At 47.8% G+C, this 142,779-nt stretch overlaps 1 protein-coding gene across 12 annotated transcripts; it reads left to right on the top strand.

Moving 5' to 3' along the window:
• The first annotated feature begins 29,250 nt into the window (after nt 1-29,250).
• On the top strand, nt 29,251-140,553 carry ZMYND8 (zinc finger MYND-type containing 8). Of its 12 annotated transcripts, none has more exons than XM_080686421.1 (22): nt 29,251-29,324; nt 38,401-38,471; nt 63,843-63,991; nt 74,354-74,572; nt 77,543-77,656; nt 81,038-81,130; nt 82,230-82,317; nt 85,098-85,153; nt 88,419-88,496; nt 89,451-89,566; nt 94,498-94,979; nt 103,152-103,292; nt 111,811-111,963; nt 113,973-114,482; nt 118,711-118,971; nt 121,171-121,361; nt 127,338-127,418; nt 128,331-128,409; nt 130,224-130,463; nt 131,991-132,151; nt 133,152-133,218; nt 139,021-140,553. In XM_080686421.1, exons 1-22 carry the CDS (start codon nt 29,311-29,313, stop codon nt 139,158-139,160), a joined length of 3,504 nt encoding a protein of 1,167 aa, XP_080542547.1. In that variant the 5' UTR covers nt 29,251-29,310; the 3' UTR covers nt 139,161-140,553. The 12 variants fall into 12 exon arrangements, with proteins under 12 accessions (XP_080542547.1, XP_080542541.1, XP_080542538.1 ...); XM_080686415.1 differs by having other exon boundaries at nt 118,711-119,112; XM_080686412.1 differs by having other exon boundaries at nt 29,253-29,324; nt 74,429-74,572.
• The last annotated feature ends 2,226 nt before the right edge of the window (nt 140,554-142,779 follow it).

The raw sequence follows: 142,779 nt of genomic DNA, 5'->3' as shown, positions 1-142,779 counted from the left end.
GGCAACCATATCTTATATATGGGGGGGGTCCTTTTCTAATGAAATATTTTTGTATTTCTTTTCTTTTATTTTTTTGGTTGGCTTCTCCCTTCCTTTTTCTCCTTTTCTTCCCCTTTTCTCTAACTTATATATTCCCAACTTCTCCATGCCTGTGTAATTCATACAAATACATATACACAAATGTATTTGGATGCATAGAAAAATAAAAAATATCTATACATATATATATATATATATATGAACATACACATAAACATACCCACATATACATACTGGATACACAGGAGTTTATATAAATAGGATTATGTAGACCTCATTTTTCTGCACCCTGCTTTTCTCATTTAACAGTGTCACATAGAAATCCCTCCAGGTCACCTGGCAGAGAGTATTTTAATGATTATGCAATATTCTGTAGTGTGGCTGTACCATGATCTATTCAACCCCTCCCTTTGTTTGCCATTTTTGCCACTGCATAATACTGCAGAAGTCTTTTTGCATACATATTCTTACATATTGCTTCCTAAGCGTGGAACTATTTCATCAAATGTTAAGGGATATTGCCCAAAAGCCATCTATACTAATAAAAGGGTAATATGCTAATTAGACCAGATAGACCAAACATCTTCCAGACATCCTTCCAGACAAAGCTACAGTGGCGGAGGCCAAGGCAGAAGCAGTTAGAGGCTATCAGGCCAGCAAGGGAGAGCTGGCAGGGGAGAGCAGTTAGGGGCGATCAGACTGGCAGGGGAGCAGTTAGGGGCATCAGGCAGGCAGGCAGAGGGGTTAGGGGCGATTAGGCAGGCAGGTGAGCGGTTAGGAGCCAGCGGTCCCCAATTGCAAGAGGGATGTCCTGGATTGGAGAGGGTGCAGGCCGGGCTGAGGCACCCCCCCCCATGCACGAATTTTGTGCACCGGGCCTGTAGTAACAATACACAAATGTAGAAGGATTTCCTCCATATGGCCACCAGCAATAACTGTTATGGCTCTTCCTTTCTTGTTTTTCTTCCTCCTCATTCTTCGCCTCCTTCTAAATTGGTGTGCGAGTTACATAACATAAAATTAACCTTCAGTGGTACTCAGCAGTCACAATGTTGTGTAACCAACATCTCTATCTAGTTCTCTTTTTTTGTCCCCCCCGTCTAATTCAAAAACATTTTCATCACCCAGCAAGGAAATCACCCATACCAAGTAGCAGTCATTCCCTATTCCCCTTGCCCTGAGCTCATGCCAATCATTAATTTACTTTCTGTCTTTATGGATTTACCTATTTTGGACATTTCACATAAATGGAATCATATAATATGTGGCCTTTCAGGTGTGACTTCTTTCACTTAGCATAATGTTTCCAAGGTTTATCCATGTTGTAGCGTGTATCAATACTTCATTCTTCTTTGCGACTGGATAATATTTCATTGTATGAATATACCACATTTTGTTCCATTCATCAATTGATGAACATTTGGGTTGTTTCTACTTTTGTGGCTTTTGTGAATAGTGCTGCTATGAACATTCATGTACAAGTATTTGTTTGAATACCTGTTTTCAATTATTTAGGGTATATATCTAGGAGTGGAATTGCTCCATCATAAGGTAATTTTGAGCTTAACTTTTTGAGGAAGTGCCAAACTGTTTTTCACAATGGCCGTACCATTTTACATTCCCACCAACAGTACAAAGGTCTGTTTTCTCTTCTTATAAGGATACCAGTCATTGGATGAGGACCATCCTAATCCAATATGACCTCATCCTAATTTAACTAAATTACATCTTCAAAGACCCTATTTCCAAATGAAGTCACATTTATAGGAATAGGGGTTAGGACTTGAACATATCTCTTTGGAAGACACAATTCAACTGACAATAGGGTGTAATATCTTTTTTTAATCCTCACCTGAGGATATTTTTTATTTATTTTAGAGAGAGGGGAGAGAGAGAGAGAAACATCCATCGGTTGCCTCTCATATAAACCCCGACCAGGGATGGCGCCTGCCACCTGGGCTAGTGACTTTCCCGTGTATGGAATGAGGCTCCAACCAACTGGGATTGTGGTGTATCTCTGCACACAGGAAGTAGAAGCAGTTATTGAGAAGCATAACTAATGGATAACAAAGTGTCTTTTCCTTAAATTGTAGGGATTTCAGCCATTTGTGCAAAGGCAAGACCATCAAGCGTTGCGTGGCAGCCAGCAGGACTTGGCAGAACACCCATGTGGATGAGTTGGCTAATTTTAGTTCATGGATACCGCGTTTTAATAACCCTTACTGGCTCACATCGTGAATTACGATTAAGCCCCTGTGGATAGATACAGACATGAAAAACGATGACAGTGTCCATCATCCAGGGGCAAGAACTGAAAGGACAAAAGATTGCAATATTCCAACACACTATGGCTGTGGCGATGTTTCTTGTGGCAGAGAGAGCCAATTGGCTGAGCCAGCTACTGTTCCCAGTCTCTGACTCTCTTCTTCCTCCTGTTTTAAAAGCTGGAAAGCTTCTTTGCCGTTGTGGTTGCCAACTCTGCTGCTGGATTTCCAGGAATATGTTTGCTTTCTGATAAAAGGGACAAACACAACTGGTTCCAGCCCTTCCCTTGCCTCTTCCTGCCTTGAACAGGGCCACAACGCCTGGAGCCACCGCAGCCATCTCTCTGCAGCAGGAGGAAAAGGCCAAGATGATCACAGAGTAGCTGGCTCTCCTGTCACTCACCCAGCGACAGCCGCTGCCTGCCTCCAGATTCCTTGTTTGGAGAGAGAAATGTAAGCCACTCTTACTCAAATGTTCTGTTGTGCATAGCCCCAAACACTCCTAACTGATTCACTTCTTTTGCTACATAAACACCACAGTACAATGCCATCATTATATCTATGATTTCATTTTGCTTGACAATTCAAAAGCCCATTCCCCAATGTCAAATCTTAACGGGCTCCTTGAGAATTGGTACCCCCAGGATTTCTTTTTTAATGAATTGGAAATTCAAGTCTTAAAAATAGAGATAAAAACAAATCCGACCCTCCCCCATCACAGAGGCTGATCTTCAAAGGGATCAATCACCAAAGTGCCATAGGGGGCCAATTACACCAATATTATCCAGGTGGCTTTCTTCTCCTCTCATCCAGGACTATAAAGAGATCCTGGAATTCCGTAGGGATTTGCACAGCCCCACTGGCAGTTGTCAGGTGCTTTTAACCTCTTCCACAAGGCTGCATAGTATGCAAAAAGGCATCCACTCTTAGTTCAAAATCTTATTCTTTATGCTCTTTTGGCACCTTGCAACATAATTCTTCTGGGCTGTTGTTAGAAGCATTGACAGAAATTATCTCTTAGAAGGAAATTTAGCAAGATTTCTCAAAATTACAAATAAAGAGACCTTTCTCTCCACCACCTGGCCAGGAGGGCACATGACTGGGCAATCAGATGTTCCTGCCCAGCAGTTTCAGTTCTTGAGCAAGCGAAGCTAAGGTAAGTGTACCGTGAGTTTAGATTGACCCTGCATGTGGTGGTCAGGAGTCAGCAGCTGTGTGCCCTGGCAGAGGCAGTGTCGGGCTAAGTATGTCTAGTGGTGGCAGCAATATTCACCTGGACAGAATTTCCCATGCTTGGCCTCCCTCGTTTCCTGCTTGCTTTTTATTCTTCCTGTGATTCTGTAAGCCCCCCACAGCTTTCTAATAGACCCCCTTGCCGGTTAGGTTAGCCAGTGTAGGTCTCTGTTGCTTGCAATTACAAACCTTGGCTGATAGAGCTTATACATGCAGAGGCTCTCTGGGAAGTGACAAGAGAAACTGGTGATGTGGCTGCATCTTTCTTTTATTTTTTATTTATTGATTTTTAGGGAGAGAAAGAATAGGAGAGAGAGAGAGAGAGAGAGAGAGAGAGAGAGAGAGAGAGAAAGAGAGAGAGGGAGGCATCGATGCGTTGTTCCACTTCTTTATGCATTCATTGGTTGATTCTTGTATGTGCCCTCCTGACTGGGGATCGAACCAGCAACCCAGCAACCTTGGCATGTTGGGACGACGCTCTAACCAACTGAACTACTCAGCCAGGGTGTGGCTGCTTCTTGAGAAGGCAACTGGGGGTGAGCCAGAGGTGGAAGGCACATGGCCTGTCATATATGCCCTTCTGTTCGACTTGACCTTTGGTCATTTTAAAATCCAAAACATGTATTATTTTTTAATTAATAAAAAAATTCAGCCCTGCCCTGACCCGTTTGGCTCAGTGGATAGAGCGTCAGCCTGAGGACTGAAGGGTCCCAGGTTTGATTCCAGTCAAGGGCATGTACCTTGGTTGCAGGCACATCTCCAGTAGGGGGTGTGCAGGAGGCAGCTGATTGATGTTTCTCTCTCACTGATGTTTCTAGCTCTCTATCCCTCTCCCTTCCTCTCTGTAAAAATCAATAAAATATATTTAAAAAAAAATTCAGCCCTAGCCTGTTTGGCTCAGTGGATAGTGTCGGCCTGCGGACTGACGGGTCCCGGGTTCGATTCCGGTCAAGGGCACATGCCCGGGTTGTGGGCTCGATCCTCAGTGGGGGGTGTGCGGGAGGCAGCCTATCAATGATTCTCTCTCATCATTGATGTTTCTATCTTTCTCTCCCTCTCCCTTCCTCTCTGAAATCAATAAAAATATATTTTTAAAAAATTCAAAGGCCAAAACCAATCAAATTTTATTTTAGTTCAAATCATTGTCAGATGAATGGCACTGATGTGCTCACTCTTCAGGTTTTTCAGTACCTGCATCAACGCACTTGTCATAAAAGTAAGCACCAAGGACAACATCCCGGAAAGCTGTGGAAGGGACAGTCCTGTGCTAGTTGGTCTTGTCTCTGTGCCTCTAGGGGGAATGTGGCTGGGTTTTAAGTTACCTTCCTATTTTAATGAGGGTGACCTGATTGAGCGGAAAAGAAACAAAACTGAACCGCCGGGAATGAGCGTACACAAGTCTGTTTAGCTCTAGAATTTGAATTTAGCAAAAGGAATTTTTTTAAGCCCATTTTCTTACTTACGGGCCTTCCCAGAGTAGGACTTCATCTAAACTCGTGGAGAGCTCATTGGGGTATTTATACATCACATGTTTCTCACATCTCATTTATTCCCGCACATGGACTCACTCATTCATTCAGCAAACATTTGTCCTGTGACCTGCTCTGTGTTGGGCAGCAGGATGGGTGGGGCAGGAGCTGCGAGTTAGTTGAATTGTTTTGGCTGTGAGTAACCTAAACCCAACTCAAATTAGCTTCAGCAGAAAAGGAATTTATTGGCTTTTGTAACTGTAAGCTTCAGTGCACATGGCTTCAGGCATGGTTGGTTCCAGAGGCACATGAGGACTTAAAGTCTCCATTTCTCAGCTATGCTTTCTTCTGCGAAGGCTTCACCTCAAGCAGCTTCTCCGCTGAGAGCCTCCAGACGATGGCCTCTAGCAGTTCCAGACTTACTGGTTTAGCCACCCCCAGGGAAAGAGAGCCTTTTCCCCATTAGTTCCAGTCAAAGTCCTGGATTGGCTTTAATTTGGCCTAGTTTGAGTCATGTGCTTTCATTTGATTGATTGGGAAGTGCAAGACGCTGATTAGCCAACGCTCAGTCACATGGTCAAACCAGGACGGGAGAGCAAGGCCAGTCCCATCTGAATCATGGGGATTGAGAATGAGGGACAGGTAGTTCCTCCAACTAGAAAACTAGAGTGCAGTGATCAGAAAAAGGAACGGTGGATATGGCTTTGAAAAAAAACAACAGATGTCCAACTGTAGGTGTAACAAAGAGGAATAAAATACCTTTCCTGGGACCATAGAAAACCCATGGCTGCTGGTAATGGTAAAGATAGGGAGCAGCTATGCAGGAGAGCAAGCAGATGGTAGTCACCCACATGCATTATGACCGAGCATCTCCTCTCCTGGATATAGATCCCATAGAACTGCTCATTCATTCCACAGGGGGCACGCACAGAGATGTCCATTGCAATGACACGTGTGTAGGCAGGGAGGTGGAGGTGGAGGCAGGGATGGGGAGCCATCGCTAAGAGAGTACATTGGTAAAATGTGGTAGCTGCACAGAGTACAGAGAAGCAGTTAAAAAAAATGGACTAGATGTTCACAGACACAGGAGTGGGCTGGGTTGAGATCATGGAGGATCTTGGAGGCCATGAAAAAGGTTTATGCTGGTTTCTATGAAAAACCAAAGGATAATTTTAAATAGGGGTCTGGCATGAGTTGATTTGCTTTTTCAGGTCTGGGTGGGAAACTGATTGCAGTGGCGCAAAGGTGGAGGCAGGGAGACCAAGAGATGGTGGGGCAGAGATGCGGAGCCGGAGCCGGGGAAGGGCGCTGTGCCACAGGGCTGCTCCTCCTGGAGGCGGAGCGGGAGGGAAGAAGAAACAAGGACCACGCCTCACTTTGGTGCTTATCAAAGCCATATGGAAGGGGCAGGTTGGACGGAGGCCAGAGGCGGTCAAAAATTCTACTTTGGGCCAAAACCGGTTTGGCTCAGTGGATAGAGCGTCAGCCTGCGGACTGAAGGGTCCCAGGTTCGATTCCAGTCAAGGGCACGTAACTTGGTTGCGGGCACATCCCCAGTAGGAGGTGTGCAAGAGGCAGCTGATCGATGTTTCTCTCTCTTCGATGTTTCTAGCTCTCTATCCCTCTCCCTTCCTCTCTGTAAAAAATCAATAAAATATATTAAAAAAAAAAATTCTACTTTGGGGAATGCCCTTCTAGTTGCTAGATGGGATGCTGCCTGATTCATGAATCACTTAATAAAGCCAATTTAAAAAATAGAAAGAGCCTAACCGGTTTGGCTCAGTGGATAGAGCGTCGGCCTGCGGACTCAAGGGTTCCAGGTTCGATTCCAGTCAAGGGCATGTACCTTGGTTGCGGGCACATCCCCAGTAGGAGGTGTGCAGGAGGCAGCTGATCGATGTTTCTAACTCTCTATCCTTCTCCCTTCCTCTCTGTAAAAAATCAATAAAATATATTTTTTAAAAAAATAAAAATAAAAAATAGAAAGAATCGTTATGGAATTATGCACCTGAAACCTGTATAATTTTGTTAACCAGTGTCACCCCCAATAAATTCAGTAAAAAAAAAAAAATTTTTTTTTCTCAAAGGCTTGTTTATAGCTGCCATCTCCCCTTTCTTACCTCCTGTTCTTTCCTCAACCCAGCCTGATGAGACTGACATAAGTTTTTAAAAGTGAGTTGATTTAATAAAAATGATTCCATTATAATAACAGGGCAAGTGGATCCTGGACAATAAAAATATATATCCCACTCTATTATCTACAGCCTAGTCCAAGTCCTCAAATGTGCTAACCATGCACGCCCCAGGCCCTTTGTTCTTACCATTCTCTTTCCTGGAACATTTTCCCCCCAAATAACTGCTCCTCTCTTTACCTCTCCTCTCTCAAACTTTGCTTAAATGTCATCTTCTCAGTGAGGTCTGGACACCACCTTCCTTATTTTTCTAAACGTGTTTTCTTTGCCCGGGCTGGGTAGTTCATTTGGTTAGAGTATTGTCCCAATATGCCAAGGTTTTGGGTTTGATCTCTCATCAGGACATTTATGGAATCAATCAATGAATGCATAAATCAGTGGGACAACAAATTGATCTCTCCCTCTTTCTTTCTGGCTCTCTTCCTCTCTCTAAAATCAATAAAAATAAAAAATATAGCCCTGACCGGTTTGGCTCAGTGGATAGAGCGTCGGCCTGCAGACTAAAGGGTCCCAGGTTTGATTCCGGTCAAGGGCATGTACCTTGGTTGCGGGCACATCCCCAGTAGGGGGTGTGCAGGAGGCAGCTGATCGCTGTTTCTCTCTCATCGATGTTTCTGGTTCTCTATCCCTCTCCCTTCCTCTCTGTAGAAAATCAATAAAATATATTTAAAAAAAATAAAAAAATAAAAAATATATGAATGTGTTTTATTCATTCACTCATTCATTGATCATTCTTGGGCAGGAGGGCATTCATCTAGGCAGGGATTCAGTCTGTTCTATTTATTTCTGTATTCCCAGCACCTAGAATTGTGCTGACACATAGTAGGCTTATAAAAAATATCTGCTGAATGAAAAAATGAATGAACAAATGGACTGGATCATGAAGCGGGCACTGGCATTCAGAGAACACGTGGCATTTTTATAACAGCCCTATGAGGTTTAGTCCTGGAAATTCCTCAGCAGGAGTGCTTGGGAGGGTCAAAAGGTCAAAGTCCGGATTGTTCTCAGCTTACCGTCTTTATCCTTTTACCCCAGCCCCTTGAGCTCCCCAGGGACAGGTCCACCGCCCTTCCTTTACATTCCTCAACTCTGAAGTCCCCACCCCCTTTCAACACTCCGCATTCTTTCTGACGATGGAATGGACTGAATAATATTTTCCATGTTAGTAATGGGGCTGAGGAATGCTGATGATTCAAAAGAACAGAGCTCCCAGCCAAGGGAGAGGAACGCGGTGCTCCAAACAGCCACCAGGGGGCGCCGTTCCTCCACAGAGTTTAACGAAGGCCGTTTTGCAAGATGCTGAACTTCAGGAGAGGCGACAAGGCTTTTTGCCTGTATTGCAGTAAGTAGCCTTGGTTGTGCAATATGGACTTGCAGGTGATAGGAGCGCTTGCTTTGATGCCTAGAAAGAAGTTGATTGCACAGGTCCTCTCCTGCCTTTAGTTAGATAGAGCAGCGTTCAAACCCAGACTTCAACAACTTCCTGGCTGTGTGACCCTGGACAAGTCTCTTAACGTTTGGGAGTCTTTGTTATCTCATCTGTAAAATAATAACAATAATGGGAATAATGCTGTGAGGCTGCAATGAGATGCGCCTGGCAGGTAAAACTGATCTAGGTTGCTAGTTACAGTAATCAGCTCAGAGCAGCGGTTCTCAATCAAAGTTCATTCCCTGGACCAGCAGCAGCACCTGGGAACTTACTAGAACTGCAAACGCTCAGCCCCACCCGACCTTGTGATGAAGCTCTGGAGGGGATTCCTCAATTTGTGTTTCACAAACCCTCCTCCGGGTGATTCTGAGGTGTGCCCAAGACCACTTAGAGAGGCAGAGTTTTCCTGTGCTACGTAAGTGGAACCCACCTCCCAGGCTCTCATCCCCAGAAGCAACCCCACTTGCCCATTTCTTGTGCATCCTTCTAGAAATAGTCTGTCTATTCTTCACTAATTAATATTTTGTACTTGAGTCTATCCATGATCCCACTTGAGCCTGAGGAAGGGAGCGATGGACACGTCCCCACGGTGCTCAGGTCAGCCTTGGTCCCAGTGTGCCTCTCTCAGGGTGGCAGTCTTTTAGGGTGACCAACTGTCCCTGGGGACCCTGGGGTTCTTGAAATGTGAGATTTCCCATTTTAAAATGGAAACAGCCCTGGCTAGTAGGGCTCGGTGGGTTGGGCGTCATCTTGTTCACCAAAAGGTTGCTGGTTCGATTCCCAGTCAGGGCACACAGGTTGTGGGCTTGATCCCTGGTAGGGAGCGTGCAGGAGGCAGCCCATGGATATTTCTCTTTCTCCCTCTCCCTTTCTCTCTCTCTAAAAATCAATAAAAATATTTAAAAATAGCCCTAACTGGTTTGGCTCAGTGGATAGAGCGTCGGCCTGTGGACTCAAGGGTCCCAGGTTCGATTCTGGTCAAGAGCATGTACCGTGGTTGCGGGCACATACCCAGTAGGGAGTGTGCAGGAGGCAGCTGATCGATGTTTCTAACTCTCTATCCCTCTCCCTTCCTCTCTGTAAAAAATCAATAAAATATATTTTTAAAAAATATTTAAAAATATATAAATAAAAATGGGACAGCCCTGGGCAAACCAGAAAGACTTGATCACCCTAAGTCCACTCCTTATAGTAAGTATGAGTCTAGCAATTAAAGAGGCATGTTTTACCTTGGCCACCTAGCCCAGTTGGTTAGAGCATTGTCCCCTATACGCCAAGGTTGTGGGTTCGATCCCTAGTTAGGGCACCTACAAGAATCAACCAATGAATGCAGAAAATAAGTGGAACAATAAATATATGTTTCTCTCTCCCCTCTCCCCCTTCCTGAAGGCTTGTTTTGCATACCATTTACCTCTTAACAACTGCTTCATCTGGAGCTCAAAGAAATAGCTATTTTGTTCCAGTGGAAGAGGGAGGGGGAGCTGGCCAGGTTGGGAATTCAGGAAGGGGTGTTCCAGTATGTGAGTTATGCTTAATAGGCCAACATCAGAATAGACTTGCCCATGTGAGTTTCTTTCTATAACAGGCAATGGATTCATTGGGATAAAGCTGGATTGCTATAAAAAAGAGACTCCAATGTCAGCTTTTGACTCCTCAAAGCAATCACCAGGAAAACCTGTTGTTCAAGCAAAAGCATGTTGAAAGAGCCAGTAGTACCTTAGAAGGGAGAAGTCAGGGGAAGGGACTTACAGAGTTTTAGGGTCCTAAGTGGGTGATTTCTTGAAAGACAGGGAACTGGTTAGAATTGACAGCTTTTGACATAACAGCTTTGGACTGGTGGGCACAGCGAAGCAAGTGTCTTGAAGGAAGTCTGGACAAGCAACTTATTAACCTTGATTAGTAAGCTGCCTTAATTAGTTCATAATCACATATTTCAGGAGCAAGTGTTTCTGGAGCAGGAAGCTGGCTCTCAGACTTGTTTTGCACAGAAGCAGGGGGGATGTTGGTCTCCATTTGTCTGACAGGCAGCTCTACTGCACATGGTCATTCAGGCACCTCGGTTCCCTCCATGTTCTTGCTCCGCCATCCTCAGGGGTCGCACTTGTCTGCATGGTCAGTGCCAGGCCAGCCCCTGGTCCTCACTGCAGCCTGGATACACTCACGCAGGAGTATATCCTTGATGCCTAGAAGGCTGCCAAGCAGGTCCTCTCCTACCTTGCTCAGGGAAGAATTAGACAGCCCTGGATTCAAAGCCAGCTCTGCTGCCTTCCGGCTGTGTGACCTGCGTCACTTCCTTTCTGAGCCCATTGACAGAGTTGGCTGCACCTTAGTCACATGGCCAGACCTAGCTGCACATGTGCCATGGGTGGGTCCTGTGATAGGCCAGGGAGGCCCTGCAAAAAGATATGCAAAAAGGTTGGTGCACACCCTGGCTAGGTGGCTCAGTTGCTTGGAGCATCCTCCCTTATACCAAAAGGCTGCTGGTTCCATCCCCAGTCAGGGCGTCTATGGAAGGCAATCCGTCAATGTTTCTCTAAAAATTGTGGTAAATGTACATAACACAGAGGTACCATTTAAACCACTTGAAGGGGATGGCTCAGTGGCATCCGGTACCTTCACAGTGCTGTGTAACCATCCATCTCCAGAACTTTCTTACCTTCCCCCAGGGAAACTCGCCCAGGAGACATTAACTCCCTTCTCCTCTTCCTTCAGGCCTAGGTAAGTCACCACCCTTCTACTTTCTGTCTGTATGAATTTGCGTGTCCATGTCCCTCCTATAAGAGAGATCACCCACCCGTCCTTCTGTTTCTGGCTCATTTCTCTTCCCTGTCCCTGTGCCTCATCCACGAGGCAGCACACTGCTTCCCTCCGGCACTGGGCAGGACGCATTTCCCGCTCCTGCAGTCTGTCTGACCATTTGAGTGGCTCCGCCCTGGCAGTGGCCTCCTGTACTCTTGGAATTTCTGATTCTGACCTGTCCTACCAGCTCAAGCTTGACTGATTCCCAAGAATTCTCCTTGGGCACAGAGCGGTGCCCTTCAAGTGGGCTCGGGTATCTGAAGGAACAGCATTCATCTCCTGGTGGTGCTGTTTACTTGCGGGGCGACACTGGATGAGCCTCTCTGAGCCTCAGTTTCCCCGTCTCTAGGTGGAGACAACAATCGCTCCAATCTTAGGGATCTGTTCTGGTATTTATTTATTTTTTATTTTAAAATATATTTTTATTGATTTCAGAGAAGAAGAAGAAGAAGAAGAAGAAGAGAGAGAGAGAAATATCAATGATGAGATTGAATCATCAATCAGCTGCCTCCTGCACACTCCTTACTGGGGATTGAGCCTGCAACCCAGGCATGTGCCCTTGGCCGGGATTGAACCCGGGACCCTTTACTCCAGCGGTCGCCAACCTTTCAGACCTCCCTCACAGACCACCAATGATTTGCAGACCACCGGTTGGTGACGGCTACTTTAGTCCGCAGGCTGACGCTCTATCCACTGAGCCAAACCAGCTAGGGCTGTTCTGGCATTTAAATGAGATGACACTACTTTGGCTAGTGCTTAGAGAATAGAACAATTGTTGTTTTTGTTAGTTTGTTTGTTTTTTTAAATTTCTTTATTCATTAAGGTGTTACATATGTGTCCTTCTTCCCCCATTACCCCCCATCCCCCCCACTCATGCCCTCACCCCCCTGTTGTCTGTGTCCATTGGTTAGGCCCATATGCATGCATACAAGTCTTTTGTAGAACAATTGTTAACTGTTACTGTGAGCTTGGACATCCTGGCTCTTCCAATATCTTGGGCCCTGGCTGGTGTGGCTCAGTTGGTTGAGGCATCATCCTGTACCCCAAAAAGAGGCAGGTTCGATTTTGATCAGGGCACATTGCCACGTTTCATGTTCCATCCCCATCAGGGCGCATGTAGGAGGCAACAGATTCATGTTTCTCTCTCACATCGATGTTTCTCTCTCTTTTCCTTCCTCTCTCTAAAATTAATAATAAATAAATAACCTAATGGGTAGCAAATATATGGCATACTAGAGCCCACAACCTGGGCATGTGCCCTGACCGGGAATTTAACCATGATCTCCTAGTTTATAGGTCGACACTCAATCACTTAGCCACACTGCCTGGCTGCATACTGGCATTCTTATTGTTCCCTAGCTTTGTAATTTAATTCTCTTATGAGATCTGACTTCATCTCCTCCAACTAAACTCTAGGTTTTTTGAGGAATATCTCTCTGCATGTCCTAAGGGCTGAACATTGAGCTAATACAGTATGGTTTGATAAATATCTATTCTGCTAATGAATGTTTAAATCCAGTCCCTCCTGCTGTCTTCCCAGCAGGGCCTTCCCAGCTCTGTCGGAAGGATGAGCATCTGTTCCTTAAAGTGTCCAGCCCCAGGCTGGAACCTTCCTCCAGATTTAAACTCAACAATCTCAGGTCTCAGGGATTCTCACCCAAAACCTGCCCCCACCTCAATACACACACACACACACACACACGAAACTCCTAAAAAAAGTGGCTTCATGTCCCTTCTCTCATCCACAGTCGAGACGTGTGCACATCAGTAATGTGACAATAACATCACATGTTAAATACACACAGGCTCTTAACATATATTTATACCAAAGCTTAAATGTACCGAGACCCACTGACCCAGCAATTCCACTTCTAGGGATTTCTCCTATGGATAACCCTTGTCCAAGAAAAATGAATAAGGCTATTTATTGCTGCCTTGTCCATAAGAGCCTGTGTGTATTTAACAACCCAAATGCCCATCAGTAGGAGATGGCTGAATAAAGGATGGTACGGCAGCATAAGATACCACTCCACAATCACTTAAAAAGAACAAAACAGGTCTATGTGGATGGATAGGAAGCAGTTCTCCAAGAGAAACCGATGATTTCAGAAAGCAGAGCAGTGTGGGTGGCATGTCACTACTTGTATCCATGGGAGGAGGGGGGAAGGTATGCGTTTGCACATGCACAGGCACTTGCTGGGAATAGGAATTGCCTGCAGGGGCGGGGAGGCATCAAGGGGTCAGGAATGAGAGGCAGACAGCATTTCTCTGGATAAATTCCTGTCTTAATTCTTTACCATGTGCACACACTTCGTATTGAAAATCATTTAAAAATGAATATAATATGTGTGTTGTATCTCTGTGAGGGAGTGGCAAGGTTTTGGACCTCATACCAACAAGGATGCACCTTTCTTGAAAGGCTGAGAAGCCTCCATCTGTCTTCTGCTGAGTGACGGCAGCAGAAGCTGAGCGAGCGTGGGAGCTCATTTCAGTGCAGGAGTCTTCACGCCGTGTGCAGCTGGCACCCATCCCCAGCCCACACAGGGTACCTCACCCTTTTCCAGGCTGAGGGGCTTTTTGCTTTCCATGCCCTCATCTACCCTGATAATGTTGGGGAGTAGTTGGGTGGGCAGGAACTTGTCCACGGAGACACAGTTAGAAAATGCCCGACATCTCTATCTCTGCTCCTTTCTCATGGCTGGAAGTGGCAATCTTTGGAGGTCATCGGAGACGTTCCATCAACAAATGTTTATCAAGTGCTTCTGCGTACCAGTCACCTGTGCCCACCACATCGGCTAAGTTCCAGGGGTCAATTCTCAGGCCGCATCCGACTTGACTGGTCAGGAGTATTGAGGAGGTGGCCACTCCTCTGTCCTACAAACACTTTTATAAACATGTGCTGCCCCGCTGGTGTGGCTCAGCAGTTGAGTGTTGACCCAGGACGCAAGAGGTCGCTGGTTTGATTCCTGGTCATGGCACATGCCCAGGGTTGCAGGCTCGATCCACAGTAGGGGGTGTGCAAGAGGCAGCTGATCGATGATATTCCTCTCTCATTGATGTTTCTATCTCTCTATCCCTCTCCGTTCCTCTCTCTCTAAAAATCAATAAAACGTATTTATAAAAATAAGAAAATATATGTTTTTATTGATTTTTAGAGAGAGAGATAGAAACATTGATGAGAAACATCAACATCTATCAGCTGCTTCCTGCACGCCCCCTACTGGCGATTGAGCCCAAAACCTGGGCAGGTGTCCTGACCGGGAATCAAACCCCGATCTCTTGGTTTCTGGGTTAAGGCTCCACCACAGAGCCAAACCAGCCAGGCCACACCAACCTATCCTAGGGTTCTATGATACCCCTGTCCTGGTTCTCTCCAAGTCACTGGAAACGTCTTATTATCTTTGTTGGTTCACTGTCATAGCCAAACATTCTAACTGTGGTTCCAAGCATGGTTCTGGTTGCCCCTTGACCTGTCTCTTGTCCCTAGAACGTCTGTTCTGGGTGATCTCATCCGCTATCATGGCTTTAAATCCCATCTGGGTGCAGATGCCTCCCACATTTAGACCTCCAGCCCAAACTGCCCCTGCACTCCATCACCCACCCGCCTCTTCACTTGACCAATAGTTCCTCAGCCCCTCACATGTCCTCCCTCACTGTCCCTTTCACCGCTGTCCCCATCTCAGCTGCCACCAACCCCGTCCTCCCAGCTGCCCAGGCCCAAAACCTTAAAGTCACCCAGGCCTCTCCCACCCGACATGGACCCTGCCAGCAGACCCAAATCTTGCCTCTTCTCTCCATCTCTACAAGTCTGCCCCCCTTCACCTAAGACCTGGAATATTCTACAGCCTCCTCACTGGTCTCCCTACTTCTGCCCTTGCCCCCTTCAATCTATTTTCAGCCTCACAGTCAATCTTGTAGAACATGTCAGTCTGTCCCTTCTCTCCCGAAAAGTCATTTCCTGTCTCATTTAGAGTAAGACCCAAGCTCCTTCAGATGGCCTAAATCCTATGGCCTAACCGGCCTCTGTTCCTCCCTTCCTTCATGGCTTCTGACCTCATCCTACCATCACTATTTCCTCCTACAGTGCAAAGCCAGCCTGAGCTCCCTCCTCCTCCAACACGGCGCCTGCAGGGCACTCCTCAGCCGGGGGTTTCCTCTTCCCCCCAGTTTCTGGCTTCTCAGCCTCAGGCTATGGACAGTTGGGGCTAGATAATTCTTGGTCATGGGAGCTGTCCTATGCATTGTGGGAATGTCAGCAGCATCCCTGGCCTCTACTCAGTGGCTGCCAGTACCATGTCCATAGCTCCAGAAATTGCCAGATGTCCCCTGAGAACCACTGCCTAACTGTAATGCTTCCCCATGCCTCCTCCCTCATCTTATTCAGGTCTAAATTATCACCTCATTGCATCCTCTGTCCACTCTGATTCTTATTGCTGCCCACATCAAACTTCCCATCTTCCTTCCCACTACATTTTTTTTTAAATTATGTTTTTATTGATTTTAGAGAGAGAGAAAGGAAGAGGGAGAAAGAGAAACATTGATTGGTAGCCTTATGAACGCCCCCTACTGGAGATAGAGCCTGCATTGGTTAATTATAAAGATCATGGATCTTGATCAATGGTCTCAAATCCCAGACTTCCTTTTTACCACTCCCATGGCCATCCCATCCTTACCACCAAATAAAGAAAACATAAATGAAGAAATAGAAAATAATTTCCTGAGTCAGACCCCAATGTTAATTTCCAACTTCCAGTCCAGGTGGGAACAATTAAGAACAGGTTTCCTGGATGCTCCTGTTTACTTACTGGGTTGGATTCAACACATCTCAAATATCCTAGAAAATCCTTTCCTCCTGGGAATTCATTTATCCACTAATCATGGCGATTTTCCAGTATGGTAGGTGTTTAAATGAACGCTGAAGGCAACAGGGTTGAACCGAGTTCTTTGAAGCCCCTTCTCCCCAGCTAGAAAACCACCAATGTGGCTGTTCTAGCATCCCCAGGGTCATGTTCTTTTGCTTTTGAGGCTACATTTTATTATTTTGCTTCATTTTGGGAGAAAAGCCAGAAATCTGACTTAAACCTAATCTCACCTTCATAGTTGGGGCTATAGAGAAAGCACTGGAAGACAAACATAGGTCAACACCCAGAACGAGAGAGGGAGAGAGAGAGACAGAAGAGGAGAGGAGAGGAGAGGAGAGGAGAGGAGAGGAGAGGAGAGGAGAGGAGAGGAGAGGAGAGGAGAGGAGAGGAGATTCTCTTACTATGTCACGGAGACCGGTGGGCACGAATATTTATGTAGTGCCTTCTGAAACACTGTGCTGGGCTGTAGTCCATCATGAAAACCTGCCTTCCAGTGGATAACAGTTTACTGAACATTCACATCTGATGAGGTTCAAGAAGAGCTTGAGCATGAGAGTTCCAAAGATTGAACACTTTGCTTCTTGTCCCTTCCACTGAATAGCCACCCTCAATTTTCCTCCTGTGAAATGGGTTCAGCCATCTATGTCTCATAGCTCAGAAGGGTTTGTGGATAGGCCCCTGGGAGATGGCAAACAGGAAAGTGAAGGTTGGCCATACTGGTTGCTCTTTATGGCATCTGTATTGAATACTAAGAATCTATACTAATAAAAGGGTAATATGCTAATTAGACCGGGAGACCTTTCCAGATGTCCTTCCCGATAAAACCATGGTGGCGGGGCCGAGGCAGAGGCGGTTAGGGGCGATCAGGCCGGTGGGAGGGGGGGCCAGTTGGGGGTGATCAGGCCGGCGGGGGGGTAGTTGGAGGCAAGCAGGCTGGCAGGCAGAGTGGTTAGGGGCAACCAGGCAGGCAGGCAGGCAGGCAGGCAGGCGAGCGGTTAGGAGCCAGCGGTCCCAGATTGCGAGAGGGATGTCCCGACTGCCAGTTTAGGCCTGATCCCTGTGGCAAAGGGACATCTCCTGAGGGGTCCCAGATTGGAGAGGGTGCAGGCTGGGCTGAGGGACAACCCCCCCCCCCCCCCAAAGTGCATGAATTTCGTGCATCGGGCCACTAGTGGGGTAGATAATTTTCTTGGAGTCCTTACCCCACCCTGAGTGCCTGGTGCTGTTACTTCCTTTATGCAGAGGCAAAAACGGATTCAGAGAGGTTGAGTTACTCTTCCTCGGAGGCTCGGGATTCCAAAATGGAAAGGTAACAGAGAAAACACTACTAGGGAGAGTTTGATGAGGCCTGAGAGTTAGGAGTGCCAGATTGAATATAGGATGTACCGAGACTAAAAAATTGTTCATTGTTTATCTGAAATCCAAGTTTAACTTGGCATCGTGTGTATTTGCTAAACCTAGCCACGATGCAGGAGTTCTGATGTCAGGCTAGTGGAGGCCTGGGGTACAGCAGGGACAAGAGGCATCTCGGTGAGCTCGGTCCTGGGCTGGAGAGCCAGAGGGTGGGTAAGGTCAGTGAAAAGGGGCAGAGATGGGAAGGCCCAGAAACCAGGGTAACCCACCCCTTCTGCCCGGGGCTTCAGCTTCAGGTTTGGCCTGCAGCTCCTCAGCTACACCTCTGAGCTGCTCCAGGTGAATACCAAGTGGGCTGGCCTGCTCCTGCAAGGTATGTGTGCTTTACATACAAATGAGGGTAGCTTCCTTTTGTAGCCTGGTTACCACCAGCGGGCTTCAGTTTTCCTGTTGCCTGGACTTGAAAACTGGGGATTCAGGCAGGCATCCTCAAGGTTGATTCATTCAGCCATTCCTGTTCAACATTCCCCCAATTATTATTTTTTAAAAATATTTTTATTGATTTCAGAGAGGACGGGAGAGGGAGAGAGAGATAGAAACATTAATGATGAGAGAGAATCACCGATGAGCTGTCTCCTGGAGGCCCCCTTCTGGGGATGGAGCCTACAACCCGGGCATGTGCCCCTGACTGGAATTGAACCTGGGACCCTTCAGTCCCCAGGCTGACACTCTATCTACCGAGCCAAACCAACTAGGGCTCCCCCAATTATTTTTGAGCACCTACCATGTTCCAGGAGATAAATAATTGACTGAATAGACACTAAATAAGAAATCAGTCATAGGAATTTATATCCAGTTATTAAACATGTATTAAGTATTAAATTATGATTTCCATAAGTACCATGAGGGCAACTGATATGGCAAGGGGATCTAATTTATTGGGAAGTGGGTCCAGGAAGGCTGCCCTGAAGAAATGAATTTTGTGGTGGGTTTTGAAGTTATCTGATAACAACAGTGATAGCTAATTGGTGCCAGATACTGCAAATAAGCCCTTTTTCTACAGGAACTAGTTTAATTTTGACTAAACTCTGGGAGGTGTTGTTATCCACATTTTACAGTCCCAGAGAGGTTAAGTTACTTGCACAAGGTCACACAGTGAGTGAATGACAGCCTCAGAATTTGAACTCAGCCAGCCTGGTTTAGAGCCTTCCAAGACGGCTGGGGTCTGGAGTTCAGAGACCCAGGCTGAAGTTGGAGCGGGGAACCCTGCAGGCCCCCCACCCTGCAAGGCTCGGTTAGGAATTTGAGACTGGCCTGAGAACAATGGGAAACCTTTGCAAAGTTTTTGAGGTGGAGGTTGGGGGGATGGGGGTGTGTCCTGGTCCAAATAGAAATTTCAAAAGATCCCTCTGGCTGCTGAGGATGGGGGTGGGAGCTGACTGGGGCCTGGGGGCTGGTGGGAAGCTGGTCCCTTCCTGCCCAGATACTACAGCTAATAGTGGCTTCAAGCGAGACACAAGCTCTGCAGAATGGTGCTACGCAGCCGGAATCGACAGTCAAAGACACTCCAAAGGTACAGGGCTCCAGGATGGGAGGTGGGAGAGGGAAAGGTCAACGGTGACGTCCAGGTTTTCGGCCTTTGGAACTGGATGGGAAATACTGGGAGGGGGCAAGGCTTGTTTGCCTGAGAGAGCCCCTCAGCTGAGTTTTGATCAAACGTCCCTGTGCGCGAGATTTCCTTTGGTCTTGGTATGTGTGGTTTTTTTTTGCTGTTGTTTCTGATTGGGTTCCTGATCGCCTTTGCACGTTTCCTGTCAAATTTGGTTCCCTTTCGCCATAGTATTTGTTTCTTGGAGTTTTAGAGGTTGAGAGGGCTCAGGCTTCATTTTTCTTATCAGGTTCGTCCTTTTTAAGATAGATAAATGATTTCATTTTTCTGCGCCTCAGTTTCCTCATCTGTGGTTCATAGAGTTGTGGGGAGGATTCCATTAATTTACATGCAAAATATGCTTAGAACAGTGCCAGGCTCTGTAAGGGTGGTGCTCTTACAGGTGATGATGATACTAATGTTGTAACAAGGAGATGGAGGCAGGGGTGGCTGTACAAAAGGGTGAAAGTCCGTAGAAGTCACTCCAATTATTTAGCAAGTACATAGGAAGCATCTTTTTGTTCCAGTAATAAGCAACCTATTTTAAAAGGATGGACAGAAGCTCAAGGAATTTACATTCACTCATATGAATAAACATCGAGGGACTCCCAAATGCTGCACTTCCTCTAGGCAGTGGGATTACAACCTTGTATAGGAAAACTAATCTCCTGCCTTGAAAAGCAAACGCGACACCTCATTTTAGAATGTGTTAAGTGCTGGGAAGAAAAGGAAACCACTGTTGTGACATGATGTGATCCTGGGGGGGCCTCCTGGAGGAGGTGGCATTTGGTTCTGGGTCTGAAGCATCAGAAGGAGTAAGTGCAAAGGTCCATAACAGGTTTGGCAGGAGACAACCGACACATTTTGAGGACCCCCAGTAGGTCAAGATGTCTAGAGTAAACAGTTGAAGGGTAGAATTAGCTGGTTATATTTCTGCATATCACCATAGAAGAAATTACTGCTATTGGACTTTCATGCACATACAAATGGAAACTTCATATGGTTCAACCTAATAGATAGTGCTAAAAGGTGCCACGTCCATATTACGGCCATGGTTGAACTAGTGGAGATCTTGTACAAAACCTGCTTTATGTAAGAAGAAAATGCCATTCATTGGACAAATATTTATTGAGCAACTACTATGCCCCAGGCCTGTGCTGGCCCTGGGAACATTGGTGAGCAGATACACAAAGTCCCTGTCTTTGTACAACGGACAAAAGGTAAGTAAACAAATAAGGTTCTTGCATGTGTTGCTACGTCCTGGGAAGGAAATAAGCGGGTGATGTCCCAGAAACTGTAAGGAAGTTGGCCTCAGGTGGATGGTCAGGAAAGGCCTCTGTGGAAGAGTGGCATTTGTAATGGGATCCGAGTCATGAGATGAGGCCACTATGGGAAATGGTGTTCCAGGTTGAGGACCCTGCGGGTGCAGAGGACCTGAGGTGGGACCCAGCCTAGAGAGGCTGAGGAGGAGCTGAGGAAGGAGGCCAGTGTTGCCAGAACAGAGGGAGGAAGGGGGAGCCATTGCAGAGGAGGTTAGAGTAGGAACCAGCCTGCAGAAGTCACAGAGTCAGGGGCCGTGTCTTTCCATATCCTTAGTCCATTGACTCTGCAGCACAACCTCGAGATAGGAAGTACTGTTGCTATCGTGGAAAACCAGGTGTAGAGTCATGGAAATTATTTGGGTTTCTGGTGCGTGGCAGTGCAGACATAGCCCCAGTAGCTTGGGTCCTAAGTGTACATGCTCTTAATTATCTTTCCATGGGGTTCTCATTTGGGGTAGACTCCAAAGACAGTGTGGACTAGATGGGAGAAGAGGGATAGAGGGGACATTCTGGAATATTCTGAATCTGAGTAATGGAAAGATGGCAGAAGAAGGAGTGAGCTTGTTTCTGACTATCTCCATGCTCAGGCCATTCACTGGCCTTAAATGGCCACACTTAGCCTTTTTTTTTTTGTTTCTCTGAAACGCTAAGTTACCAAGTTCAAGCCTGCCTCAGGGCCTTTGTACTTGCTGTTCCCTCCACCTGGAAGGCTCCATGACCAGCAGGTCAAATGTCACAGCCTCCGTGGAACCCTCCCTCACCTACCTAAAGCAGGCCGCCCCCTCAGTCCTGTCACTCCCCTATCTCCTCACCCTGCTTTCTTTTTCTTCATAACATTGGTCTCAATTTGATATTTTATCTTACTCATGTGTTTAATTGCTCATCCCCTCCTTTGCTCAGCCTTCGGCTCCTAGAAAGCAGGAGCAACGGACCATAGGTCTGGCCCTTAGAGGGGAGAAGGTGCTTCCCAAGGTAGGGAGTCCTAACTGCCTCTTTGTGGCTGTAACATGACTCCTATTCTGAAGGTGAGCCCTCTCTCAGCAGCAGGGACATGCCTGCCAGGGGTTAGATACATAGATCTGGGGTTCAAGGGGAAGGTTGGAGCTGGCGCTGGGTAGTGTAGTTTGGACTCTGTGGTGGCAGTGGATGGAAAGGTTGCAAGGAAAGGAAAACCACCCACATGTCTTGTGCAGGTGTTCAATCATCCTCACATCTCCACTTCACAGGCTTGGACACGGAGGCACGGAAAGGTTACATAACTTGCTTAAGTTCCCTAAGTAGCCAGAGAGGAAGCTCAGAATGGACTCCCCCCTTCTCCAACAGGCTGGCTCCAGAGCCCAGACAAGAAGAGCTGTGGCCAGAGGGTCAGAGCGGAGCAGGAGCCGCCGGGCCAGGGGGCGTTTTGGAAAACTCAGAAGTGTCCAGTATCAAATGTTAGCAAGAGGTCAAGGAACAATGCACCTCATACTAACTAGCCTGTTGAAGTTGGTTCCTGGAGGTCAATGATGACTTCTTCTTTTAAAAAAGTCCTGTTCAAAAATAATTTATCCTAAACAGCTATAGACAAATATAGAAGAAACACAAGAGATTTTTACCTAAATGAGAGCACTTGTAGGATGTTATGACTAATTCACAGGTGAGGAATGCTGGCATGAATTTACAAATAGATGCAAAAACCTGGCAAAATTCCTCACTATCCACTAGTCAACAGTCCATTGCGTTCCGGGGACGGCATTTGCATTTCTATGGACACGAGTCATTTGCATCACTGAAAGTCTTCTCCCTTTTACAGCTGTGAAATAGCTTAAAAACCACGATGGGGCAGCGAGCTGGACTGCGCATTGATTTGTTTTTGCCTGTTTCATAGTCTTTCACAATTTTTTTGATATTACATTTATTAATTTATTTTCGAAGAAGTAATCCATCCAAAGTGTTGAAATTCAAAAGGGATAAAAGCTATAATGGTGCAAAGTCTCCTTCCCACTCCCAACCCAACCACCCAGTACACCTGGTTAGCCATTTCTCAAGTGTGCTTCCAAGAGATTCTATGTACAATAGGCAAACATGTTAAGAAAAACATAGACACAGGCAGAGATTTGCCTATTTTTTAAAAAAATGGTATTCCACGTACTGGTGTGTGTTTTAACTCAACGATAGTTAGAGTTTGTTTCACATTAGTACATAAGAATTCCAAGATTCTTTTTTCAGAGCTGCACAGTATTCTGTTGTGTGGTTGGACCATGTTTATTTAATCAGTGCCTTCTTGATGGCACGGTGACTTACGAATAACTGTCACTCAAAAGGAGTGGGTGAGTATTGAGGCAGAAGAGACTGCACAAGATGTTTGCTTAGGGTGGAACTATTCATAGTTCCTACCTCAGTTTCTTCATCTGGGAAATGGGGTTGATGATTATATAGTGGTACCCACCTCATAGAGTTGGGAAGGTAAATGGGTTAGTTCATGTAAATTGCTTAGAACAGTACTTGATACGGTGCTTGGAACATGTTAGCTATTAGTATTTATCCGTTTCCTCCTTGGGAAAGTCTGATGGTGAAAGAGGAAGGGAACTGAGTTGGAAGCATTCAGAGCCTCAGGGAAGGTAGGGGAGGGTGGGGGTAAGGGGGAGAGATCAACCAAAGGACTTATATGCATGCATGTAAGCCTAATCAATGGACACAGACAACAAGGGGGTGGGGGCATGAATGGGAGGTGGGGGGTAATGGGGGAATAAGGACATATATGTAATACCTTAATCAATAAAGAAATTAAAAAAAAAAAAAAGAGTAAGCAGAGCCCTAGCTGGTTTGGCTCAGTAGTTAAAGTGTCTGTCGGTCTGTGGACCAGAGGGTCCGGGGTTTGATTCCAGTCAAGGGCACGAATCTAGATTGCAGGCTCCTCCCCAGCCCGGCCCTGGTCGGGGCTCGTGCAGGAGGCAACCACTCTCTGACATCAATGTTTGTCTCTATCTTTCCCTCTCTCTCCTACTCTCCCTAAAAATCAATGGAAAAATATCTTTAGGTGAAGATTAACAATAAAAAAAACACACACACAACAAAAAAACAATTAAAAAAAAGAGTAAGCAGAGAGGGAAGTTACAACAGCAACTAAATGAGCGCTGACTGTGCTGTGTTCTTGGTAGGAATGGTCCATCCAATGTTTCCAGGTAGGTGTTATGATGGCTCCCGTTGTACAGATGAGAAAATCAAGGCATAGAGAATTTCATACCTCAAACAAGACCACCCAGTTGGCAAATGGGGTGGCTGGATTCACACCCAGACAGTCTGATGCCATCAGCCACACACTCAACCACTGCACAGTTCTGCCGCTTGATGTGGGGAGAAAGGAAAAAGGTTAATGGTGTAAGAGAAAGGAGGCGAATTGTGGAGCCAGGGCTCAGGTAGGAAGGCATCTGATAGGGGGAGCAGGGACAGCGATGCTGGGTTGGGCTGGGGAATCCTTTCTGAAGCAGGTAAGAAGGCAGGAAGGAAGATGCGTACACGTGAGGATAGAGGAGGGAAATGGCTTTCTGTTAGGTGGCTTGGGGAAGAGGGGAGATCCGCTGAGAGGAGGGGCCGAGTGCAAGATCAAGTACAAAGGCCTGGGGGAGGGAGGGAATGAGGCTGTGTTAGGTGGTGGAAGGAACAGATGGATGATCAGAGTGGCTGTGGGGAGTGAACCCAGGAGCAGGGAAGAAGAGGAATGAAGTCGGAGATCAGGGAGGACACTGCTCCTGAAGGGAGGGCCAAGGACCATCTTTAGCATTTGGGCTTTTAATCTGAGTGACGGTGGACTCTGTGAAGAGGAGGGACAAGATCGGACTTGTTCTAAAAGGATCACTGGCTGCCTCTGTGTCTGTGTGCAGTGTGCGTGCGCATACGCATTTACAAGGGCAGAAGCAGGAGGCTCAGGCCGGAGACGGCTGCCTGCAGTGGGGGATGGTGTTTGTGGAGCTCTGATACATGTGGAGCATAATGTTAGGCGCCGAGAGCACAATGGTGCAGAGTTCAGACAAGGTCTTTGCCTCGAACTCTCAGCCTAGTTCAGTGTTTTCTCACCTGGGCCGTGTTAGGTCTGATCAAATGATTGAATCGACACCCGCTCTTCCTCCCCCTCCCCCTCCCCGGGGAGGGGATCTGAACTAACAGGCAGTAGTGACATTGGGGCTGACTAGCTCTTTGTTGTGGGTGGGGGGTGGGGCGGCATCCTGTGCTCCGCAGTTGTTTAGCAGCATCCCTGGTCTCCACACTCTGGATACAGTAGCCACCCTTCCTCCAGATGTGGCAACGTCTCCAGACATTGCCACTGGTCTAGTGGGAGATAGAAGCTAACAGCGCAAATAAATATGTGCTCTTCTCTCCATAGTAACTGCAGGGAAGTGGACGTCCGGATCATCTTTCTTTTGATTTTAATTTTGTTCCTGCATCCCTTACATCTCTCCCCACACACTGTGGCCATCTGTCTTTGGTTGATGTACCATCCCCCCATGCCCTTCCCTTCTCCCTCCATTTGCCTAATCCTGCCAGTCCCTCCTAGAAAGAAGTAAAAAAAAAAAAAAAAAAAAGACCTTCCAGGGGACACTTCTCCAAGGTAGGGAGTCCTAACTGCCTCTTTGTGGCTGTAACATGACTCCTTATTCTGAAGGTGAGCCCTCTGTCACCATGCCTGACGTTGGCCTCAGTCCCAATGGGCTGAAAGGAACAAAACAAAACAAGATATTTAAACCATTTCCTTGCCTCAATCCCCACGTTTCCCATAACGGACTGAGGGGCCTGCTGCGAGCTGGAGGCAGATAACTCCAAGTGTGCTTATTTTCATAGGCAGCCGGACAGGCTATCTCGGGCTGCAGCTTGCCCAGGCCGCTCCTCCTGCTGCTGGCCTGGCTGCGGGCCAGCCGAGTGGAGAGCCATTTCGGGGAGGCCAGGCCTCCGCTAGTTAGGGTGCCTGGGGAAGGGAGCTGGGGCCAGCCCTTCCTCTCCTGGGAGACCAGCTTTATCACCGAGGCTCTGCCTGGCTTCCTTCTGCCTGATTCTGTCCCCCGATTCTCTCCGTCCCCTGGGAATATGGAGAGAGACAGGCTTAATCTATTTCTATTAGCTCATTGCTTATTAATATCACCACGGAACCTGCTTGTTTAGGCCTGTGCTGGCTTTTCTATCCAGAGGCACAATGGTTGCATTTTTTCTTCCCTTTACTTTAAGCCAAGGATTCCCTACCTTGGCACAATGGGACGGTTGGACCACAGAATTCCGTGCTGGGGGGCTGTTCTGTGCACTGTAGGATGTTTAGCAGCATCCCTACTAGATGCCAATAGTGATAACCCCCAAATCTATTGACATTGTTACATATCCTGGGGGACAGGGTGGGGTGGACAAAACCACCCCTGGTTGAGAATCACTGATTTCAAGGAATATAAAAGCCTGATTTTAGAGATGGCAAAGCGACTCCCTTGAAATCTTGCTGAAGGTTTGTAGGGAGAAAGGAGGTTTCTCTGGGCGTTTGGTGAGTCTGACCTAAAACTCTCCCAACTGCATCCATCATTCAGGACTTAAAACTCATTGTTCAAGGAGCTGACCTCTTAAAGAAAACACTGATCATGCTTCTCTTTTCTTGCTGTAGAGGCAAGTGAAGGTACGGGTTTAGCGATGTTGAGTCCTAACCAGGTTGGAAGTCTGGTTTCTCACCCTTGCCAGCTGTGTGACCTTGGGCAGCTCACTTCACGGCTTTGGGCTCATTTCCACGTCTGTAACCAGGCTCCCTGCCTCCTGGAGCCAGTCTGTGTAAAGTGCTGATTTAGCCCAGGGCCAGCCACGACCCCTCTGTGCAGGGAGGGTTTGAGGAGGGCCTCGGAATGATCTCTAGACACAGACCAGCAGCACTGGGAGGGCCTCTTATCAGCCACATTCCATCAAGCCCAGGAGGGGCCTTAGTGGGCCTGCCCTGGGCTTCCTTTTTGATCCGCCACTTGCCCAGGATTCCATCTGCCACTATACCTTTGTCACTGTCCCCAGCCCAAATGCTGTTTTCCAGATAACCTCAGATCTACCTGAATGCCAACAGCATTCCTCAAACAGAGCAGAGCTGCCAGAATAAGCCTGCAGCTTCCTGCTCTTTGCCCCAGAAAACATTTCAAGTGATCAAGTGATCAGAGAGAGGAGGGGAGGGAGGGGAGGATGCTGTAGCTGCTTATGCAACAAGCTTTAATCCCTGGTTAAAATCCACCACGCCGCACCAGTGGCATATTTCATTTCCTCATCGGGTCGTGAAGTTAGCTGCATGCAAGATTCATCTGAAACTCACAGTCATATTCCCCCCTCCCCCCGCCACACACAAAAAAGTAGCACCGCAGAGACAAACAGTATTCCCCATGGAATGGTGGTGGAGGAAACACAGTCTGATTAGCTCTGGCCTACGACTCTTGTCCCCCATTTGGTCTCCCGGTACAGACTGAGCGAGCTTCCCACCCCAGGAAGAGGAGGCCCCTCCCTTCTGGTGAGGCCCAGGCCTGCTGCCCTGAGTGCTGGCCCTCCCTGCATCTTGGCCTCTTTAGCCTAAAATACAACAACAGCAGCAACAAAATCCCCTCCCTTTTCATACTACCCTGTCCCCGCAGTACTGTGTGTGTGGATTCCTGGCTTGTTGCTGCTTAGTAGAAGGTTCCCCACCAGGAGGAATTGATGTACACTTGGTGGGCATTTGTTGTCCCTGTGTGTGGGGGGGTGGTGGAGGGGAGGGAGAGCAAGCCATCAGCTCTGTTTTCTTTGTGGGAACGAATGGTGTGGGACAGCAAATTTTAGAAGAGTCGGGATACTTGATTGGGCCATAGTTTTACCTCCTGGAATATGGCTGCCTCACCTCTGGAAGCTTTCTCCAGCCTCTAAAGAAGGGTGTTTATTTAGCGTCTGATGTCCCACTTGCAGTTTTAAAGTAAATCTTGTTAATTAAGCGCCTTGTCTGGAAGAAGAAGGAAAGCAAGCATGGACATTTCCAGATCCTTTTGGGTTTGCCTTTTTCTGCTCAGGGTGCAGACCGACTACAAAGACAGCTTTGGGGAGCAAACAGGCAAAGACCACCTAATACTATTGAAATGGGTGGAATTATAAGCAGCTCTGAAAAAAACTAGTTAATATTTTACTAGGGAGCAGTGCCAGAGTGGCGGGGGGGAGCTGGCAAGTATAGAGCTGTGTGTGAAATAGCTGTTCCATCTGCCTTCGGGGACGAAAAGAAGCCGTCCTCTGTGGAAATAAATTTCAGCAAGAATCCTTATAAAACCCATGGGATTTGTCTGCCCACCGAGGGCCCAGCTCCCCAAGTACATACATACAGGGGTGATTGTGACAGGAAGGGCTAAGCAGTGGGTGTATGCCTGACTAATAATGGGGGTTCTTGTTCCCTCCCCGAGTTTGACATCTTTCTTTCTCCCTCTGGATTTAAATGGCTTCTCAGACCGAGAGGCACTGCCTGTGCCCTGGATTCAGAAGGTACACGCCTCCTTGGGAAGCAAAGGCGAGAGACAGCGGCTCACTCTCTCTCTCTTTCTGCATCTGCCGGGGGAGCTGCAGCTGGTATTTTTCCACAGGCCTTTTCTGCGCACTCGGGGCCTAGTCCTTCCCAGCCAGGCCCAGAGTCCGAGAGAGGGTTAATAGGCAGGAAGCTGAAGGCATCGCAGGCTAATACGGAAGTCAGATTTTTGTTTAACTGACAGGTTTAGCAGGCCTCGGCGGTGGGGGAGGGGGCCGGGAGGGGAAGGGAAGTTTGTAGATCTAGGCATGTGGCCTGCTAGGAGCGCCTTTGGCTTTTCTTAGGGTAAGGACGGAGAGGGGGGCCGCCCCTTGGCATCCTGGCAGGGAGGCAGGAACCCATTTTGGTTTTTCCTTTGCGTCCTGGCTGAGGGGGCTGAGAGGACAGAGTCTGTGCCGCGAGGATGGCTCTCTGGCCTGCTTTTCCAGGAGGCATTTTGACAATGACTATGCAAACTTGACCACTCTGCTCCCCTCCTCCCCTCTGCAGCCCAAGCCTCTGTGCTCTGAGAAGCCAGGGCTGCTCTTTAGCGATTTCTTGGGGTTTCCCTGTCCTGTCTGTCTGCCCCCCAGCTCCACAGAGGCCTGCCTCCACCCCCTTTCTCCTGCCCCCTTGGCCCATTTCCTGGGGCTCCCTACTCCTCAGCTCCCCTCTCCTCCCCCCCCCCCCCCCCCGTGAACCATTCTGCTGGATTGTTCTAGAAAAGGGCCAGCCTTCCTCCTAGCAGAGAGCCACTTCTGTGGGGGGCAAGTGAGGGTGAGCCCTGTCAGCTCACTCCAAAAACTCTCTTCCCAGTGGCATCTGGGCCTCAGGCTTTGCTGGAGCAGGTCAGGCTGGCTGCACTGGTTTGCCCGTGCTGGGAAATCTAACCAGGGTGTGGGAGAAGTGCGTCTGGGGGCCCCTTTCCCAAGTTTTTCTTGCTGCAAAAGGCCTAGCTTAGCCTGTCTTTTTCTATGCACAGGATGGCTCTTGCTCACCAGAGCCTCACAAAGATAATCGCTCAGGAAGTGTTTCAGCCAATCCCGGGCCGCCTTACACTCCGATTTGCTGGGCCAGCCAATCGGGGATGAGCTCTTATTAGGCGGCCAGATCATCAAGCCGAAGTGCCAAACCCTTTTTCTGTGAGAACTAGGAGCCTGTCCTCCATGTTTTATAAGTATTGACATTACACAGTGTTAACAATGCATCCACAGAGGTAAGCTCGACTTTTTAACCATCTTTTCTCCCCCTCCCTCTGAGACATCCGAATTGTGGGCGAGCAGTGTGATTTCTCTGTGGCTGGCCGTGCCACACTCACCCCCACAGCACTTAGGTTAACTTGGAACTGTTTAGAGAGAATTTTTTTGCTTTCTTGGGTCACATGGCTAAGTAGCCATTAGCCATAGCTCGATTTTGCAAACTGGCAAGGGCCTGGCACACCTTTTCTTCCACCAGGACATGGTGTTTCTGAAATAGTTTGAAGCTAGATCCTGGTATGCCAAAAAAGAAGCTTTTTTTTTTTTTTTTTCTCCTCTTTCTCTCTCTCTTTCTCTCTGAGCAGTTTCCCCCCTGCACTATTGTCTTCTCTTGTGTCACATGCCTGCTGGGGGAAGAAAATGGAAGGTGAGCAAGCAGGCTCCTCTCTAAGGAGAGCTCATGGCAGACAGCAAAGCAGGCAAGTTTTCCTCTCCAAAGAGGTTCTGGGAAAGCTGGACTAAGTTTTGACCAGAGAGGACGTGTGTTTTTAAACAGAACCAAGCCCTCAGCAGAGCAGGGCTAAGGAGAGCTCCTAGCCCCTGGGGCCTAGGTGGGTGGTGGTGTCTCTACATGGTCTTTTCTCTCCCTACAGGGTTTCTTCACTTGAAACTACATTGTTCACCCTTTTTTCCTGACTTCTGTTGATAACAGAGTGTTTTGGTCTTCTGCAAGCCAGCCTGCAGCCAGCAAATGTTTCTGAAAGTGTTTTCTAGGCTTTGGAGGAAGTTTTTGGAGTAGGGATGGGGAGTGGGGGTGAGGGTGGGGGTGGGGGTGGGGGAGATGTTGGACAACATCCTGCAATAAATCTGTGAGGACTCTTTTTTGGATCCTTTAGCTCTCTATTCGTGCATGATGTTCAATGAACTAATGTATCTTTTATCCTTTTCTTTTTCCTTTCCTTTCCCCCCCTCATTGTATCATCTTCTGTTCTCCTGTGATAGTGCAGAGGAAATAAAATCACGTCTGTGGCTCATGACAGCATTCCCTATTCAGTTGTTGGGTTGTGTTGTTGTTGTTGTGTGTGTTTTTAATAATCCCATGTAACTGTTTAAAAAAATTTCCTTTTTGATCAAGTCCCAAATCTGCCAGCCTGTTCTCTCTTCTTAACTGTGGAAAAATGAGACGGTTGCTTGAACATGTTGGGTAAGTAAAGCGATCCATTTCCTCTGTGACCATGTATAAAGAGTTTGGCGAACATTTGGGGTCTGTTTATAGCAGGGGGTCTTGGCTATAGCAGTTGGAGGGCTTTTTATTAGCAGGAACCAAACAAGGGCTTTTTAATGTGTCTTGATTTTAGGTGACTGTTTGAATCCACTGTTTTTCCTGAGAACCTGCAGCTAGGATGGAAGATTATACTTCCTGTTAACCCTCAGACAGGGGAGACATGTGCAGTTCATTGTGACTTGCCTGGAGACCTTTAATTGGGTTTGTTTGGATATTAGATAGAAGTCTGGGTAGGTGATCAGCTTGTGAAATATAAGAAAGTGCTTGTTCTTAAGAGTCACAGAGCCTTAAGCAAGTGGTGGGGCAGGAGCTGGTGGTGGTGTGTGTGTGGGTGGTGTGTGTGGGGATAGTGGTGTCAGTACTCAGGTTTTAAGATACTAACAGGGAGTGCAAAATCCCACCCACCAGCAAACTTGATTTGATTAAGGACTCACTGCAGAACAGATTTGTCCTTTCCCAAGCCTGACCCACACACATCTGTATGCATGCTTACCTTTACTTATGAATTATTTCTTACTTTTTACATTTCTCCTGATCTCTTAAGTTAGAACTTCAGAGTGAAAAAAGTGGACTCTTGTTTCACGTTAGCTTCAGAATTTCCCTAGAAGTTCAATGCATTAATTTCCAGCCTGGAGACCAATCCAGCATAGCTGTAAATGCTGGAAATATATTCAATTGCAGTGTTATGCCAACCTGATGGAGTCAATAATCTTTTTTCCTTTTAAATTAGTGTCCAGCTTTTAGCACCAATTGGAAAAAAGGCTCATTTAATGGTGAGAAATGTACCAAATTCTAAGTTAAGAAAAGTCTGTGGAAGGCCAGCTTCTTAGAGTAAAATGTCAAGAGTTAATGATGTTTTATATCTATACTTAAAACCGAACAGTTGTACTGCCCCACACAAGTAAGTTCAGACATTTAGCTATTTTCTTTGTTCTTATCTCCTGACTGTAAATGGAAATTATATACTGAGGTTCTTGTGGCCTCCCTACAAGCAATATCTAATCACAAGACTCCTGCTTTGGTGCCTTCAGTGTTTGCATAATGGTGTATTTGTTGGGCTGGAAGGAAACCTAAGGGCAAGGTATTTGTCCTCTAAAAGCTCACATTAAAAATGGCTCACACAGGTTTGCAAAGCCAAGATCTGTTTTCAAAGTGCAGCCAGCCCCAGCAAGTTCCCAGCCTGGACCAAACTCGCCACTTTTCCTGGGTACTGGGGCCACCACTAAGCATGAGTCTGTAACAAGTCGGTTGCTTTCAAAGTAGCATTATTTTCCAGTTTCAGTTAGGGGGTAAAAATGTCTGCATTGCAGCAGGATTAGGTAGGCACAGCAGTGCTAGCTCACAGAGCAGCCCAATGGGGCTCCTCTCTCCAGCTTTTGAACCAATAGACTGGGAGGAAAGGTTACAGATTGACAATTGCAGTGGCCGAATTGAGACTGGGCCTTCTGGAAATTTCTACCATCTTCGTTCCTTTTAGGAAAAACAGATCCACCAAGCGGAAGAGTCTCCTGCATTCCATTCCTAAGGCATTTCTCCCCCCTCCCCCTTTCTTTTTCACATCAAGGTAGAATGTTCTCTCTGCCACGTTTGAAAATTGCAGAGGGAGGGACAGAACATTGGGCTGTTTTCCTTTTTCCTTCGGCCTCCTCAGTCCCCAAAGAGGATGCACAGCTGCAAGGCACGAACACAGACACACTGGAGCTTTTGATTCTTCCCTCCCCCTCCCTCTTCTTCCCCTTCAAGACCCTCCAGGATGGATTCACTTTCTGCTTTGGGAAATTAAGTGGCATTCACGTGGGGGAGGGGGAGCAACTGCTTTTATTAGCTCCAGAAAATGGTCAGTGTTCCCTCTGTAACTAGGAATTAATTATATATAATCACTCAGTAAACTTTCTACATAGTTTTTCTAATTGCCAGGCATGAACATGGTTAGCCTGTTGGAGCCCCATCCAGTTACTTTTGTAATTACTAGCTCAAAGATTTGAGTCAGAAAGAAAGAAACAATGGGGCATCTTGGATTATAAATTAGGGATGAAAACAATAGCCCCCCCTCCTTCTTTCTTTCTTGTAACCCCTTTTCTTTCCCTGGGAGGACAGTGGCGAAAGGCTTCAGGTCTTAAATAGGAGAGGAGGGAAGGAGTCAATCTGTAAAAAGCCAGGGTGACAGTAACCCAGAAAACCCTGAAGGCAGAGGTAGGTTTTTGGAGTCCAACCACTTCAAATGTGTGATCTCTTTGTTTCTTTTGCCTTTTCCCTTCTCTCTCTTGTAGCAGAGGCAACAAACATTTGTCAGCTGAGAAGCCCTAGATCTGGCTTTGCCTCTGGTTGACCCTGAAAAGAAAGACACTCAGAAAGTGCCTTTGCCACCGCACAGCAGAGATTTAGTAAGGGAATGTGTTCACAAGCCCTGGTGCTGCCCTGAAATGCACAAACAAGGATTCACCCTTGGCTTTTCAGGTTGCCTAGGCTGTGGCTGCCCTGGCTGCCCTTCCCCCTCCCCAATCTCCTTTCAGATAAACAAGCCGGTGGGAGCCATTTCAGCCCTGCAGCTAGCCGGGCTGCTGGGCTGTCCCTCCTCATCAAGATTACCCACCTATCGGCCGGCCGGCGAGGAGCCAACCAGCAGTCCCAGCCCTGGCACAGCCTTGGGCACCATGCCCTCCTGTCTCCCCTGGAGTGAAAAAGCAGTCACCTTGAAACTCTCCACTCCCAGCACCACAGTGCTGAGGCCAATGCTCAGACCTGTAACAGTAAATTACATTATCCACTATGAGGCTGTTAGTTTGGCCTCTGAAAGCGGGTTTTGCAAAACCAGTGGTTCATTTTCAGGGCTCTGTTGGGGGTGGACCAAAATCTAATTTGTGAGTATCCTGTGCATTGGCCGAGTGAATATTTTACTGTTGTGTCCCTGCAGACTCCGATTGTCTTTCCTTGATGCTGTCGTAGGACCGCCTGGGTGTTGGGTGGCCGTTTTCAAGCTCATACACAGCCTTTTGATTTTACCTCGGCCTCAAGACGGGGGTGCTGCCCTTTAGCTTGGCTTTTCAATGCCCGCTGTCCTGGGAGCCCTTTAATTTTACCGAGCTCCTTCTGGATATGGAAGCAACGCTGGCTTTTAATATACCAAGAAGGGGAAACGGACTTCCTTCCTTCCCCTCCCCAGCCTGCTGCTCCCTTGTAACATTTGTGTGTGTGTGTGTGTGTGTGTGTGTGTGTGTGTGTTGCACAGACACCTGTCTGTCCGCAGCTTCTGCCACACGGCTGCCTATTTCCTAATCTTCAACCGCCTAATTCGAGGGCAGAGGGGGCCTCTTCTCAGAGCCTCCTGGTGCAGGCTCAGGATCCGAAAGGGAAGGCTTTTCCTTAGGAACCTGTGACTTCACAAACTCCCCCTGTCATTGCAGGTTTTTTTTTTTAAAGCTTCTACACGTTGGGTTGTTGGTGTCCTCTGGTTGAGCGCTGCCTGGTTCTGATCTTTAGGAGGGTGGCTTGGAAAGTAGCAGGGCTGCTTAAACACGAGCTGCAGCTATTGAACAAACTGCTACCATTTTAGCTTCAACCCAGGAATGAGGGAGGCAGTGTTGCCAGACGCCATTTTAAGAATCCTGCATAAATAGCTTAGCTACCGATGACTCTGCCCGTTTTAGGTGAGTGCTTATATAAAGCTGCTCTGCTAACCACCCTCCCCTCACCCCCATTAAAACAAAATGAATTGCAGATTTAGGGAAGCATGGTTTTTAAAATTCGATGTTGGCTATTTTGTGATCTAGAAGAGGAAGGTGTTGTGTCTTGGGGATTAACTATTTCTTACAGCCTGGACCAGTTTGGGGTTTTGAATGAAAGTAAAGAAGCTGAAGGAAAAGTCCTTGGGAATGATGCATGATCTTTGAATTGCTGCGGGGTGATCCTCGGCTGTAGAGCCAGAGTCTCATGCATGCTGGTTGTATATTCTAGATGGGTTTAGATATTCTTGGTTAAAAGTCAAATAGTAGGGGCACTTGGGGGAAAGAAAGATCTGGGCATTGTGTATCCAGGCATTTTTCTGTTAAAACTATATATATATATATATATTCTCTTCCCCCCCCACCCCCCTTTTTTGGAAGTGCTCAGGGGATGGGATTCCTGGGAATTACGGACCAGCCTTGAATCCTCAGAATTAATAATCAGAAGGCTTATAGCATCCTGGAGGTGCAGCAGTTCATCTGCAACTTTTAATTGCTCTTTTTTAAAAGTGCATGCAGGTTAAGAGGGAAGCACAGGTTTTCTTGCTCAGGCATTGGGAGAGAAATCTTTTATTCTTTCTGGGACTGGCCGGCATGCCCTTGGTTATATTTGCAGGCACTGTTATTTCTTGAATTGTCTGAAATGTATCAGTTTGTAAAATCCAGAGGCAAGTGACTTAGGGTAAATGTGAGTGTAAGAAGTGGTGGTGGTAACATTTGTATACAACTAGTTGGTGGTGAATTTTCCTGTTGGGGGGAGAGACTGTTGTTTGATTTTCAGCTAATATTACCCTTTCCTCATGTGGGTATCCCCCAACCTCCCCTGCAGACTTTAAAAGAAAAAAAAAAAGTAACGTCAGTTTGAAATAAGTGCTTGTTACTCCATTGTTTTTTGACCTAGGTAATCCGGGTTGCTGGAAGCTAACAGATAGGGAAGAAAAGATGCTGGATATTTCCTAAGACTATAATGTGTGAATGACAAGAGTTGATTCTGCAGATGCATCCACCTTGTCTTTTTAACAATTACTGTTATTTGACTGTGTGTGTGTGTTTTAATCCAAATGACTGAACAGTTCTTAACCTAAATTGACCAAGATCTGTGGAGCATTCAGACACTTTTGATGTAGTATAAATAGTTTTTCTCACCAACACTTTTGATGTAGTATAAATAGTTTTTCCCCTAATAACATACTAATATTTAAAACGAAGCCAAGAGAAAAACACACACACACCAAACCTGAGTTCAGTGGTGTAGAAAAAGGAAGTCCCTTTAGATGTGGCTATGCAAAATGACTAATTGTGCATTCTGGTCTTTGCTTTGGTAAATGATTCTCCTCCCCTCCCCCTCCCCCCTTTAATGCATAGACACTGCAATTTCCTTTACACAAACACAAATTATTGTATATGTTGTGTGCACACACATGTGCATGTACGGGTTCCCTTTGGAATGATGGCTTGCTGATCTGTGGATAAGATGGTTTTCTGAAATTATTGTGCTCGAAATCCTTGCTAAAGCTGGTGGTGCTATTGCTAAAGTTAGGTGATTATGGTGGCCCACTTGCAATACTTGGAAAGATAAAACAGCTTAACCTCCCCCCCTCTTTTCTGCTTCAGAATTATCTTAAACTCAGCGGCAAATAGCCCCTACATCACTAGTTTGCATTTTCTTAGCCTCACAACAGCATTTCTGCTGAAAGTATTCAACTCCTCTAGGCTGTTACAAGCCAAATCATTGTTCTCTTGAATACAGCCCTCCTCCATGATCCATATACCTTTGAATGTTTTCATCTCTGCAGAAATCCTTCGAGTGGGTTTTGGGGGCTCTGTGATGCATAAATTGTTTCTTTCACGACCAGACAGTTTGGTTGGATCCCAGATTAGCATTTTTCTCCGTCACTCCAAATATGGGATTGGTTTCAAGAAGTTTAAGATTTCACATACTTCATGCTAGAGGGAGAAACAATTCCAGTAGGTAGAAAGATCAAGGTGGCTATTTGTTCCTTTGAAGTGGACCATCTATCCAGCTCTGAAGGCTGCATGGGGCTTTTTGTTAAAATTTATTTCCAGTCACCCCAAGCAAGAAACCATCACCAGTATAGTATCTATTTGGACAACCTGTGTGTGTGGCAGGCAGGGTGTGTTTCTGAGTTGAGAATGTGTGCCTCTTAAGTTGGAGTAGAAAGTATTAGTGCTAAAATCACCTTCCACCATCACCATTGTATTATTGCATGTTAGCGATGTGTTTAAATTTAAAAGACTGCTTTCTTCTGATGAAAACCATTTGTGACAATCTGTCAGTTGTTTCTGGTGATTTGTGTCACAGCCTTTCTCTACAGATGCAGTGCAAATGAAATTGTTAACGGGGTTCAATATCAGAGAGCGAAAGGTGTTAATATGCTGATTTAAAACCAAACTACCTTTCTTCTCAGTGCTGGGACTAGTGAAGTTGGAGGCCTCCAAGTTCTTATAATTTAATTCTAAGCTATCATTTCTTTCTTTCTATCTGGTTCCCATTTTGATGAACTCTCTTCCCCCAACAAATGTGGAACTCCCCTAAACATACCTCCATGTGACACGCCTTCTTGGACTCTTTGGTCCCAGACAGTCCCAGACTACTGAATACAGAAGGGACACTCTGATCCTACCTCTCCTACCCAGCCTCCCTTCTGTCCTGGCTTTGAGTCTTCCAAATGGAAAATTCTAGCCATAGCAATTGGGAACACACCCATTTCTTGTTGAACCACAGTCTGGTGGAATTGCATTAGAGTAAATGTTAAGATACTTTTATTGTTGTTAAGTTTCACCTGAGGATATTTTTTTCCCATTGGTTTTTAGATAGAGTGGAAGGGTTGGGGTAGGGGGAGAGAGGGGAAATGGGGTAAAGAGAGAGAGAGAGAGAGAGAGAGAGAGAGAGAGAGAGGGAGAGAAACATTGATGTGAGAGAGACACATTGATTGGTTGCCTCCCACACACACTCCAGATAGAACCTGCAACCTAGATATGTGCTCTTGACTGGGAACCTGAGACCCTTTGGTGCTGGGACCGACACTAACCACTGACCCACACTGGCCAGGACTGTTAAGATTCTTATCACTTCACTGTCAGCCTGAGGATGGTGGTGAAGTTCGTCATACCTCACAATTTGCACCTATTTAAGCCGACCTTCACTGGGTTGATTTAGGTGTGTGTGTGTGTGTGTGTGTGTGTGTGTGTGTGTGTGTGTGAAGATATGAAATGGTTTATACTCTACTCAGGGGGTAGTTCCAGAAGAGAAAGGGAGAGAAGATTCTGGTGAACCTTCCCAGCAAAGGGGGCCTGCTTTCACGCTTCTCTCCCCAACCCCCAACTCTCAGCCTCTCTTTCAAAGAATCCTTCCTCATTCCACTTTAGTGGTGGGGAATAATTAGTCACAGCTCAAAAGAGTGCCATTGCTTTCTAGTCTAAGCCATGCCTGCTACCCAGAGGAAACATCCCTGGGGGTGGGGGTGGGGGTGGGGAGTGTGGAGACCCTGATCCTAGTTCCTGGGATAAATGTTGGTGGCTTGAATGTTTTGAGACAAGGCTTTTTGCTTCTAGTCTGGGCAAATTTTCTACTTTGCAATTCTGTACCTTTTTCCCTGTTCCTGCCTCTTCTTGAAATTGTAAGATGTAGCAGGGTGGTCTGAGAAACGCTGTTTGCCTTACAGAATTCAGACATCAGAACTCTGCATACCCTGCAAACTACCTCCTACCTGAATCCGGTGTTAATAGTGAGAAACTTGTTTACTCCAAGGCTGGGTTCTCATTGGCCCATGGGGGCAGATTGTAATTGTGTATCTAAAAAAATGCTTTTTGCATCCCCCACTAGCCCGATAACTGGGATAGTAATTTGACTTAAAGAAAGGACAACCTGGTGTCTTAAAAATACTCCTTTAGGAGGCATTACCCTTTGTTTGCAATCAAGTGTGGGTTTCTTTACCCCCATCCCTCCATAAGGATGGGGGATTGTCTTAAAGTTGGGTTTGCCGTTAGGACTTTTAAATAGCTAGCTGCCCCCATGGGGCAAGTTCTCAGTCTACCTAAACCTGAACATAATTTGCTCTGTTTCAGCTTGGCCGAGGAGGAAATCAAAACAGAACAGGAGGTGGTAGAGGGCATGGATATCTCTACTCGCTCCAAAGGTGAGTAAAAATCTCGTATTATCTATTCCAGATCAGAGGAGGAAATTGGAATTTCTTTTTCTTGTTGTGGTGCAGCGAAGTGTGGCTCTATGAGCCGAGGTTGCAACACGCCTCCGATTTTGAGATGTGTGAGACCTCAGATGGATGAACCTAATTTATGGAGAAATCTCTCTCTGCTTTTCTTCCCCTTGCGTGTCTGTGCAGGTAGACCGACCTGTCGGGGATTGTCCATGACCATAAATTTTTATCTTGACTAAGGGTGGTTGGCTGCCTCTCTGCAGGGTGACTTTCAGGAATCAGAATTTAAATAAAGTATGTTCTGGACGCGAGCCATCTCCAGCTGCTGCTAGGTTCCTTATGTTAATAAACCTGACCCGTTTGGAATCACAGAAGTGGAAGAAAATGCAGGACTTTCTGGAATTCGGGGACCGGTATTTGCATTTAGGACAAAATTTAGCAAATTAGAGCAAACACAGTTGATGTTTTCTAATGCAGAAACCTGTATATTAGACTCCTCAAACTTGTAATTGAGGGGTTTACTTTTTGTTTGGTGTGTGTGAGATTTTATGAGGTTTCCCCAAAAGGGAAGCAGTTATGCACTTTTGCCTCTAGGGTGCTTTTAAAAATGAGCTACTGGAGTATTTTTCATATCTTTGGTTGATGAAAAGGCTCATCTCTAAACTTAATGGTTGTGCCACGCTGTTGTTACTCCTTTGAAGAGGCGCTGAGTGCCTGCTCTGAGCACTCAGCCTGGTGCTGTGGGGCACCGGGAGGCCAGAAGGGCTGGGGAGAGGGTTGGTTGTTAACAGACTCACCCAGAAAGATTCCCATCTAGCTAGCTAGAGAGCCACACAAAAGTGGCTCCCTAAATGCGTCTGAAATAACAAAGGTTTTTGAGGATTTTTTTAAGCTTGTCATTTTGGGCAGAGATCGGGCTCATATAGTCATGGCTGTGACCTGGGTAGTGGGAGCTGGCTGTTGCTGGGGCTGGCCTGACAGATGGAGGATTGGCCTGGTCCAGAGAGGAGGCGGGAGGCACCTCCTGTTAGAAGACCAGGCTGCCCATGTGGGTGGTCTGCGCCTGGTGGACGGGGGAAGGGAGAGAATAACTGGGAGAGGTTGGCAGGGTGGGCCCAGTCAGTGGGTGCTTCATCTTTCATCACAGTCCCCATCCAGCCCATGGGGGCCATCGGTGGGGGAGTTTTGAGCAAGGAAAGAACCTTCCTGAAGGGGCATTGTGAGACAGTGGAAGAGGGAGTGTGGCCCAGCCCCCCTCCCCCCCACCTTGTGGTCAGAATGTGGAGGGAGAACCCAGAGAAAGGAAGCTGGAGATGGGGGTCTCTTGCTATTCAGTTTCCTGTGGGGCTTGGACACCTTCTGTCTCTGTGCCTCCGTTTTCTTCTCTGTAAAATGAGGTGATAGCTTAGATTCTACAATTCCTCCCGCCTTGGGCTTCTATAGAAAGAATACTCAAGAGTATTTTGAAGGCTGTGCTTGGACCAGGAGCTTTCTCTTACTGAATTCCTCCAGTCCCCATTTGACAGAGGTGGTGTTGCCATTTTGCAGATGAGGAAACTGAGGCTCTAATTGGCAATATCTCACAGGCAGTAAGTGGCAGACCTGAGCGAGGCTCTGACTCCAAGGATGCGCTTCCTTCCTGGAGCCCCACTGTGGAGACTTCTTCTCCAAGAGAGTCTAAGTCGGGGATTGTCACTGTCACTGGGGGGGGGGGGGGGGGGGGAGGGGCGCTTTGATCAGTACACCCCCTTCCCCTATTGAGAATAGGGTGGAAGCACCCTATTCTCTTTCCTGTAAGTGTGGAGACCTCTCCTCTTCCATCTCCCTAGACACTCCTAGCTCTTCACCAGGTGGCATCTTCCTCTGACTGCTACATGAAGTGTGACCACTCTGGGGTGACCACTGTCCCTCTTTTTTATCTACCCCACTCCTCCTATCACAGCTAGGGTGATCGAAAAAGCATGGGTCAGATCTGTCCCATCTTGCTGAGTCCTTCCACTGCCCTTCCAGTGCCCTGAGGCTCACGTCTGAGGCCACTGTGCCCTCCCTACCTGGGCCGGCTTGTTCACCTTGTGACATTCTGTTCACCACCTGCCCTTTCTCCCCTTGAGCGTCCTGGCCCCTTTCCCCTCTGTTTTCTCCTTAGGCCTGTGTGTCCTGAGCCCTTTGCTGGGAACATGGTGCCCTGGGTCCTGCTGCCTGTTTCTCATCTCTCGGATTCATCTCCGATACCATCTCCTTGGAGAGGCCTTTAGTGGCCACACAGTCCAAAGGAGCCATTTCATCATTTTCTGTTACTTTTAATAATAAACTTCTAATTTTAGGTTTCCAGGTAAGTTGTGAAGATAGTGCAGAGTATTCTCATATCAAACCCCTCCGAGTTTTCCTATTATTAACCTCATGCATTAGTATGTTTCATTTGTCACAGGAGACCCATCGATATTGATGTTATTACCAACTAAAAGTCCATGCTTTGTTCAGATTTCCTTAGTTTTTCCATTAAGGTCCCTTTCTTTGTGTTTTTTTTTTCTCGTTTTTTTTTTCTGTTAATCCTCACCAGAGGGTATTTTTTTCCATTGATTTTGGAAGGGAGGGAGGGTGAAGAGAGAAAGAGAAACATTGACGAGAGAGAGACACATTGATTGGCTGCCTCCTGCACGCGCCCTGACCTACAACCCAGGTACATGCCCTTGACCAAGAATTGAACCCAAGACCTTTCAGTGTGTGGGCTGGTGCTCTAACCACCGAGCAATGCTGTCTAGGGCTTAAGTCCCTTTTCTGTCCCAGGATTCCACATAGGATAGATACCACATTATATTTAGTTGATAGTCTTCTTCGACTTGTCTTGGCTCTAACAACGTCTCAGTTTTTTTTTTTGTTGTTGTTGTTTTTTTTTTATATATTTTATTGATTTTTTACAGAGAGGAAGGGAGAGGGATAGAGAGTTAGAAACATCGATGAGAGAGAAACATCGATCAGCTGCCTCCTGCACACCTCCCACTGGGGATGTGCCCGCAACCAAGGTACGTGCCCTTGACCGGAATCGAACCTGGGACCTTTCAGTCCGCAGGCTGACGCTCTATCCACCGAGCCAAACCAGTTTCGGCTCAGTTTTTGTTTTTGATGACTTTGAGAGTATTGAGGAATACTCGTCAGGTATTTTGTACGGTGTCACTCAACTGAGATTTATCTGATGTTTTTTTCGTTATTGGACTGGGGTAGACTGGAATAATGGGGTTTTGGGGAAGAAGACCACAGAATAAAGTGCCATTTTGTCACATCATGTTATGGGTACATATTATAAACTGATTATGTTGACCTTGACCACAAATGCCCAGGTAGCGTTTGTCAGTTTTCTCCCCTTCCACACTGAATGCTTAGAAGGAAGTCACCATGTCCAGCTCACATGGAGTGGGGAGTTAAATTCCTCCTCCTAAAGGCCAGAATATCTACATAAATTACTTGGAATTCTTCTGTATGGGAGATTTGTCTCTTTTTCCCATTTCTTTATTCAGTCACTTATTCATATCATCATGGACTCAATTATTTTCTACTTTGGGTTATACAGTCCCGTACTAATTTACTTTGTTGCTCAAATTACTTTAGCTTTGGCCATTGGGAGCATTTCAGTATCCCTTTGACATCATTGGACGGTTGACTGATTGATTGATTAATTGAACACTTTCTTACTTCCTGCCACTACAAGATGCTTTAGGCTCATCTTGTGTATTTTCTGTCACAGCCCTAGAATTGGTCATTTGCCCAAGGAATCCTGCTTTCGTTTATTGGAGAATAGCATTAGAAACCAGGATCCGAGTGCTCAGGGTGCTCCTTGCTACTGATGAGTCTTTGCTCCTAGGTCCTCTCAGCAGACAGCAAGGAAAAGTGTTCCTAGCCCCGTGGTTGGCAAACTGCGGCTCGCGAGCCACATGCGGCTCTTTGGCCCCTTGAGTGTGTCTCTTCCACAAAATACCACGGCCTGGGCGAGTCTATTTTGAAGAAGTGGCATTAGAAGAAGTTTAAGTTTAAAAAATTTGGCTCTCAAAAGAAATTTCAATCGTTATACTGTTGATATTTGGCTCTGTTGACTAATGAGTTTGCCGACCACTGTCCTAGCCCATCTATATACACATATCTATAGGTATTTCTACCTTTATATCAAATTAAATGGGTTCATACACTTGTCTCCAATTCTGATCCATTACCACATGGATCATTCCAGCCTTCTCCCCTTACTTATCTGTAGCATTCCACCATCTGCCATTTGTTTACTATTTTCTGGTACATTTTAAATCTTCGGTATACAGCTGGATGAACTTCTAACACATGCGCACTCAGGGGACCACAACCCAGAGCAAAATAATTGAATATTTGCGGCATTCCAGAAGGTTCCTCAAAATCACTCCTGATTTTCTTCATCTCCCTTGTCCATGACCTTGTAATTCTTATTTATTTGTTTGTTGATGGTCTTCTCTGCTAAGATGTAGGCTCCTTTTCTCATGTCCTAAGCCCCCGTGCTTGACCCCTCCCTTCCATTCGAGATGCAGGATGGCATGAAGACATAGAAAATCCTTGCTTTTAGAGCCAGGCTCCTTGGGTTTACATTCTAGCTTGTGCCCTGCCTAGTTAGGTTATTCTTTGTGACTCAGTTTCCCCGTATACATGGGGATGATGAAGACAGAGGGTTTTGGTGAAGATTAAATTTGCTCACACATATAGAGTGCTCAGAATGGTGCCTGGGACTTGGTGGGTGCTCAGAAGTATTAGCCATGATTAGAACTGGCATGAACTGGGATGAGTTTGTATTGGTAAGCCTATTAGGTGGAGATCCTACTTACCACATTCTACAACTGCCCCCACTTACAACCTCCAGGAGGAAGGCTTGGAGGTAAATCCGTAAGCTATGCCCAGGAAATGAAGAATTGGGTAGGGTGACCTGGCAGGCAGGCTCAGGCCGGTTTCTTCTCCTGTGGGCTCCGAGGCATTGGAAGAAAGATGGTCTGCAGCTGTTCGGACTGCTTCTCCCAGGGCATGTGGGGCCCCTGTTCTAGTGGGGAGTTTGTGAACAGGAGAAGGGGTCACTTGGTTTCAAGGGAGACCTTTCTCTCCCCAGGGGCTGCCTTGGATGGCTTTCTTTGTGTGGAACTGAGCTCCCGTCATCCAGGGGCAGCCTCTGTGTCTAGGGAACCTTCCTGACAGAGCCTCTTGGGTCAGGCAAGGAAATGGCATACACACAGGCCCGGAGTTATGATTATGAGCCTGGGTTGCTGGGGTTCTGAGTGCTCAAGTCATCATAGTTAAAATGTGAGGTTTGCAAAGGCTGATGGGATGAAGTCTTATCTCTCAGTCCTAATCATCCCCAAATCCTAGGCGTGGCGATCTGGGCTCAGTGAATACATACTTAATCCTGCAGCCTGTTTTTCTCGTGGTTTGGGAATTCCCTGCTTCAGTCCCTACGCGACTCCATCCCTGTTGGGTTCTTTGGTTGTGAGCAGCGGAAGCCGCTGGTTAACTGGAGAGGAAGGGGAAGAGGAAGGTTGTCAGTAGGCTCATGGGGTCGATGGGAAGGCTGGAGGCCTGGGACTGCTCTGGGCAGTGGAACTGTGTACAGCCTCCTCAGGAGCGACAGGGCAAAGTCCCCAGGGAGAGTCTCACCCAGTGTCATGTGCCTGCACTTTGGCCAGGGAAGGGCTGGTGTCTGGACACCAAGACCCACCAGAATTGCCCACATCCGGGAAGAGATAATTCCTTAACAGAAGATGAAGTGACTACTCAGCCATGTTGGGAAACCGGCAACAGTATTACTTGGGAAACTTAGAAATGCTGACAATAATTGGCTCCAAATTCTCAAGTCCTATTAACTACATCTAGTCCATATGACCTCTCAGGTTCTCTGACCAAATTTTAGTTGGTACACCCTCTTCCCCCTGACACGTACTCACTTATGAACTGAGTAATTTCTAAGCCAGTTGTTGTCGCTGCGCCAGCCTTGGCATTTACCGAGCGTTTGAGTTCTCGGGAGATCAAGCTTTCGAGCTTTCAAGATGTCAGGTTGACATTTGTGTCTGAGGGCAATGATCTGCGGAAGATGCACAAGCGTACATCGGAGTACCGGCTAGATGTCAAGTGTGTTTGCAGTGCGAATGTTTTCCGAGTGCTTGTTAGGGGCCAGGTATTATATGCAGATTACTTCACTTGAGTCTCATGATAATGTGATGATATGAGTGTGTTGTTAGTCCCATTTTACAGTTACGGAAACTGAGACTCGGGGACTAATGAAGTGGCATAGTGGAGAACTGGGATCAGGTTTTATCTTTTTGAATTTAAACCTTTGGACTTGGTCATGGGCTCTGTCCCAAGGGTTCCAAGTTGCTGTCGGCCGGGGCCAGTGAATGTAGCTGGCATCTAGGATTTCTGGAGCCTTTGGTGAATAGCAGAGTGTCTGCACTGACGGGGGAGGGTGCCTCCAGCTGATCCATCCCTGACCAGCAGGAATATGACTCACTGGGTGTTGCCAGCTGGGATATTTTTCTGTAAAAACGCCTGATAGAAATATGGTCCGTGCAGCCCATTTTCTGAAAGACTATGCATGAACCCAACAAAACACACCTCTGGTTCAGGAGTGGCTGAGGGCTGTCTGATTGGTCAGAGCGCAGCTCATGGAGGGAGTTTGGCCACCGCATGCATGAGTCCCGAGGAGCCCCTCAAAGGCTGGGGACTTGGAGTCTGAAAAACGATGGACCCTGTGAGTTCACGTCTCCGTACAAAGGCTTCCCTGTTGGGGCTGCTTGCGTCTTGATCCTGCCATGTGTGCGTTTTGCGGTAATGATTGTGGTGTGCGGATGCTAGGCTGCCAAAGCTGAAGCTGTTTTTTAAAAAATGTCTGTGTAACGTCACCCGCACAAGGGAACGAGCCACTTGGAAACCATGCACAGATGCAGCGGAAGCCCAAGATATTAAAATCTTGAACAGTATCATTCTTGCTGAGATTTGCTTGGGTATGGGGATGTTTTCTGAGGCAGGATGCTGGAGAATATGCAATTATAGCAATTTGCTAACCAGTCCCAGACCTTAATTAGTACAGGAGCCTCGTTCTCACTGTTGTATGTAAATTAAGACTGTTTCACAAAGGGATTGTTTATGAGGATGGAGATGAGCTAGAGACCTTCTGTTGGGTTTTTTTTTTTTTTCAAGGAAACTCCTTTAAGAAAATATAACCATAAACACTCTTAAATCACAGCACAATGCAGAAGTGCTGAGAATTTTTCCTTAAAAAAAAAAAAAAGAGCATCGGTATTTTTAACTCTATTTTGGCTCGTCTACATCTCCTGCAGCCCAAGAAGTGCCATGTATGTACTGTGCAATGGAAAGAATTTATTTATGCGTTAGATAACTACCAGATTGTTCCTCTCCCAACAAGGTCTGAAATGCCCGGAACTCTGAAGATGGCAGATCATGGCTTTCCAAGTCTCTACCTTCTCTTGGCCAGCATAGCATCCACTGGGCATCTGTTCTCGGAGCCCTGTCGGCACCGTCTGTGCAGCGTAGCTCTGTGGTTCACTTGTGCAAAGCCTTGTGCTTGCCTCATTTTTGAAGCCTGACCCACGTTACGTGTTAATGTGACTCCTGCTAGTCACTAAAATGGACTGTTTTCAACCTTAGATTGAAAATAAGTGTATCTTCTCTTTCCTCTTCCAGCTGCATTGGGGCTTCTTCCCAGTCCCCTCCCTACTGGCCGTTATCGTTGAGCTTCTTGCAGACTCCATGTTGCCCTTTCCGGGGCAGGTGTTCAGTACTCATCCTCCGGGATCTCATCGAGGCATTGGACGTTACTGATCATTCTTTTCCTGGGAACTGCCTCTTCCTTTGGCGTTTTCTGCCTCTGTGGTCGTGGTTTTCTTCCTGTTTCCCTGGCACCTCCAGTTCTCTCTAGCCTTCAGATGTTGCTGAAAGCTTGGTCCTGCCCTCATCTCTCCCAGCATGTTTTTCCCCTGGGGGATCTTGCCTACGTCTGTAGCTTTATGACTCACAACCTTTTTTATTTCCAAGTTAGATTTTTCCCAAGAGGGCCAGCTGCTCGCCTGCCCTGCCTACCTATTGTTCATGGATGTCTCAAACTCAACATGTCTACTGATTTCACCTCCCAGCCTATCCCCGTGGTCCCCCTAAAACACTTGCTCCTCCGTCACAATGAAATACCCCAGCACTCTGCCAGTTGGCTGCGTCTGTGGATATGGGACTTATCCTCTATTCTTCAGTCCTTTTGTCTTCCTGTGTCACTTACTTAGAATATTACATCCTAAATGTTACTCTTCTTTGTGCTATCACCAATCTTTTAGCTGGTCTCACCATCTCTATCCATCCCATCCTCCCAATCTTTCTGAGAGGTTATTTCTTCTGGCTAGTCCCTCTTTAAACTCTTACTAGTAAGTGCTTTTTGGTGAAGATCAAAATCCTAAAATCCTCCTGTGCTGGTCTCTGCCCACCTTTCCAGTTTCCCCTCTCCATGTCCCCCCTTTTCTCTGTTCCAGCCACATGGATCTCCCAGATTCTCAAAAGAGCCACCTCTGGCCATTGGGCCTTTGCGCATGCCTGGGAGATACGCCTCTCTCTTTTCTTCTAACCTCCCACCCACACTGATTGTAAGGCTGCAAATGAGGGTGGGTCCTGCCTTTTTTTGCTCATCTTATTTTTCCCTGTGCCCTTTCTACCACCACTGTGCCCGATCTGGTTGGTGCACAGCAAATACTGATTTTTAATGAATGAGTGAACGACTTGACTTTGTCTACCAGATGGATAGAACTTTTTTCCTGGGGAAGGAAGTACATTCATTTTTAATGAATGAGTGAACGACTTGACTTTGTCTACCAGATGGATAGAACTTTTTTCCTGGGGAAGGAAGTACAAGCCTTTCTGCTAGAGAAGATGGCTTTCTTTTCCAGCATAATCTGTGCCTGGAAATAATTACCGAAGCTCAAATGTTTGCTCTCCCAGAAACGATTGGTAGGGGCCTGTCTTTCTTTTTCCCTGGGGACATGGTACTGTCTGAAATGGTGCCCTTCCCTCTGGTTTCTTTCCTTCCCAAGGCAGTAATGCCACTTCTAGTAGGCTCTTTCCAAAACACAGTCGGATTATCCTGTTCTCCTGCTTTCTGTTTCCAGTGGCTCCTAAAGACTGAGGTCTTGAGTGGAGATGAAGGCCCTGTGGAACCTGCTGCCCCTCCCCCTATGGCCATGTGTTGGTCCCGTGGTGTGCCAGGGTCCTGCTCCTCGCCCAGTCACAGCTTTGCAGCTTCAGACTGCTCTCCTTGAGGACTGCCTTCCCCTCACCTTCTCTCCATCCATGGGGACCCAGGCCCCCCTCTTTCTGAGCCTTCATTTATACCTCCTTCAGTGGAATCCTTTACCTTCCAGAGTCAAAATCACCCTGGAAAGTCCCTTAAATTGCCCATGAATGTACACTAATCAGCTCTGATCAGGTATTTTTATGCATAGTAAAGGTGTGTGAATTTCCAGGCTAGGCTAAAGGAGGAATCAATGTCAAGACCATATTATGTTGCTAGGCATCAAATCATGGTGCCCTTGAGGCATTCAGGATGGTTGGAGGTTTCTACAGTGGCCTGCTCCCTTGCCAGGCTTGCTTCATTGTCTGTTAAATATTGAGCTTCCTCAGCTACACTCTCCAATCAAGTAGCCAGGAGCTGTATGTGTGTGGCTGTTTAAATTTACATTAATTAAAATAAGAAATTCGTTCCCCAGTCTCACTAGCCATGTTTTAGGTGCTCAGTAGCCATATGTGCCTGGAGGCTGAGCCTTAGGCAGCACAGATAGAGAACCCTGCCATCGCCAAGGAAAGCTTTAATTACTTTAATACATTCATGGATTTGTTGTGAGTGCCAAGCTGGGTGCTATAGGTGAAAATCCTGAATTAGCCAGGGACTGGCACAGCATGGAACATGCTCAGTAAAGGAGTATTGTGTTGGAGTCTGAATTTTGCTTGATCTCTTGGGTCTGCTCTGTTTTGAAAAGTTCTGCAAAGAAAACATGGCTCTAGTCTTGTCTTCCCAAGTTGGCATTTCTTACCAAGGCCCCGCTTGAACTGTCTTTCTGTCAGGCCCTCTGGCATCTTGGCACTGGCTGGGGGAAAATACCACAGGATATGCTGGTTTGCCCTCTCCCCAGCCTTCAAAACACTTTATTATAAAATTAATTTACCTGTGTGTCTCCTCACCAGGACTGCTATGGGGACCAGGTCTCTCTCACTTCTTTGACAAACAGGAGTCTGTCTGGTGATGCTATAGTAGCTGTTCAGTTAAATGGTTTTTTTTTTTTTTTTTTTTTTTTTTAAATCCTCACCCGAGGACATGCTTAGAGAGAGGAAAGGAGAAAAAGAGAAACATCAACGTGAAAAGCATTGATTGGTTGCCTTCCTTACATTCTGACAGGATCAAACCCTCAACCCAGGAGTATGTGCCCTGGGAATTGAACTGGCAACCTTTTGGTGTACAGGATGACACTCAACCCATTGAGCCACTCCGGCTGGGCTCAATAAATGTTGTTTGAGTAAAATTATCTTCTAAGAAATAGAAACTAATTAAACCTAAGGGAAAAATGGGTTATTGAATTTTCTTTTTCAAATGATAAAATCAGTGTATCTCCTTGAAATAAGCCAGAGTACACAAAGAAAAAGCTAAAAATCCTCTCCTGCCTGTTAATCAGTATTAACAGTTCACTGTGTTTTCGTATATACTTCCCTTTTCTGTGTATCTGAAAATATAAACAAACTTAAACCATGATGGGGTTGAACTTTCTAGAACTTGGCCATTCTGGCAAAGTATCCCTTATCTCTCACCCCTCTACTTAACTATCGCCTTCTCCACTTTACTCTGCCTTTAAGAGATTTATTTTCAAGGTGCCCTAGCTGGTTTGGCTCAGTGGATAGAGTGTTGGCCTGCAGACTAAAGGGTCCTGGGTTCAGTTCCAGCCAAGAGCATGTGCCCGGGTTGTGGGCTTGATCCCCAGTGGGGGACATGCAGGAGGCAGCCGATCAATGATTCTCTCACATCATTGATGTTTCTCTCTCCCTTCCTCTCTGAAATCAATTATATATACGCGCGCGCGCGCACACACACACACACACACACACTCACACTCTCACACACTAGAGGCCCGGTGCACGAAATTTGTGCACGGGGGTGAGGGGGTGTCCCTCAGCCCAGCCTGAACCCTCTCCCATCTGGGACCCCTTGAGGGCGGTTGGACATCCCTCTCACAATCTAGGACTGCTGGCTCCCAACTGCTTGCTTGCCTCTGCCTAATTGCCCCTAACTGCTTCTGCCTGCCAGCCTGATCACCCCCTAACTACTCCCCTGCCAGCTTGATTGACACTTAACTGCTCCCTGGCTGGCCCGATTGCCCCTAACTGCCCTCACCTGCTGGCCTGGTCACCCCTAACTGCCCTCCCCTGCCAGTCTGGTCGCCCTTAACTGTCCTCCCCTGCAGGCCTGGTTGCCTCCAACTGCCCTCCCCTGCTGGCCCGGTCACCCCTCACTGCCCTCCCTGCTTGCCTGATCGCCCACAACTGCCCTCCTCTGCAGGCCTGGTCCCCCCAACTGCCCTCCCCTGCAGGCCTGGGTCCCCCACAACTGCCCTCCCTTGCTGGCCTCATCTCCCCCAACTGCCCTCCTCTGCTGGCCTGGTCACCCCCAACTTCCCTTCTCTGCAGGCCTGGTCACCCCTAGCTGCCCACAACTGCCCTCCCCTGCAGGCCTGGGTCCCCCCCAGCTGCCCTCCCTTGCTGGTCTGGTCTCCCCTAACTGCCCTCCTCTGCTGGCCTGGTCTCCCCAACTGCCCTCCTCTGCTGGCCTGGTCCCCCCCAACTGCCCTCCTCTGCCGGCCTGGTCCCCCCCAACTGCCCTCCTCTGCCGGCCTGGTCTCCCCTAACTGCCCTCCTCTGCTGGTCTGGTCTCCCCTAACTGCCCTCCTCTGCTGGCCTGGTCTCCCCCAACTGCCCTCCTCTGCCGGCCTGGTCACCCCCAACTGCCCACAACTGCCCTCCCCTGCAGGCCATCTTGTGTCCGCATGGGGGCAGCCATCTTTGACCACATGGGGGCGGCCATCTTTGACCACATGGGGGCGGCCATCTTGTGTCTTGGAGTGACGGTCAATTTGCATATTACTCTTTTATTAGATAGGATATATATATATGAGAGATTTTCAAGGTTAGATGTAATTCTCTGAGAGTTAAGAATAATAGAGATCCTGGCAAAGGGGAATTTTGCCAGGATTATTCCATGTGGAAATGGGGGCCTGTGTGGCTGGATCTTCCTTTGTTTACTTCTTTAAGAGAAGCTGGAAATTGATCTTCTCGACAGAGATTTTCAACTGGTGTGCCGCAAGAAATTTTAAAGCATGCAATACCTGACTAGTATTTACTCAGGGGCACTGACCTCTTTTCCCTTAGATTTTCAAGTATAAAAAAAAAATGACAACCGTCAATACAACAGCTGTCCAGTGTGAATGAATCAAAATTACACCTTTTTTGGGGTCAGATTGGCAAAAAATATATTTTTTGGTGTGCTGCAGAATTTTAGTGATTAGTTTATGTGTGCCATGAGATGAAGAAGGTTGAAAATCATTGTCCTGGACTGAATCCTTCCTGGTGATTGCTGCCCCTGACCACTGGACCATCTCGTCAGCTATCACCAGGGTCCTGTTCTGAGTAAGGCTGACTTAGTTATTTGTCCTTCACCTCCTTAACTATCCTCTAGTAACTTTCTGTCACCACACACACCGTCTGTCCAACCAGGTTGTTATTTCTTGGGTTGGGGCCAGATAGGCTAGTTGGTGAGAGTTGTTGACAAATAGGAATCTTTCGAATCTAGACTCATCTCAGGGATTAAGGGAGGTGTTGGAAAGAGATCTTCAGACTTAAAAGGGTCTGATAAGAAAAGGGGCAAAGAATCAGGACTAAAAAATTTGGTTAAAGTGCTAGCACAGTGCGGGGCGGGGGCGGGGGGGTGTTCTCCCAGTGGGGAGCTCAACATTGTTTTCCCTGGAGAAAGTCATTCTTTTTTTTTTTTTTAAACATTAAGTGATCTTAAACAATAACCCTCCCCAGGAAGAATGGAGAGAGCTAGGAAGTGGGTGGCCTGAAAACACCTGGGTTTTCTCCCTTTGGTTCTCAGTAATTGTGTTTATTAGCTGCATAGGCCCGTCACGTTCACGACATAAATTCTTACTTTATTCTCTACTTGTGGGAAATGGGCTCTTTTAGGCAAGAAACAAGAAAGGCTGAGTACCCGTGGAAAGGGCATTTCCTGCTCTCGTTTCTTTCGGGCCCTGAAAGGGCTAGGCTGCCTTTAGTGTCATCTCTGTTGACCTCACAACCCCCCTGCCTTCTGGCTTTGCTGTGAGAAATTCTTAGATTGGGGGAGGAAAACTGGGGTTCCCTGTGAGTCAGGTCTGCTCGCACACCTCGAAGCTTTGTTAACCTCTCCTGCTTGTAGCTGGTCAGGTGTGCATTTGGGGGGCACGTCTGAGCCAGGCCCTGAGCCCCAGCAAGGAAAGAAGAACTGAGATCAAGCGTACGTTCTGAAGGCGATGCTATAAACAAGTGAACCAGCAGAAAAGAACACGATTTTCGAACATTTTCAGCTAGAGAAGACTGCAATGAAGAAACAAGAAAGATGATATAATAAAGTGGGTGGAGGCTGGATGGTCAGGGGAAGTTTTTTCTGGGGAGGTGACATTTGAGCCAAAAGCAGAAGTTGCCAACTATGGGAAAATTAGGCATCAGCCATTCTAGATGGAAGGGCTAGCAAATGAGTTTATCTTGTTTGAGGACATTATGTTTAGGGGTGAGTGAATGGAGGAGAAAGGTGAGCAGGGCCAGATCCCTGGGGGCACTGTAGGTCTTAATGAAAGGTTGGGTGTCCAAGCCCCTTGGAGGGTTTTATGTAGGGGACTGCTTATCTTTCTTAACTGCAACCCAGGTATGTGCCCTTGACCTCGGAATTGAACCCGTGGCCCTTGGGGTGTGAGCTGATGCTCTAACCACTGGACACACTGGCCAGGGCAGGGACTGCTTATCTGTAGTTTTGAAGAAGGCTGCTATAGAGGGGCAGGTAGCTTGAATCAAGGAGGCAGCTGTGAAGGTTGGACTGAATTTGAACAGGCAGAAGTGATGATGGTCAGGGAAGGAACACCCCTTGCAGATCACTCGCTATGTGCCAGGGACCACGTAGGCACTCGCTTTCATCCTAACCCTGCGGGGTTTGGCATTCTCAATGCATTTTGCAGGTGACGAGGATTCTGAGGTCAGCTCCATCCCAGGCATTCTGAGCCTCTTTTGAGGAGGGAGGAGATTGCCTTTGGAGGAGTCCTGGGGGTGAAGTTCAGTCTGGAACGGTGGCGCTGGGGCTGTGGGCCACCTGGACTGTCTGCTTTGATCTGGGTGAAATCCTGAGCCCTCAAGGGCTTTCGAACCTGGTTTGGTTGAACCTTTGCCGGCCTGAGAGGGCTTAACAAGTTTGTGATTCTCATCAGGGAACCTTTTCCAGAAACAGGCTGGAAAGAGCGAGGCTGGTGCTAATCAAGGTGAAGACACAAAAAGATTTGGGGAAACTGTTTTGAAATTTCTGGGTTACTGTTTTTTTCTCCGCCCTGGCTCCTTCTTCCTCCACAGGGAATCGTATTAGTAATAACTGGTGGTGCTTTGTGCCAGACGCTGCTCGGTCTGCATGTATTGTCTCATTTAATCCTAACAACCCTTTTTAGGAGTATTCTAACACTCACAGCTGAATTGACAGAGGCATTGAGAGGCTGAGTAACTTGCTAAAGGAAACACAGCTGGCAGGTGAGGCTCCAGAGCCCACACACAACCACAGCGCTGTGTTGACAGCGACCAGGACCAAGCATGCCTTAGTGATGGAGAATTACAAGGTGGCTCACAACCCTAGGGAAGCGTGCTGCTTTGACCTGTGGCATGCCAACTTTGCCTGACTGTCCGAGTCTCACCTATCAAATGCACCCAAAAGTGCCATTCCTACCTCATGGGTTCTTGGGGCGATTCCTAAAGTAGTGTTTTAGGAAACAATATCTGTGAATCCCATGAGCCCAGTTTGAGAAGGAAATAGAAAGTATTTTCCTGGCTATCCCTTCTCCCCCAGTGTGTATTCACCAATTCTTAGTATTTCTCCTGCTCTGCTTATTGTCCATTTGTAACCAGTGCCTTATTCTATATGCCTATATTCATTCTCTATTTATTAGCCACTTCATCATGGGTTTGTTTTTCCCTGGGCCTCAGTTTTCTTATCAATAAAATGGGGGTACTTAGTCCCGACCTTCTTGTGGAATTGGTGAGAAGTAAATTGATCATTGTATTTAGAACAGTGCCTCACAGATAAGTGGTCAACAAAAGGTACCTATTATTACCATTATTTGTTTCTGGCTGCCTCCCACAGGGGCAGGGAATCCAGACAGTTCCCAAGGTAGCCCAGATGTCTATTAAATTGCTCAGTGACTGACTGGTCCCATTGTTTTCTTCCCTTTGAAATCTGAAGTCAGGCTGCCAGGTGAAACATTGGGCATCATTTTCCTACTTAATAGATACAGGTACCTCCGTGGGTGGTATATTTACACAAGGTTAGACCTGCCTGGCAGCTCACTGGAAGCTTCTTTACACCAGGGTTTCTCAACCTGTGATCTTTGACAATTTGGGCCTGATCATTCCTTGCTATGGGGTTGTTCTGTGCACTGTAGGGTATTTAGCAGCAGCGCTGACCTCTCTACCCACTGGATGCGAGCTGCAGCCCCCTCTGTATGCCTTGTTGTGACAACCAAACATGTCTTTAGACATTGCCAAAGGTCTCCTGGGGAACCTGGTTGAGAACCACTGCTTTAAACACCTGAGCCCCTTAAAAGTGGCACCTGATTGATGTCTGGGGTGGGGAGGGGGAGCATGTTCTGAGCTCCACCTGTGTGTCAGGTGCTGGGTGCAGATATGGGTCCCTGACTGGGGCAGTGCCTGGTACATAGCGAGAGTTACATAAACACTAACTATTACCATCCATTTGCCCCATAGCCATTAAAAATGATCTTATATCGCTAAGTATGTGAATGTGATCAGAAAGAATTAAAAAAGCCCAGTGTTTCCTGTTTCCTGGGGGTTTCTGCAGGCCTCTGCAAGCCCAGAGCTCACGCTGCCTTTTTCACTCGGGTTTTGTTCTGTGCACTACATAAAGACGGGGTTCCCTTTTTATTCCATTTTATGGCTGCATCATGAGTTTTTGCACCTCAGTCCCCTCTGGATGACATTGAAATTGCTTCCCATCGTTGGCTTCCACAAGGCGTGCAGCAGTGGCTGTGCTGACCATCCTTCTGGGCATTTCTGGATCTGTGGGCCCCAGAACACATTCTTAGAGCCCCCGCACTGATATTGGGTGAGGATAGGCATCTTTTTGACCAGTGTAATGTGGCTGGGAGTGTGGGTCTGAAATCTTGGCTTCCCCAAAGGAACATGACGAGGTGCCTGTAGAGCGTCTGTCCCTTCTTCCCTGGTGTCTTAGAGAATTTTCTTGTTCTCATTACTAAGGTGGCTTTAGGCCAGACCCCCACCCGGGACATGTGGGGAACAATGCCTGGTTATTAGCCACGCCTCTTTCTTCATCTGCCCCTTCCTGAAGCCTCTGTATTTCCCTTTTTTGCTCGCAGCCCACTTCTCAGCTTCAGCTGCTGCCAGCCAGAGTTTGTTTTTTGTTTCTGAATTGGCCCTGTGATGCTGCAATTCCCCGTTGCAATTTGCAGGCCACCGACCTGCACCTGAGCTTTCTAGAACCTGATCTGGGCTGGAGGGCGGGACCCACCAAGTCTCTGCAGCCTGGATAAATAATGCAGAACCAGCTCCTCCTGCCAAAACTTCCTCAGCCAGCTGTGATGCAAAGGCCGAAGGCAACCGGTTATTCCACATTTTCTTTGTGGTGGTTTGGCTGTTTTAAGGGCCCTCGTATGTACACACGAGGGACGCAGCCTTTGGGGCCTGGGCCTGCGGAGGGGGTGGGTTGGGTGCAGTGGCTTCTTGTTGGGAGTTGAGTCCAACCTCCCTACTCTTTGCAAATTTTGAAAAAGCTTGGCATTCTCCAATCAGGAAATTCCTGTTGAGATGTTGTCGTTTTTTCCAGAAGGCCTGGTCCCAGCTGAGGGGGAGAGAGGGCTGTGGTGGTTGCAATTGCCTCTAGTTGTTGAGGGCTAAACAGTGAATTCATTTGTAAATCAGCCTCTTTTCCCTAGAGTGAAGCAATTTCTGTCCTGCCAGGAGGTTTTGCTAGTTCACCTTTTACATATGAATGTGCCCTTTAATCACCATTTCTTCATTATAGAGAGAGAGAGAGAGAGAGAGAGAGAGAGAGAGAGAATGAATCAGGGAGAGACAGGGAGAGACTGACAGAGACCCTGCCACTGCATAAATAGTGGGAAGATGGTTTTCTCATTTCTAGGAGAGGTACATCAGAACTAAAGATAATGAAACAGTAAACAATTATTAAAAAAACTAAAAACACCTTTACAAACCACCACACTCCCCCCTGCTATACAAATGCAAGTTGTCTTTATCACACCCGGGACATAATAGCTCTTCCGTGCAGTGTTGGAGACGTTCAGTGTTCAGCTTAGTGGAGCTGCTGTCTGTCCAGGGTGATAAATTAGAGCGGAAAGCCCGGGACGCGGAGGCACGTTGCCCTGCCCCTACATGCCTGATTGCAGAGAGGTGAGGGTGTCCTTGCCCCGTTGGGAGACCCGTGCGCGTACAAGGCCAGGGCTGGCCTGGAAAGTGGTGACTCTTAGCCTGTCCTCACTGCTTCTTCCTCCTCCCCCTGGGAGAGGCTGCTGAGGATCCGGAAGCAGGAATGTCTGCGGTGTGTGAGCTTCTGTTCGCTTTAAAAGAGAGGCTAGACCCTCTGAGCAGCAGAGCTTTCTCAATGGCAGGTAAGCGCCCCTCTTCCCACCGTTACCTGCCCTTCGCTTGCCTTGCCTCCCAGGTTCCTGCGATTCCTGGGACATTGACATTTACCCACGTTGAGATTGAGCCTTTCCTTCCACGGCCTCATTTCTTTTCCAGCCCCCCTTTTCCTGATCTGGATGAGAAGTTCACACTCACGTGTGGCCGGAGGACCCTTTAGAAGCCTGGCTTTGGCCAGAGAGCAGCCTTTTCTGAAGGAGGCCGTGGCCTTGTCTCCAAGGTTCTGTGTGTCTAGGTGATACTCTGTGTGAGCCGACGATTTGGTTGAGAGTTATTTTTGCTGGTATTCTTCATGACTCGGGCATTCTCTACCTTAAGAGAAAAATATACCCCTCCCCCACCCCTTGCTTCTGATTTCTCATTTCTGTTCTGGGCCTGGAGGAAGTTCAGGGCTTTTGTTTCATGATGATGTAATTACTGGCTGGAGAGGGCCGAAGATTCCTGAGGAGGGAGGCCTGTCTGGGTACCTGCTCTGTGTCTTTGGGAAATGCTTTGAAATGATTAACAAGGTCTGCTTTGCTGTTTCGGAGAACAACGTGTGGTCATGTTTTTGAAGTAGGCTCTGGTGAGGGCTGGCCATTGCTCTTGGTGCTGAGCCAGAGCAGGCCTGTGCCTCTGACCCTGCCTTCGCAGTTACCCCAGGACACCTGGACTTTTCACAGTCAACCACAAGGTCCTGGGTTGATTCCGGTCTCCACTTTGTAGCTTGGCGTTTCTATACCTTTGAACCTGGGGCATCAATTCAACAGAAACCAAACTCTGCTTTTGGGGAAGGGTGGTAGAAGAGGAGGAAGAAGATGAGGAGCAGTGATGGTTGGTTTAAAAAAAATAGCTACCTTTTACTGAGTGCATGCTCTTTGCCAGGTATTATACTAAGAGCTTCACATGAATTAACTCATTTAGTTCTTTAATGCTCCACTGGGTACTGTGATGTCCGTCTTACCGAAGGAGGAAGCAAAGAGGCTAAGTAGTTTTCTTAAGGCCACACTATGGGCAGCAGCAGAACTAGGCTCCCGGCCACTGTGGCACCCTGTCAACATCACCCAGATCAGGCTGGTCAGAATATGTGGTCCCCTGACTTCCATGTAGGGTGACCAACTCATCCTGGTTTGCCTGAATCTGTCCATCTCTGGCCAACCAACGGTTGGTCACCATACTTCTGTGGCCCGTGATGCCTGTTGACCAGTTTCTCTTTTCGTTCAGGTCCCAGTAGGCCTTGCTGTTGACATCATTATAGAAATTTAACACCCACAAAAACACACCACAGGGCTGGTCCTTGTGGGGAAGCACCCAGCCTTTCAGCTGTGGCCCTTTCTCTGGAGGACACAATTCTCTGTAATGATGTGTCATTTCCTAGGCTTTGGGGAATGGCGATGAGCGCTGTGACTCAGGCTCCGGATGTGGGTGGGGGTGGGGTGCAGGCCTGTCTGGGAGGCCTGGATGGAGATGGGAAAGGAGTGTCAGGGGAGGGGCGGTGGCAGTGGAGATGCCCCCAGCCTATTTTGTGGCATAGGCCAGGTTCTGGCGTGCCACCACTGGAAGATTGGAAGGTGAATGTGCCTGGGGACTGCCTTTGAGAGACTGGCGTGCACCGTCAACGAGTGACAAACACGATTTTCCATCTTTCTCCCAGTTAATTCCTGGAGCTCCTTATTGAACTTCCCTCCTCCGCCTCCCTCCTCCCCATACCACCATCTGCAGTGGAGAAAGAAAAAGGCAAAATGAGAGTGTGCTCTTAAAACGTAGACCCTGAATTAGGAAGTCGTCTTGCTGAGAGCTGAGACAAGCCTCTCTCTGGCATGAGGCCATGCGTGGGCCTCGAGGGTCATGCTGCCCGGGTCCAAATCCCAGCCCCGCCACTCGTGTGATCGTGGAGGCGATGACTTAGAGCCGTGGTCGGCAAACTCATTAGTCAACAGAGCCAAATATCAACAGTACAACGATTGAAATTTCTTTTGAGAGCCAAATTTTTTAAACTTCTTCTAATGCCACTTCTTCAAAATAGATTCGCCCAGGCCGTGGTATTTTGTGGAAGAGCCACACTCGAGGGGCCAAAGAGCCGCATGTGGCTCATGAGCCGCAGTTTGCCGACCACAGACTTAGAGGAAAGGACACGAAAGGCATTTTGAACACTGCCTGGTACACTGTATGTAATAAAAGAAAGTCTTAGCTGTTAATACTGTGGCTCAGGAAAGCTAAGAGGCCTGGTTATCCTGAGGTAAGGCGTCCCAAAGTCAAGGGACATCTAGGAAGTGCTGAGCGCGATTATTTCTGGCGGTGCACAAGACACCATTTCGGGAACCATCTAATTACATGCTGGGTTCCTAATACCCATAGACCTTCCCATATTATTAAGATTTCAGTGAAATGTCACAAGGAGGGAGAAATTCTGCTGCTTTCCTGCTCAGTGCCAAGCTGTTTCCCTGAGTCACTGCTCTGTCCTTTTCCTCCAGGCAGCGTTCCTCACGCGCCCACATTAACTCCTTCAGAACCAGGCTTATTGTGGGGAGGCGGGGGTGTGAAGCAGAGGGCTGCTGGTGGGCCAGCCCTGTGGGATCACAAGGTCCTGCTACCTCACCGAAAGGTCTTTCAGATCAAGGGTGAGCCATTTCCCTGGTGATTCAGCCTACAGAGGCTGTTTGTCATCGTTCCAAGTTTAGAGATGAGATGCGTTTAGCAATACATCCCCATCAGAATTAAATCATTAAAGCGGGGGGGGGGGGGGGGAAATACTTGACTCAGCTTTCTGGAAAAGGTCCTTAAAGGTAGCTTTGTTGCCATGACTACAGCAAGGTCTGCAGCACCCACCATCTTCTCACCACCAGAGGCCTGCCCCCCTGGAGCGGGCAGGTTTTTATGTCAGAATGCTGCCCTGCTGTCTCATACCTCTGAAGGCCACCATTGCCCAATTTTTCTCCCTAAGAGCCTTCATTGAAAGCTGTTGCCTGTTGTTTGGAACCTATTAAATTTCTACCCTTTGGATGCAGCCGCTGAAGTCTCATTAACTCTGGAGGGAGTCGTGTTTGTAACCAGAATTGAGGTCTCGATGGTTTGCTGAGACTAGAAGGTTGGGATCCGTTGAGGTGTGGGCAGTCTTGGGTCAGACCCCTCCTCTTGCCAAACAGGTCCCTGGTTTCCTCTTCTGTTTCCGATGGGCTGCTTAGCTGTAAATTGCTTATGAGTGTATTACTCTCTAGAGATGGTCCCCCCTTTTCCCATGGAATTAAAGAATTTGGAAAGTCAAAAGGACTTTAAGATCCTCTAGCCCCGTACTCTTATTTATTTATTTATTTGGGTGGGGGGAGTTAGAGACACATCGATTTGTTGTTCCACTTATTTATGCATTCGTTGGTTGATTCTTCTATGTACCCTGACCGGGGATTGAACCTGCAGCCTTGGTGTATTGGGAGGATGCTCTATCCAACTGAGCTACCTGGCCAGGGGCTACTCTACTTTGTTTTGTTAATCCTTACCTGGGGATACCTTTTCCATTGCTTTTCAGAGAGAGTGAGAGGGAGGGAGGGGGAGAGAGAAAAAGAAACATCATTGTGAGAGAGCCATATTTATTGGTAGCTTCCCACAGGGGCCCTGACTAAGAGTTGAACCCAGGACTCTTCTGGCTGATGCTCTAACCATTGAGCAACACTGGCCAGGGCCTAGTCTTGTACTTTTTAATCTTTACTGCTGATGACACCTTTGAGAAGGTGAAGCAGGCATGGCCCTTCTTCCCAGGAAATTGCAACCACGTATACAGCTGTGACCCACGGATCATGGGTTCCTGGAGCACGTTCATGGGCTCCAGGTAAGACGTTCTGGTCTGACTACTTTCTCTCCTCTCCTCCCATTTTACAAGTGTGGCCTGGGGCCCTGAGAAGTAGAGACTTGCCTGGGGTTATCTCCTGTTTAGCTGTCTTTATTTTCTCGCAGGCCTCCTCGCATTACTTCTGTTTCCTTTTTCCTGAACCAGCCCACAGGTAGCCAGCCGTGGGTGGGAAGGAGAGGCATATATCAGAATTTTCTAGGCTTGAGAACTCAGAGTTCATCCCCCAAACACACACTCAAGAGCATCTCAAACCAGCATGCATCCGAATCCTCCAGCGGGCTTGTGAAACCACAGACGATGGGGCCCTCTCCTAGAGTTTCTGATTCTGTAGCTCTGGCATGGGGTCTGAGAAGGTGCGTTTCTAGTAAATGCCCAAGTGAAAACCGCTGCTGCTAGCCCGGGACTTCGTTCTGGGCACCATCGTGCTGGGCTCTCAGCCTCGGGGAGGGGGGGCGGGGTGGGGGGGACACTGCCCAAGGAGGAGGCTCATGAACTCTGGAGGGGGTCCGTGCTCTTTCTGGCTTCAAAGGCTGGCTACGTGTGGGCGGGGCTGCCCTGTGTTCCAGCTCAGCAGTAGCTCCTGGGAGTGTTTGGGACCGGACTGCTGTGGGGGCACTTTTTGTTGTCAGCGTTAAGTAGTCCTGATGTCTTTGAGTGGGAGGGTGCCGAGGTGGTTCTTGGGATGAGGAAGTGCTGTCCCTTCCAAAATTCAGTAGTGAGTGTTCCACTGAGAAACATCAAAAGACACTCCTTAATTTCTCCCCAACATGCCCTAGTTTTCCCATTGCATGTCTTTCCTCATGGACTATCGTCCTTTAAAATTTACCCACAAACGGAGCAACACATACAAAATCAAAACCTTTGTCCACTTGCTTTCGGTTTCTGCCTGGCCAGCATGCCATTTCTTCTGGAACACATCTCCTGTGAGTTCCCAAAACACCTTTCTTAAAAACACACACTCTGACACCTGAGCAAAGATACCGGGTTTATCAGGTCTACGTAGAAGAAATTGCAAACACCTACCTTCCTTTGATCAGCCCTAACTTTGTCCGTATGGTGATGTTTTTTATTCTGAGTCAGGCCTCTGTCATTCGCTCATTACTGGCTTTAGTTTGCACCTGCTGCCTTTTTTTAAAAAAATATCTTTATTGATTTCAGAGAGGAAGGGAGGAGAGAGAGAGAGATAGAAACATCTATGATGAGAATGAATCATTAACCAGCTGCCTCATGCATGTCCCCTACTGGGGATGGAGCCTGCAACCCGGGCATGTGCCCTTGACCGGAATCGAACTGGGACCCTCAGTCTACAGGCCAACGCTCTATCCACTGAGCCAAAACGGCTAGGGTATTTTTTTTTTTAATGTGAAATTGAACCTCCTAAATATTTCATTATTTTATTTTAACAAAGTTGTCCAGGCACATGGTAAATACCATACACAAGGGTTACACAATGAAAAACAGTCCCTTTTCCACACCCAAGCAAGTTTTTCTCGCCTGAGGCAACCACCAGTCCCCGTTTAGAACTCTGTTGTACTTGCGTGTTCATCCAGGAGTATCCGAGGCTTATGCACACAGGGAGATATTACCTGTATTACATTGGGGTGGGGGCATGTGTGTTGGTCTGTTAATGGTGCTAACATGTATTGCTTTTTAAAACTGGATGCAGAAGCTTGGAGATCGTCATGCATCAGTCCATGCAGAGGGGCCTCATGCCTCTCAGTGCTGCAGGACAGCCCGCTGTGTGGCTGGAGAGGATTATCAGGCCAGCCCTCTATTTGTGGGCCTTGAAGTCGGTTCCAGACTTAGATGCAGCACACAGCGCCGTGGTGGAGCCCCCTTGCGAGGGCTTTGTTCCTCTGTGACTGTGTGTGTAGACTGGGTTTCCAGGAGGGGACTGTTGGGTCAAAGACTTGGTGTGAGAAAGGGAGAGTTTTGATGGTGGAGTAGGGTGAGGATCCCTGTGGCAAGGGGAAGCTTTCTCTGGGGAGTGTGCCAACCTCAGGCTGCACCTCTTTGTGAGTTTTCTCACTAACTAGCTCTTGTGTGCTTCTGGACCCACCTTTGGGCTCTCCAGGCCTCCATTTTGATGTCTGTGGGATGAACCCCTGAACTCTGGGGTCTGTTCTCCCTCAAGGTTAGCGTTTAATTTTCTCTCAGGGTTGTGTCTCAGCGAGAGACCCTGGACATTGGTTCAGGATTTCCCTGAGGCCTGTCTGGTCAGACTGGAGAGTTCCAAAGCAGGGACTGGGTTTTGTCACAGCAGTTCATTGTCTTGCTCTGCGAGCCTGCTGCAAGCAGGCTCCGCCTTTCAGACCAAAGAAAACCATTGGGAGGCCTTGCGTGTGGCCCTATTGGACCCTGTTAACCTGCCCCCGGCGACTCCTGTCCAGACACGGAGGATGGTGACACAGGGTGCTGCCTGCGTGCTGGGATGTGCCCGAGAGTTACACCTGGAGGAGGAACGTCCTCGGGCTGTCTTTGGGGATAACCATCTTTCTGGATCCCCCGTCCCATTTCATCCCATCACCCGTACTCTGCGCAGAGGTCTTTCCTCTTCTGCTGCCTATAGCTTTCATTTCTCAGCACGGGAGGTGCGCCAGGCCGCGCCATCATATCACCCCTAAGCTAACAAGACAGCTATCGGGCATGGAAGGGATTCACAGTCTTGCAGGTGAAGATTGGATGGTGGTGGAAGTATATCTGTTTAAATGAGATTCTGGGAGAATTAAGATAGAAAAGGATGGATTGACAAAGGTGAGGTTAGCATTCCACAGATGAGACTCAGTGAGAAGGTAATTTGTGCTGGTCTCTTTGGCGGAGCGTTGCAAACATAATCCCCAAAGGTGGCTGAGCCATGAGGACTTTCTGGTGGGTGGTTTATATATGTTTTTTGCATAGTTACACGTGGTTTGCCTGATAAACATGAATAAATGTTGTTTTCCATAAAGAAGTATGTTTGCTTTTGCTTTCTTAAATGGGTGGCCTTCCTGGTCTATCTTTCATGGTTTCCTGCTTTTGCCATCAGGAACGGATGTGGAGAAGAAATATTTCTTTGGGATAAAGGACGATACTGGTGCCTGTGTGACGACTCGTGGTAGCTGGGTCATAGCCTCGTCATCAGAGATCCAGTAGGGAAGGGTGGGGATTGTGGCAACAGGGAGGGCACCCTTTCATGTAAAAATGGCTAGCTGGTATTCAGATCTATATCTGTTGCCCTAAGGCCATGGAAGGAAGGTCCTGATCTGTTTCTTTTTAATAGAAGCCAAAAATCTAGGTTATTTTGTAAAGTCTCCCAATTTTTATATTTTGGTAGTGAGTTAAATTTGTTACAAAAATGTTATGCAGGCCACAGAAAGACCATCCGACCTCTGAAATAGGTAACAGAAAGGGGGTGTATTCTAAGGAGGAGGAACCCTGAGACGAAATGGGTGGTGTCCTCCCCACCACCCCCTCCCCAAGGAGGCCAAGGCCTCCCTGACCGCTTTAAAATGTGTGGTCCTGTGTGTCTCTTTCAGATCCTGGCTCCACTGACAGAACAGCCCCGAAAAGAAAGTTCCCTAGCCCTCCGCATTCTTCCAATGGCCACTCGCCACAGGACACGTCAACCAGCCCCATTAAAAAGAAAAAGAAACCCGGCTTACTGAACAGTAACAACAAGGAGCAGGTAAAGGGCCACCGGAACGGCGTCCGCACAGTGGGACCAAGGCTGGAGTGAGAAGCACGGCAGCTCTCGGGGGTCCTTTAAGAGCCGGTGTTCTTGGCACTTAGCAACCTGCCTGACTGGCTGTCATTGGCGTAGGGCGGAGCAGGGCAGCTCAGAATGGGCCTGTGTTGAAATGTGTGGTGGGTTTTCAGATCTGTTCTGGGGACAGGGCAGTCATCCAGATGAGACAAAGATACTTTGCTTTAGGGTTTGGGGCTTTTTTTGGGTTTCTGTTTCATTCTTTAGGAAGGTTCCCCCATGTGGCCGGATGGTATTTTCCTCCTGGGCCACGCCAGCAGGATGGCTCTGGCCTCCGCCTGGAGGTGTTTGTATGGCTGAGCCATGGTCCCTTCTGGTCTCAGTTTTCTCATCTGTAAAATAATGGGTTTGGGTCTGTGGTGAGAGACAGCTACTCTCCCCACCCACTGCTCACGGTAGACTGGTAATTAGTCACCATTCCTTCTCCCTGTGCAGAGACCTGCACTGCAGACCCCACCCTCCCTGGGCAGCCAGGGCCAGTCAACTAAATAGGAACATCTGTTTGCCATCTTGGATGATACTAAGGAAACCTGCTTTAAAAATGACCTGATGCAGGCTAGATATATTTCCGATTAAAAAAAAAAAAAGAGAGAGATGCTTTAGTGGACCATGAGGCCAAATCTCCTGACACTGGAGGGGGCAGGATGACCCGTGGTTCTGGTACCACTTAAGTAAGGAGCCCTCGGATGTATTCATGCATTTCCTGCGTTACGGAGTGCCGGAGTGGGCTCTGGGGATTTGGGGTTGAAGAAAACAAGATTATTGCTTTCACGGGAAGAGACCTAGCAGCGGCTAAATGTTTCTGCACATGCATCTATTTTCATTCTCAAATTATATAGCAAAATGCCAGCTCTGCTTTTTGCTTTGTGGCTCTGTGCCTCGTTTTCCCATCTACTGAAATGGGGATAATGACACTGCTACTATTGATTTCCTAAGGTGGTTAAGATGAATTGAGCCAAGTGACATAAATAATAATAATAATAATAATAACAACAACAACAATTAAGCCAGGCTCTACACTAAATAGCATAAGCACACAACTACAACAGCAGCTCTAGAGATGCCCGAGGCCTGTGCTGTGCAGTAAGATAGGCACCAGCCATGGGTGGCCATCGAGCAGGGGCCAGTGGCAAATGTAACCAAGGAACTGAATTTCTAGTTTAAATTTAAGTGGCTCTCTGGATTGCAGCTACCGTGTTGGACTGTACAGGGCTAAATCATATTAGGAGGTGAAACTGGTGGGTCTGAAATTTCTGGGGGGATCGCAGTATGAAAGACATAGATAATAGTGTTGGTAATAATAAAACTAAAAGCAGTGCTTACACTGTGCTATCATATGACATAGTTTCAGATTCCCCTCTTCACCCCCCCCCCCCCCCCCACGGCCCCATTTTCAGGTGTCTGTGTTAATGCTTATACTAGCCCTTTGGGTGAGGGCTGTCGTCATCGCCATTTCACAGATGAAAACACAGAGGCTTAGAGAGGTCAAGGTCCCTCCTCCAGGCCTCAGAGCGAGTCAGAAGATGCCTTCGAGCTTAGGTCTCCTGTCACCCAGGAGCTTCCACAGCTGTTGAGATTAAAGACTAAGAAAGAAATATGAAGGCCACAGATAATCCCCAAACCTTAACTTAGCCGGCCATTAAGTTCCCGGGCAACACTTTCTCACCAGCTGCCCATAAATCATGAAGCAGATACTGTCCCCTCCTTGCGCCTCCTCCCTGTGTGTCCACATTCTCTCTCTCTCTCCCCCCTCTCCCTCTCCCCCCCCCCCCCCCCCTCTCTTCATTGGCTCCCATCTCTCTTTCTGGAAGCTGGCCAACTTAGACAGCTCATGCTTATTCTCTCCCTTCTCCATCCCCGTGTTAATATAATCTCTCTAACGCTTAAATCTCCTAACCACATTAATATATTTGCCAATCTGTGTCCCCCTCTGGACCATCGGCCTCAGAAAAGTATCCGACGGTTGCTGTCTTGTCTCCCCAGAGTTTGACCCAGAGTGGGAGCTTATGAATATAGAATGTGCTCAGGATGTGGAAAATAGCAAAGCATGGGTGACTACACACAGGGCGCGATTATGCTCCTGAGTAATCCGTCATCCTCAGTCCTGGGTTGAAGAGCTTGCAGGACTGAGACACTGTAGGGAGAGTGTTGCAGACCCGGACCCTGGGCTCTTTCTAGCCCCCTGCACCTGGGAACTGGCTGTGTGACCTTCGCAGTTGCTTCCTCTCTCTGAGCCTCAGTTACATTGTAAAATAAGGGTTTGGACTAGGGACATTATAAGGTTGCTTATAGGTTTGTTTTTCAGTTCTAAAACTCCCTGGGGCTGAATAGCCAGGAGTTGGCCAAAGAGAATAGCCTAGCTGTAAAGAGAAGAAATGGCTGACCTTGGCTCTGTAATTCAGTGTAGCATATAAAGTTCGCATGGGAAGGGCAACCTCTCTCATGCAGAATCTGCTTTCCTAAGAGGAACTTAAATCCTTTTTTAAAAAAAATTCTTCTGGACACTTTCCTTTCCCATTCCCTTTCCTGGCTTCTTTCTTTCTTTTAGGATTATGGAATTAAAACCAAATCGTAGAGCCAAAACCGGTTTGGCTCAGTGGATAGAGCGTCAGCCTGCGGACTCAAGGGTCCCAGGTTCGATTCCGGTCAAGGGCATGTACCTTGGTTGCGGGCACATCCCCAGTAGGGGGCGTGCAGGAGGCAGCTGATCGATGTTTCTCTCTCATCGATGTTTCTAACTCTCTATCCCTCTTCCTTCCTCTCTGTAAAAAAATCAATAAAATATATTTAAAAAAAAAACAAAAAACAAACAAACAAAAAAAAACAAATCGTAGGTCGCAAATGCTGTGTTTGACCAACATAATATAATTCCTGTTAGTCACTAACATTTGAAGATTATGAGATTTTAGATAACAATTTATATTTCTGAGTTCTTATAAAACTCAGAGAATTCTAACAGTTGGAGCTAAGCACATCCTGTCCCTTTATTATTTTAAAAAATATTTTTATGTTTTTATTGATTTTAGAGAAGAGGGGAGAGGGAGAGATAGAAACATCAATGATGAGAGAAGATCATTGATCAGCCGCTTCCAGCATGCCCTCTACTGGGGAATAAGACCTGGTCATGTGCCCTGACCAGGAATCAAACTGTGATCTCCTGGTTCATAGGTCGACACCCAAACTCTGAGCCACACCGGCTGGGCGATCCTGCCCCTTAGACACAGGGCCTGTGTGCTCTGGTTTTCCGCACTCCCCACCCTCCCTTTCGTGTCATGCCCTGCCTGCTTCGCTCATTCCTTCGCTCATGCCTCTGGTTCTCTTAGGTGTTGGGGTTCTTCTTATTTTTGGTATAAAGGTTCTCTACCTCCTTCCTTTTTTCCCCGTTCACTCTAATTTCTTTTTGTTGTTGTTAATCCTCACCCGAGGATATTTTTCCATTGATTTTTAGAGAGAGTGGAAGGGAGGGGAGAGACAGAGAGAGAGAAACATTGATGTGAGACAGACACATCGATTGGTGGCTTCCTGCATGTGCCCCAACCAGGGCCTGAAATCGAACCCATGACCCTTCAGTCCATGGGCTAACACTCTATCCACTGAGCCAAACCTGCTAGGACTTCACTCTAATTTCTCTTCTGTATTCTAGTGTTGTAAAAAGAAAGCCATTTTGGCCTTATAACACCCCCCCACCCCCCGTATTTTTCTATTTTTGGTAGCGACTTTTTATTAGCAGGTGGAGATGCAGGTTGAGTTTTTAAGTTGGAAGCCCATTTCACCCATTTTTCATATATTGGGGCTTCAATACTTTTAGGGGGAATTTCAAGAAAAGCTTTAAAAACATACTTTATTTTTTTGGGGAAAAGTATTCTAATGCTTATAATTAATTTTTAATGCCTCTTGGTCCAGTGGTTTCACCCCTAAAAACATGTAGGTGCTTTTTCTTGGGACTGCTGGAGGGGATGTCCCAAAGCCTGGAGGGGTGCTCTTGGCATTTCGTGGAGCAGGTCAGGTTGCCAAGCACCTTGTCCCCAAATGACATGAGGCCTGGATTGCAAAATACCATCTTCCCTTTAATTCTTGGGTCATTTGAGTTTAAAGAGCCCTTTTGGAAGTCCGTCCCTCCCTCCCTCCCTCCCTCCCTCCCTCCCCTTTCTCCCTCATCAAAGGATTTAAAAATAATTGCTAACAGACTTGTACAAAAAGGCCTTGGGTGTCTATTTGATCAGATATGGCAGAGAAATCCTGGGGCCCCTCCTCACATACAGGGTGTATACATGTCATAAGTGGGTGGGCTAGGACTTACTTTGTTGGGCCCATGCATTGTCTTAAAAACTAGGAAGTTCCACAGAAGTCCTTTGCTGGGCAGGGGCAGTGTAATAGCAGTTGTACCAGGTCAGGTGGCACCATGGTACGTGCCTGCCTCGCTGCCTCAGCCTGGAGCCGAGGGGAAGTGCTCCCCTAGGATGGGCATGAGCTGTGCCCTTCCTGCTATCTCTCCACGTCCAGGCTGAATGCCAGGGCGATTCCTCACACTCCAAGACCAGGTTGTCCATCTTATTTTGCAAGACCCATGCTTTTACCGGTATCCAGTGTGGGAGATCAAAAGCTGGAGAGAGGACTATTTTTATTTATTTATGTTACCTACGTGGCTCCTGTAGGAATTTGAATTTGTGGATACCCCTCCCCCCTACATGTACTCTATGCTTATACAACAGCCAGAGTATCTATTTTCTGGCTTAGGCAGACCAGGGGTTGCAAACTATACTTACTATAACTATAGTCGCAAACTGTAGTCATTACAATACTCTGAGCCTGATTTTGTAAATAAAGTTTTATTGGCCCACAGCCACATTCATTCATTTACATATTGTAAAAAGTTTGCGGCTCCTGGTGTAGACGAAGGCATTGCAGAAATGAATGAACAAGCCTCTCTATTTTCTTGTTAAGCCTACCTGTGGGAGAAGCAGGGAAATCAGAACATTTGCTTACAGAGCCTGCAATTATCCTGTAATAACACAGGTTGCAACCTGTTTGCCTTACCAGCAGGCTGGTAACACACCTATACTTGTAGGGGTGAACCTGAAATGATTTGCTTTTCCTGTTTTAAATGTTCCATATTGGTTATCAGATGATTTTGATGGAGCGGGAAACATTTACAAGCAGCAGATAAGGCAGGTATCTGATTGACAAGGAGATTACCAGGGACTAGGTCTGAGCAACAGCATCCCTGGTTCAGGAAAGAATGGAATCTCCTGAAAGATTGGAGCAGCCTGATGCCCAACTCCTGGCGACCCTCCCAGGAACACCCTCGCCCCACCCTGGTGTGGGGCAGGGGCAAGGACATGGGGAAACCTAATGTCTGAAGTGGCAAACCCTTGGCTTCTGTGCTATAGAAAGGACTTGGGTTGCCCAGTTAGGGAGATCAGCGGCCATATTCGAATTTTCCTGTTAACTTACTGAAAGGAAGTCAGACACTGAACTATGGCGTTCTGCTGTCTTGCAAAAGCCACAAAAGCATTCTCAGGTTAGAGATAGTTCTGCTTGCTTGATATAACAGGTTTTCTTTCTTTTTGTTTGTTAATCCTTACCAGAGGATATTTTTCCATTGATTTTTAGAGAGAGTGTGGAAGGGAGGGGGAGAGACAGAGAGAGAGAAACATCGATGGGAGAGAGACACATTGATTGGTTGCCTCCTGCATTTGGCCCTGCCTGGGATTGAACCTGCAACTGAGGTACATGCCCTTGACCGGAATTGAACATGGGACCCTTTGGTCCGAGGGCCTATGTTCTATCCACTGAGCCAAACCGGCTAGGGCCACAGTTTATCTTTCAATAGGACTTTCTCCTCCTCTTCTAAGCACCCAAAGAAACCCAAACAGATCGCAGACCTGCTACATTAGTGTCTCTCATCTGAGGGCCGTTTGGCTCCCCAAGGCACATTTAGTAACGTCTAGAGACATTTTGGGTCGTCACAATTTTTTTTTTAAAATATATTTTATTGATTTTTTACAGAGAGGAAGGGAGAGGGATAGAGAGCTAGAAACATCGATGAGAGAGAAACATCGATCAGCTGCCTCCTGCACACCCTCCACTGGGGATGTGCTCGCAACCAAGGTACATGCCCTTGAACCGGAATTGAACCTGGGACCTTTCAGTCTGCAGGCCGACGTTCCATCCACTGAGCCAAACCAGCCAGGGCTGGGTCGTCACAATTTTGTGTATGGGGGATGCTATTGGATCTAGCCAGTGAGCTGCACACAGCTACATACAGTGAGCAGGACAGCCCTCCCTCCACCCCCCAAGAATTTTCTGGCCCCAATATCACTGGTGCAGAAGTTGAGAGCTTTTGCTCTAGATAAGGTTACCTTTCATGCCCCCATCTATTATATTTCTCGTATCTTACTAATGCCCAGCTTTTTTCCCCTCCAGCTTTTTGCATTAAGCAGAAATTATTTTTGACCTACAGAGAATGTTCTCTCAGGGTCACTCCATCATCAGAATCTCTTCTGCATCCATCATCCTCTTGTAGGGGGCACAGGGACAAGAGAAAGTTCAGATAATTTTTTTTTTTAAATTTTATTTTCAATTACAGTTTACATTCGATATAATTTTGTGCTAGTTTCAGGTGTACAGCGTAGTGGTTAGAAAAAGCGTATACTTTACAGAGCGATCCCTGATATTTCAAGTATCCACCTGGCACCATACATTATCATTACAATATATTGACTATATTTATTTCCTATGCTGTACTTTATATCCCTGTGACTATTTTTTTTAAAAAAAGTGTTTATTGATTTTAGAGAGAAAGGAAGGGAGAAAGAAAGAGAGAGAGAAACATTGATCAGTTCCCTCCTGCATACACCCTGACCCTGACTGGGGATCAAACTCACAATGTGGGCAAGTGTCCTGACTGGGAATCAAACCTGTAACCCTTTGGTGCACAGGATGATGCTCAACCAACTGAGCCACACCAGCCAGGGCCCTGTGACTGTTCTCTAACTACCAATTTGTACTTTTGAATCCCTTCACCTTTTCCACCCAGTCCCCCCAGGTAAGTCTTTTTAACCTGGTTTTCTCACCAAGTAAGACCCGTAGTGTAGTCTACCCTGAGTACCCCTCTGGGTGGTTGTGAGGATAAAGTGAAGATGGTGTGTGTGACAGTATGTTGAAAAACATAACCTGGGAAGAATATCGTAGCAATGTCACTCTCTGGAAACCAAGTAAATGGTCTCTCTTAAACGTTGAAGTGGAACAGGGACATAACGGGGCTCGAGAGCCACGTATTCCCTGGAGCCAGGTTTTAGAGGACTGGCTTACTTGTGTCTCCGGGCTTGGTGCCATTTTCTTAAACGAGTAAGTCTACTTTCTTGGCTGCAAACTCCTGTTCGAGTTTTATTGGGCTTTGATGCACTCGGGCAAATGGATCCCTTAAGTCAGGTAACAATTTCGGTGCCTAACGTGGGGCTCTTTTGCCTGTGGATTTGGCTATACTGGCTTGGGGCTTGCCACCAGGCCCCTGCCTAGCAGCTGCCCAGACCTATTGTCTTGGAGATGGAGGCTAGATGGCAGTCCGTGACTGGGTGCCCCCTGCCTGTGGCACTTTTGTTTGCAGCATGAGAAACGAGGAATTGAAAAGGCCTAGATTTAGAATGTGCTCTGTTTTTGGGAATTGAAGATGTCTTACGCCCCAGGCCCATGAAAGTGAATCAACGCTACCTATCACATCATCATGAAATTAGACAGAAAAACGCCATGGTTGACATCAGGACCTGAGTCAAGATCAACCAATCAGTACAGCCCAGGACCCCAACTCCCTTAATCACCATGATTTTTATTTTCTGGTCAATGTTTTATTTTCCTTAAGGTTTTATTTTCCTTTTTGAATGAACAGTAGCCATATAAGATTAAACCAGTAATGCAAACATGTTACTGGTTTGTCAATAGGCACGCACACAAAAAGTTCAGACACTGACTCAAATACATATGGGAATTTAGGGAGCCAATTTAATCAGAGCAGTTAAAGATAGATTTTCTATCTTGTTGGACCTTTAACTTTTTCTTATTTCTCTAAATTTTTTATTCTTTTAAAAAGATTTAATCACCACAATTAATAATCTTTCCTGTATATAATCTGTCCCCATGAGGGCCATCGGGGAGCCAGGTTTTAGAGCACTAGGCTTGGTGCCATTACCTTGAAGTAATAACCCTCTACTTTCCTTGTTGCATGCCCCGCTGCCCCTCAATGCAATCACTCTTGAAACTCTTAGTTTTTTTCTTAGTAGAAACCAGAGTAGGAGCTTTAGAAGAATTGGATAATGAGGATCTGCTAGCATCTGTGAGGCTCTTTATCAAGGAAGAGCAGGCATTTTGAGAGCATTAAAACCTCATAATAAAAACCAGGAACAAGGCCTAGGTGCCTGCAATCTTGGCCACTTTCCCCCATTCTCCTGGGGGTTCTAGCCAGAAAGTCTGGCCGGCGTGGCTCAGTGGTTGAGTGTAGATCTGTGAATCAGGAGGTCATGGTTTGATTCCCGGTCAGGGCACATGCCCGGGTTGGGGCTCGATCCCAGGTGTGGGTTGTGCAGGAGGTGGCTGATCAGTGATTCTCTCTCATCATTGATGTTTTTCTCTCGCCCTCTCTGAAATCAATAAAAATATTTTTAAAAAATAAGGGAAAAAGAAAAGTAATGTGAAGATATGAGGCATGAACGGACAAAACTGAGAGAGAAGGTTTTGTTGTTGTTAATCCTCACCGATGATATTTTCCCATTGATTGTTATAGAGAGAGGAAGGGAGGGAAAGGGAAGAAGGGAGGGGGAGGGAGAGAGAGAGAGAAACATTGATGTGAAAGAGACACATTAATCGGTTGCATCCTGCACACTGGATCAAACCTGCAACTCGGGTACGTGCCCTTGACGGGAAATTGAACCCGTGACCTTTTGGTGTGTGGGTCAACACTTTAACCATGGACACACTGGCCAGTGCCTCAGAGATAAGATTTTTTAATCAATAAAGTATTAGAACTGTTTATATCTGAGGACAATTAAAAAAATCTAGCAGCGTGTCTGTGTACCACCAATAACTATTTAGAAAATATAATAGAAAAAGATGCCATTAACAGTACCAACAGACATTATGCAGTCTCTAACCAGTATATGAGATCTTTATGGAGGAAACTAATGTTTTAATGAAGAACAAGAAAAAAGCTTGTTATACAAGGAGGTTTATTCAAAGGTTTGGTACTAGGGTTGTGACTAAGCTATTGTCCATGGAATCGAGGCTGAAAGTGGATTGAGTAGCCTTAAGGTCACACAGCCAGTTACCCCAGGTCATTTTGATGTTTACCACCAGACTATCTCAGACTTCCAAAGCAGAATTTCTTACTGGTTTCCGATAGACATTTTCCTAACGAGTTTCATCTGAGGGATTTTATGTGTTTGGAGTGTGGCTTTGCTGGATTTTATGTTATATCATTAGGGAACTATTTCTCTTGGGGATAAGGTGGGGTCTGGCTCCTGTGAATTGGCCGCCCATCTCATCGTTCTGCCATTGTTGGTCCTAAGTAGGTGCTGTAGCTCCTGGTAGTTGGGGACCTACCATGTTTAAGAATCACGGCTTTAGGAAGCCTCTTGTTGGCTCATAGTATTAAATGCATTCAGGGTAGACTTAAAAAATGGGTGATCATTCTTTGGTGACTCAAATCCACTTGATCTATTCTCCAAAAGCCTGATGTTGAAAGAATCCCAGGGCAAACTGACATTATTTTGTTGGCTTTGCACATTTAGACTTCCATATATATTGGGCTCTTCACTATATCAGCGATATTAGTAATAGTGGCACTGTGTTAAATGCATGCATTGTATCATCCCATTTAATCCCAACCACGATACCATGAAGTTAAGTATTACCGTGCCCATTTTACAGATGAGAAAACTGAAGCTGAGAGGTTAAGAGACCTGTCCAGGGGCATGTAGCTGGTAGAGCTAAAATTTGAACTCAGGTATGCCTGGGTTGTAGTTATTTTGCCATCCTGCTATAGGGCTGCCTATTAATTCTTAGACGTTAGTTTTTCAGTCTATGTCCTCTTAAAATAGAAGCAAGAAAAAAATCTTAATATGTAACGATCTGTAGACTATGTATTGAGTAGCGTAATCCAGGATGGCTTTTTAATGAATGTATGAAATGCTGTAATTGTCTTTTGTTGTTTATTGATGTGTTTGTTAAAATTCCTTTTGAGAATGCACATTTGTTTTGAAACCAAACTTGTCTTTCTTGCCTACATTTCAGTCAGAACTAAGACATGGTCCGTTTTACTATATGAAGCAGCCACTCACCACAGACCCTGTTGATGTTGTACCGCAGGATGGACGAAATGATTTCTACTGCTGGGTTTGTCACCGGGAAGGCCAAGTCCTTTGCTGTGAGCTCTGTCCCCGGGTTTATCACGCTAAGTGTCTGAGACTGACATCGGAACCAGAGGGGGACTGGTTTTGTCCTGAATGTGAGGTCAGTTTCTGATGAATGAATGCATTCTCTGCCTGGTTTCTTCTCCTTTCTCTTTCTCCCGCATATTTTTAACTCTTCAAACCATCAAGATAGAGGGAAAAGAGAAATTTCTTCTTGTTTCTTCTTTCTCTTTCTCCCTTATATTTTTAACTCTTCAAATCATCAAGATACAGGGAAAAGAGAAATTTCTTGCCTTCCAGCTGCTCTGTCCTGGTCATCCATCTCCTTTTTGGACCAACATTGGCAGCGTGGCCTCTTGGAAAGACATTATTTAGATTCTTCATGGGTCTTTGGATCGCTTTGAGATCCTCAACCTTTTCTTTTGTAATGAACATTTCAGAAGTTAACTTACGAATCTACATATTTTGAAAAGGTCTCATGCTGTTTTTCCCTTTCTTGGATGTTGTCTCCTGCTTCATCATTGAATCATCGGCAGTAGCCACGCTAGGCAGACCAGTTTGGGTTGCATGTTCTGTGTGGTTGCCATCTGATGCTTCCGTTCTGGCAGCAACTGCTTCTGTGCTTCTTGGTGCTAGGCAATCCGCAGTAAAGAAAAAGAGGCAAGGATCACATTCTTCTCAGGAGGAAAGGGCAAAAACGAGGCTAAGTAAAGTTACAGACAGTGTGTTAGGAGAAGAGTGCTCTGGAGAAAATGAATTGACGATGAGGAATAGGGAGTGAGGAGGGCGCAGGGTGTTCCCATTTTAAATGAAGAGGTCCAGGAAGCCTTACTAGGATTTGAGAAAGACTTGAAGAGGAGGAGTGAAGATCCTCTAGGCAGAGGGGCAGCAAGCTCAGGACCCCAGGCAGAAAGCACACTGGCACAGTGAAGGGAATGTTATATTTCATTTGTAGCAAAGTCTAAACACTCATTAACATAGTTGTGGTGGTTTCCACTGTTCCTGAAGTGCCTTCTATTCTTGGTGACTTCCAACTATGATGCTTTTCCAAATGCTGAAAATAATGTCGTCTATAAAATCATTTACTATGGAATGTCACGTGATCCGAAGGATCTGTTGGCATTAGATCTCAAACGAGGGAAGCTTTCTGTGTGTGAAATGGAAAGTTTGCCCAGATGTCATTTGTGGGGGGGGGGGGGAAGCAAGCTCTGTGTAGGATAGTGTCTGTGGTACCACTTTGTGTAGGAAAAGGAGAAAAATAAGAAATTAGACGTTCATCCAATAGGATGATGACATTTTAATGGTGTTCTGCCCCTGAAATTGCAAACGATGGCCTCTGGTTCTCTTTGGGTTACTCTAGAGCAGCGGTCGCCATCTGGTGGTCCGTGAGGTCCGAAAGGTTGGCGACCGCTGCTCTAGATGGAGAGATGTGCGGGGCATGTTTTGCTCAGCTACACCCTCTTGGTCAGAACCTCACCTCATTCTTCTGCATTTAGTGTGGGAACTGGAGCCTTCACCGATTTCCTTTTGTCTTGACCATCCCTCCCTTCCTTCATCTTGCAAAAAAGATAGTGGTTCAGAGAGGATGTTTTTGCTGCAAATAATAGATCTTGATGAAAGGTGGCAGAGAAACAAGAGGGTTTTATTAGCATGTGTAGGAAAAACCCAGAGGCAGGGCCAGGCCAGCGTTTGTTTAGAGTCAGACTCTTTCCATTCCATCGTTAGGGCTATGTGTCCCTGCATGACCCCACGATGGCTGCTGGGGATTTTATGACAGTGGCCAACAAAAATCCCCTAAAAGGAGTGTCCCTCTTCACATCCCTTTTTATCAACAGACTTGCTCTTCAGTTCATTGGTCAGGATTGGATCACCAGTCCTTATGCAGAAAAGGCTTGAAAAAGGCACGTCTGGCACTTTTAGTCTATGTCGTGGGCACTACCAGCCAGTAGGGAAGGGCAGGGCTTGGGGGTGTGGGGCAGAGGAGGCGAATGACAGTTGAGCACGCAACCCAAGTGTTCGCCATGGATCGGTTACCTGGACACGAACAGGAATTCACACAAACAGGAGTGCTCTGTCTAAGATTTCAAGCCCCAGTGTTCTTGCGGGGTGACTTGGTGTGGGGCAGGCAGCCGAGAAAACGAGCTCTTTCAGGCTCTCGTCGCCAAGCAATTAGATCCTTGCGTCATGTTCTGTTTTCGGCTTCAGAGCCACTCTGTGTTGCCCTTTTCCTCGACAACCAGACACGTCTGAAAGTTCCTTTTGGAGGCTCCAGAGATAGGAAGAAGGGAAATGAAATCCAAATTAATTGGAGAAAACTTTCTCCGCTCTCTCGACACAGATGGTTCAAGAGTGTTCCCTGCCATCATCGGCCTTGGCTGGTTTTGTTGTCTTTGCTGCATAAGGGTTCTGAAGCTCTGAGATGTAGCACCACCAGGTTGACATAGCAGAATCCCGTTGCAGGCATTTCTCCGGTCTCTTCTTGGATGGGCGTTTCCCTTACAAAGTGGCTGTGCTTCTTGTGTCGTTTGCCGCAGTGTCCTGAGTGAGTTCACATCAGTGGTGACAGAGAACTAAGTCATTTATTATTCGCCACCATCCCTTGGATTCATTCTTTCTATCAGTGATGTCACTGAGTGAGTGGCTTGTCAATTTCCTGAAAGATAGCCCAGAACCTGAAGAACATCTAGATAAGTGGTTGATTTCATTATATGATGAGATCACCCAAAAGCATCAGTGGCCTTTTCTCTTATCCCATTCTTGGGACTCAAGATTGTAATGATGGCGATTTTCAGGTCCCTGCCTAGCTGCAAGCAGCTTTCTCATATTCTGTCATCTTCATGAGCACAGAGCACGTCAATAAGGTAGCCAGTGGATTTGTGTGCTTCTGACCTTTATCCGTGGATCCAGTAAACTCCAAGTAGATTGGAGTCCTTGTCAAGTGAAACAACTGGTCTCACTTGGAAATTATTTCTTCTCTGTGTGAGCTAACTGGAAAGCTAGGAGGAAAAGGAAATCAGGCTGTGGGTAGTAACTTTTCCCTAACTGGCCCTCTGTGTGGTTTGACTTGTAGAAGATTACAGTAGCAGAATGCATCGAGACCCAGAGCAAAGCTATGACAATGCTCACCATCGAACAGTTGTCCTACCTGCTCAAGTTTGCCATTCAGAAAATGAAACAGCCAGGGGTAAGAAGAAAGTTCCTGTTGGTATAAGTGTAAATGAAAGTAGTGACTTTAGTTCTGTTAACCTGTTTTATTTAAAAATCTATCTTTAAAAAAATTAACATATATATATATATAATTTTATTTTATTTTTTACAGAGAGGAAGGGAGAGGGATAGAGAGTTAGAAACATCAATGAGAGAGAAACATCGATCAGCTGCCTCCTGCACACTCCCCACTGGGGATGTGCCCGCAACCAAGGTACATGCCCTTGACTGGAATCGAACCTGGGACCCTTCCATCCACAGGCTGACGCTCTATCCACTGAGCCAAACCAGTCAGGGCTAATATATTTTTATTGATTTCAGAGAGGAAGGGAGAGGGAGAGAGAGAAACGTCAATGATGAGAGAGAATCATTGACTGGCTGCCTCCTGCATGTCCCCCACTGGGGATTGAGCCTGCAACCCAGGCATGTGCCCTGACCGGGAATTGAACCAATCGAACCGTGACCTCCTGGTTCATAGGTCGTAGCCCAGCCGCTGAGCCATGCCAGTGGGCTGTTCTGTTAAGCTCTTACTCCATAATAGCTTTAGCTCTTTAGGCCTTCTCATGTGCCCGGATCCAAACAGGTGTAAATGAAATGTAAATTATGACAGCATTCGGTTCTCTATAATGAGCACTTCTCCAGGACTTCAGTTGGGAAATGACATAGAGTAGAGAAACTTGATGGGCATTTAAAATTCTGATTGGTTATGTAGTGTAAACTCCCTTATACCCCGTTGAGTAAGGGGAGTCTGACTCCTTCCCATGTGAGTTAGTAAACTTCCATTGCAATGAGAGACCTGAATACAACCAGTTTACTTATAATCAGGGTCTGATGATGAAGCCTTCAAGTAAAATTCAACCAGTGTGGTTTCCCATAAAGGGTGGGAATTTGATTAGTTCCTTCAGTGTTGAAATATAGGATTTGGTGTACAGCCCCTTCCCCTTAAGGAAAATTTATTTATTTATTACTATTATTTTTTAAATAATGTATTTTATTGATTTTTTTACAGAGAGGAAGGGAGAGGGATAGAGTTAGAAACATCGATGAGAGAGAAACATCGATCAGCTGCCTCCTGCACACCTCCCACTGGGGATGTGCTCGCAACCAAGGTACATGCCCTTGACCGGAATCGAACCTGGGACCCTTGAGTCCGCAGGCCGACGCTCTATCCACTGAGCCAAACCGGTTAGGGCAAGGAAAATTTGTTTATTGACTTGAGAGAGACAGAGAGAGAGAGATATCAATTTCCCCCCTCCCCTTATTGATGCATTAATTGGTTGGTCCTGACTGGGGATCGAACTTGCAACCTTGGCGTATTGGGATGGCGCTCTAACTAACTGAGCAACCCTACCGGGGCGAAGAAAATCGGTGTGAAAGCAGAGCTGCCACATTCAGCTGGCAAATTGTGCACTTCACTTCGTTTCCCTCCCGAGTGCCAGGCTGATCATCGCCAAGGAGGTTTTAGTTTTCTTGTGACCGTTTTCAGGAAGATGGCAGTAAAATACCTTTCTTCTAAAAATAACCCATACGTTATGCCATTATAATCAACATGTTATGACTTCTTTTCCTACAGAAACTTGAGGATAGAGTTCTCTTTTTCTCATTTGCATTAGTAGCGAACCTTTGTGACTCTTCGGAGTTTGCTTTCTAAGTCCATTGAATCTATAGAAACGTAGAATCTCGGTATTTAGTAACCACTGTGGTTTAATTTCTTTAAAAAAGAAGCTTTTGCTTTGAGATTTCGCATAGTGAAATTTGATATTATGATGAAAAAGATTGAGAGTGTGCCATTTAAGTATTGCTAAATTGTAATCTATTTTTCTCTTTATTAAAATGTCCATCAATGGGAGCAAAAGTGAATAGCCTCCGTTTGGTTAAAAAGACAGATGTTTTTAAAACTACGGAGTTTCCTATTTTGAGTGACAAGGAATTACTTCCTGTTTTTCATAGGCTGAATTATATCTGCTGAGGACTGTTTACAAAAAGAATAATCATGTAGACTTGTCAACACTATAGAATTGTAAACCACAAAGAAAAATTGGAGAAGGCAATTTCTCACATAAGTTGTTTGATATAAAACCAATCAGTGCAGAAAGTTGCTGATTTTTGTGGCAGCATCTTTTAAAAAAATATTTTTATTGCTTTCAGAGAGGAAGGGAAGATAGAAACATCAATGATGAGAGAGAATCATTGATCCGCTGCCTCCTGCACGCCCCCTACTGGGGGTTGAGCCTGCAACCCAGGCATGTGCCCTTGACTGGAATCGCACCTGGGACCCTCCGTCCGCAGGCTGCCGCTCTACCAACTGAGCCAAACCGGCTAGGGCTGTAGTAGCATCCATTAAACTTACAATGGCCACTCATTCATTCTGAATAAAAGGGCTCAGCTGACTGCAAATGGTAACCCACTCAGATCCCTTGCTTGAGTATAATTTGGTATTTATAACTAAAGTAGAGGCCCAATACACAAAATTCATGCAAAAGTAGGCCTTCCTTCCCCCGGCTGCTGGCACCAGCTTCCCTCTGGCACCCGGGACCTGGGCTTCCCTCTGGAAGATCATCTGGAAGGACGTCCGGTCTAATTAGCATATTATGCTTTTATTATTATAGATCTTTTAATTTTTTTTATTGATAAGTAAATACCACCCCTCAACAAATCAGGCTTACATTTTTAGCTGATTCAAGTAGGGCTTAAGAAAATGGATCAAGATGAGAAACTTACACAGTTCCTGTGTTGGAGTAACTGGGCTTTTTAAAGGAGACGCACAGCCTCGCTGTTTAAATTTTTCTCCCACGTGCAAATATCTGCTGGCACTTTGGGAGCTTTATTTGGAGTGTCATTTCTAGGTGTAGCCATATTTTGTCCTCAGTCAGTTTTGATTATGGGTATTTGCAGTGTATAGATAAACTTCGTTCAAAGTTCAGGTCTAAAGGAACTGATTGATAGTTGTCCTTATCAATATTAATACAGGGTGGGCAAAAGTAGGTTTACAGCTATGAGTACGTGAAACACAGACTTCATTCTCGTATTATTATTTATTGTTATTTTCCATGGGAACAAATGTGAACCTACTTTTGTTCCTCCATGTGTAAGAAGAGCAGGAACTGTTATTTGCATATATCTTGAAAAGGGAGCAAATGAAACCAGAACACAGCTGGGTCCATGATTATTGATAAAAAGGCAGAATTAGAAGGGGAACCGATTTGGACCGCTCCTCAGGACCATTCTTTGTGAAAACTTGAGAAGCCTGTTGTCTGAAAAGTTGTTTCCAGTGTAAAGTGCTTGCTGGCATTAATGCTTGGTGTTCCCCAGCAATAATGGGTTTGTGTCTGTGTGTGTGCACATCTTTCCTTTATAGACAGATGCATTCCAGAAGCCTGTTCCGTTGGAACAGCATCCCGACTACGCAGAATACATCTTCCACCCCATGGACCTTTGTACATTGGAAAAGGTTGGCCTCCATCAAAGGACCTCACCGTTGTACCCCACGATTGTCGAGATGACTAAGGATCCACCCTCATTTTTCGTACCCCATCTCAAGATGGTTTCTCTACATTTCCTCTGTGAATTTTTATTGGGACGGAAGAACTTTTATTCCCTAACTTCTTCTGTAACATTTTTGCAAGGATTGCAATGGAGTGTTGCAGTCCACGGATAAGCTCCAAATATTACTTCTGCTTGTGATTCTTCACCTGAAAAAGTCATAGCTTCTAAGAATTAGCGATTTGATGGATTTCAGCCTTAACTCTTCTCTCCCTTTCAGAGGTGCTAATGAGAGCAGCAGGAGGGCAGAAGAGAAAATTAAGTGTCTGGGAAACCTTCACATTAGCAGTGCATTTATGGCTTCATAGAACTTGACTTAATTTACCGATAAGGGTATTTCTTTAATGCCTGGAGGTGTTTTAAAATTCATGCTATATCTCCATGCTGAAAATGACACTTGTAAACCGATAGATTGTGCACAACATCCTGGGTTGATTTTCAAATTGTTGACACCAAAATCTGGGTCAAGAAAGCATGGATGAGGGGAAAACGTGTGCACAGATGATCCCCAAACAGTTAGTCCAACCTGCTTTTGGAAAATTGCACACATCCTCATGGTATTCCAAAAAGCAGGCATTCCAAAAAGGTTGGAATTCTAGCTTCATAAATTAATAGCTTTGGAACTCTGCATATGTTCCTTAACATTCCCATACCTCGGTCCACCTGTCTGTAAAATGGGGATGATAATGACTGCTTCATTGAGTTCTCTCAATCATGAGGCTTATGGGAGACTATTACAAATAATAATAAATACATAAATATATGTTATGTCCTCTTCCATTGGAATAAGCTGCTGTAAAGTGAGAAAATTCAGGTTAGTGTGATAAATTCAGTGGATGCATTTTTATGGAGTTATAGATCTCCACTATAATAGCATCTTGGGAAATGAGTAAAAGCATTAATTAATTTGGCACATGACTGCTAAGAAAATTATGTGGGGGCGCAGGTGCTACTGGCTGTGGCTTGTGTAGACTCAGTGGTGATTATGCTCTGGCTTGTCTCTCCAGAACGCGAAGAAGAAAATGTATGGCTGCACAGAAGCCTTCCTGGCTGACGCCAAGTGGATTTTGCACAACTGCATCATTTATAACGGGGGTGAGTGCGTAGATGATGCCTATGAAAGACAGTATGCTGTGTGTGTTGCCCATTCCTCCGCTCTTCATAAAAAATCCGGCTCTTTTCTCATACATGAGGGCTAATACCTTCGAATACTTGTGTAGGGATTGCTGATATTTGTGAATAGGGGCCGGTGACTGTATTTTACGTATGAGTTGACATCCAAACTGGCTGTGTGATGCTGCTGCCTGTCCTTTTTAAAAACTTCATTGTCACGGAGGAATAATTACATAAGATAAAAGGTACAGATTGTATTGTGTACATTCTATATATTTGACATATGTGTAACCACAACCCCAAATAAGATCTAGAATTTTTTTCATCATCCTATTACATTCCCTCTTTCCCCTTTCCAGTAAATCTGGCCTACTCTTCTGTTCCCTGTCACTGTAGATCAGTTTTGCATATTGTAGAATTTCATGTAAATGGAGTCAGAGATTGCATTGCACTCTTTTGTGTATGGCTACGTGAATGCAGCATAATATTTTTCGGATTCATTTATGTTGTGTATGTCAGTGGTTCATTTCTTTTTATTGCTGTGTTTGTTAGTTTGTTTTATCAACATAGAATTTATTTATTCATTCACCCTGTTGTTGATGGGTATTTGTGTTATTTTCAGCTATTGGTTGCTATGAACAAAGTTGCTGTGAGCATTCTTGTACACGTCTTTGTGTGGACATACATTTTCATTTCTCTTGGGTAAAAACCTAGAAGTGGTATCGCTAGATCACTGAATAGGTTTGTATTTGAGTTTATAAGTGTTTTTGCCAAACTGTTGTGTCATTTTGCACTCTTTCTAACAGTGTATATGAGCCTTAGTTGCTTCATATTCTTGTCAACACTTGGTATTGTTAGTCTTTTTAATTTTAGCCATTCTTGAAGGTCTGAAATATTATGTCATGGTGGTTTTAATTTGTCTTCCTGTAAGGACTAATGGTATTGAGGTTCTTTTTGTGTGCTTATAAGTCATTTGTATATCTTTTAGTAAACCTTTTAAAATCTTTTGCTCCTTTAAAAAATTGGATTTTTGTGTTTTATTGTTGAGTTGTAGAAGAGCTTTATATTCTGAAGAAAGTTTTCTCAGTTGTGTTGTTGTGGATTTAGAGACTTGAGCCTTCTTGACAGAAAAATCTCCTCTTGGCATCTTTCTCATTGCCTTAACTTCTCTCCCACAATCCTCTCTGTTTACCTCTGGCCAGCAGATCTCTCAGTGTCCTGCCCGATCTCGTCCCCAGGCCTTGTCCCCTGCTGGAACAGGCGTTACCTCTTTCTTGATGGCTGTTTCTTATTCTTCAGCCTCAGCTTCTCAGTCCTCTGAAGAGTTTACCCTGGTGAACCAAACCATATCATATGTTATTGTTAAGGGCTGCCACCGTACCTGCCTTTCCCTGCGGCAGCATTTCTTACCTTTCTGGACGGTACTGTTTTTATTTGTTTGAGTTGCTTACCAGGATGTAAGCTCTTTAAGGGCAGGCACCACGTCTTGTTCCCTGCATACCTTTGGGTCTAGTAGACATTCAGGTAATGTGTAAGAAAAGACAGCACGAATGGTAGATGTTTACTTACAGCCCATGTTTTGCTCAGTAGCAGGTTGGGGTGCAGCGAGGGAAGAGAGTCACTAGGCATTGAGAATTTAGATAAAGATGATAATAAACTCAAATCTATAAACAAGTGAATGAGGACTGTTGAGCGAAACACATCAGCACAGCCAGGGTAGGCACTGACTATGGCGAGAGCAGGACACGGATTGCCTACCTCTTCTGGTGGGGCTCCTCCCTGGTCTGGCGGGGTTGCCACTGGACACTCCATGGTTTGTTGGACAGAGTTATCAGATCCCCTGAGTTTTCAAGGCAAGCCAGAAATCTAGGTGCGTATGTGTGTGAGAAATCTTTTTGCCAGAAAACATATAATTTCTGAAAATAAAGTAACATTTGAAGAAAACATGGATTTCTGACCATCTTGTCCTCTGGTTTAGTGCAGAGGTAAGGGATTTAGAGTTCTGGGGCCAGATCTTTAACTCACTAGCTAAGTGAGCTAGTGATGACTCCTGAGCCTTGGCTAACTCATTAATGAAATGGGAATATTCATATCTACTCCCTATATTATGGCTTCTTGAGGGGTTAGCCACAAAATGTATTTGCAGGCACTGGGTACACCAGAGCTACGTAATTCAGTGTCTTTTCCCCCCGTACTCTTCTTGGGTTGGAGTCTGGGACAGTGGGTAGAGGAGGACTCCTTTCCACTAACTTGAGCCTTTAAAGCATCTACTTTTTACAAATAATTTTTATTGATTTTAGAGAGGAAGGGAGAGGGAGAGAGAGATAGAAACATCAGTGATGAGAGAGAATCATTGATTGGCTGCCTCCTGCACGCCCCACACTGGGGATGGAGCCCACAACCCAGGCACATGCCCTGATCGGGAATTGAACCGTGTCCTCCTGGTTCATAGGTCCATACTCAACCGCTGAGCCATGCCAGCCTGCCTGTAAAAGCATCTTTAAATATAAATTCATAGCTTGTAGGGAAATGCCACAAATTGCTCAAGAAAAGCTTACATCAAGGCACAAAGACTGGCTGACAGTTATGGGAGACTACACACAATTTGACTGGCATTAGAAGCCAGAACCTCCTGGTTTTTAGCCTTTAAAAGTTTCATTGTGGGAGAAAGCAAGTTAAAAGGTTGTTAGTGGAAATAAAATCCCAGGGCTGGGCATAAACATGATTCCATTTGAATTAATCCAATTTTCTTATTCCCTTAGGAAATCACAAATTGACGCAAATAGCGAAAATAGTCATCAAAATCTGTGAGCATGAGGTATGTGTTTCCCACTGTTGTGTTTTAAACGTGTCCAGTGTGAGGATAGGGTGGCTGAAGTTTCCATGTGCAGGGTCTCCCAGTGGGTAGCCAGAGTGGTTTTAGAATTTGTTCAGGCACAGAGGGCTCCCTCTCTCCTTAAGGAAAAGTAAAAGCAACTAGCAGGGGACCCCCAATATGTTGTAGAGCATCCTCGCCTTAGCCATGATCTAAAGGAGATGGAAGTGACCATTCTTTAGCTTTGAGTCATGGTCCAGCCCCCGACATGTTTTCTTGGTTGCATAGATAGTGTTCATAACTCCTTCACCCACAGTCTGTGGCATTGCGTCGGGTCCTTTCAGTCTTCCTGCAGAAGATGTTTGACATTATTTGGGGGAAAGGTGCTGACTCTCTCTCACAGAGCAGCCCCGGTGTCCTGGCTAGTCCGTTCCTCTCGCAAATACCAATAGGCTCGATGGTGTGGATGACCAACCTCCTGGGCTGTGCGCCCTGAGGTTGTGGGACAGGCTGGTGGCAGAAACGGTTTCTTTATTAGATCCCCATCGTAAGCATGAAAAACGGTGATGTAATGGCCTCCACCCTGTCCGTGTACATCCATCCATTCATTCATTCATTTGGACAAAATTTGGATACTGTAGGATATGTTCTTGTCTACATGTTCACATAGAAAGAGTTTTATAATCTACATTTTTCACGTAGTTTGAATGTTTTCTCAGGTAATTGAACACATAGGAAGAACAGAATTTTTCATGGCTGTTCTGATGATTTCCGTAGTATAATTGTTAGAAATGTACCTACCAGGTCCAAGGTAGTAATTTAGGGTGATATTTCCGGATTGTCTTTTGGAAAAGCTGTAGCAACTTATACAACAACCTGGAATGAGTGAGCGTGGTCGTTTCTCTGTGCTCTTTCTAATCCTGGAAGTTCTAATGAGGAAAAATACACTTACATAAGGTTGCCCTCGGTGCGATCAGTAAGCACAGAGGCACCGCCCTGTGGCTTTGGTTTGCATTTCTCTGATGAGAAGTGGTCATGGGCTGTTTTTGATACTGTTAATTGGTGAGTAGGAGATTTGTGTGGGTGAATTTTGCAGTTGTTTCCTTGGATAAGGGGAGCGAAGGCCTTTAATTGGTGGGGTGCCCCCAGGTGGAATTTATTGAACCCGGATACTCTCTGACTTTTTTTTTTAAATTTTTTTTTTATTGATTTCATAGAGGAAGGGAGAGGGAGAGAGATACAGAAACATCAATGATGAGAGAGAGTCATCGATCGGCTGCCTCCTGCACACCCCCTACTAGGGATCGAGCCTGCAACCCCTGGCATGTGCCCTTGACTGGAATCGAACCCTGGACCCTCCAGTCCTCGGGCTGACGCTCTACCCACTGAGCCAAATCAGCTAGGGCCTATTTGACATTTTTAGGCAAATTTTTAAATCTTCACCTGAGGATATTTTTCATTGATTCTAGAGAGAAAGGAAGGGAGAGGGAGAGAGAGAAACATTGATCGGTTGCCTCCTGTACATGCCCTGACTGGGGTTTGAACCTGCAACCTAGGTATATGCCCTGACTGGGAATCGAACCTGAAACCTTTTGGTGTATGGGACGATGCTTCAACCAACTGAGCCACCCGCCAGGGCGCTATCTGGCATTTTTTAATCTACCTGTTGGCGGTGCTGTTGCTTAGTGGGCTCCAAGGCCAGGGCTGTCCTGGACATGGTGTTATCACCTTGTTTACTCAGTACCATCAGAATAGAAGTAGACTGGGTAGAAAGGTGTTATACCCCCGGCATTCATTTTTCAGTTATAATCACAAATTATAATTATGAGATTAATAATTCTTAACTGAGCACCTGCCATGTATTTGGCACCTTGCAGGATGGAGAGAAAAATAAGTCTCATGGTGATAAGAAGATGTAGCAACTAACAGGGCAGTGGTGAAGTGCATGGGTTTTGGAGCCCGGCTGCCTGGGTTCAGCTCCTGGCCCTGCCACTTTGCTGCAGTGAGACCTTGGCCATGTTACTTGATTTCTTGGGTCCTCATGTTTTCCTCTGAAATAGTGGAGTCTGAATTCAGATCCATTATGTGAGCTTCCAGGGCCCTTGGTTCTAAGACATGATGATATTTTAAGAAAATGCACTTCCTAAGAGGGAGAAGGAGCCATGGCCAGTGTTGCTCAATGTTTGGAGCACTGGCCTGCAAACTGAATGGTCATGGGTTCAATTTCTGGTCAAGGGCACGCACCTGGGTTGCAGGTTCGATCCCCAGCCATGGTCGGGGCTCCGGGCGTGTGTGGGAAGCAACCACTTGATGTAATTCATGTGTCTCTCTCACATCAGTCTCTCTCTCTTCCTCCCACTCTCCCTCCCTTCTTGTTCTCTACTCTCTAGAAAATCAATGGAAAACATAAAATTTCAAGAAAAGGAGGGATAGGAAGTAATATTATTTTCAGATTGTCAGTAAAATAGGGCAACATGGAATTAACTAATCGTCTGGATGGTGTGAGTAGAGATGCATAGAAACTGAGCATGGCGCCGAAACCAGTTTGGCTCAGTGGATAGAGCGTCGGCCTGCGGACTCAAGGGTCCCGGGTTCAATTCTGGTCAAGGGCATGTACCTTGGTTGCGGGCACATCCCCAGTAGGAGGTGTGCAGGAGGCAGCTGATTGATGTTTCTCTCTCATCAATGTTTCTGGCTCTCTATCCCTCTCCCTTCCTCTCTGTAAAATATCAATAAAATATATTAAAAAAAAAAAAAAAAGAAACTGAGCATGGCAAGTGGAGGCAGGTGGGCCGAGGCCAGCTCACACCTGGTCTTGAAGGAACTGATCAGGTGTTTAGATTTCATTGTTTCTCAATTTGGGCACTTACTGACATTTGAGGCGGAACGTTTCTTTGTTGTGGGGACTGTCCTGTACCTCTTAGATCCCCTTTCAAACCACGCCTCCCTCACTCCCCTTGCCCCAAAAGTTCCTGGAGGTGTTAAACCTCCCTGGTAAAGAACCACTGGTAGAAGATCAAATTGATGTTTGTAGAGGGTGGCTCTGGCTGCTGTGACTCTTTGTGGGGAGTGAGTGGGAGCTGGTAGATGTTCCAGGAGAGGTGATGGCGGCTTGGGCCGGGTGGAAGTGTTGGGGTTGGTGAGAGATAGTCCCTGTTGTGTGACTTTGTTTAGCTAATGTCAGTTGCCAATATCATCTTGCATTTCCCGAGGGCCTAGAAGCCGAGGCCCCGGGGATGCCACCTTTTAACTTATTTCTGCTTTACAGATGAATGAAATCGAAGTATGCCCGGAGTGTTACTTAGCTGCTTGCCAAAAACGCGACAACTGGTTTTGTGAGCCTTGTGTAAGTTGGATTTCCTTCCCTTCGTTTTCTGAACTCTGTGCCTGGATGACTACCCACGACAGCGTTCACTAGGTGGCTTATGCGACCAAACTTTGGATGACATTTTTAAATACTGTTTTTACTGGTAAAGTTATGGCAGAGTGAAAGCAACACAGGTAGGAGAACCTCTTCGGCGGCTTATCGAGAGAGCGGTGACTCGCCAGCGTGATGCAGATAGTGACACAAATGTTAAATGAGTGTGTCATTCACAAATCTATTTTAAGAGGTTTGGAAATACCTCCTTGGATTAAGTCCATGGTCTCTCCAAATATGGTGGTGGCGGTGGTGAGGGGGTCGGGAGAAAAATCACCCTTGTTTCCCTGTGGTTCTGCATTTACCAGTCTGGTGTTCTGTGTAGAGAAATGCAGTTTTGGAGTGGGCTGGTGGCGGTGGAGTACGTTGGGGGCGAGACTGGGCAAGTAAAGTGAACAATGAAAACACAGTTTATGTCTCTCCTTGCCCTTGGAGATGAACACCTGAATGGTTAAGGGTTTGAGGAGCCCTCCATAAAGAACAAAAGAGGCTAATACTGCCCCTTATTACATGCTAGATACAGCGCACGTTTAATCCCCCACCTTCACAGAGGCTATAAGTGCTCCTGTCTCTGAGTTTTGCACAGAAAGGTGGGGTCTTGCTCAGGGCCACCCAGGTAATCACGACACAGCCAGTTTTCAAGCCCTGTTTTGTTAGCGCTCAGTTCTTGGTTTCACCGTTTACTTCCGTTCCCATCTTCGCCCAGGCCTACTGGCCACACACCGCCTCGGGGACACCACCTGGGAGACTGTTCGAAACGATTCTCTTTGAGTTTGTGGCCTCTGTCACCTCTGCTTCGCTCTATCCCCACACACCACGCATTATGTATGTCTCTTGCTGTCAAATACATTCAGACTCTGGATTTTGTTTTTCTTCTCCTAGAGCAATCCACATCCTTTGGTCTGGGCAAAACTGAAGGGCTTCCCATTCTGGCCTGCCAAAGCTCTGAGGGATAAAGATGGGCAGGTGGATGCCCGGTTCTTTGGACAACATGACAGGTGGGAGTTAAAAATGGGCTGCCAACGTGTAGCTCTCACTGAACCTTTGACACGGTCAGTGGGTACGAGGAGGAGCGGACGGTATGGCTATCGTTTTGTTGATTGTCATGATACATACCCACCGGTGATCTCGTAGTTTAAAAGAACTGTCCTGTGCTGTGTTGGCCTGGCAATAATGCGTGGGCTTCAGCTTTTCCAGGTACATTAGAAGAGAATCTTGCTTTCATGCTTTTGTTGATGAAACCAGCACCAGAATAAGGTTCCATGGTTATTTCAAATGCTGCTGTTCTTTTTCTTTTTTCTTTTTCCTGGAGTAAATCAAACCGTTGTGCAAATTGGTTTTCAAAATAATGTTCTCCGCTATCAGAAGCATTTTTCCCAGGTTACTGGTAAATGGATCTCCTATCGCCCCACCCCCCTTCCCTTTTCTCTGAAGCTAAATGAGAAATTATAAGGGGTGACTGTTTTGGCAGGTGTGAGCCCTCCCTCCCAGCCTTTCTGCCTTCCCTCGCCCACTGCGAAGGGAGTTATTCCCGTGATTAGCAGTTCCCTTTAGAGCACAGCCCCCTGCGTGCTCAGAACCACAGGTAGACTGATGAGCAGCAGTTAATATCTTAGCTCTATTTTAGCGAGTTAAGTTATGATTAAATAAGGCAAAAGCCCTTTGGAAGCCCCACCGAGCCGTTTGACAAAAGTGTGGGAGTGTGTAGGGGAGAATATGTAAAAGACATAATGCTGAGTATGACACACAGCCACAGAACGTACAGACCGTGCCGTTTATGATTTCATACAACACCAGAATCTGCAGTACCTCGCTCTCTGTTAAATTTTGCTTAGCATCTTGCAAGTCAAAGAAAAGAGTGAATTCCAAAGTAATCTACAAAATCATTTACTAGGGCTCCAGGCCGTCCAGTGTTAGGAGGCGAAATGGAAGTTAGCTGAGATGATCATGGGTTTGATAGGAGGTATTACCCTTTATTTGATTTTGACCGTTTTTTTGTTGGAACGCTCTTAAAAACTCATTTATTTGTTCACTCAAAGAAATAGGTATTTGGTGCCTGCTGTGGGCTGTGTGCTGGATGCTGGGGCCTTAGGATCGGGTAGGCAGACAACACTGTGTCTGCTCATCAAGAGGGTGGCATCCTAGCGGGCAAGACTGATAATACACAAGTAAACAAACAGGAATGATGCTCTCAGGTCAGCAGGGGTCGCTGGGGCCCAGTGAAGATCTGGGTAGAGGGGCCAGAGAGAGCAGAGACTCGGGCGCGGAAGGGCCAAGGCCCATGGTGCCGGGGAAAAGCCAGGAGCACCGTGTGGCTGGAACAGGACGAGGGAGGAGAGGATGGTAAGACGTGGGGTTCGGAGGTTGGGCAGGCCCCGGATCACATGGGCTGTTGTCAGGAGCCTGGCTTTTATTTGAAGAGCAAAAGGCATTGGTGGCAGGTGCATATCTTCCCGCCTCTTCATTAGCACATTCCTGTGTAAACCGATGATTTGGGGATATTCTTGGTCTGCAGTATAACAGTATGGGTAGACTTAGGATACAGGCCCCTGTGCCCCCGTTGTTCCCCGACCCTTAGAATCTGCTTTCAGCTGAGCCAGTCTGCACGGACCTTTTTCTCCTCCTGACGCCCCTTGAAGGTGGCTTTGGGGCAGGAACTTTGCTAGCTCTGGAGGCTGTATTTTTAAGACAGCAGCACAAATCTGGTTAGATTTTCTTGAGCTCCCTTGGTGTCCTCTGCCCCCTCGGAGGGAACATGCTGAGCTGTTGGGTGAGGAACGTGCATTGGGCAAGGTATTTGGACACGCACAGTGGTGGAGGGACTATGTTGGCCTTGTAGGAAGGTTAGCCTTGGGCAGGGAGTCCCTGACAGCGGTGGGGGAAGCCACTCCTTCAAGGATGAGCATCCCTCCCTCCCCTGAGATGCCTTTAAAACAGAATGGGGCCGCGTTGTCCATAGCTGGCTCTGGATCAGACCCAGGAACGCGATGGGGAGACTACAGGGAGGCTGCAAGACGGGTAGCATGCTGTCCCTTTTATGGGGAGTTTGCTTTTGGGGATGTAGAGCCAAAATGTGAGCCTGGACAGGTGTCAGTGGAATAAGACATATTACGGACGACTACCTGGTCACCGCCAAGGTAATGAATACTGGAGCCCGGGAGGCTCTTCTGCAAATCAAGGCATGATCTCAAGTGTCTCATCACGTGCCTTTTGTCCTTTAAAATATCTTTATTTCACCTGGCCGGTTTTGCTCAGTGGTTGAGCATCAACCCATGCACCAAGAGGTTACTGGTTCCATTCCTGGTCAGGGCACATGCCCAGGTTTTGGGCTCGTTCCCCAGCACAGGGTGTACGGGAGGCGGCTAATCGATGTTGATGTTTCTCTCTCATCGATGTTTTTATCTCTCTCTCCCTCTCCCTTCCTCTCTTTCTAAAACCAATTAAACAAACACACAACTTTAAATGCTATTTAAAAAAATTATTAAAATATATTTTGATTTTTTTTTTCAGACACACAATATTATGTAAAAATATAGAAAACATCTTATTAAATTCCCGCAGAGCTGGCATTAACTGAGGGCCAGCTACGCAGCAGGCACTGTTTTAAGTGCTTTTTATAAAAGTTGCTTTTATCCCCATTTCACTGGTAAGAAAACTGAGGCCCAGAGCTAGGAAGAACCTCAGCTGTGGCCTCTCACAACATTGACCCCACAGGCTGTGTATTGTTAAGCAAATCTAATTTTCCTTTAAATATTTCCTGGGCCTGCTTAAAGGAAAAGAAACAGTCACTTTCCAGAAATCACTTGCCAAGCAACTTCATTGAAGGCACTTAGGAACCTTGGAAGAAACAGGTAAGGCCCCGATACCAGATAACAGTGTGGGGGAAACTCGGTCCCAGGGACCGACTGGCTGACAGCTCCTGGTGGTGCCGGGACTGGGGCATGTTCTTTGCTCCTCTTGGTACCCCTCAGGTTGGAGCTCCTCCTCTCCTTTACTGATGGCAGCGCTGAGGCTGGCTCAGGGACGGGAGTCACGTGTCTGCAGACAGCCCTGGAGCCTGACCGCTCCGCAGACCTGTCCCGTCCAGTCAGGACCCTTGCCCCCCCAGTTGTGACACCTGGAGTCTAGGTCGTTCCATCTGGGCTGCAGATGTGGTTCCTCAGGTCTTGGCATAGAAGCAGCAGTGAGCTGGAATGGACGAGAAGCTGGTCGCTTCCAGCACTCTTGAGAGAGCAGATATTGTTGGGGGTTCCGATGTAGTGTGTGTTGCAATCTAGCACCCCCAAGAGTTGCAAACAGAATTCTGCCCCATGCACATCCTTTATTTCCCCTGGGCTGCTGTTTCTTTTAAAAATAGGAGTGAGATGCAAACCATTAAAATTTGGTAAGACGGAGTAGAAATTCCTATTTTGTTTCTCTTTGAAACCTTGGGTGGCTTGGTAGTGTGGGGCTGATTCTTACAGGGGCACTTCTGGTCGCACTCGGGGATGGTATTTGCATCAGACGGCCGTGAGTTTAATTCCTCCCACCGTGTACGTGGCTTCCTACAGCGGGACACCAGGCTTGAGTTGATGGTCTGAGAAAGCCAAAGGCCTCCTTGGAGAGCTAGCTCACTCCCACCAGATTCCCAGCTGCAAACCGGGTTGAGGCTGAGGAATAAAATGTGACCCGAGTCACAGCTTGGATGTTTCTGTGTCAGCTCTGCCTTCCCCAGAGCATGGGAGTTGTGTGCCCATCTCCTGCCTGAGGTCACGCGGGTCACTGACTCCAGGAAAGCAGCTCATGTTCTCATGCAGCCTCTGCAGAGCCCACGGGGGTGTGGGGTGTTGAAGGTAGGGAGGAGGAACCAGCCTGGGAAGTGGAGGGCGCACACCTGAAGGCTAAGTGAGGGGCTGTTTTCTCGTGATTTTCCATGCGAGCTATCTCACATTCAAAGCCATGCACCTCCTTGTAGGGTTATGGCTTTCCACCATTTCCTCCTTGCTTCATGGAGAACCCCAGTTTTTAAATTCATTAAATTTTTTTTTATTGTTTAAAGTCGTACATATGTCTCCTTTTCCCCGATTGACCCCCCCTCCCGCAACTCCCTCCCCCTAGTGAACCCCAGTTTTAAAAGAGAAAACGTTTTATTGTTTGAGTGCAAAATAGTGAGCCTGGGGAGTAATTTTCTCTTGGGAGGTGTGGTCTAGGATGCAGTGACTGTCTTCTTATTCTCTACCAACCCAAAGCCAAAGGGGGCGTTATTATTTTTTTATGGATTAAAATGACAGTCTATTGAGGCTTTTAATGTTTCATGTTCACGTTCAGTCCTGATGACATAACGTGTGTTAAGTGGATTATTAACCATTCAAACCAAGTCATTTAAAAAAGAAAAGGAATGTGCATTTAAGAGTCTTGGCAAGCATACTAGGCTAATTGGGTTTGTGTTAAGAAAAAAACAATTCTGAAACAGACCTGAATGTTCCATTGACTGATGAATGAATAATGGAAATGTTGTATGTATACATAGTGGAGTACTATTCAGCCTTAAAAATTATGCCACAACACGGCTGAAACTGGAGGACAACATGCTAAATGAAATAAGCCAATCATATAATGCATGATTCCATTTATATGAGGAATCTATGTCAGATTCATAGAATCAGGGTGGCATCGTGGTTGCCAGGGGCTAGGGGCGGGCAAATGGGGAATTATTAGTCAACAGGCATAAAGTTTCAGTTACACACTATGAATACGCTCTAGAGATCTGCTTGCTGTACAATCTTGTGCATATGGCCAGCAATTCTGTGTTGTACCCTTATACATTTGTTAAGACGGTAGAACTGTTAAATGTTCTTAACCACAACGAAGTAAATGTTTTTAAAAAGTTAAAAATCTTGGAAATGACCCAAGTCCACTTAAAATCTCTCTCTCTCTTTTGCCCTCCTAGAGCCTGGGTTCCAATAAATAATTGCTACCTCATGTCTAAAGAAATTCCTTTTTCTGTGAAAAAGACTAAAAGCATCTTCAACAGTGCAATGCAGGAGATGGAGGTTTATGTGGAGAACATTCGCAGGAAGTTTGGGGTTTTTAATTACTCTCCGTTCAGGACACCCTACACGCCCAACAGCCAGTACCAAATGCTGCTCGACCCCAGCAACCCCAGCGCTGGTGCCGCCAAGATAGACAAGCAGGAGAAGGTCAAGCTCAACTTTGACATGACGGCGTCCCCCAAGATCCTGATGAGCAAGCCCATGCTGAGCGGGGGCACTGGCCGCAGGATCTCCTTGTCGGACATGCCGCGCTCCCCCATGAGTACAAACTCCTCCGTGCACACGGGCTCCGACGTGGAGCAGGACCCCGAGAAGAAGGCCATGTCCAGCCACTTCAGCGCGAGCGAGGAGTCCATGGACTTCCTGGACAAGAGCACAGGTCAGCCCCGGACGGGAGAGGGTGGAGGAGGCCTCCGGGATTTCCACAGCTTCCACACCTGGTGGCCAATGCTGACCGCTTCGCAGAATCACAGGGAGCTTCTTGGGGTTTCATTCCAGTGGAAAGAGGGACGAAGCTGGATCCTTGCTGTTGGGGACCAAAAAATGACAAAAGCATTCCCAACAGGCCAGCTTGCAGGTCATTCCTAGAAGTGGGCAGAGGTGGTTAGAAATCCCCTTCAGGGTTCAGCTTATATGCCCCTTAGATTCATCACAGCAACTTTCCGCAACAGTTTTTCTTTCTCAAGAATTTTATTTATTTAAATGTTTTTTGTTTTTTTTAATTGATTTAATAGAGGAAGGGAGAGGGAGAGAGAGATAGGAACATCAGTGATGAGAGAGAGAAACATTGATCGGCTGCCTCCTGCATGCTCCCCACCGGAGATTGAGCCCGCAATCCAGGCATGTGCCCTTGACCGGAATCAAACCTGGGACCCTTCAGTCCACAGGCCCACGCTCTGTCCACTGAGCCAAACCAGCCAGGGCAAGAATTTTATTTTAATGGAAACATTTTTCTATCAAACCCATGCACTTACATCATTTAATGCTTAAACATCAGAGAAATATGCGAGGTGAACAGTATTCCTCTTTCCCCAAGAACTGCCCCACTCCTCAAAAGTCCCCAGGTTAAACCGCTGCCTTGCATTTTGAGACTTGCTGTAGCTGAGCGATTAAGAATGAGGACGCTGGTCTCAGATGCCAGTTCTGCCACTCCCACCTGTGTGGCATGAGTCAGGGTCCCTAAGCTCTTCTGCCTTAGTCTCCGCATCTGTGACGTGATGATAGGAAAAGGATCTGCCTCATAGGTTCTGATAAGGATTAAACGAATCAAATACACAGAGGCTTAGAACGGTGCCGGGAATAGTAAAGGCTTCAAAAACGTTGACGACTGTATTATTTCTTATGGCAGCCGATCAGATGCCTTTGTTCTAGGGCGCAGTAACTCGAGTTGACATAGTTTCAGAATAAAACTTCCCTTTGCCCTTTAGTTTCTGGCCAGAGTCCTTAAAAGCTTCCTTTTATTCCATGACATGATTCCACTTAAGCCCAGTTAACAGAACACGGTGCATAATCGCACAGACTCCCGGCCTGCTGGTTCCCAGGGAGAGCTTGCTTTGAGAAGGTGTTTTAACCTCGGCAGCAGGCCCGGGAAGAACCGCTGTTGCATGAACTTTCATTGCCACGATGTTTGCCGCGTTCTAGTACCGCCTTCTTTATTACATTCTTAAATAGGAAACCTCCAACTTAGCTTCATCCTCAGCTGAATAAAATGTTTAAACTCCTGTGTTTAAATTGCTTGTTGTATTTTTTCCTAAATTACATGAAATGAATACATAAACTTGTCATATAACACCTGTTGGGCCATGAACCCATTCTCCGTTCTCCTGCACTGTAGTTCAGAAAAACAGTTTCAATGTATTGACTTTAGCTTCCTTCTTTCTTCCCTTGGGCGGTACAGAGGTTGAAATGACATCAGAAGTCCTGGCAAAATTCCTGATCGTTTGAGTAGCGTGTTAGGTCCTAAGTTAGTAGACTTTGAAGTCCTTCTCCCAAATACAATCCCTTTGCTGGGATGTGCTTGGGTTATTGGGCTAATCCTGAGTTGTACAGCCAGTGAGTAGTTCAGGAAGAGAAGGTGATACTCAAAATTGTTTTAACCTTAAAAATTGCCCCCTTTCCTGTGAGGGCCCCGATAGTAAATACGTTAGGCTTAAGTGGGTCTCTGTCACAACCAGGCAACTATTAACACGGTCGTCGTTACTAACACAGCCATAGGCAGTAGGTGGCGGTGACACTAAAGTGTAAATTTCATATAATTTGTATGTTTAGTGAACTGTTAATCCTTTTGATTTGCCCCTCACCCTCCAACCATATAAAAAATGGCACAAATAAGTGCCTTCTTAGCTTGCAGGCCATACAAGAACAGGTGGTATGCTGGATCTGGACCGTAGATCCAGCCCACGGTTTGCCAACCTCTGTCATATAGATTAAGAGAAACTGGTTCAGTCTCCCCATTTTACAGAAGGCAAGTTGAGGTCCCTTCGGAGAGTGTGGGGGAGGGGCCAAGGTTCCCAGTGCCCCATCCTTACTGTAGAAACAGCTAGTCTGTTTTCTTTTCATTGCACTCTACTGCCCTCTGCTGTTTGCAGTGATAAGAGCATTTATTGGAAGAAGTGGACTAGTTATTGAAATATTCCCATAGTCAGACAAGACTGATTTTTCCAAAATTGTGTTAAAAAAAAAAGATTGCCATAGGAACAGAAAAACCATATAGTTACAGCAATGAAAATTTTTTAACAAGCAACATGAAATGGAAATAAATTATTAAATAAAACCTATATGAGAATTTAGAAACCTTTTTTGTGAGGGGAGAGGGTGTGTGGATTGAGGAGCTCAGAATCATGTGTCTGTGACCTTAGAACTGGATTTAGCTTTTTGAGAAGCACTTTGTGCAGCCAAAAGCCTTATAATGGAATCCCGTTGTCTTAATGGTCAAAGTGGTTTATATTCTCAGTGATTTTTTTTTTTTTTGCTTCCCCCTTTATTTAGACCTCATGACCGGAATTTATGCCTTTGTCAATATTTGCTTGTGGGAATCCCAATTTAAGTCATTAATATGTTTTAGGATGAGAATCCTGGGGCCTGTGAGCTAAAGGTCCTTTGGTCTTACAGTCTATATGGGTTACTGCTTAAGGAGAAGGAAAAACACATTCATAAACTCCTTTATATTGTGAAATCAACATGTATTTATAACACAGTTGTTATTTACAAAGACTGAAGTCACGGATGATACCACCTACCACCGTCAGCCCTTAGCTAGTTTCCAGGACTTTCTCCATGTTGGTTTACGTCATACTCTTGCTTTGAAAACTCAAATACGTCCAGAGGTCAGGCTGATACGGAAATGAGAGGTGGGGAAGTGGTAGGGATTGGGGTGAACTAAAGCAGAAATACACCTTCTCGTGCTGCATTACACGTACACACGTGTGCTTGTGTGTGCAACACTCCCCAAAGCAGTGCAGTGTTTATAACCCGATGCATGATATCCTGAGCTATCTAAAGGGCATTGGGGCCTTTTCCTCCTCCTGGGTATAGCCACGTGGGAATGGGGGCTGAGTGTTGCCAGATTTCTGGTTGTTCAAGAGAAGTTTCAAATATTTTTTTAAATGCAAACTACCCAGACTTTTAAATATTGGCTCATTTAAAAACAACAATAATATGCTAGGTCAGATGCATCGGGCACTGCTTGGTGCATGTATCACCTGTTTGCAATGTCTGGTGTAGACTGGAGTTTTATTTATTTAAACTTAACCTTGTGTTCTGAATGCTTTTTCATGTTAGTAAACAACCCTTCAACACAGCATTTCTGTCCCGTCGTTGGACCGTCCAGTGATGTTCTGCTGTGTGGCTCATCCGTGCACACCACCGGGACTTGTTGACACACAGGTTGTTGACAAGGTTTTATAAGCAGAGGAAATTTAGCATGAATCAATCCCTCCTTCACCCCCACCCCACCTGGAGGGCTGGGGTGCGAGGGAGGGAAGGGCCGTTTTTTCTAACTTAATTCTAAGACTCCTGTTTCATGTAATCAGAACAGCATTTAGCACAGGCTAGGATTTTGTAAATGCAGATAATAAATGATGTGCTTTAGCCCACACTCATAAATTGTACATCAAAGTATAAAATCTTATTAAATTATTGGCGACTTCAAAGCCCAATAGTTTTTCCTTTGGGCAATATTTATGGCTTTATAAAAGGATTGGCCTCTGTTTCAAAGCTTAATTGAAATGAGCATTTCCAAATGTCTTTTTGCTTTTGAAAATGCCTAGAGTGACTCCAAGCAGGGTTTCTCAGTCTTGGCACTGCTGACACTTTGGGCCGGATGACAACTCTGTTGTGGGACTGTCCTGTGCTCTGTAGGTTGCTCACCAGCATCCCTGGTTCCTACCCGTGAGATGCCAGTAGCACACCCTGTTCACCATTAGGACCCCCAAAATGCCTCCAGACACTGTCACATGCCCCCTGGGGCATAGTCACTCCTCCATTCCCCATTGAGAACTACTGATTTAATGTACCACACTTGTGAATTTTAGCTCTGACAAAATTCTGATTGCTTCACATTTATCTTTGAAACTCTTCAATATTTACATTTAATTTTGTCTCACTTTTTTCTTGAACATAATATTATATAGTTAATAGCACATCATTGTACCCTAAGAGATGGCAACTATTAGGAATTGGCTATTCCTTCAGATATTTTTAATATATATAATCACATGGATGATAATAATTTTTGGGGGGTAGATTGGGATCATACTAAGCTTTTTGCTTCTTTCAACTTAGCGATATTTCTTTGGCTTCTTTCTATGTTAGTGTATATACTTCTAATTGTCAGTAGTATATAGATTGTACGTGAATGTGACAAGTGTTGAGGTCAGAACTAAATTTTGGGAACTATTACTTGGGGAGGAAACCTGGTTTATGAAGTAATGTGAATGCAAATGTTTTAAATGGATGCACCCATTTGTTTTCTTCACGTAATTTAATTTTTCTGTATCTACATCCTTGCTAACTTTCTGATGTCCAATGCTGTAGGCATTTTGGCCAGCTTAGTATTTAACATGTTTCTCTAGATGGCCACATACAAAACCAGAATAAGTTTCAAGAGCCTATCTATTCATCTTCACTGCAGTCATACAATTACGGTGCTTTTTCTTTATGTACATTTTTCTGTATTAGCGTGTATTTTCAAAGATTTCAGCCTGCATCAGAACGGCATTCCTTGCTATGGCCCAGGAACATCCCATGTGGCTATACCACAGTTTGTTGAGGGACATTTGGGTTGTTCCCACCTTTGGGTTGCTGTGAACCGAGTTGCTGTGGACATTTGTGTACAAGGGTTTGTTTGCGTTCCTGTTTTGGGTACATACCTGGGAGTGGACCTTCATGAAATGTACAGGTATTGTCTGTGTGTGTGCTGCATGAATTTCTCTGCTTTATACATAAAGTGTAAGATATTTGTCATCTTCTAAGCCCCTTGAGGGCCATATTGTCCCTGTTGGGATGCACGGGCTGGGGTGATAGCAGTGGAGACGGCCGTCAGTGGAGGGATTGGGGGTATATTTTGGAAGTGGCGGGCAGAGGCCTGGCTGAAAAGTTGGCTAAGTTGAGGCAGGAGGAATGGAAATGGCCTTGGGTAGCCTGGTGAGTGTGTGTAGCATTAACTGATAGGGGCTGAGGCAGGTACATGGTCTGTCACAAAGCGGGCAGGTGGCACTCGGGTGGACAGCGGCCTGGCCTTTTCAGGGCTAGTTTTCAGGGACCTGTGGGTTGCTAAGGGGCTTAGGCTCTGCCCCTCTGTCAATGGCATGAAGCATTGCGGTTCTAGAAGCCTGTGGGGGTGGAGAGTGAAGCATGCCTGTCTCCATGGAAACCAGTGTTCTTCCATCACTCCTATCCTTGTAGGGTCCAAGTGCTCTGTTTATAAAAACATGTTTCTTGCCGTAGCCAGTTTGGCTCAGTGGATAGAGCATCAACCTGCTGACTAAAGGGTCCTGGGTTGGATTCCGGTCAAGGGCACATGCCTGGGTTGTGGGCTCAGTCCCCAGTAGGGGGCGCACAGGAGGCAGCCAATGATTCTCTCTTATCATTGATGTTTCTATCTTCCTCTTCCTTCCTCTCTGGAATCAGTAAAAAATGTATTTAAAAAAACATGTTTCTTAAACCTCAATACTGAAACTTTATTAAGGAAACTTTGTATGTCTGTGAAATTAAAGGCTTGTTCCAGTTATTTACTTATTTTTATACACACTTGCTCCTATGCGCGCACACACAGGATTATATTGGTTGATTTTAGAGAGAGAGGAAGGGAGAGAAACATTGATTGTTGGTCCACTTACTTACGCCTCCATTGATTGCTTGTATGTGCCCTGAGCAGGGATCGAACCCGCAGCCTTGGTGTATTGGGACGATGCTGTAACCCACTGACCTGCCTGGCTAGGGCCACACAGAATTATAAAGATCATGGCTTTACCTGTGTTGTTGCTTGAATCCTCTGCATGACCACAAGTGGGCAGGGCTCCGTTAGGCCGCCGCCCGGCTCCTTGCTTTTTCAATTCCATCTGTCAAGCAGGGAACTGTGGATTCACATGGTTGAGGTCTCTTGTGACAGTGCCTTTGTGTGGGATTTTGTTCCTGTTCCCTTTAGGGTTAGGCTTCTTGGCAAGGTTCCCCACAGTCCCCAGGAGTGCTTTGGCAGCGTGCTACGTGAGCCCCTCTCGGCTAGGCCGGCTTGTTCCTTTGTTTTAGAGCAGCGGTCGCCAACCGGTGGTCCGTGGGGCCCGCGAGGTCCGAAAGGTTGGCGACCGCTTTTTCAGAGAGTACACTTAGCAAAGCCTGGTCGGCAGTCCTCATGGGGAGGGCATTATACCCATCCTTGCATCCACCGAAAATCTCTTGGGAGCAGGTGGGGCATAAATGAGTGGATTATTTAAAAACAAAACACAAAAACACTTCCCAACACTAAAGACTTGGAAATACTTAAATCTTTTAAAGTGCCCTTAACTTCATTCTTGTTTGTTTATGTAACAAGCACTTTATTTCTGCTTGTTATCCCAGTAGTGGCGAGAGGAGCAGGTTAGTACCAGTAACAACAGCCCTCAGAATGTTGTATGCTGGGTCAGGTCTTCGTTCATTCTTACAGAAAAACTGACTTAAATTAGTATTCAAAAGAGCTGAGTTCTCAAAAAGGTTTCGAATGTTTCTTCAGCACTTGCTAAGCCCAGGCGACCTGCTCCCCACCTCTGCTCCTCATTTCCGGAGGAGGCGAAGGATTCCCAGAGACACGACTGCGTGGTCCCCGTGTGGGTGGATCGGTCTCAGCACTTGTTGACATTTGGGGCTAAGATAGTTCTTTCCAGGGACACTGTCCTGTGTCCTGTAGGCTGTTGGCCCTATCCCTGGTCTCTACCTACTAAGGTGCCTGGAGCACCTGGTCTCCTGGTCTGACAACTGAAAGCATCTGCAGACACTGCCCTGTGTGCCCTGGAGGGCGAGTCACTCCTGGAGGAGAACTGCTGGTTTGGATGATTGAAACCAAAGCCCTAGAGGTGAATGGGAAATGGAAAATGCTACTACACTACAAGCAAGCGATGCACAGGGTAGTACTTACCAGATGCCAGACAGCTGTCCAGATGATTAACTTACTTGGTCCTTACAACGTGATGAGTGTAGGTACTGTTACCCTCCCTTTGTAGCGTATTGTTAGTATTCCTCTTGGTTGCTGCCAGGAAAGGAGATTCAGAGACTTAAGGTAACGCACCCAAAGTCACACAGCAAGTCAGCCACAGAGCTGGGACTTGCACCCAGTCTGGCTGCCAGTCCATGCCTGAGTCCACTTCTCTCTGCATCTAGAGTCTTTCCCACTGTATTACGTTAAAGGCAGCGTTGGCAGGTCCTGGCGCTGGAGAGGAGGTGACCTCAGGTGTATTGGTGTAGACGTTACTGAATACTCATTCTGAGCATCCCCATTTGGCAGGTGAGGAAATTGAGGCAAGCACCCAGGCACAGTAAAGGGGGGGGTAGTTTACTTATGTCTCTTCACTCCATCGGGGCTGCATTTAGCTTCGTCAGCATGCCGTGGGAGTCCCAAGCTCTCCTGAGGGGTCCAGTTGGCCTTCGGCAGGTGCAGTAGCTGTGAGGCCGACCCCTGCGTCTCCCACAAACGGGTGATATGCCATTGGTAAGCCTGGCTCTGGTCTCTGCATCTGGCCCGTGCTGGGGGCTGCTTTAAATTGCTATTTATTTTGAGATTTTTTACACCCATGAATGGGCCAAACCAATTTCAGTGGCAGCTTAGCCGATTTGTCTTAGAGCTTTGTGTCTAATAGAATAACTGGGAGGCCTCCTGCCTGTGTGGCTGTAATGGTTTAACATGGGGAGGAAGTCCTTTGCTTTGAAACAAATGGCCGGCCCTGCCCGCTCCCCCCTGCTCTGGTGCCCTGCTGGAATCAAATACAGTTTCTCTGCTCTTCCCCACCCCACACCTACCTATAAGTCTGATTTGTTTATTTCTACGTAACTCTGTCCTTTAACAAGTGCCTTATCTTTTCAGCGTCGCCGGCCTCCATGAAGACAGGCCAAGCAGGGAGTTTATCCGGCAGCCCGAAACCTTTCTCTCCTCAAGCATCCACACCAATCACAACGAAAACAGACAAGACAGCCACCACTGGAAGCATCCTGAATCTTAACCTGGGTCAGTGGGGATTTTTGGAAGTCTCTTGCTGGGGCACCTGAATATTTTTGCAAGTTATGATGTCTTCTTTTGTGTGGTTCTTGAACTCTGAACTCTTTTGAGTAAACTGTTTAAAAGGTAAAGTAGAGGAACAGGAAGAGTGGTCAATAAAAGGGACAAGTGAGGGATTTCCTGTGGGCTGTTTCATGAAGTATCTTAGGCCAGTGTTTACAGCCGTACTTGCCCTTGACCATGGTCACCCAGTTCTCACGTGTAAATACATATATTTGAAGTTATATGTGTGTGTACACATATCAAGTATTATGAATCAGTATTTACTTTTTTATGTGCAGTATATTCTTAGATCAAATTCTTTAGCAGAAATTGGCATTGGAAATGTTAATTACCTAACTTTAGGAAGTTACTAGAGGCCTGGTGCATGAAAATTCATACACTGGAGGGGGTCTCTCAGCCCGGCCTGCCCCCTCTCACAGTCCAGGAACCCTCAGGGGCGAGAGGCGACCTGGCGATCAGCGGAAGGCGACGCCCCCATCACACCTCTGCTGCTGCCACTGCCGACAGTGCAAGCCTCGGCCAGCCCTGGTTACCTGAGCCTCGTGTGGCCCTGGGCGGCTGGGGGGCTGAGGGAACTGGATGCTGCCATCTTTGAGGGCATGACAGTCAATTAGCATATTCCCTCCTTATTGGCTGTGGGTGCTTCCATCTTTGTTAGGGTGTGATGGTCAATTAGCATATTCAGTCTATTAGATAGGATTATTTTCCTGATTCATTCCACTGTTTTCTAGTTTTTATTGAGCATCTGTTATGTGCTGTGTACTGCTTTGGCATGGGGTAGAGTGCGGGAGGAAGGGCGCTTGGGTTCTAGAATGGGACAGAGAATCATCAAGGTAGATAAACAGGACAGTTCATTCCGGAAGGTAAAGCATGTTCATATGATAAGGAGAGAGGTGGGCAGGGTGGAGGTGGGGAGAAGAGGCCGTGGTTCAGTGGGTGGAAGGGTTAGAGAAGGCCTATTTAAAGGGGAGAGTTGCATGACAGGAAAAACCAGTCATGCTAGGACTAGGAGGAGGAACATTCCAGAAGGAACAAGAATGTTACAGGCCCGAGGGTAAGGATCGTGTGTGCGAGGAGTGGCAAGGAGGCCCAGGTGGTGTGTCCCGGTGGCTGATGGGAGGTTAGGAGGTGAGGTTAGAGAGCACGGGGTCTGAGGACCCTGGATTGAGCAGTGCAGAATGTGAACTGACTGAGAAGTTTAGAAGGATTCTTGGCTGCTATGGAGACTAGCCCATGTCTGCTATTCCCAAACCCGGCAGTTCCTCCCTCCCCTAAGGGTATTGCAGTGTCTGGAGACATTTCTGGTTGTCACACCCGGGGGTGGGGGTGCTGTTGGCATCTGGTGTGTAGAAGCCAGGATGCTGTTGACCACCCTACACGTGGAGAGAGTGGGCTGCCACAGCCAGGAATTACTGGGCTGTGCCAGTAACTGTTGACAGATTGGATGTGGCAGGAGAAATAGGAGCCAAGGGTTCAGTTTTAGATTTTGTATTTTGGTGGCCCCAGGCCAGGTCGAGGCAGGAGGGGTAATTCGGGGAATCTTGATTATACACGGGGGTGGGCGAGAGCAGTGGTCCTCACAGAGCTGGGCAGGGGTGCCTGCTACTGGCATTGAGTGATTTAGCGGTTGCAGGTCAGGGATGCTGTTTTACATCCTATGCTGCCCAGGAAGCCTGCCCCCCACACGCCAACCCCCTCAGCAGGGAATTTTCTCGTCCCAGTGGCGGTAGTGCTGAGATGAAGACCCTGGTCTTAGGGTGTAAAGGGTGGGTGGGGGCCCTGGGACAGGACCATGGAGACAGGTCAGCAGGAGGGGGCAGGAGCAGTGGACAGGAGCGAGCCTCCCTGTGTGTGGGTGGTCCCGGGGCCTCTAGAACAGGGCTTCCAGCGTGACTACAGAGCCTGCGGTGGTCAGTGCCTTCCGGGGTCATCTTTTCCTGCAGTGGCCTTTTCGGAGGGAGAAACTGGGGTCTGGAGAGGTGGCTTCGGGTGCCCGGGATGGCAGAGCCCGAAGGTGGTGGGGCCGGGTCAAGCCTGTGCTCCGTGGAGGCCAGTGCCCTGTGCACCCGGTCACCGTCAGTGCCACCCAGATGTGACTGAACAGTCAGGGGGATGGAGGGGCTCCAGTTCAGATTCACTGGTGGGAATTGCTCACTTGAACAAAAAGGAGACCCGTTTGCTGCCTTGGGGAATAGTCCTCGTGCTCAACAGTGTGGTTTGCTTTCTCATACCTTCCTCCCACCTCCACACCCCGAAAAGAATTGCCGTGTGGAGGCGTTCTCACGGTCACATTTCCTCTTTGCCAACCATGCATGGCAAGAATAGCTCCTTCTCTAACCCAGGCGGGCCGTGGGCATCCTCGTGACACTGGGACTTCCGGTTTGGCCTGAACCACCGTGGGAGTGCTCGGTTTCTCCCTGCCCTGCGTTTGGGTGGGTGGGTACAGCGGAACCAGGCCCCTCCGGTGCGGAAGCTCCCGCAGTCCTTCCCATTCGGGGACACGTGCCTCATTTTGTCAGCAGGAACGGAAGCATTGCGAATGTGGGCGTTTTAGGGCGTCTTACCTACTGGAAAGAGGATCAGAGAGGGATCCGTGAAAAGTGTCACGGATGGGTTGAGAAATGGGAAAGTGGAAGGGGATGCTAGATATTTTTCCAGTATCCCAGGGAGGGGACGAAAGCTTTATGGTGTTTCATTATGTCTATCATCTGTGTGATTGCTATGAGCGGACAGAAGTGCCAGGGACAATGACGACATTATTATAGCTAACAAAATATTTAATTAAATTATACTGAGGAAGGCAAGCTTACAGTGATGGCAAACAGACCAGTGATTGCCGGGGGTGGGGGCTGGGGGTTGGGGGGCGGTTGGTGATCTCAGGGAGTCAGTGGCAGATGGCATTGCCCTGCATTCTGTTTGTGGTGGTGGTCACACACATCTCGGCCAGTGTTAGAATTCAGAACTATATCCCCCCAAACATGAACTCTACTCTCTGCAAATGAAAACTACTCAGAAATGGCAACAACCGTCAAGGTAGGTACTAGCCCCATTTCACAGAAGGCCCCGAGGAGTGAAGTTGCCTACCCAGGGTCACACATGGTTCAAGGTGAAGTTGGGCCTTCAGACTCAGGCCTGTTTTGCTGTGTAACTTGAGCTTTTCACCAGGATACGGGAACTGAAATGCCTCAAGATGGGGCCGTGTTTTGACTTTCATGTGAAAGGGGTCGAGGGTAGAGTGATGATTTAGAATGAGGGATCACACAGAGGACAAGGAGCCTTTTTAAAGGAAGCAGCTCCCACCACTTGAACCTGTGTTGTCAGATTCTGAATTTTCAAAAAAACAAATCGTTTTTTGTGTGTGTGAATTCTCCTAGTTTTAAAGAAATGTGGCATCAGTTTCATAAAAAAATAAAAAGATCTCTACTTGGGCCAAATAAATACAATTAAAAATATGAAAAACCAGCCCATGGGTCATCCGTGGTTGCTTCATGACTCCCATAGTTACTTTCTGTGCGTGAATGAGGGGAAGCTTTATGCAGGTTGCCCTCGGCCTGCTGCTGACACACGGCCTCTCCTCTCAGCTCCAAACAAGGAGCCCTGGAGGCTTGGCATGGCCCTCCTGTGGCTTAGCTCGTTGTCATAAGTAAGGACGAGCTGGTGGGACTAGGAGAGAGGAGGCCCTGATTCTTGTCTGCATTCCGGTTTGCCTGGCCTGTGAATTCTCACCTCCTCTTATCTCACAGAGGGTGTCTGCTTGGGGCTGGACACACCCAGCAGTCCCACGGGCCTGGGAGTGACAAAAACTGGCTTTGCTGCTCCCCCCACGTGGGTGCCCGGTGCCTGGGTGCCGGTGCCGACTGAGCAATGGAGCGTTCCTGCCTGTTCCTCCCCGTGGCTGTCGGGAGGCGTCCTTCCTTTTTCACACGAAGCAGGGCCTTGCATTCTGAGAGCCCGGCTGCAGAGCTGGGGCCTGGGTTTCCCAGAGGTGGTCTTGGTTTTGTTTTTGGCAGTGAGTGCAGCGAGGAAGATCGCTGGGTGGCCTTGAAGGCCAGGAGACCATCTGCTGGGGGATCCTGTCTGAATATTGTTCCCGAAGGAGCTGCCATCTTGTGGCTCCTGGAAGTCCATCCGGTATAGTCCCCCAGCAGCTTTTGAATGAAGGAGTTTTTTTTTCTTTTTTGCTTTAACTGAAAAAGAAGTGGTTATATTTCTCTTTTAAAAAGCTTACTGGTTTTGTTGTGGTTTGGTTAATCCTCACATGAGGACATTTTTTCCGTTGCTTTTCAGAAAGAGTGGGAAGGAGGGAGGGAGGAAGAGAGAGAGGAAAAGAGGAACATCGATGTGAGAGAGACATCGACTTGTTGCCTCCTGCACGTGCCCCGACTGGCATCTAGGGGTGGAGGTTAGGGTTGCTGCTAAACATCCTACAATGCGCAGGGCAGCACGCCCTGCTGCTGCCGCTGCCGCTGCCGCCGCTGCCACTGCTGCTGCCGCTGCCGCTGCCCCCAACAGAGACCTGTCCAGCCCTGAATGTCTGAGCGCCAGCATTGAGAAGCCCCAGGAACACAGGTTATTCATATCTATACTCGGTTTCCTTCTTTCTCCCCCACACCAGTGCTAGAGTGCGCTACCGGTTGTGCCCTCTTCAGTAAGCAGGGGGGTTGCCCATAGCAGTGCACAGAGCTCTGCTACCGTTTCAGCAGCTGCGTTTAGTGCATTTCCAGGTGAACTGTGCCTTACTTATCCAGGCCCTTACTTAGGGAACCTAGGTTGTTTTCCTCTCTCTCTCTCTCTCTCTCTCTCTCTCTCTCTCTGCTGATGGTAACAGCTGTCCACATGGGAGTGTGTATCCACAGGATGAGTTCCCAGAAGTGGAACCCGGGTCAGAGGCCACGTGCAGCTGACGGTTGGCTGTCCAAACAGCCAAATTGCCCCCTAAAGGGGCTCTTGTGATCTGTGCTCCCTCCAGAATTGTAAGATCGTGCCTCTTTCTCTAGCGTGGGTTTTTTTTTTTTTAAAATCACTGTTTCCATTTGTAGCCTGAGCTGTCTTCATATCAGCTGAAAAGTTCAAAATGTTGGCAGCAAGGGTAGATTCGGAAGATACTCCCGATATAGAAGGGCAGGATGGAAAGACTCGACTGGGAGCTAAATGAGAGAGCAGCCCTTCTCCTCTCCGTGCGGAGGAGAGTCAAGTGCAGCTGAAAGTTTCAGAAAGATAATCACATTTGGCTAAACTGAAGTTCCACTCCCAGGGACCTGATCCCAGCCCCCTGGCTTTTTTGTTTCTTGTCAGAATGAACATTACAGAAGCATATTGACTCGAGCAGCCTTATCTTATAAAATGTGGCCCTTTGCCTCTTCGTTCCCCTTGATTATGAGGTGTGTAGGTCTCTTTCTATGAACCCTAAGGTTTAGAAGTGTGGTCTGTGTGTCAGCACAGATACGCCAGGGTTCAGGCAGATCAGGAGTTTTCTTCACTCACAGTGGTCTAATACAGGGTTCTCAACCTTAGCTACCATCAGCATCACCCAGGGAACTTTTAAAAGGCCAAGGCCCAGGCTGTACCCTAGGCCAGTCTCGGGGGTGGTGGCCAAGGCGTTAGGATTTCTTTCTTTCTTTTTTGAAGCTCTACAGGTAAGACCTATGTGCAGCCAGGTTAGCAGTCCCTGGGACTCATACAGGTGATGGCACATTTTGTAGCCTGCAGATCAAATCTGGCCCCTCACCTGCTTTTTAAATAAAGTTTTATTGGAACACAGTCATACCCATTTGTTTGCATATTGTTTCTTTTCGCTTTTTTTCTTCTTTTTTTTTTTTTCTTTTCGCTTTTGCACTAAATCTTGTATTGTATGGTCCGTACAGTTTACTCTCTGGCCCTTTACAGAACACGTTTGCTGGTCCCTGGGTATAGTAAGTGTGTTTTTCTGTAACTGCGACATGGAATCGATGAACTGTACAGAATGTTATTGAGGACATTGATGAGCATATCACTTGGGTAGCATCCCTCCTCCCACCCCACCTCACAGTATTTCTGTGAGATACTTCTTTTCTAACTTATGTTTGAAAGGCCCGCTTTTTCCCTCTGGAATCCAGTATGCGTCCTCCTTTCTGAGAACAGAAATGACCAGGCAGACCTCATATTCTTCCTTTTGCTGTCAAGGTTGGAGCTTAAATGTTGAGTCCTTGAGTCCTATTTGTACTGTCTTTATTTGTGTCTGTTTTTCTTGTTTCCCTGGTCCTCCTCCTCCGCCTTCTCCTTCTTGCTATTTGATCACTGCTTCCCTCTGTCTTATCTTTGTAAGGTGCTTCTGCAGTAAATTCTTTCCCTACAAAGTGGCTGTGCATTCACACCTGTGAGTGTCCTCAGCCCTGGTGCTGCCGGCGCTCCGAAGAGGCCCTGGTCAGCGCGCGCACGTACGTGGCTGTTTCTCAGAGCTTTTTCTTAAATGACAAGGATGCTGTCATGCTTGGAATCTCCCTGGCAGCCCGCTCCGAGTGTGTTTTTGGGAAAAGGGCCTTCCTAATCCTAGTGGAGGCCTCGTTGTGGCGATAAAATCAAGTCTTGAGCAATTTGTTGCTCTGGTCACCTGTGAGTGTGTTGGGTGGGGCATTTGGGAGGCCACCTGTGGTCACTTTAAAGGAAGGAGTCTGAGCGTGCAGTGTGGGGAAGTGGCCTGTTCCTGAGCGAAGGAGAAGGTTTGTAATTCAAATCGGAAAACAAAACAAAATCGAAGGGAGAGAGGGAAGGCTTTGAACAGCCTTTGTGGCCCAGCTGTCACTCTGTATCCTGGGCCTCTTCACAGCCTGGGCGACAGAGGCGGCCTTTGGGTGGGTGTAGCAGGGAGATGAAGGAAGTCAGGGTGTGAGCTCTGAGCTGGTGCACACAGGCTCAGTGGTAGCGTCTCTGTGTCCCTGACTCGATGCCACATGCTTTCTGACAGCTTCTCTGGGATCAGTCTGGGCAGGGCATAGGCCCACGTTCTCAGCTGGGGTTGGTTCGAGGGTGGCAGGCAGGGTGAGTGATGATGCTCCCGCCTGCAAAGCTCCTGTGCATTCTGGGCCTTTGCAGTCACCTTCATTTTGTCCCCTTCTTAGGTTTCCAGGACACTAGAGGAGGCAGATGAGGAGGCAGGGAAGGAATTCCAGAAATGCAAACGTGCCTTGGCCTGTGTGGCTCAGTTAATTGGGCATCGTCCTGTGCACCGAAAGGTTGTGGGTTCGATTCCTGGCCAGGGCACATTCCCAGGTTGTAGCTTGATCCCTGGTAGGGGGTATGGAGGAAGCAGCTGATGGATGTTTCACTTCTCACATCGATGTTTCTCTCTCTCGCCCTCTCCCGTCCTCTCTCTCAAAATCAATAAAAAAATCTTAAAAAAAAAAAAAAAGACTTACCAAAGAATACTAAAGGCAAAATCATTTGCATTAAAAGAAAGAAAAGAAAGAAATGCAAACTCATGGAATCTGGTTCAGTTGCTCTTATAAAGAACCCATGGCAGAGGGGGTGGGGACAGGACCTCGGCCTGAGTTGAGTCGTCAGCAGTCAGAGGCTTTTGCGAGGGACGAGGGTGAGGAGCTTGGACTCTTTTTTTTTTTTTAAAATATATTTTATTTTATTTTTTTTACAGAGAGGAAAGGAGAGGGATAGAGAGTTAGAAACATCGATGAGAGAGAAACATCAATTCAGCTGCCTCTTGCACACTCCATACTGGGGATGTGCCCGCAACCAAGGTACATGCCCTTGACCGGAATCGAACCTGGGACCCTTCAGTCCACAGGCCGATGCTCTATCCACTGAGCCAAACCGGTTAGGGCACTTGGACTCTTCTTACCAGAGGGAGAAGACAGATTTAATATCCAGGGCTAATCTGTTTCCCTTTCCTCAGATGCTGTGAGCCAGAGGGAGCTATAGCAGGCTGGCTGGCTGGAAGGTCTGCCTCTTTTTCTAGTTTTCTCTGCCTTTCTAATGTGCGCTCCAGACTAGGTTTGAGGAAGAGTGAAGAATGAAGCTTCTGTGATAAATGAGGAGCCCCGGCTCCCAGTTATCGGGGTGTTCTCGGAGGGGCTCAGCGTCTCTTGGATGCAAGGCCTCTCTGATGTGGGCTTGGAGTTCAAAGCACAGTCTGGCCAGACTCATGTCACTTGATCTGCCAATATTGAGATTGAGCATTTGACGGTAACCTTTGGTGTTCGAGATTCCCTAATGATGCTGAGTTCCACTGACAACCATCTGGCTGGGACGGTGCGTTCTAAGTACTGAGTCAACCTGCCAAGTGTTTTCTTGGGCTATTATCTCCCGAGTCCGCCCATGTCATCAAGCCGATGATACTGCTGGGACAAATGACAAAAATGTTTTAGGTCTTTTCCCTCCCGTGTTCTAAAATGCGTTGTTTGCGAGAAGGAAGCAACGTCACGGGAGTTGTTTGTAATGCCTGGTCTGACGAGGGCATGACGGTATCTTCCAGATCGAAGCAAGGCCGAGATGGATTTGAAGGAGCTGAGCGAGTCCGTCCAGCAGCAGTCTGCCCCCGTCCCGCTCATCTCTCCCAAGCGGCAGATCCGCAGCAGGTTCCAGCTCAATCTTGACAAGACGATAGAGAGTTGCAAAGCACAGCTAGGTATGTCTTTGGTTTGCTTTCATCATCATCATCATTTGTGGGGATACCACCCAGGAGAAGTCAAAGTTGGGTCCTGGCTGCTTTGAACCTGAGTTGTTTGCTCAACTAACATCTGTTTCCCCTCGTGGTAAATATTTCAGATTTGCTAATTGTCCAGACAGGCTCTTTGAATTCCTCCGAGTTTATTCTTAGGTTGTGGCAGCCTGCAGGTGCCAGGTGCAGATGCTCTAGGAGCAGACTGGTCCTCCTGCGCCTGCCTCTGTGCACCCTCTCAGTACATGTCAGAGTCCTGACGTCAGGATCAGGTATGCCCCACACGTGTCCAACACAAATCCTTCTCCTCCAGACGGGGCCCTCCCCCCCAGCAGACTCATCCTGCCTCTGTACCTGTTGCTTCCCTCCCTCTTCCCCCATGCTGTCTGCCTTCATACTGCTGACCTGAATCCTTTCCCTAAGGCTCAACTTGGTGTCACCTCCTCCAGAAAGTCTCTTCTGACTGCTCTCCCTATCTGCCCACCTACTTCGGTACTTCATTGCTTAGAAGCAACAGGGGTCCCTTTCTGTGGGGTATCCCTCCCAATCTAGACTGGAAGCTCATTGAGGGCAGGGAGGTTGCCTGCGGGGGATTTGCATTCTTTAAGGTACTTGGTCTTGTGCACATAGGAATGCTCTGGAATATTGGTTGAATAAGGAAATAAAGCAAGGAGGGCATTTATGAACAAGTAGGGGATGGCTGGGCCTGAGAGAGAGAGAGAGCCACTCCATGGTGAGGTTTATGTGTTAGTGGGGGCCTTGGACCTTTGGGTGAGAAAGGAGCTGTGGTTTGGAGTCACCTGGGCTGTGATGGGGTTGCCTGTGTGGTTAGGACACTGATGGGCAAGGATGAAGTCTTGCAGCCCATTTAAATATCTCTCTTGATTCCCTCCACCCATGTGGCCTTACTTCTTGATTTATTGTTATTGTTGATGAGAATTTTAATATTTCCATTCATGGAGTGTTTCCTATGCACCCTGCATGGTGCTAAGTAAGCACCGCACAGAGATTGTCCTGGGAGGTTGATGCCATTATCAGTCCCATTTGCTGGTGAAGAAACGGAGGCTTAGAGAGCAGGTCACTCGTCGGGGTTACACAGCTAATGAAGCAGAGGGGCAGGATTTGAATTCCTATCCTTTGGGCTCTAGTACCCAAGCGTTTCCTCTCACGTTTGTGGTCATGCCCTCCCTCATGCTTGTCCTCCTCATGTCTGACCATTAGCTACAGCAACAGAAGCCCTTTCCCTCGCGGGCCGGTTAAGCAGACTGGCCAGGTCTGCTCTCTCAGCAGAAGCCTGCCATCTTGGTTTCTGTGTGAAATTGCCTGGTTTGTGAATTGGGCAGTAAGTTCCAAATTAAAAAACAAGAGCAAACAGCAAACTACCCCATGGGCCCAACCATTGCTTCCCAAATGAAATGTGCTGGTGGTCAGAAGTGGCTCCCGGGCAGTGAGCTTGCAGTCTCCGCTTTAAGGCTTTGGCTTGTTTCTTTGCGCGCTGGACGCAAAGGGTGAGGGCGTTCGTGCTTTGGGGATGTGTGAGAACAGCACTGGTGAGTCAGGAGCCCAGGGTTTCCGCCTTACCTGCCTTGGTTTTCTTTGTGTCAGGACAAGGGATTGCTCTAGGCCTCTATTTTCTGTTCTGTAAAATGGATCAGTTTTAAGTGTCTCCCTGGTGTTCCCTTCCACCCCTCCCATTTCCTGTATCCCAATTAGTCATCAACACTGCTTAGAGTTAGTTCCCGAACGGATGTTGTTTGGTCCCACGTCGTCTTTGGAACCCTCTCCGAACTCAAGTTCCATTTGTCAGCAGACTTCAGGGGCAGTGGGTCCACTGCTCACCGCCCCAGGCCAGTGTGATGCGATTTGAAGTGTTTTCTTTCTTTATTCCCAGGGTTTAGCGTGGGAAATGTTAGCGTTTTGGTCCTGCTCTTTATGTTGTGACTCCGCCACATGCTGGGTTTTCTCTTTGAATTTAGGCATAAATGAAATCTCGGAAGATGTTTATACGGCCGTAGAGCACAGCGATTCGGAGGATTCTGAGAAGTCCGACAGCAGCGATAGTGAGTATATCAGCGATGACGAGCAGAGGTCCAAGAACGAGCCAGAAGACGTAGAAGACAAAGAGGGCGCTCAGATGGACAAAGAGCTGTCTGCTGTCAAAACCAAGCCCAAGCTGGCCAGCCCGGTGGAGATTAAAGAGGAGCTGAAAAGCGCATCGCCTCCCAGCGAGAAAGCAGACCCAGGCTCAGTCAAGGAAAAGGCGAGTCCCCCGCCGGAGAAGGACTTCTCGGAGAAAGCCAAACCCTCGCCTCATCCCACAAAGGATAAACTGAAGGGGAAAGATGAGACGGATTCCCCCACAGTCCACTTGGGCCTGGACTCGGACTCAGAGAGCGAACTTGTCATAGATTTAGGAGAAGACCATTCTGGGCGGGAGGGTCGGAAAAATAAGAAGGAACCCAAAGAACCATCTCCCAAGCAGGATGGTAAGTGACTATGCCAGTTTCCAGTTTCTTGGTTTGGTGTGGAATGCCACCATTCCTTTGTGTGATCAAAAGCTGTGTGACCCTCTAATGTCAGCACAGGAGATCAAGCGGAGCTGTGATTGGCTCACAGTCACCTCGCTGGTTATCTGATAGGACCAGGACTTAAACTGGGCCTGCCCTCCCCTCACCTGCTCAGTACTCAGCATGGATGATTTTGAGTTGAGTTTTGAGTTGAGAAACGTCTCTCAGAAAATAAGTTGCTCCTGGTAGTCAAGTTATTTTTAGCCTAAGCCACTTCTTCCCTGGTATGTTTTTTTCATTTTCCAGAAGTATTTGTCAACATTTAGACATTTGACAAGATTGAAATTGTTAGGAGTGTTCCCTTTGAAGGTCTTGATTAGTCTAGCCTCCCTTCCTTCCCCTCATGCTGCCCAGGCATCTCAAAGTGTGTTTTCTTACTAGAACACGAGACCATTTGGGTAGGTGGTGCCAGGATGGTGAGCACTTCTTGGGGCACTAGAAATCAAGCGGGCACTGCGTGGCGCACACCCGAATCGGTCTTCACCGCCTTGGCACTTAACCCACCTGATGCCGGGGATTTTCAGCGCGGGGGCTACTGACCTCTGGTGCTGCATAGCGCTTTGTCCTGGGCAGTGGGGGTGTTGAGCAGCATCCCTGGCTTCTCCCCACTGGATGCCCGCAGCACCTGCCCGGTTGAGGCAATTCAAAGCGGCTTGACATTGCCAGGTGTCCTCTGGAGGCAAACTCTGCCCCAGGTGAGAACCGCTGCCTGAGTCTCGGCCGTGCTCACATTGCTGCTGTGTAGACTGGACCAGCAGTGGCCGCTGCCAGCCGGCGGAGCCCAGGCACGTTGGCAAACCCCCAGAGGGAACATGTGAAGATTTGCAGGGTGTCCTTCCTATTGGCAAAGCAGTCAGCGCATTGTTCAGTTGGGTTGATACGTGGGTCGTGCGGAGAATCCAACACGCCCAAGAAAGATGGCGGAGAATTCACTGGGGGCTCAGGAGAACTGCCTGAGGACACATGAGAGATGGTAGCCATCAGGCCGTAGGCACTGGGTGAGGAACTTAAGGGATTGCCAGGTTCAGTTTTGACGGTGCCCATCGTCTGATAGGACCTAGCTCCTGACCCAGGCCCACGAGTAAGGTGTGAGTGTCTGCCCCTGGGGGTTTTTGAGTCTGGCAGCTTGAAAGGCCAGGCGGGGATGGGCCTTGAGAATCTTTCCTCTGTGGTTAATCGGCTGAGCTGCTCTGGAACCTCCATCCTGCAGGTCATCACAAGAGGCCGAGAGGTCCCTGGATGGTGCGATGGAGGGAGGGAGAGGGAGCAGTTAGGAGGACAGGAAGGATTGACTACCACACCATCCCGGAGTCATCTCTTAGATTTATGGATGGTGTCTGAAAAACGTGATCGTGTAGCAGAATGGGGTTTGAGGGACCTCCGCTGACGTTTCAGAGAGAACAATAGGAGTAGCCTTTGTTCCACTTGAAGGACTACTTGGGTGCAGATGGGAGTGCTCCTATGAATGTTGTATTTATACTGTTCCTTTCTTTCTGGAACAAATCTTTTGATTGATTGGTTTTATGCCTCCTCCTTCTCCTCTTCCAGAAAGGATTTGATAAGAGTACATAATCATGAAATAAAGTTGGGTTTTCATTTTTGCTGTGAGCTCCCTAGCAGTCAAAGCAAAAAGGGAAACACAGTCCCTTAAAAGGTGTCATATTGTCCAAAAAAATATAAAAAAATTCCATTGATTAAATGAAGCAGACATCTGAGGGAAATTTCTTGCACTAACACCTGAAGGAAATTTCTCCAGGAGACCCCTGAGTGTGTGGTGGATTAAACTGAAGATGATTATAAAACATTATTCAGTTACAGCAGATTCTTACGGGTGGGGCAAAACTGACTAGTCTTAAATTCGGAGCCCCCTGATGGTGGTCTGGGTCTTGAAGAATTGGCTTCATGTCAAACTTTGCGTTAGAGCATCTTTTCAATGATGTGCTTTTACTTATAAATTTATTAAAGTGAAGGGCATTTTGGAGTGTGCTGTGGTGACCTCCAACTTACCTGCAGGTAGGAATGCAGCTTGTGTGTAGGAATCCTCAAATAGTAACACAGCGTTTACAACCAGTGATCTCAGGCAGCAACAGAGGGAGTCCACTTGGAGACCTTGGCTATGCTTACCTGTAACATCAGTAGTTGCCACCCTTCTCTTAAAAGGCCCTCCTTCATGCACACAACAGTTGCCAAACTCCGGAATAAGTAGATCAGTTTGATGGGCGATTTCTGGTGTGCTGGCCTTTAAGAGATTCACCCTTTGTTGGGCTACAAGTGATTGATCAGACGCTCTGGATTTCTAGGAGAGATGGAATTTTCCACAGCCTTTTTTTCCCGTCTTCTCCATAAATCATCAGAATCCCCTAGAAACGAAAATATTTAAGTGTCTACATGATAACCCCCAAAGAGTAGAATCTTTTCAGATTGCACACTCCTGGTTTTTATTTGGAAAAGTGGGCCAGGCATGATTCCTGCACAACTGGAACCATAGGCAGAGCCTGAGAGAGAACAGGGCCCTTCTGTGGTTGCGCTTTGCGCCAGGGAGGATTCGGCTAGCTAATCAACAACAACGGCATATTCTTCAGTCACATGGCAGGAAAGGGGAGGTATTGAAGGTCCTTCTGCAGGTTGGACATCCTGCTGGACGCTTGCCCCCTGTGGGCTCTTAGTAGGGCCTGGTTCCAAGTCACCTTGCTAGAAGAGGGGGGGCTCTGGGATCCAGGGTCAGGTGTCCTGGAAAAGGATTGGGGCTCCTCACTGTGGGAAGAGCTCCCTGTCCAGCCCCACTCTGTGCTCTTGCCCTTGAACTTGGCTGAACTCTCCTCCAGAGGATCAGGAGGGCCAGCCAGATGTGATAACCACCAAGAAAGCCCCCACGTCAGAAAAGTCAGCTTGTCTTCTCCATTTCCTTGGAGATCCCAAACCCACAGCTCACTGAACATCTCCCTTAGATTAGCCAAGTGCATATTTTTCCCAGGTGATACTAATCTAAAAAGTGAAAAGAGGTTTGGGGGTCAGGCCCATTGTCAGATTGGGGTGCTGACTTGCACCGTGTTTTGTGTGGGATCCTCGGGGGCTCCTCTCCGGGTGCAGGCTCCCTCACCGGTGGCTGGGACCTCTGCAGTGATAACCAATAGCCCTTGTCCAGTGGCGCCCTCACATGGTCATCCCCTTCCGCAGTGCTCAGCACTCCTGGCTCTAATCTGCCAGCGGCCACTCCTCGCTGCCTACCCTCAGTTACCGCAGTGCAGTGCTCCCTGTTCCTAAATACTGCACATCTTGGCGAAGGCTGTTCCGCTCCAAATTCTCACCTCGGCCTGTTGAAATGCTACTCCCTGGCCCCACAGCCCAACTCCTCCCAGAAGACGTACTCCGTCACGCGGCTTTTCTCAAACTTCAGGCTTTCACGGTTACTTTTTGTCATTCCCAAATCCTGCTGGTAATAATTATTGACTTAATATTTTTATTTGAAGCAAGCTACTCTTTAAAAAAAATTTAAGCCTTAAACTTGGCCTCCTCACAGTAGCGGGAGTAGTACTGTGTGCTATACCTAAAGCACAAGCCAGGGGAAAATACAGTCAACGCACAGGCAAGGCTCCCGAAGTCTAGATAAACACCATTGTGTTGGGAAGGCTCTGGTCTTGGGGTGGCAGTCCTTTTAGTGTTAGGTGTCAGGGCTCCGCCATGCTGAGACTGTCCTGGAGGGACTCGGGAGAGATGACAAGGACGCCTTTATTTCGAACGATTTAATGTTGTTCAGGCTTTGGCCCTTGGGCAGCCATCAGGGTCTCCCAGGCACCTGTGTCCCTAGCCAAAGGGTCCTCTTGGTCTCTGGGTTCAGTTTGGCTGGGTCTTTCTCAAGCGCTTACCCAAGTCTAACTTTGGAAAACAGGACAGTTGCAGCCTCCAGCCCAGGAGTTGATGGGCAGCTTGAGGGCAGGGCCTGGGTCACCTGTTTCCCCAGGGGCCTGACGTGTGTGACTCCAACATGAGGCTGAGGTGCTAAGTAGATAAGGTGAGAATGCGCTCCTAAGCATGAACTGAATGTGTTGGTCGTTTCTTGCCTTCGGTTGTTTCCCTGAGAGCTGGCTGGTGTAGAGACCCTGCAGGCAAACCTGACTCAAGTCCACTTTGTATTTTTTCCACGCAGTGGCTCTCGTTGTAGCTAAAGCTCCACCACTGTCCGCTACGGCAGGCAGCCAGTCTCCCCCCGAAACGCCGGTCCTCACCCGCTCGTCCTCCCAAACGCCCACAGCTGGTGTCACGGCCACCACCAGCACCACGTCCACGGTCACGGCCCCGGCTGCCACCGCCACCACCACCATCACGGGAAGCCCAGTGAAAAAGCAGAGGCCGCTTTTACCGAAGGAGACTGCCCCGGCTGTGCAGCGGGTCGTGTGGAACTCATCAAGTAAGTTTCAAACGTCCTCCCAAAAGTGGCACATGCAGAAGATGCAGCGCCAGCAGCAGCAGCAGCAGCAGCAGCAAAGCCAGCAGCAGCAGCCTCAGTCTTCCCAGGGGACGCGATATCAGACCAGACAGGCTGTGAAAGGTACCGAGCTCCCCTTCTGCTCTCCGTGGCACCCCGGCCCTTTGTGCCACATCGACAGGAGACACAAAACAGAAACCATTGTTTATTTTTCTCAGTTCCCTTTGTTTCCTGGCCGCCGTATCCCCAAGGCCGTACACATTCCACTTGGCATTATTTTTAAAAGTTGTTTCGCAACTCGATTTTTTACTTTTATTTCAAAAGATTTTTTTTCATTTTGCAAACAATACATGTGCATATTCTCCTTAGAGAGGGGCAAGATATTTACACAGGCCTACTGTCCCGATCGACTCACCTTTCGTTTTATGCTTCTCCCGTTCTCAGTGGCCACTGTGAACCGTAGAACCTTTTTTATGCATGTTTGCATATATATTTCTACATATATATGGCTCTTCATAAAAACACGCCTTTTTTTTTCTCCTTTTTTTCTTTTTTACAACATGAAGTGGTACCATTGTTTTTCACCCATCAGCATGTTTTGGAGGTCTGTCTGTGTCAGTACATACAGCGCTCCCTATCCTTTGAGACTGCTGCGTAGCATTCCCCAGTTTGTGTGAAGGTTGCTTCCGGTTTGATCCCAGAGGCAGTGCTGCGATGCATACCGTTGTGTGCGTTTCCCGTGCACACCTGTTGTGAACCTTTCGGCGTTATTTTGGAAAGAGTGCAGGGAGCAGTTGGTAGCAAAGGCTACCTTAATGGCGAGGAATTAGCACACCCACAGGAAGAGCCAGCCTCAGGAACCAGTTGCTGAAGGTGCAGAATAAAAATCTCTTCAGCTGTGCAGGGGGCTCCATCTGGAGCTGACAAAGGGGCGACAAAGCACTCGTTGTGTGGATGCCCGTTGGCTCAGCTTTTGTGAGCGCTGGCAGAGATCTGACTCCGTGGGGCACCTGCATCTAGACCCTGAAGGTCGGGCTCCTTCACTGAAACTCTTGTATAGTGAGTGCGCCCTAGTGATTAGGACTCTCTCTCTCTTTCTCTCTCTCTTTTAAATTGACCTTAGAGGGGGAGTGAGGGAGAGAGAGAAACATCAGAGTGAGATAAACGTTGCTCGTGCTCTGACCAGGTATCGAACCTGCCATCTCCTGGGGTACTGGATGACGCTCCAACCAACTGAGCCACACCGGCGGGGGCTAGTAGGATTCTTAGGAGTAGCATCAGGACAGGATGTTAAAGGGCAGCCAGCCAGATCTTGCATTGGACCCCCCAGTAGAAACCCTTCAAAGACTGGGGAGCAGGAACACTGGAAGATTGCACAGGCAAAGTTGGGGTACAGCGGGTTTGACCTCGCTGTTTAAAGTGTTGACTGGGTTCTGAGATAGGGATGGCCTGTCCCAGGCTTCTGCCTTCGGGCCCCAGGAGCATTCCGAGCTGAGGCAAGAAGAAGGCCCAGCGGTGTGGTTCTCAATTTCCACGTTGTCTTGTGTCAAAGATCAACAAAGCTGGACACTCGTTGAAGTGGGAGGGACAGAATTTAATCAGCAATATCCTGCTGCAATAGGGCAAGCAGTCCATGGTGAGCTGAAGTCAGCTTTGATTTGTACAGAGGTGACTGGGTGTTTTAAAAGGAGGATGAGGGAATAGCAAGGGGGGCGAGTGGGGCCTCTATAATAGAGTCAGGGAAGCGAAATTTTACAGAAAGGGGGAGGTGGGGCTGGTCCATGTGAAACCACCTGAATGTGCTGGCTGATACCTACCAGAGCTAGGCCCTTCTTCCCACAGAGCTGGGAGACAGGTGCCTCGTCGTTAGGTATTGGCTGGAACAGCCGTTTATTTGGGTGGCCTTGAGTTTTCTCAGGGAGGCTGGGGTCACCCTAGGGATGTTGCCTGGGGCTGTTGGAGGCCACGTGAAGTTTGTTGACGTCTTTAGAGACCACATTTGAGGATTAGTCAGAAAGGGCGCGGAGCAGCCTGGCTGGAGTTTGGTTAAGGAGAGCGTCTCTGTTCCCTGAGAATGAAAAGCTCGCAGGGTATTGATCGGTTTCCCACCCTCGCCACAGCTGCGCGTTGGGACGGGCCCTTCCTGCAGCCGGGGCTGACCGGGACCCTTTGTCTCCCCAGCTGTCCAGCAGAAGGAGATCACGCAGAGCCCGTCCACCTCCACTATCACCCTGGTGACCAGCACTCAGTCGTCACCCCTGGTCACCAGCTCGGGGGCCACGAGCACCCTGGCCTCTTCAATCAACGCAGACCTTCCCATCGCCACTGCCTCAGCTGATGTCGCCGCGGACATCGCCAAGTACACTAGCAAAGTGAGTGCCAGCGGGCACCTGGTGGGCGGGCGCTCAGAGGACCCGCTTCCTGATGGGTACTGTTTGGGTCATGACCTCCCAGCTCTCGGGGGCTGTTTAGGAGGGCAGACCCCGTTTTTACTGAGGAGCTCCAAGACTGAATTCTTCCCTTTGGGTCTGGAGTTGGACCTACGCAGAGAAATGTGGAAGAGACTAAACCTTACTCCGAGAGCGCTCAGATTCTAAAGTCAGTAACTCACAGGAAGATGATGGCCTAGGATCAGAATTACCCTTCAGAATTGAGTTGCTCATGAAGGACAGGTTTTCCTTAAGTGCGGGAACAAGTTTCCGATCCTTCAGTTAACAACAGACTTGGGGGTGGTTTGTTTTGCATTTAGAAGCGACATGGAACCCAAGTGACAGAGGCTTCAATGTGAGGCATGCAAGGTATGATGCCTGCACCTAGGTCTTTCCAGGAACCGAGAGGACTGGGGAGGAATGCCCTCTCTCGACTGGCCCATCCTCGGGGCGTGGTCCTTGTTGAGTGGTGTGGCAGGCGGGATTCCCACTGGGGGTGTTCTCTCCGTGAGGTGTGTTCTTTTCTCTCTTGATTTGCCAAGTGCTCTTAACGCGCTTGTTGAACCGGGCAAATAAAACATGGAGTCTCAGCGACCTGTGCGTGTGCTTGGAGTGATGCACAGGCACATTCCCGTAGACCACTCGGTGGTGAGAGCAACCCCATAGGGTCAGGCGCACAGTAGGTGGTTGGTGCCGAGCTGCTGAATGGGTGCCTGTTGTTCCCTAACTTCTCATCGCGGGTATGTAACAGTCAGTAGCAGTGAGTATCAATCTAACGACTTAGTAAGTTGTTAAGTAGGCAGATACAATAATTCACTCTTTAAGAGGAAGTAAATTAGTTACTGATGAGTAAACTATTACGTTTATAGAGAGAATGGGTGGAAATAGTTAAGAACGGCTGTTTCTTGAAGTCTTATTTATGATAAAGAGTTGCTGTGATATTGTGTGAAAAGTAGGATCTTTTTTTTATTCTGATGGCATGAAACAGACATAATTTTTTACCCGTGAGTTTCTGTTGTTCATAAAGAAATTCCTCTGTCAGGGAATTGTGCCAGTTACCTGTTGCTGCGTAACAAATCACGGCCACCCCTCGCGGGCTTCTTACCCATTTGGGTCGGTCGGGCTCACCGGGCCTTTCTGCAGGCTCTGGCTGTGCGCAGTCAGGGTGTCTCCTAGGGCCGGGGTTTCGCCTGAAGGTTTTACAGGGAAGGGTCCCCTTTCCCCGCCGCAGTTCCCAGCCGGCTGTGGCCTGGAGGCCACCCTTGCTGTGTGGGCCTTCCCGACATGGCAGCGTGCTCCACCAAAGCCAGGGAGGGAGAGCCTGCGAGCCAGATGGAAGTTTCCACCTGACGTGGCATCGTCACAGGCATGACACCCATGACCTTCTTCCGTCGATTAGAAGCGGGTCACCAGGCCGACCATCTTGGAGTCTGTCATACTGGCTAAGATGATACCAGCAACGGGGTCACACACTGTTACAGGCACTTTCTGTGTGTGGCTTAGTCTTACGCTTGATGACAAATCGATGGGGTGTAAGTACTGTTACCATCCCCATTTTATTGATGAGAAAACTGAGGTCCAGCGAGGTCATGCAACGTGTCTAGGGTCACACAGTGAGTGAGTGGATGGGCGGGGATTTGAAGGGTGGCAGCCAGGATCTAGACAGTGGCTTTGAGCTGGTTTGTGAGTTCTCATGCAGCCTGCTAACCACACATGTCCGGTGTCCCCACAAACTGATGGTTCTTGCATGTGGCTGTTTTCAACCAGTCCTACATAACACATTGCGGACCTGTAGTTTTATTGCTAGCTTTACCCAATGGCCAGCTAAGTTTCTACTGAACGAGTACAAAAACAGTTTTACATAAATGTTAAAGGCACACTTTAAATTTAAGTACCCATTGCATTTTGAAGTTATTTATTACATGTTCTTACAAGCTAATGTCTTTTTAAAGAATTCTTGTGATTGGCCATAAGCCTTAGAACAGAAAACATGAGAATTCTCGTGATCTGCCCGCTATGTGTCAAGATAGAGTGTGGCTCAAGCGGTAATCAGAACCTAGTCTTGGGGATGACTTTGTAGTATATCTTCCCCTTTTTGAATAAAACACACGAATGGTTATAGAGTTCACAATGGGAAGATTCAAATGTCAGTTATTTTTGGCCATTCTCAAGATTTTTGTCTTACCCAGTCCCCTCCTGAACTAGTATTAACTTAATGTTTTTATTTAAATTAAATTTTATTTAAATTGACTTAAATTAAATTTAACCTCACCAAATACCATTCCTCATCCATTCCTTTTATCATCAAAGTGTTAAAGACACATAATGGCACCAATCTGAGACTTTCTTCCTAACCCAATCTGCAGGGTTCCCAGAGAATTGAAAGGGGAGTAATTTTTTCATTACTGATTTAAGAAGATCCTGGAATTGCCCAAATGGTCCCTTTTCTGCTTGCAATTAACACGTGTATCGCCTTCCATTGATTTGGTCCAAGCTGTCTATTTACAGATGAGAAAACTGAGGCCTGGATTTGGCTAGTGGTTCTCACGGAGCCAGTATTCATGGCTCCTGCAACCATTAAAAAAAAAAGTTTTTATTGATTTTAGAGAGCGAGGCAGGGAAAGGGAGAGAGGGAAACACTGATGAGTCCATTGGCTGCTTCCTGCACTCCCCCTACTGGGGATTGAGCCCGGAACCTGGGCATGAGCCCTGACCAGGAGTGGAACCTTTTTGGTGAATGGGATGATGCTCACCCACTGAGCCACACCAGCCAGGGTTCCCATGGCCAGTTCTGTTGTTCCCTTCTGCCTCCCCCTTTACTCTTTTTTTTAAAAAATATATTTTATTGATTTTTTACAGAGAGGAAGGGGGAGGGATAGAGAGTTAGAAACATCGATCAGAGAGAAACATCGATCAGCTGCCTCCTGCACACCCCCTACTGGGGATGTGCCCGCAACCAAGGTACATGCCCTTGACCGGAATCGAACCGGGGACCCTTGAGTCCGCAGGCCGACGCTCTATCCACTGAGCCAAACCGGTTAGAGCTCCCCCTTTACTCTTATAGCAAAATTGAGGCATGAACTGATAGCAGTTTTCTTTGCTGTTAAGAAAATGGACATGGTGACATATTTTTGGAGCCGATGAACTTTGCAGGGTGACCCCGAGTTGAAGACCCAGATTTGTGTGTTTTGGCAGAAGGGCGCCCTTGATGAACGGAGAGTTCTTGGCTGTATTTGGAAGTAAGAGTGAAAGTCCGTCCACAGATTGGTGATTTCTTTAGAATGGAATGTAACCGTGGCGTTAGGAAGGGATTGAATTTCATCCGTTTTCTGAAGTTTTCATGTAAAGCAGTTTCGTTTTCATACTTTAAGTCGCCGTGGATGTGCAGTGGGGTCGGGAGGCCGTGCACAGCGCCTGACGGAGAAGCTGCGTAAAGCAGTGTTTGTGCTGGCAGCGTCCCAGTGTGGCCTGCAGCAGGCGGGGAGTGCCCCATTTGGGGGTCAAGCTGGGGTTACTGTTCTGGGGCTTGGCAGGATTTTCACAGTTACATGCTCGCGGAATTTATTTTTCTGTGAAAATCAGGTATTTCTTCATGAACACCTACTCTGTGTGGCAGGCGCTGAACCACAGACTGCGCGTGGTTTTCCATTTAGTCCTCGTGCACACTCTACGAGGGGGCACTGTTGTTATCCTTGTGTTCTACATGGGGAACTGAGGCTGGGCGGTAAGAGGTAGTGGTGGGTTCAGATCTGTAGATACCAGGGTGCTCTTTGTCCTGCGTTGAAGCTGCAAAGCACAGGGAAACTTGGCAGCAGCCAGGCCAGGCCGAGACCTACTTTGTTCTTCTTTCCCCCGGGATGCTGGAGGGTCAGCCAGCGCGTGGGAGGTAGGGGAGGAATTCATCCTGCAAACAAACACACTTGGTCCCCAGCTTTCTGAGGACCTGCTGTGTGGAGTGAGCTGATGTCACACACTCGCTGATGCCCTCAGGGGTCTGATAGTTACACAAACTGGAAAGGCAATGCCTTGATCAAAGGCGTTAAAATAACAAACCATCTACGTCCACACAATGGACTATATCAGTGGTCGGCAAACTCATTAGTCAACAGAGCCAAATATCAACAGGACAACGATTGAAATTTCTTTTGAGAGCCAAATTTTTTAAACTTAAACTTCTTCTAACGCCACTTCTTCAAAATAGACTTGCCCAGGCCATGGTATTTTGTGGAAGAGCCACACTCAAGGGGCCAAAGAGCCTCATGTGGCTCGTGAGCCCCAGTTTGCCGACCACTGGACTAGATTATTGGCCCCTAAAAAGGCATGGAGTGTGGATACACCTTTGGGAACAGATAAACCTTGAGAAGAGTGTGCTCAGTCCAGGAGGTGGGTCCCAGAGGACCACATACTGAATAATTTCACATAGATGAACTCCCTGGATTAAGCTAATCAGAACAGATAGGGAGCAGATTAGTGGTTGTCGGGAGCCTGGGGGGTGATGGGCATCTTGCGGGGGGGCGGCGGGGTTTGAAGGTTAAAGGGGAGTGGAGTTTCTTTTTAGGTTAACAAAAAGGTTCTAAAATTGATTGTGGTGATGGATGTAGAACTCTGAATATTGCTAACAGCCACTGAATTATACACTATAAATGGGTGAATTATAGGGTTTAGCAATGATCCTATAAAGAGCTAATATGCTAATTAGACCAAACAGCTGAACGACCTTCCGGACATCCTTCCTGACGATGCCAGTGCCTGAGGGAAGCCAACCCGGGTCCCGGGTGCCTGTGGGTGGCCTGAGGAAAGCCAGCCCGGGTCCCGGGTGCCTGTGGGTGGCCCGAGGAAAGCCAGCCCGGGTCCTGGGTGCCTGCGGGTAGACGGAAGGAAGCAGCCCAGGTCCCGGGTGCCTGCTAGCGGCCAGAGGAAAGCCAGCCCGGGTCCCGGGTGCCTGTGGGTGGCCCGAGGGAAGCCAGCCCGGGTCCCGGATGCCTGTGGCCGGCCGGAAGGAAGCAGCCCGGGTCCTGGGTGCCTGCTAGCGGCCAGAGGAAAGCCAGCCCGGGTCCCGGGTGCCTGTGGGTGGCCCGAGGAAAGCCAGCCCGGGTCCTGGGTGCCTGCGGGTAGACGGAAGGAAGCAGCCCAGGTCCCGGGTGCCTGCTAGCGGCCAGAGGAAAGCCAGCCCGGGTCCCGGGTGCCTGTGGGTGGCCCGAGGGAAGCCAGCCCGGGTCCCGGATGCCTGCGGCCGGCCGGAAGGAAGCAGCCCAGGTCCCGGGTGCCTGCTAGCGGCCAGAGGAAAGCCAGCCCGGGTCCCGGGTGCCTGCTGGCGGCCGGAGGAGGGAAGCAGCCTGGGTCCCGGGTGCTGGAGAGAAGCTGGTGCCAGCAGCCGGGAGAAGGAAGGCCTACCCTTGCACGGATTTTTGTGCATCGGGCCTCTAGTATCTCAATAAAACGGTTTTGTTTCTTAAAGGGAAGGAACTAAATAACAACAGCAACAAAACAAAACATCCCTCCCTTGAACCCCTGTGCTGGCTACTCCAAATGCACCTGGGGGCCATCGCCGCTCCAGGTTAGCTTGTGGCTATAGAAACTGGCTTTATGGTTGTGAGCTTGTCCTGGCATATGAGACAGGGAATGTGTGGGGATCCCGACCCAGGTTTACATCAGGGTTTCTTACCTCAGCACTAGTGACATTTGGACTGGGTAATTAATTCCGTTGTGGGGGCTGTTCTCTGCACTGTAAATGTTTAGGGCACCTCTGGATTCTACCCACTAGATGCCAGTGGCTCCCCTCCCCTCCTACCACTCCCTCCCCAGTCACGAGCCCCCAGGTGAGACCCGCTGCTTCAAACAGGTGGGGTTTAGAGGTGTGTCATCTAGAAAAGCCTCGGGGAAGGGATCGCCTGAATTGTTCCTCTTTCTATCTTTCAGATGATGGATGCAATCAAAGGAACGATGACAGAGATATATAATGACCTTTCCAAAAACACTACTGGAAGCACAATAGCTGAGGTCAGAGACAGCGGTGAACTAACTCACTCTCTGCTACGAGTGTTTGGTGGGCCGCTATAGGATGGCGCCGTGAAGAAGCTTCTCTGGAAATCCCTCCAGGGGCTGGCCGGTCACCAGGCTTGCTCAGCTGATAGGAGTTGTTGGGGAGGGTATTTTTCATTGAGCCAGAAGGCTGATGCTGTGTGTGATCGGTTCATTTTTCATAAAACTGCCCCAACCGGAGCCTGAGTTAATCCACTGGTGAAACTGGAAACCAGATCCTTGTGCTCCATGTAACCTTGGCTCCTTGGTCTTTTTATACCAGAGATCCTTGTTGTCTAAGAGTGTGTGTCCCACACCTGCCCCATGTATGTGACCCTGGGGAATCCAGTCGTGAAAAGCTAAAATGCCCGCTTACCAAGAGACCCCTTATAAAAATCGGCCTCCACGAACTTCTCTCTGAGGCCAATTCCCTGCGAGCCAGACCCAAAAAGGGCAGCAGGTGAGGGGAGAAGTGGCAGGATTTCTCGAGGTCACTGAGAGTGACCTGTAGAAGCTTGGGAATCCCAGGCAGTCATTGACTGATGAGGGCCGGGCAGGCCCAGCCTGGCGCTCAGGCGAAGGGAGAGTCTTCAGGAAGGTGCCTTGAGAGGCATTCGGCAGAGCACAGCGTGACTAGAAGGCTTAGGAGAGGCCCCAGGAAAGATGAGCGACTCATCCGGATATTTAGTTTTCTGAACCAGTTCCTTGTGCGTTTGGGTTAAGCACTGGCCTCTCTCTGGACTATAGCTGTGAGGAGAGCAGCTGAGATCCAGGCTGCCTGCTCTCCATCCACCACGTGACGACCTGACAGCCAGGGAGAGGTCGGGCTCCTGGGCTCCCTTGGTGAGCGGCTCCCAGACCCGCCCTTTAAGTCTCTCTCTGTCATTACAGATTCGCAGGCTGAGGATTGAGATCGAGAAGCTTCAGTGGCTGCACCAGCAGGAGCTCTCCGAGATGAAACACAACTTGGGTAAGGCCTGGGGAAGGGGTCTGCACCGAGCAGGGTCGGGGACGGGAACGTCCCTGAACCTCTGGAGTCAGGCCAGATGTGAATTGAGTCAAATGTGCACCAGGGGTTGTCACACTCCTGGGGGGCCCCTGGCTCCTGGAGAGGCCCCCCGGGAGGACCCAGGTATAAAAGCAGGTATTAAAGCAGCCCCTTCCTCTCTGGAAAACACCAGCATCAACAAAATAACAGTGACAGCAGCACTCACAGCTCCTACTTACTAAACTCCTCACTTAGTGCCAGGAACCTTCTGAAGCCTTTTTCATAAGTTAACCAGTTTAATTCTTATGGGAACCCTTGCGACAAAGGGCTCTCCTATCCCAGTTTTCAGGTCAAACCGAGGCACAGACATGCTATGGCAGTTAATTGAAATCGTGACGCCATGATTCACATCCAGACTTGTCCCCCTGCCCCGAGCCGTTGACTTGAATATGTTGACTAAGTTGTGAATATTGCCTGTGCAGCCCACACTGGAGACAAAGCTACCCTGTTGGTCCCTGGATTAGCTTGCCTGCTGTTCCACCTACCATTCTGTGTAAATATTGGTCATTATTTTTTCCCCCAGAGGCAGAGCCTGTTTCTTTCAGACCCTCATGTAATATCTGTCTCAGAGTCAGAGTGTTGGGAACAGACATAGGCTGTCTCTGTTGGGCAGGCATGCCCAGCTCTGCCACCGGCTCCCCATGATGTAAGTGGAAATCACCCATTGCAAACTCATCCTTATGAAGCCCAGCAGAGGAGAAGCCCTCCACTCTTTAGCTTGTCATCAGGAAGTTGTTGCTTCTTGTTTTTCTAGTCAGGTCAGATCATCTCTCTTTCTTTTGTTTGGTAATCTTCACCCATGTTTCCATTGTTATTTTAGAGAGAGAGAGAGAGAGAGAGAGAGAGAGAGAGAGAGAGAGAGAGAGAGAGAGAGAGAACGAACATTGATGTGAAAACTCACATCGATGGGTTGCCTCCCACATGTGCCCAAACAAGGGCCGGGGCTAGAGCCAGAAACCGCTTCTTTACAAGGGGTTGGTTTTCCTTACTGCTCTGTTTTGGAGGGGTCCTTCTTTAATTTCAGGAAGAGGATTCTGAGGAACCATTTATTTTAACGTACAGGTCTCTCCCAGGTGAATTGCAAATCTACTTGTTGTCTGAAATAAAAGTAGAGAAATCTCAGTAGATTGAGCAGTTCGATCGTTGACCGGTTAGCATGATGATCAACCACAGTGCCCTGTCTCCACTGCCACTAACCACACTAGAAAGACAGCATGTCTGAGTTCTAGTCCCAGCTCTGCCCTTATTAGCTGTGTGCCTCAGTTTTCTCATCTGTGAAAAGGGTATTATTGAGTACTTACCTCATAGATCAGTATCTGGATTAAATGAGTTAATATTTCAGAAGTGCTTAGAACAATGTCTGCCTACAGTAGGTGCTGTATAAGTACTCAGTAGAAAAAAAGGCTGGTACTAGTGGTAAAGTTCAGAGTGAGTTTAGTGGCTGTTGTTTTGAGGGTTTATTTGAAGGCTTCCCACAGAACTAGTGTGGTGCTGTCGTGATTGCTATATCATTATTGAGATAATGTCCTGTTACTGTCATATATGAGGCGGCAAATGTCATGTCATTGTGACAAGCGCCCATTTTACAGATGAAGACATTGGGGCTCAGGGAGGGAGGGGTGTCTCACAGCTGGGCTATCTACAAGCCGGGGTTTGCATCAGATCTGGTCTGAACAACCCCTGCCCGGGCCCAGGGACAGGCAATGAAGCCAGCGTCCTCTCCCTTCCTCTGCCAGAGCTGACCATGGCGGAGATGCGGCAGAGCCTGGAGCAGGAGCGGGACCGGCTCATCGCCGAGGTGAAGAAGCAGCTGGAGCAGGAGAAGCAGCAGGCGGTGGACGAGACCAAGAAGAAGCAGTGGTGCGCCAACTGCAAGAAAGAGGCCATTTTCTACTGCTGCTGGAACACCAGCTACTGCGACTACCCCTGCCAGCAGGCCCACTGGCCCGAGCACATGAAGTCCTGTACCCAGTCAGGTGCGGCCACGGCCCAGCCCAGGCTCCCACAGGGCCACAGAGGAGGCTGACTTGGTGGGGGGCCTTGCCCAGCCCCTCGTCCGTCCGTCACTCACACACACTGTCTCCCCTTCTCTCTCTCTCTCATACACACACACACACACACACACACACACACACACACAGAGCAGCGTGCACACACAGCAGAGACCACAGGAGCAGGTTTTTGGAACCTCGGACTTCGTGTCATTTGCCGGAGTGTGGGGCTTGTAATACCAGCCCAGAGGAGTTCAGTTTCATGTGAGGTGCAGTGCTTCCCAACGGGGAGCCATTTCCGGGTCCTGTCCCCCACAACATGGGCAGTGACGGCAGACATCTGCGGTGGTTACAGTGGAGGGGTGGCTACTGGCGTCTAGAAGGTAGAGGCCGGGGATGGGGGCACAGGGTGGTTGCCCACAACGGAGAAGGATCTGATCGGTATCTGTCAGTGATACCGAAGTGGAGGAAGCCTGCTGGCTAGGGGAGCCGGGACTCAGGGCTTTAAATCATCAGGATTCCAGTTCTGGTGTGAAGGAGGCAGTCTTGGTGTGGAACTGGTCCAGTCTTGTAATCTCTTTCTAGCATGTGGCACGTGGGTCTCCGCCCAGGAGCCTCCGGCAGGAGACACTGTCCCGTTAGAATGGATTAATACTATTTTAAAAACAATGTTTACATCTAGCTTTTATTTATGGCAAATCCTATTAGCTTTATGTGCTTAGAATTAGAAGCGCCCATTTTAAGTATTTCAATGTAAAAGTCATAAATAATATGACAAGGTAGTGTGTCTGTAGATTGGCAGGATTTTCAAAGGTGACAGCCTAAGACCAGGTTTGAGAAGCACCTTCAATCATCTTCTGTTAAAAATTGTTGTTATTTTTAAAAGGACGAGTTTGAACCATACACTGCCGTGTCCTTTAACCTTCTTCAGGGAAATTGCTTCTGATAGTGACTTTGGATCTCCGAGGTTCTGGAATGTGTCTGATGACCCCTTGCGTTGTTACGAGATGCCACAGCACCCTTCTGCTTTCCTTTCTTTGCGGCATCATAATGTCCATCCTCCCGAAATTCTCTCAAACCCCTGGTTTTCCAGCTGTTCAATGTCTTCTGTCCCCTGAGGCTCCGCTCCTCTCACCGTCCTGTTGCTTTTCGAGTGGACTTTCCCCGCCTCCTCAGAAGGAAGCAGTTGCATGGGGCTGAACTAGTTCTGAAACTAGAACTTAGGAAGCTTGTAATTCTAGGTGAGCAGTAGCTGGCTCCTCGTTTGGACCTTGGTTTATTCTGCGAACATGCTTTCGTCTTCAGAATCATTTAGGAAAACACAAATTACTGTAAACGTGACCATATTTTCACGTCTGGATTCCAGCCTCTGGAAAACGGGAGGGCTGGCCTCCTCGGGGGGTGGGTCAGTGTGCTGAGCCGTGGCGCTCCCATGCTCAGAGCTGTGGTCCCTGCAGGTCCGGAGGCCATGGCCCTCGCCTTACACGTGGCTTCTTTTCCCCTCACCCCCAGCTACCGCCCCTCAGCAGGAAGCGGATTCCGAGTCGAACACAGAAACACTAAACAAGTCCTCCCAGGGGTCCTCCTCCAGCACACAGGCAGCCCCTTCAGACACAGCCAGCGCCTCGAAAGAGAAGGAGACGTCTGCTGAGAAAAGCAAGGACAGCGGCTCGGTGAGTATCCGCACGCCATTGCCGGTGATACCAACCCGCTGGGCCGGTAGAGTCTCAGTTCCTGTCCCCAGGCCTGCCACCCCTGAAACTCGCCCGTTGCAGTAGATTTGTCCGTCTTCAAGGTGGGGCAGTCAGGCTGCGGGTGGGGATGGGCCTTAGCAGGTGTCAGCAGGTCGCCTGTCACCGGCGGGCACCCGGGCAGGGGCAGGGGAGTATGGAGTCCGAGGTGACATTCGTGTGACTCGACAGCTGCTCCCTGGCGACGCGAGGTTTAGAACAGCGTTGTCTGGTAGAACCTTCTGTGGTGCTGGGCGTGTTGAGTCTGCTCTGCCCAGTCTGCAGCCATGAGCCACAGGGGCCTGAGCGCTGGGCCTGTGGCCGGTGCGCCGAGTTACTCAGCTCCCCATAGTCGCATGTGACTCGTGGCTGCGGGTGGGCCGTGAAGGCTGCATCTCCCTTCCCCAGCGTGTGGAGTGTCCGACGGATTGTCTGTCAACAGGATGTTAGTGGCATGTGGGTAATTTTCTACACTTTTGGTCATAATGACTTTATTTCAGTGTGTGTGAGGAGAGAAATAAGTCATTATCCCATCAGTCAGAGCCCTTCGATTTCAGTGATATTTCCTCGTTAGAGGTTAATGTGAAATAAAAGTGAATTAACACAGTTTTGGAGGAATAGGCTTCCTCGTGGGAGCGGGCAGAACTCCGGAGGGTTGGCAGGCCAGTGAGTGGAGGTGCAGAGGCAGCGAGTGTCCTGGGAGCTGAGGCTGAGGGTTGAGTCAGGGCTGCCCCGGGGCTGTGGTCCAGCCTGTCGGGCCTGGGGACAGCGCACAGGGAGGGGGCCACCCCCGCTGACCTGCCTCCGCTGCCTGCACCACCAGGCAGAGGGCACAGAGGTGCCTTGGGGGCAGAAAGGAGCACCCCCAAGGATCCCTGGATTTCCCTGGGGGCTCCATTGGCCCCAGTGCCGTGAGTCCATCTCTCTCTCTTTGTATTTCTAGACCCTCGACCTTTCTGGCTCCAGGGAGACGCCCTCCTCCATTCTCTTAGGCTCCAACCAAGGCTCTGGTACGTTGCCCCCTGGTGGGTGAATGGCGCGCTCATTCCACACGGGCAGAGGGGAAGCCATTTCCTTAGAGAGAACTTGAAGGGTTAATGGATTCCAAACTACCGTGGATCCTTAGGGATCCTTGGGGGTGCCCTGGGCGGGTCAGTGGGGGTGAGGGAGTGGCTGGGCAAGGCAGCTGCCAGACCTCTGAAGTGGTCGGCGTTTGCCCGTACAGTAAGTCCTCACTTAATGCTGTCGATGGTTGCGCAGCTTGAAGCGAAACGATGTATGACCAGTTTTCCTGTAGGCCAACTGATACAAGCAGTTAAGCCACGGCCTCTCATCAATGTTGTAATGAAGTGACGCCGAACAAAACGGCGTTGTTTGAGGACCCGCTGTATTTACTTACTGGGGATCCACATGAGACTTCATCTGGACAGGGGTTCCGTTGTGGACCTGGGTGGGGAGGAGATGTGCTTTGGGGTGGGGCAGTCCTTTTGCCCCCAGGGAAATGACCACAGTAAAAGAAACCGAGGGGAACTTTATTCCCAGCACCTGTGTTTGGTGGATGAGGGCACTCGAGCCTTCCAGGAAATGAAAAATTTTAGGTGGATGATCTTTCTGTAAAAACCGTTCCTCTTAGGAATAAATAAACTGGCAGGCTGTATTGGGAGATTTTCCAAGGCTGAATTTTGGTTTTCCTCTTCCGTGAGATTTGAGCTGTCCTCCTTTCTGGCCCAAAGGGTCTTTGTCCTGTACCCTCCAAGCCTGTTTTGGGTCATTCCATAAGGGTTCCAAGAAAGTGTCTTCACTGAGGACAATTCTGCTTAATTCAAGGTTTTTCAGCTCTAAGACCTTTCTCTCTGCTAGATAATGCACAAATTTTTATTTCACTTTTGCATATTAAGTGTATGGAGGATGCAGTGATATTCATTGTTAGTGTGGCATGAACGGATTTTAGGGAGAATATAAACTTGGCATTGAATGCAATTGAACCACCTATTGAAAAAGTTACTCCCCCCATCCCCCATTCCTGATAGAATCTTTGAGAACAGGTGCATTTTGGTGCTGAGATGTCTTTTGCATTTGTTTGATATTTTCTAGTCCTCTTTCTAACAGAGAGAGCAGGCTTTACCACCTGAGCAGCGTGTTGCCCACTTAACAAATTAATACTACAATTTGCTTTTCACTATGTTTATTTGAGAGTTGCCTTCTATGCATGGGCAAGTATTAATGACTTTCTGCCTTGGGTGGTGCTATAAAAGCGTCTGTTCTATTTAAGTTTAAACATGAGTTTGAACTAAGTAGTATGTAGGAGGACTGTGGATGTGTCCAATCGTGCAGGTGGTGTGAGAAAGGCCCACGTTGGAGAAATGCTGTTTCAGACCGGGGGCGCTGTTGAGGTTGTGCAGCAGCAAAGTGGTGGGATCCACAAGGCTGATGGGAAATGACTGATGCCGAGGTGTGTGGAATCTGCTGGAATAAGCCGGGTTTTCGACAGGACTGTGGTTGGGAGCTGCATCGTATTCCAGTTCGGAGGCGAATGAGGTGTATCCCAGGCCAGGGGTCTGCAAACTCTGAAACTTAGGGCCACATGGTAAATACTTTAAGCTCCTCGGGCCACATGGGCCACTGCCGGGTGAAAGCAGACATAGATAATATGTCAGTCAGGGAGTATGGCCATGCTCCAATGAAACTATTTGGAAAAATAGTCCTTGGGCTGGATCTGGGCCATCATTGGCTGACTCTAACCTAAAGCACACAACCCAAGGGGGTGGGAAAGAAGGTTCTGTTTTATATGAACTAAGTAACCTGTAGGAGAGAGGAGGCAGACCGCTCTGGTAGATGCTGGTAGAAGCTCTGGTAGGTTTGGTCCAGGTTGGTTTTGGGGAGAGCATAATCTCCAGGAGTCTGTGGACTGGGTAGGGTAGCAGGAGAGGGCGGGGAAGACCCCTCCCCCCCCAATTCTACTTTAGATTCCTGGAGGGTGTGTAGCACTGGACTTTTTGCAGAAAGTTGAGGCACACAGAGTTTGCTGAGTGTCTCTGGGGCCAGGCGCAGTGCTAGGGCTGGGGGTTCAGTGGTGAGCAAGACAGACAGTTCCCCTTCGACTTCCTCGTATGTCTGACAGAGCTCCTGCCAGCCTTGCTGTCGGGGACAGTGCAGATGAAATCTCGTGGAGGGAGGTGGGCTCAATAGAACACTGGGTTTCTGAGCTCTTTCTTGGCATCTGGTACCAGGATGGTAAGAGGAGGAAGGAGTCTAGTTGGAAGGGAGAAAGGTTTAGTAAGGGGTCTGTTGTCCCTTAAGTTGAAAAATGTGACTAAGGCGTTATGTGCATATAATTAGAGGAAATAAGACCGTATGGGGAGAATCGATGCCCAGTCCCAGTCTCATTGCTGTGTGTGATGCATGTGGAACTCACCTCCTTATTTGTAAATAATGACCTTCCCTACACTCTGTTTCTGGACTTGGTCTTTAGAAATTGCTCATTGATTTCCAGCTTTAAAAGATGAGAGTTAGGCATTTGTGGAATATAATGAACAACACAAACTGATGAACAAAAAACAGAACCAGAGACGAAGCATCAATCAGACTGTCCAACCTATGAGGGAAGGCGGGGTTGGGGGGGTGAGGGGGTAAGAGATCAACCAAAGGACTTGTATGCATGCATGTGAGCATAACCAATGGACACAGACAGTAGAGGGGTGAGGGCATGAGCTGGGGGGTGGGAGCGGCCGGGGAGAGGTCAATGGAGGAAAAAGGAGACTCGTAATACTCTAAACAATAAAGAATTTAACTTAAAAAAAAAAGAGAGATGAGAGTTAGGGTCATAGATGACATCTCTCCCTTTTCATCCCAAGCGACTTGCCACTCTCTTATGTCTCTGAGTTCCCTGGTCAGATACAAGTCTTACCCTCTGGTTCCTATTCTGCCAGCTCGAGGCAGTCCTGCTCGGTCCCCCGGTGGCCCGTCTCCTCCCGCACTTCTCCTACCCGGTCCTGTCCGGACTCCCGTCTTCTCCGCTCCGACTCGCCTTCGTCGAGGTTGAGAACGGGAGCTGTTCTGTAACTGCAGTTGTCTTCCCGCTGGAGGCCGTGGCCCGTCTGGGGGATTGAAATGCACGCACCTGTGTTTCTGTGTCGGGGGCCGTCCCTTGGTCTCGGCATCCGTGTGCTGGGATTACATTTCCGCTGCTGGGCGGCCTTGCTTGTTCCTGGAGCTCCTGTTTCCCCCTTGACCGTGTCTCCAGTCATTTCCTAACAAGCTCTTTGCCGTTCTCAGTTATTGTATGGAGACCCCTTTCATGTCACTCATTTTTGACTCTTCAATTTCCGACGTGATTGGTTGGTGTCCTACCATCGGAGCTGAGACTGTGGCTCACTTGACAGCGCGTCCGTAGCCCCATCCTCAGCCCGCTGCCCCCTGTGCGCCTTCATCGCCTCCCTCCTCCCTGCTCGGTGTCCACCGTGGCCGTGGATTAGCTACTACTTGCCCTCAGCAATCGGCATTGCCTGGTGCCGCCTCCCACCATGCCGGGGTCTGGCGCCTGTTTCCCTGGCTGAGTTAGGCTGTTGGCAGAGTTCATGGTTCCGAGGATTTTGCTTTCAAATGTTGAGGATCTGTGGCTTCCAGAGTTGCTTTGATGTCGTGCATATCTTATTTCCACCTGTAATGCCGTGCTGTGTCCAGCGATCCTGCTTATGGTTTAATAGGCATTTTTAAAAAGCTTTAGTCTCCTGTGAGCCACGAAGTGGAGAAGCAGTGCCAAGAGCAGTGGCCTAACGAGGGCCAGCAATGGTGAGCACGTGGGGGTGTGGATTTGAGCGGATAGACTCTGAGGATGCCTGTGCTATCTCTTCAGTTAGCAACAACCTGCCTCTGCCCCAACCGCCACCGACCACCAGCCGCACCCCACCTACCCGGCCCGGAAGTGTAAGTATGACCCTGTCCCCCGGAGCTGCCCGGACTCACTCCTGGCATGCGAAGGCCGGGTGTGTGTGCTTCTGTGGGGGTGTATCCTCTTTGGTTCTTTTGAGTGATGGGTCTTGCTTTGGCTTGTATGTCTTCGTAACGGGGCCTCTGGTGGCCATTGAAACGGCCAGAGCGTATGGTTTGGCTTCTCGAGGGGACATCCTCGCTCTTTTCATACAAGGCCCCAGGTTAACACCGATCCTTCCCTGCAGTGATTGGCCGTACCAGCTAGCGCCATGCCCTGTCCATGTGAGGGGTAGGCCCTACAGGTGCTGTCCTGGCTCAGCCCTGCACCCATTCCTCTGCTTTCCCCCGAGCAGGGGGACTTGATATGGCTTACTGCATGGCTGCAGGGTTTTCTCACGTTCGGTGATGACCAGCCACAGCACTCCCCGGAGTCCTTCCAGAAGGACTGATGGTGTAGGCCACGCATGTCAAACTCAAAGGCTCACATGGGCCAAATATAGAGGCATGCGCCCGCAGGCCGCGCGTTTGACATGCTTGATGTAGGCAATGCAAATCGGGCAGAAGGCTACGAAGAGGCAGAGTCAGGGCTGTTAAGGTGGAGCTGGCCCTAGAGAAGTACCGATGGGTCGTTACAAAATAGTCCAAGGGACATAACGTACAGCATAGGAAATAATAGTCAGTAATATTGTTAATGACTATGGTGTCAGGGGAATCACTTTGTAAAGTTTATGACTGTCTACCCCTATGCTGTACACCCTAAACTAATACAAAATAATATTGAATGTAAATTAATTGAAAAAATTAAATAAAAAAAAAAGAAAAAAAAATAAGGCCGCTCCAATCCCCGCTCTGCAGAATGCTGCCCTGAGGGTCCGTGATGTAGTGACTAGGGAGCTCCTCTGTGAGGACTCACCTTGGAGAGCCTGCCCATTCTCTTCCCGACCTTCCAGAACAGCTCACGACTAGCCAGGTGATATGTAGCATCACCCCCTGCCCCTCAATGACATGGCCCCCTCCTCCCTCATGGCGATTTCTGTCTCTAAACTTGAAGTTGACGTCTTTCAGTCAGTTAGTACCACCCCACCCCCTGGAGGAATTGTAAAAGGCTTCGCTCCAATCAGTCGGAGCCGGTAAATGACCCCAGGTGTGCAGGACCTAGTGGCTTGCTGCCAGGGTCCCGTAGGCGCCTGTCCAGGGAGCCTGCACGCCTGGACCGTGTGACGACGTTACAGGTACTCGTCTGCCTCTGCGGCTCCTCGTTTCTCACGTGCCTTGTGGTCCTTGACGCTGTCTCAGGTCTGACTCGGCTCCGCACTCTGTGGTGACCCTCGGGCTTGTCCTTCCTGGGGCCAGTGGTCTGTGCTCCCAGCTGGCCTTGGCCGTTCTGGTCCACATTCCTCCTCCTCTATAATCTGCTCCTTTGGGTGGTTTGGTATCAGTCTGTTTCTCGAGTTTCCTATAAATTGACCAAAGAAACTTAATGTTGATTAAGTCGGTAGATCACACGTCACACTTGGTGGGTGCCTTTTCCTGTGCCTGAGGTGGGCCACAGGCGCACGGGGTGCTTGGCGTCACGTCCGGAAGATGCCCAGTTATGGGTACCGCACCCGAAAGGCCTTCCTTGGTCATTTCCTCTCTCATCTTCATTCTCTGTGAGCATGACACCCTCCTGTCTTTCCAGCCAGCTCTGGGACGTCCTAAGGAGACACGTCGTCTGCCTTGGTGCTCCGCAGACCCACCCGCTCCAGGAAGCAGGGGTGTCAGTGTTGGCCCCTCGGCGCTGTGCGGGCGGAGAGGGGTGCAGGGCAGGTGGCGGGGAGTGCTGCTCCGGTGGAGGCGGCAGGAGGCTGAGCCTTTCTCTCTGTTGCTTTTCCCCCCAGACCATGCCCGGGGCAGTAAGTCCGGGGGCTGGAGCGGCAGCGATGAGAAGCGAGGATCGTCGCGCTCCGAGCACACCAGCAGTACCAGTTCGAAGAGCCTCATCCCGAAAGAGTCTCGGCTGGACGCCTTCTGGGACTAGGGACAAGCCGTGCCACAAGCCGTCCGCCCCGCGGAGGAAGAAGAACGCAGACGCCGGGCCGCCAGGAAACGGCGCAGAAACGTGAGGCGGGAGGTCCAGCCCCTTCGGACTCGAGGCTCCGCGCAGACTTGGCCTTCCTTCCCACAGAGGGCCCCACACTACACACATCCACCGCTAGCTCCGAGGACCGTTCACCCACATGAACTTACGCTTTAGATGTAAATAATGTACAATTTGTGGATGTCACTGAACTTAGAGTACCTTCCCCTTTTTATATTTGTATTGACTTTAACTTATAAAAAGAAAAAAGAAAAGCAGTTAGAAAAACACACTCAACAACACAAAGGATGTTCTGGTGTTGGAGAAGGGGTCGTCCGTGGCCCGTCCGTCTGGAGGCGGCACAGACTCTGCTGTCGTGGGCACATCCCATCACGCCCCCGGCCCTTCCCGACACCGTGCTCCTGTTTCATCCCATCAGGCTCTCTGGACCCGAAGGACGCGTGCAGGAGCTGGCTTCTGTTCCGTGACTTACGCGACGACTCTACTCCTAAAAGGGAAAACCCAATGTCCTTGTTTACAGAAGAGAAGCAGAAACGAGCCCCACTCGGCCCCGCGCAGGAGAGAAGAACATCGGGCGTTTCGAGTCCTTGAAACCAAGAGAAGTCTTTGCTTGGCGTGTGGCTCCATTCAGCACACTCACACGCTTGGAGAGAGATCCTGTGCTCTGCGGAAGCGGGGACGGAGGCAGGGCGCACGCAGAGGACATTCGAGTCTGGGATGAAGCATGTCTGTAGTATTTATACGATGGGATTTTACGTTTTTATGTAAGCATGAAACCAAGGCCGTGTGAGAGGACACGCCCGCCATGCTGTCTGTTACACTACGAACGCTGTAGCTCCATTTTGTATGTTGTGTAAAACAAAAAGCATTGAGCAAGCAGAGGGGGATGTATGTATATGAGAAAATTAATTGTACGATATCATTCCAGTCCATCTCGTTGTACATTTTAGTCTCGTTTACTTTCTCTTCGCTGTTGATCAGAGGATGCGAACTGTACAGTTTCCAGCTAGTTACCCATATTAGAGAGGAAATAAAAAGGGAGTGATAGAAGGAAACAGGAGAGAAAGAACATTTGTGAATTGCAGTTATCAAAAAGAAATAGCCTAGCTGGCCTTATTTGTGAAGCATAATTGCTTTTAGCATATGGAAGTATTTTTTCACATTTTCTTTGTATAAAATTTGTATTAAACTTAAATATCTTTTTTGATGATGGTGTTTCTTTGTGACTGAGCCAGTAGACTCACAACACGGAATGCTCTTTTGGGTTCCTCCCCTTCTCCCCACTTTTTTCAGATTCTTCACCTTTTTAAAATTAAACTGTTTGGAAAAACGGCTTGGTCGTCCTCGAATTTGCAGTTTTCCACTGGGTCTGGATGGCCACGTCAGGTTTGCATGACGAACACAGGAGGCCAGGCCGTGAGCGGCCGAGCACATCTCCACGGCGGTGGGCACATCAGCAATACGGGCCCCTCGTCCAGTTCCTTCAGTGTTTTTGACCGAGGTGTGAAGCACGGGAAGTCCTGGGTCAGTCTCAGAAAAACCGTGGGGCGGGGAGAGGAGGGGGAGTTCTTCCCCGGCCAGGATGGAGGAGGCCTCAGAACTGAGTGGGCGGTGCGAGGCTTCAGCACTGTCCGGGCCCACCCCGGTGGTTGAATTTTCACGTGTGATAAATTTTTTTCTAGCCGTTTAAAAATATAAACATTAGTCACAGCTCACAGGGTATACAAAATCAGGGAATGGGCTGCGTTTGGTCTTCAGGCCATTTGCTGTGAAAGGAACTGAACAGGGATTTAAAAATAATTTCTTGCCCTAGCTCAGTGGTCGGCAAACTCATTAGTCAACAGAGCCAAATATCAACAGTACAGCGATTGAAATTTCTTTTGAGAGCCAAATTTTTTAAACTTAAACTTCCTTTAACGCCACTTCTTCAAATAGACTCGCCCAGGCCGTGGTATTTTGTGGAAGAGCCACACTCAAGGGGCCAAAGAGCCGCATGTGGCTTGCGAGCCGCAGTTTGTTGACCACTGCCCTAGCTGGTCTGGCTCAGTGGATAGAGCGTCGGCCTGTGGACTGAAGGGTTGGATTCTGGTCAAGGGCACGTGCCCAGGTTGCAGGCATGATCCCCCAGTAGGGGGCGTGCAGGAGGCAGCCAGTCAATGATTCTTCTCATTAATGTTTCTATCCTCCCTCTCTGAAATCAATAAAAATGTATTAAAAAAATTTACTTTTCAATTGCAGTTGATATCACTATTATGTTAGTTTCAGGTGTAAAGCATAGTTATTAGACACTTGTGAGGTGATCACCTGGTAAGTTAGTACAAGACGGGATATTTTAGAGCAGCGGCTGCCAAACTTTCGGACCTCACGGACCACCAGTGATCTGCGGACCACCGGCTGGCGACCGCTGGTTTAGAGCAGGACCAAGGGGTGAAGGTGGCTTCACTAGCTCTTACCACTCAGGAGCCTCTCTTGGGAGGGGACATTTGACCTGAGTCCTGAAGGAAGGGCTGGCTGTGGGATGAGAAAGTGGGTGAGCGTTCCAGACAGTGAGGCGGCAAGTGCAAAGGGCCTGAGGTACGTGTGAACTTGATGTGCTTAATGAATAGCAAGGAGGCCGGTGTGGCTTAGATGAGTGAGAGGCAGGGAGGCTGCTGTTTGTGAGTGAGGGGTCCAAGGCCTTCCCACAGTGGGCTGTGGTTTTCCCTTTGTCCTTGGTCATGAGTCAAACCAAAAAGTGCTGTTCGCTATCTGATGTGACCTCCCACTGGCCCTTGTAGAAACAGGCCCAGTACGTGACTAGCTCAAGGCTACAGAGCTCGTGAAATCTAACGGAACTGTTGATCTGCTCTTTTTGTAGGTGGGGTATTCTTGTCATTTTTTTTAACTTAAAAAATGTTTAGTTTCCTTTTATTGGGCTTGGATGTGCACCTTCCCGGGATTATCTCATTTTATCCCGAGGACCACAGAGTAGGTGGCACAGCCCCATTTTAGGGGAAGAGGCCGAGGCTGTGAGAGGGGAAGGCACAGTCACCCCACTGTCGTCTTTCAGCTCCCACAGCCAGGCCCGTTCTCGTCTCTGGGCCCTTGCCCGGCACACCCTTCCGTGTTATTCTCCAGGTCATCTTTCAGATGCCACCTCTGTAGCCACGCCCCACCCATAGCCCTGTTATCCTCTGTCTCAGACTCTTTTTAAAATAAGTTTTTACTGATTTTTAGAGAGGAAGGGAGAGAGAGAAAAACATCATGAGAAATATTCACCTGCTGTCTCCTGCATACCCGTACTGGGGATCGATCCTGCAACCTGGGCAGGTGCCCTAACCGGGAATCAAACCGGCGACCTCTTGGACACTCAATCCACTGAGCCACACCGGCCGGGCAGTCTCAGCCTCTTATCATGCCTGGTCAAAGCGTACTGTCTCCTTTACTGCTGTGTCCCCTAACCTCACCCAACTCCAGCCCTTCCCACCCCGGCCACAGTTTCCTACACAAGAAAGCGGAGAAATGGTTATTTTCAAATAAATGGTTGCATTTCACTTTTTCTATTGATTTCACTAGGTTA

The sequence above is a fragment of the Plecotus auritus genome, assembly GCF_963455305.1.
Source record: "Plecotus auritus genome assembly, chromosome: 8".
NCBI lineage: Eukaryota > Metazoa > Chordata > Mammalia > Chiroptera > Vespertilionidae > Plecotus > Plecotus auritus.
The sequence above is the reverse complement of the archived record's forward strand: the minus strand, read 5'-3'. Positions and strand labels throughout refer to the sequence as shown.

Excerpts from the sequence above, each read along its gene's own strand:
- ZMYND8 (XM_080686411.1), top strand. The coding sequence starts at position 30,483 with ATGAGACGGTTGCTTGAACATGTTGG. Across the intron at positions 77,657-81,037 it reads AGAAAATGAAACAGCCAGGG|ACAGATGCATTCCAGAAGCC; the intron begins GTAAGAAGAAAG and ends TTTCCTTTATAG. Across the intron at positions 132,152-133,151 it reads AAAGCAAGGACAGCGGCTCG|ACCCTCGACCTTTCTGGCTC; the intron begins GTGAGTATCCGC and ends TTGTATTTCTAG.